The sequence below is a fragment of the Tauraco erythrolophus genome, chromosome 6 (assembly GCF_009769465.1).
Source record: "Tauraco erythrolophus isolate bTauEry1 chromosome 6, bTauEry1.pri, whole genome shotgun sequence".
NCBI classification, from domain to species: Eukaryota; Metazoa; Chordata; class Aves; order Musophagiformes; family Musophagidae; genus Tauraco; species Tauraco erythrolophus.
In genome coordinates, this window is record NC_141470.1 from 59869078 (window position 1) to 59993935 (window position 124858).

At 43.9% G+C, this 124858-nt stretch overlaps 2 protein-coding genes across 2 annotated transcripts; one reads left to right on the forward strand and one right to left on the reverse strand.

The window, feature by feature from the left end:
• The first annotated feature begins 2296 nt into the window (after positions 1-2296).
• On the forward strand, positions 2297-92685 carry EVL (Enah/Vasp-like). Its single transcript, XM_086613495.1, has 14 exons — positions 2297-2436; positions 11517-11685; positions 18838-19015; positions 72058-72121; positions 76559-76620; positions 80853-81082; positions 81721-81842; positions 84605-84665; positions 86700-86766; positions 88025-88091; positions 88196-88258; positions 90560-90626; positions 91005-91062; positions 92119-92685. The coding sequence occupies exons 1-14, from the start codon at positions 2426-2428 to the stop codon at positions 92154-92156; spliced, it is 1257 nt and encodes a 418-aa protein (XP_086469621.1). The 5' UTR covers positions 2297-2425; the 3' UTR covers positions 92157-92685.
• A 4895-nt stretch (positions 92686-97580) lies between these two features.
• DEGS2 (delta 4-desaturase, sphingolipid 2) lies at positions 97581-115193 on the reverse strand. The gene is made up of 3 exons (XM_086613702.1): positions 115112-115193; positions 104959-105701; positions 97581-97724 (listed from the first exon to the last, which is right to left on the reverse strand). The coding sequence occupies exons 1-3, from the start codon at positions 115191-115193 to the stop codon at positions 97581-97583; spliced, it is 969 nt and encodes a 322-aa protein (XP_086469828.1).
• Between the last annotated feature and the right edge of the window lie 9665 nt (positions 115194-124858).

Genomic DNA, 124858 nt, shown 5'->3' on the forward strand with positions numbered 1-124858 from the left:
AGCAAGTCTTCAAGAGCTGAGCTACTCTGCAGTTTGTGGGGTGCTTTGGGAGGTTGCGTGGTGTCTGCCCCTTGTGTGCCCCTGCTCCACTGCTCCAGGTGGAGTTCAGACAGGTGAGCAAAAGGGGTCAAAGTAGGTGAGAAAGATAAGATTTTTTGAAATGGTTGAGAGGAGGGAGGTAGTTCATTTGAATTGACCTTTTGGGAACTGGTTCAGGTTAGGTAACACATCTGTTCCTAGTTTGTGCAATGCCCAGATGGGCACGACGTGGCTCAGCAAAAAGCTGCAGTGACACACACGTGGGTGCGAACCTTCCTATCCTCTTCCACATGCTGATCCTGCACAACCTTCCTGGGATCGCATCGTGGGGTGGCTCAAGTAATGCCATGGGAGGAGTATTTTCTTAAGCAACATGTGTTAAAAAGGGCTATTAAGGTAACAGATGTAAAGTTGTCAGGCAGGGACAGCTTGTGATGGCCAGAGGCAGGGAGAGGCAGTGGGATCTCTGAACAACCAGTGGGTTTATTCTGCAGTTGTTTGCATTTGGTATTTGCACTGTCCATGTTTGTGTAATCACAGATAACAGGTGACGTATTTAGACACGAGAACTTGTGAGCATGCTGACAAAAAAAACCCCTGAAGATCATTTCCTGTGAAAACAGGAGGAAAACCCCAGCTTTCTCTACTTCCAACCACACCACGGCAGGGTCCATCCAGTTCTCTCTGTTGTGTTTTCCTGGCGTTAGTTCACCCTCTGCTGTTGATCTCCTTATGCCATAATGCACCCATACCCTGAGACAAAGCTGGGAAGACTAGACAGCGTTTGCAGGGTGCTTACATCCATGCGTACCAGTTTGCCAGACAAGGAGACAGGGAGAAAAGGACGATCTGTCCCAAGGGCCCGTCGACTCTGAGAGGGAGCCCATCAAAACAGCTGCAGTTTTACCCCAGGTGAGGTGGCACTAGAGTATTAATTTGCTGTTCTGCTCTCCAAGACCTCCACTCTTTTTGCTGCAATATTTGCAATTCTTATTCCTAAATATGCAGAGTTTCAATTTGTGTTAATAGGCTATCTTGCTGCCATAGCCAAACGGCAGTGCCCAGTTAAGGGAGCAGTGGAGCAGGCGAATGAGAGTCTGCAGAGGTAGCAGGGGAAGTGGAAGTGTTACTGCAGGGAAAACCCATCCTCCCTGTTAACGGGAACGTGTTTGCATGCAAACACGTATGTAGGCAGCCCACGGCAGGATGGAAAATGAAGGCTTGTAGTCTTTCAGGGGTCTCCTGCAGGCACAGCACAGTCAAGGAGGCTTCGTTTTGCAAGGCACGCTAATTAAGAAATGGAGCTAACTATCTGAAAGGCAGTAGCGGATGGCATGTTTTCTACAGCAGAAGCTGTGAGATGAGGTGTCCTCCAGCTTACGGCTGTGACCTCCGCAGTGGCTGCACCAAGCCAAAGCCTGCGTGGCGGAGAGGTGATGAAGTCTCGACTTTGCTGTCTCCGGGTACCAGCTGGCCGAGGGCCAGACCGCTGCTGAGCTGAACGGGGGAAGTCCCAGCTGTGGGTGATGGAGGGAGGGCACGCACTGCTTACATACCCCTTGGAGCAAATTTTGTCTTGTTCTTTAAATGTTGCAGATTTCTCCCATGTCCTTCTATGAACTACTTGATAGATCACCTCTTCCGTGAGGACGTTTCTTAGTTTATGTAGACGGTGATGGAGAGCAACTAAAAAAAAAAAGCTTTTGCTCTGGCTGGACCCTGAGTTAGCCAGGTGTAAAGCAACTCCCATCCAAAAACTGTAATGCCATGGTAGCTGAGAGTCAGCGTGCAGTAGTCTGAGCACTGTGCTGTGCCCGTTCAAGTTTTGGGCTGGAGCTGGCCCCAGCCAGGCCACAGGCAATGCCAGGCTGGTGGCAAGGCAGGGCAGAGGCCCTCAGTACTTATGGGGCCCCTGGATTTGGTTCTGTACTGTGCAAATGCCCGTGCCATAAATCAGAGCAATTTTTTCTGAGTCTGAGTTTCGTTTGCTTTTACTTCTGCTTTTTCTTGGACAGCGAACCCGTACCTTGAGAAAATAAGCAAAATGTTTTTAATATCCATGCCACCAATGAGGCAAAGGCAACTCATCTAATCTTAATCTATATTGTTTGGACTTTCGTTCGGTAAATCAGCTGAAGGAAAGAATACATTTCTTCTTTAAAGTCCCTTCCCCACCCTTGCGTACAAGTGTTACTTCCTGCCCTTCTCTCTCAACAGCGCTTCCCTTTCCTGTTTAGTTACAAGCCTTCATAGAGACTCCTGTCTTGTCTCCCTGAAAAATTTGTCTTCTGCTCAGCAAGCAGGTGAAATAGCCTGTTTGAGTTTAAGCACACGTGCCGGACTTGAGCGTACGCTCCTGCGGGAGTACCTGGGCGGGTCTTCCTCAATGGCAGGCACGTAAGTATCTGCGGACTGTGCAGGACGGCAGGGAATTTGTCGACGAGGGTGGGAAGGAGAGTGTGTATTGTCATAAACACAGAAAGTCTGCGTTTTGGTTATAGCCTCATAGAATAATTTATAATTGTATAAAATGGTAATTAAGCTTTTATGGCAATGCTACATGAATATGCATCCCCTGGCAGCGAGGGAGAGGCTGACCTGATGGAGCGAACCTCCTTCATTCCTGGTCTGCCTCCATCAGCTCCACGGGACTTGTCACAGGTTTATTTGCGTTTCTTCTGGGACTGAAGGGAAACCAAGGCAAAGCAACACCAGCTTTAATGAAAGACCTAAGACCTTTATGTTGATTTCCTGTATTCACTTAAGAGTCTGCCTCTCCTGATTATTAGTTATGACTACGATCTTTCAAAGCCTTTGTTTAAAGCATGGTTCTCCTGAAAGATGGATATGGCTGGCCCATGAGTAAGAGCCCTCGGTCATATATTTTCAGTTGACAGTTCAGTTTTGGTTTTTTGCATAATGCGTATTTACGAGATGAGTTACTTCTTGTTTTTATTTCTGCAATTTAAGGGTGAAGGGAAATAGTTTATATTAATAGCAACCTGATCTAGTCAAGTTGCTTTTTTACTGTTTTTGACTAATTGAGTTAATAGTATTTCCCCAGGCCATTTACCTGATATAGTTTTAGGAACTTCCAAACATTTACTCGACATTTATTTTTAAGAACTCCCAAAGTATACCTTCAGAGTGGTATGCAAAATCTGAAAGTGAACCACACTTCACTGCGGAAAGAAATGTTGCGTGAATTAAAGTATTAACAGAGCAATGGAGTTTCTCCATTAGGAGACAGCAGTGACCCAGCCTTGTTGGAGCAGGTGGACGCTGAAGGGAAAGTTTCCTGGAGTGCAGCATAGCTCTGGGAGTCTGACAGTGATGGCACTTCTCTGAATCACTACACTTCCGCTAGAAGTGCCTTTTGCAAAGCAGTTCTCTTAAAGCATTTTTTTAAGATGAGATACTGATGACTGGAGTTCCCCTTAGAATCAGTTAGATTCTTATGCTTCACTTTGCAAAACCTACCAGAAAAGCAAAGGGTTAAAATTAACTCCACCCCGTAGTTTCAAAATCTCAGCAACACAAACTAAGCAGATGTGCCGGCTTACAAGGGGGCCACTCTGCTGGCCCGAAATCTCCACTGATTAGCAGATGTGCTATTTAAGTGCCGCAGCGGACACCGGGAGGTCAGGGCTTTCCGTGGACTTTCGCTGGCAGTGCTGAGGACTGAGCTGCTCTGGACTGACAGTCAGGCCCAGGTGGAACATCTCTTCCGCTGCATTATCGTTTTGCATACTTTATTCATTTTTTGCATTTCTACTCACTTCTCCCATGCTCAAGAGCACTGAGGGTTTATGCAACTTTCACTGGTCGTGCCAGGATTGCATGCGTTTTCCTGAATTTAGCAACTCATCTCCTGAAGTCCTGACTCAGTGTGAGATCTGGGTGCCTCACAAGCTGTCTCTTTTTTGGTTGCCAGCTGAAGTATCTGCAAGGGATGTCTGCAACAGGTACTGGATGGGGCAATTTCCGCTGGGTATGCCAATGTAGTATGAGAGAATTCAAAATGAATGTTTCATTGGTAGCAGAAAGAAGAGTAGCTCTTAAATACTGTTCATTGTGCAGGGTACTGGTGTTCACCTCACTCTTGTTAATGCTGTAGGTACCAGTCTTTCCATTTCCAGCTCCATATAATATCTATTTATCTTGCAGGTGTGTCATGACTTTATTTAACAGCATCAGCCTTTTTGAGAGCTGCTTATGAAGGAGGCTTTGTATTTCTACTATTTTCTTGTAATTATTTAATATTATACTGTTTAGGTGCTGGAGTTTAACAGTGGAGAAAGATGATGGCCAGGCACCTGCAGCAAATGCTCAGTGCAAAATGCTCATCTCCTGCTGGCGATGCAGCCAAAGCTCTGCACCAAAGGCAGATCTTCCATGTGTACATGCAAGCTGAGCAGGAGACCAAAAAATAGCAGTTCCCCTGGGAACTGGGTTTCACTTCACGCTGGCTGGAGCAAGGGCAGCACTGTCATGGAGGTCTCTCTGCACAGACAGGCAACCAGGAGTGAGTGCAAATTGAGGACTTCTGACCACTGGGTCCGTGGGTTGTTTTTTCAAGGAGTCCAAGGAAATGAGACTCAGAAAAGCAAATGCAGGTAGTCATTGGGGCACCTCCGTGTTATATACGGAACTGTGTCTGCTGTTTTCCTAAATGTTTGCTAGAAAACATTCAGGCATGTGCATGTCACTGAGGATTAAAAAAGCTCCTGTCTGGATGTGAAATCCCTGTGAGTTTCCATTGTCCTTTAGTATGATTGAGTGGCTGAAAGCTGTTCTTTCACTATGAGGTTTTCCTGCATTGCTGAGGAAATAAGTTCTTCAATTCTTCAGGACAGAGGTAAGCTGAACGATGGTGACACTGACTGTCCTGGGAGTTTGGTTGCAGAGGGAAGCAGATTTTGAAAAAGGAGGTTCCAGAAAGAGTCACAAGCATGGCTGACGTAGTGTTGGAGAAATGGGGCTCCCAACAAGAAATGGGGTCATGAGCAAAGCTGGTGGTGAATCTCTGCTGGGAAGGCTGGAGAGCCACTGCACTACCACAAGTTTTATCTACAATGAGCTCAGATCTCAGATATGATCTATAGGAGTCCAGATGACCTGACTGACTTGTGTTCAGGTTTTCTGTTCTGTAAATCCAGTTGTCTGAGACAAATGTCCACCAGTTTATGTAAAGATTACTATTGAAACACTTTCCCTGCATCCCAGTCATTGTTGTATTGGTTGTAGTGAAAACAATTAAAATGTTTAGCAAGTTAGTCCATTAGAGTTTGCAGAACGCTTTAAACGCTGCAAGAACATGACTTGCAGCTTACTAATTTTGAGGTTAACACAGATACGTACCACACAGACCACATGTCTCCGTATACAGCATTTTGTATATATGTTAGCTGTTTAAGCTGACACTGAGAGAATTCCGTCGGCTTCGTAAATCAGCATCAGCATCTATTTCTTACATGTTAGGTTTAACCACACAACTGTGACTTTCTGTAGGCAGACTCAGTGGCAAGATGTGTTAAATGACTTGTGAATTACCTTGCACATTCTGTGTGCTGAGGGTTTGTTTCCAGGTAGAACAAGCCTTGGGCAAAGTAGTATTAAGAGTTTCTGACACCAATAAGGATGGTTAGGTCAGTCCAAAATAGTTTTTAATTATTAATCATTTGTAGTGTGTGAGGGGGAACTGGATGGGAAGCAGAAATTAAGAATAAGGTGAATTTTTGTGAAAGTAGCCGTTTGCATTTCCTAAGAATACCAGAAGACAACTCATTTGAAGGTGAGAGAATCATGAGCAGCTTGAATCAAGGTAGATCTGTAATAGATTCAAAGCATGATAGCTTGATTTCGGTCAGGGAACTTTCACGGTTTATGCTAAGTGAATTTCTGCCCCAAGGAAGCAGTTGTGTCTGTAAATATGAAGGATAGTGGAAGTCTCCTGATCCAGCCGGCATGCTGGAGGAGAGGCCACAGAATTGAGTCTTTAAACCTGAAATTGGTTACTTGTCTTTTATTACATCTTTTGTGATCATGATTCAATGACCCTTCCAGAGCCGTGTTACATTGCACTGGCTCTTCGAAGAGGTATTTTAATCCTCTCCTGTTGCCCCTGGAGGGGTGACCTCTGGGTGGGCTGGTGCTGGATGGGGAGATCCGGGGTAAGGGTGCGATAACCTTGTGCCATGTCAGGCCGTGTCCGGGGCTGCTGGTCAGAGGTGGGCTCAGTGACTCAAAACCACATGCTGCAAAAGTTTTACTCATAAGAAAATACCTTCTAAAAGTAGAGAAAACAGGTCAATGAAGGCACAGTGCAACTTGACCTCTCATCTTTTTCTCAGTCTGGGACAGGAGAGAAAAGCCTTGGAGACCCTTCAGAGCCTCTCTACCAAAGACTTGCCTCCAAACATTATAGTTTACTCCCTTTTTCTTGTTTATTCTCTGTTCCAGGTCTTTTGTGGTTCCATCCTAAGCTTTTTGCTGGATTATTTGGATAACCCACTGGGTTAGGCAGAGTGAAGCGGGAGGACTTTTCCCCAGTCCATGGTTCTCCCTCTCCCAACCTCCACAGTAATTTCTGTCATTTCATTTCCCCCTATGTTTCCTCCTCCTGTTTAATTACTTGCAGTCAGCCAGGTAGTGTCAAGCAGCCATTAAGTCTCATGTAGTAATTCACAAAAAAATACAGATATTTTCCGTAAGACTCCCTGTGTTATCTTTTCCATACTATTTTGAGACTCTTTTTTGGCTATGAGACCTTGGTAATCATAAATTTACTAAAAACCAGGAAGAAAGGTTGGCATTTTTCAAGTTCTGCAGAGATGGAAGAGGAGAGACTTTTCTGGACAAAGCTGCCTTCACTGCAGCACTGTCTCGAAGTCCAGCCTCATTGCTACACCTATCTGCCTTCCCCAAATTCAATAGTCTCCGTACCTTAAATGGTACCTTTAAGCTTGACATGCCTCATTTGGGGCTGGAAGTGCTGCTGACACCGTAGCTAGCAAAGCAAGGAGGATACAGCAAATCTGTTTGGCCAGCCCCAGCATGCCAGGTAGCCCAGGCACTGGGCTTGGCTGCCTGCTTCCTGGGGCTGGGCAAGAACGGTCAAAGTTGACCCTTTCAAGAAAGGTTAACTCCAAATTAGCCAATGTGCTAATTTGTGAAGATGAATCCTGAACAGAAGAGATGGAAGACAGTGGCTCAAAATGGCTTACTCAAAATAAACAGTATCATCTGCAAAATACATATTTTTTAGTTTATAATTTTTTAATATTGAAACTATTTTATAAATCTCAACAATGAATGCTGGATTTTAAGTACCAACTTAAAATTGGATTTTAAGTACCAACTTAAAATTACTTGGTGATTTTAAGTACCAACTTAAGTACCACCTCAGAGAGGTGGTGGATGCTCCATCCCTGGAGACGTTCAAGGCCAGGTTGGATGAGGCCCTGAGCAACCTGATCTAGTTGGAGATGTCCCTGTTCCTTGCAGGGGGGTTGGACTAGATGACCTTTGAGGGTCCCTTCCAGCCCTAACCATTCTATGATTCTATGAACTGTGAACGAAGATCTCCCAGTGCAGTCTGCTTCTATCAGTTATGAAGTTAAGCAGATTTGCTTTAACTTCAGCCAAAGAAGTGGTCCTTGTGTAGTAGTTTGCCATCCCACAGATGTAAAGCACTGAGGAGAAAATGTTTTTGGGATAGGTAGGTATGGATATTAGGATTTGGATGTAAAGAGGTCCCTAGGAAGAACACATTCTCCTCCACATACAAATAAGATGTCTTAAATCTGTCCTAGAGGAAAGTGTAAGGCATGGGAGTAGATGTTGTGCACAAATCTGAACAATGTTGTAATTAAGACCCCTTCGTGATGCCGCTTTTGTCTTTTTCACACATAATCGCTTGTGGTGGAAACCTAGGTGGATGAGTCTGACTGCTTGCATGTTAAGATAACATAAAAAAGTAATTGGGAGGATTAGTGATGTTTGGCATGATATGTGAAACTGGGCGAATCTTCTCCAACACGTAACCATTTTTCAGTAACTTTTGTGTATTCTTGGGAAAATAAGGCAAGTCCTAGAAGCTACAGTCATGATTTTGTGTATCAATGCTGCTATGTGCCAGACTGTTCTTATGGAGAAGGAACGTGGCTATGCACAATAGTGTGGCTAATCCCCATATTTATTACCTGTTACGTATAGTTGACATAAGTATCAATGGTGCATGGTCCCTAAAACAACGGAAGATTCTGCTAGAGCTTCGTGAAGCCAATGTTTCTTGATTTATGTTTGAAATAGTGGACTTCACAGAGGGTAATAGAGAGGGTCTCACTGACCTTTGTAAGAGGAACGTTTTCTGGGCTGTTTTCAGGGAAGCCACTTAAGTGGCAGTGGGAGAGTTGTGCTTTTTGTGGGTAGGACAAGCGGAGAGTCTTCAGGCATAAAGAGTTACACCTCCATTTAGGGTGAGACAGCAAGCTAGCAATGGGTCCCTGGGGGCATTTTAGGTTTTGAAAGATTGATGAAGCGCTTTGTAGGAAAGGATTCCCCTCGCGCTGTACTTGTTTTATGTTCCTTTCTGTTATTTCACTGGAGGCCAGATAACAGGCTTAATCCTGTTTCCATTTAAATGGATGATGAAAAACTTCCATTGACTGCAGGGAGGGCAGGGATTGAGCTTGATGTGTTGCTTTACGTTACAGTAACAATTGGTTGTCATGCATCAAATATTGCTCCTGGGGTCTGTATCTGTATTTCAATCACAAGGTTGTAGAGGTTCTTTGCTGCAGTTTTCAATAGCAGCAAAGTCTGAAGGCAAAGTTGCTGTATCCACTGGAATCTGGATACGACATTACGAATAACGCCGCGGTAAGGCCCTCATGTCTGTATGGTTAGCTGCGTTCTCTTTGTTGTAAGTAAGGACAATTTAATTAATTTTGGCTAATTAAGGAGCCCATGGCAATTATGAGTTCCAAAATTCATCTGAAATGAAGACAACATTGGGTCCCAGGCTTGCTCTGATGAAACCAGTGACATGCTCTTGCTTATGTTAGTACAGCAAGGCTTGTAGCGACCAGCAAGGCCTGAGGAGAAGGACCAGGTGTCACTCTGGCTGAGTGTGACTCTCCCAGGGAACATGTTTTCTGGGAGCCCGCTGGCTCTCTGGGCCGGGGGTGGCTGTGACACTGGGCACCTGATGCTCTGCCCACCTCCGGACCTGGAGGTCGCACAAGATGCCTGGTAGCACAGGCAGATGTGTACCATCCAGCCACAGGACTGCACCAGAGATTATCTTTAGTCATGCCACTTCCACATGGCAAAGCTAATCCAGTGTACTTGCCTTTTTTCCAGTGCATTTCTCTCCCATCCTCCCCACCTGTGAACCTGAGGTGGAGTGAGTGTCCCCAGGCAGGGCTGGAGGACACTCTGAACTCTGCCGCTGCTGCCAGCCTGCGGCTCTTCCACCAGTTGGAGGATTAGGCAGACTGGAGCGAGCTCAAATCCCTCAGCTGCTAATGTCAGATATGGAGAAGCTGCCACGAGACATTAGCTTACCTTAAAAAAAGGGATGGAGAGGTATTTGCTGGATAAGTACATCAGCGAAGGCGCAGCTGTTCTCCAGGTATCTCGCATAACAAAGCAACAGCAACTGGTGGATGAGCTTGATTTTATAAATTCTGAAGCATATGAGTAAAATAATGTTTAGTCTTTCTGATCTGAATAGATTGCTCCAGTAACAGAATCTAGCTGTTTCCATGCTATGTAATAAAAATACAATTTCTTCTGAATTTTCTTACCTTGTTGTTTATGGAGATGTCTGCCAGTGTTGTTGCTCCCCCTGTAAATGCTGTGAAGAGTTTTCAGGCTCTTACCCACAGCCTGGAGGAGGTCTGTGGGCTACCTGGAGGCCATGCAAAGTGCCTGCTTAAACAAACCAGTGTCAGTAGGCTTTAGCGTACAATGAGGGATGCATCTGCCTTGGAAATCTTTTTGAGACCCACAAATCAGAAAAGATTGAAAATTGCTGCTGTAATCTACCCATATCCTCTTAATACTTACAGTAATGTGCTCCCTTTCATTAAAACGATGACAGTGATGGGGTCAGGTGTGTTTGGGTTTGCCGCAGCTGGTATAATTTACAAGTGGTGTCACTGGGCATGGTGGCAGTGCAGCGATATGGTTTAGCAGCACCCAGGAGCTTCTCCTTTATTTATTTGTGTGTAAGTGAGGCATCACTGAGGCAAAACCAAAACAAAGTAGATGCAAGAGGAGGGAAAAAAAGGATTTGTGTGCAAAGCGGATTACCACTTGATATTGCATTGCTGAAAATTGTTTAATACGGCTTGGGCTAAGGATGGAGATATATATAAATATATATTGGTCTAAAGTTAATAGGACAGTCGTGAACTTAAGATTTTTGCAGGACATAAATCTGAACAGTTTTATTTAGGCCTAAGATGCACTATTTGCATGTTGAAAATCTCTGTTTCATTTGAAGATCTCGAATCCTACAAAATTTGGAGGATTCATTTTTTTCGTCATATCAGGAACTCTTTTTTCCTCTGGTATAGGAAAAGTGGCTGGGAAGTCAGGAGAGTGGGAACTGAAATCCTGATCCATATTGACATGTACCCACAACAGTATTTGCCAGTGGCGTTTCTTACACATGAAGGATGTGCTTTAGCACGAAATCTAGTGTGTGTGGATTAGTCACGCATGCACAAGCAAGAAGTAAAGAACTGATGAATTTCTGTGAATCTGCAGAAGAAAAATAGTTATTAATGATATACAAAATAATGTCTATGTACTTAACACTGGAATGCCGACATTCGTGGGTTCCCATTTCCCACTTCTTTGCTACTGGGATGAAGGCAAACAGAGTTCCTCTGTGTGTTGCACCCTGTATTCTAGCACTTGTAAGTGCGTCAGCGGGTCTGGGTATTAGGCGTCAGCTGGATTAATGTAATTGATTTCTTCAGTTTACCTAACGTGGCTTTTGGTTCAAGGTCTGCTTGCTTGCAGTTTTAAATGTGTAGCTCAGCTGTGGATGTCACGTTTCTTTTGTCAGTAAGCTGTAAAATATTGGTAAGTTTTCATGCAAATGTGAAAGGCTTCACTTGCCAATAAGTACATAAAATAAATGGAGCATTCATACCGTTGGACAGTTTTCCTAACATTTGTGTGATACAAGTTATTCCTCAGAGCCTAATATTTTTATATGAAATAGATTATCAGTTCAAAACAGCAGCATACTGGAGTTTTTTTAAGTCTATGAACACGTACATGCCAGCTTTAATTTAACAGGCAGGTTGCATTCAAAGGATTAGCAGATCTCTTATAAAACGTATGTTGTAAGTAGTTCTGATAATTTGTTCGTTTCTTTTCCTTTAGGTGTTTTCACTAGTATGCAGCAACTTCACTGTTGGTTTTTTTTTCCTGATTTTGTTCTTTTTGCTCTCCAGTGAACAGAGTATTTGCCAAGCCCGGGCTTCAGTTATGGTCTATGACGATACCAGTAAGAAATGGGTGCCAATCAAACCTGGACAGCAGGGATTCAGCAGAATCAACATATACCACAACACGGCCACGAACACCTTCAGGGTAGTTGGAGTTAAACTGCAAGATCAACAAGTGAGTAACTGTATCGAGTTTCCTGCAAATTAACCTTTGATCTTGTTTGATTGCTTAGTGTGGTCTAGCAACATTTCCTGCTCCCTGCAAGGTGCCTACAAGTCTGTTTACTCCAGTCATTCAGATTTTGTATAACTTTTCGTGCACAGAATATGTCGTAATTTATTCCTGCTTATTTGGAAGCAGAGCTTTTGGTAAATTCCAGAGTGATTTTAATGTTTTTCCCCTCCCCTCCATTTTTGCTTGTGAAATGAATCTTATTTCTTTCTGCAGGTATTGCTCTCAACTCCCTCTAACTTCCTGTTTGCTCGTTTTTAATACTATATATAAAAAAGAAAAAGAAATCAATAATTCTGCACTGCCTTCTCAAAGCGTGATTGTTACATTGCTGTGACAAGTAATTAGTTCCTCATAAGGCGTTTTAAATTCCTAGGGGCACACTGTGATCTGATTTACGGCAGCCTAAGTCCACAGGACCTCCTTGGGTATTAAAGGAGTTACATGAGATTTAGATAATCAGAACTGGGATCAGACCCTCCTCGGCCACTGTCTCCCAGCAGCCTGGCTCACGGATGTGCTGGGCAGTGTGCTCCATCCGTAACCAAATGTCACGTTCAGAGCCTAAATTACAAAAACACACTTGGGAGGGAGTAGTGGTGCTATATTGTCATGCCATGTGCATTCTGGTGCAGACGTTTCAGCGTCGGGGACTCCCTCTGTGTGTCGGTGTGAGGCCGGTGCATTGGTGGCAGCCCAGCCTGGCCAGGCTGCCCGCCTGCCTCCCTCACCTCCAGCCCTCAACCTGGCAAAAAAATCAGAAGAAAGTGGGTGATTGATTGATTGATTTTCTGTTGGTTCAGAGAGTGGTGTTGCCTCCTGGGAAGGTGTGATGAGCACTGCTGCCAGCATGAGGTGGGCAGGGGCAGGGGCAGGACAAGCCAAGCAGGAGAGCGAGAGCTGGGGCACCACCACCACCTCTCAGCTGCCACAAGTGTTAAATTGATGGATCTGCTTATGGAAACACAGATGATGTCCTTCAGCTGCCAGCTGTAATGCTGCTTGGGCCAACTGGAAGAGCTAACCAGGTCGCTCACAGGAAGTGTTAATGACGTTGCTGCACTGTCCGTGTACGTGGTCATCATTTTGCAAAAGGAAAAGCACAATAGAAATAGGTGGGGACTTCAGCACAGCGGTTCTCAGCTCCTTGCAGTGCACTTTTGAAACATCTGCCGTAACTTTTGCCACTGCTTTTAGCCTTCTCAGTAGAGCAAAGGCAATATATTAATGTAGTTCCATTTCAAAAATAGAAAATATTTTCTGAAATAAATGAAATACAGTGGCTTCTCAGTCAGTTGTTGAAAGCCGGTACTGCTTTGTAATAGGCCATGCTAGCTGTTTGTTTTACAAAGCCAGCAGGTGAATGTAAATGATTTTCATGTGACTGCAATCTAAGATGCCTCTGAACAGCTGGTGTAAAACAAGCAAAAGTCATAAAGTCTACATGTATATGTAAGGGGGGCCACATACCAGAGGTCTGTCTTAGTCGGAGTATACCATTTAAAGAGTAGGATATATTAAAAAGTCAAATCTTGATTTGTACTTTAAGCATGTTTTTCATTAACTGTAACATTCTGATTGCCTGCAAATGTTCCTATTTATGAAGAGGCTGCATGCCATCTAAAAATCATCTCAATTCAGAAGGAAACAGATGATAGAAGAATATATTTTTCTAAAGTTTAAAGGCTAAAAATCCTCCCTCAAACAAATAAAAAAGTACAGGTTACCTTAGTCACTTAAAGCTGTCTAAAAGAAAGTTTTCACCTTAAATATGATTACAAAAATCCAGTGTTATGAATAGAGTAAATTCAAGACAGTGTAGCGTACTAGTATTAAAAGGAATGTTCTGAAAATCTGAAGATTCAGAATTTAATATATTTTATATGAGTCTCACACGGAGTCATAAGCTTGCTAGGTTCGCTAAGTATTTGCATTTAACGAGAACAAAAATGGATTTCAGTTAAAATCATTTTCTGTACAAGCCATTTCATGCTTGCTCTCAGGTTGCGCTAAATCACACTGAAAGTGTTGCTTTGCCAGGAAAGCCATGTTTTTCAGAAAGGACCAATCTTCAGCTAATATGTGATCTGGCATAGCTACTGAAGCTGCACAGATTTCCAAGAGCCGAGGAAATAGTTTAAAATACATAACACAACAATACCATGGAGGAACAATTTTAAGTTTGATTACATACTGTTTGGCAAGGCGCAGACTAGAATAATCTTCATCACTTCACCCTTGCCTGCCTTTAATGTTTCCCTTTTAATTTTTGTTGTCTTATATTACACCTCCAATAATCTCTCTATTTAATTTTCATCCTTTTTGTGTTTTTAACATATCTTCTTGTGTAGGCTCCTTTGGTTGTTTTTGTCTAGCTGCCTTTCTGTTTTCCGGCCCTTTTTTTTGTGCACGCATTACAGTCTGCGATACTGTCTTCTCATTCTGCTTACCTTATCTGTGTTTCTCTTCTTCTCTAGCTGGCGGTGTCTAAAAAGTTCACCGCAAAGACATACAGTTTTTAGAGTGACAGAGCTTGAGCATCATTCTCACCACCGGGAAGTGGTCACCCGACCTCTTGCTCTCCTTATGCGTCCGGGTGACGCGCTCATCGCATGCCTGCGTGCAGCAAGCATGCAGCAGACCAGCAGTGCATGAATTCCCCTCTCTGCTCTGCACGGACATGCACATTTGCATAGACTCGTGCTGGCACGAGCAGTAATCTTCAGAAAACCAGAAGCAGACTTTTGAAGCTTTGAAGTAGCCACAGAGGCCAGAACTGGTTTGAAGCTAAGGCCAGATGAGCGTTATAATTGCTTGATGTCATGAGCTTTGATGTCTCCTTGTAACCTTTATCTTCTCGTAGCCCAGCAGTTGCAAGCAAAGGGTTTACCCCCGTGTTGCGACTTGCTGGCTGTCGTCTTAACCTAGCCTGGCGTAAAGGTGACGTGTGTTGGCTTTAGTCACCATGCAAGAAGCTCACAGAGCTAAAAACATACAAGTGGTCCATCTTTATGGCTTAGCTGACAAGCAGGAGCTCCCCAGTTCAGAGTCCTCATCAAGTGAGGGTTTAAAATGATGATTTTGCATCAAGTGATTTGAGCTCAGCATGATCTCATCACCGAAAGGCATGTGCTGAACAAAAAGGTGGGGAGGAGGGTGCAAGTCAAAAGTGAATCATATCTCCTGAGGGTTCGGTGTATTGATGTGGCTAAGAAGCAAATGTAAAAACAGGGCCTTAGGGAGGGTGGGACATTTCACATTTGAGCCTAAGCCAAAACTGAAACAGGGACTATGCGATATAAACTAAAACACATTTTTTGAAAAATAAAGAACCAATTAATCACCACTGTATCTTATTAGAAGTTGGTCAGGTTCGGGCCTGCTTACAGAAATGAAGAATCCGGACTCAACTGCAGCAGTTTTTAGCTGCTATGCCGTATCATCCCTGTTTCAGCATTCGTACGACTGCTCCCCATGAGAGGAGTCTGAGTGCTGGCAGCGCAGCAGACCCCAAGCTGATAACAAATTTCTGACCCGTTTCGTACTATGGAGGAACAAGCAAATGGTTTGATAAGCAAGAGTATGGGCGATAAGACTTGTGTGGGAGCTCTTCCCATGATCTTGGTTGTGGCTGCACCTGAGATGTGGTCCTGAGGCCCTCTCGATCCCTTCTAGCCCCATTCCTGTGAGTCCTATCAAACTCCTTGCCATAGGACATCATTGAAATCCAGAATTTAACAGTATTCAAAGCAACACAGACGTTTATATCAGTGACAAGACTACTTTGTTTCAGGATAGAAAATGTTAAATGGGATTGGAAAGAAAAAAATAGGCACGTAAAATGTCCTGTTTCAGCTTTTAAGACAAACTCTAGGTAAAGTGTTACAGGGAGAATTGTTCATTGTGGACAAATCCGTTACTTCCTTCTGCAAGATTTCCAGTAAGTTTCTCCAATTCCCCTGTTACAGGCTACATCTGAAGATGCAAAGATGAACCGTTGGTCTTCTCAGCATGGCAGATACTAGCTTAATGACATACGAAGCTTCAGGGTAAAGATCCCTCAGAAACACCTGTAAAAAAGCCCCTATGCTCTAAACAGGAGGCCATTCTTTATTTTAATTACTGCTCTGAAGCACTTACTTGTCATCATGTGCCTTGTAGAGTCTCAGCACCATCTGTACAGGACACCTTTGTGCATTCCTTCTTAACAACAGCAGGAGAACCCCTTCTCTTTTTTCTGTTTTCTAGAAACATTAGCCAAAGGAGAGAAAATGAAACTCAAGACTATTTTATCTTTTATTTCCCAGTTTTGAACTCTCTGAGTTTGAAGACAAGGTACTACATTTATCCTAGTGGTTAATAAAGGTCAACATTCAAATTCTGTCTTTATTTGACTGAAGGGGTCAAACCCTCAGAATAAAGCAGATTCTGTGAGTTCCTTGAATTGATGTTCTGGGAAAGCAAATTTTGAACTTCTGTTAAATGACTTTTAGCATAGTTTTTTACAATTTCTCACTTTCATTATGCAACCTCATATATAACACCCTCTGGTGCTCTTTGGACTTCTACTTGGTGAGAAATACTGACTTTACAAAGCCTGGAAGAAACTGCAGTCTTTCTAAACATTTCCTTGAAGATGCTGGCTGTACCTTCCTTCGGTTAAGGTACTCAGAAGTGATTGGAAGATTTAGAAATTAGTACATGCTAGAACTATTGGGTTAGTAATCCAGAGTCTACTTTGATGCTCCAGAGACCCCCTGACTGCGAGCAACATCGATACAGGCTCTCCCAATGCTCAGTGGTAGAATGGGGATGGTGTTACTATTTTTTAAGAGAAAAGGGCTATCTAAACTGTCAGTTACAGGAGTGAGTTCATGGCTTTGCTGTGACTAGACCAACATGGTCTCCACATGGTGTGGGTGACTTCCCATGCAGCATGCTGGTGATGCAGTTCCCATTTTCAGGGGACCAACTCTTGGGAGCCTGTGTACCAAATGTAGATTGCACTGTGTCTCCCTTTCGAACACAGGTCAGGAACCTCTCTATGAAATGTGGCAAAAAACGCAGTGTAGGTCTGATTGCTGCCCACTGCATCTACATGGAAACTTAATAATGATATTGGTTTGAGAGCAACACTTGGATCAGATACCTGATGTACAATAACCATCAGGATAATTTATGCCTAAAGCTAGACCAAGTATTCAAAGACTATTTGCTATGTCACTGCTTACTGCTGGCTCAGGTAAGTAATATGCATTATAGATAAAGTCTATCTGTAATTATCTACTGGTGTAGTGGCTTCTTTGCTGGTTTCTGTAATTTTTAATGTATTGATATAGTATTGTTAGCCGACATCTGTTAGCTAGCTATATCAATGAGACAATGTCATCCTTCAAAACTAGGAATGTGTGAAAAACAATTTGTTCCTAATGTATTAGGTGGTCATCTAATGTTTTTCTGCTAGTTTAAATTGGCAATCCACTGAAAAGTCAAAACTCAGTTGGAAGTCATTCATCTTTGAAATTAGTTTTAAAACTCTTGGTTTTATAACGGAGAAGAATTGTCAATCATTTAGCAAAAATTTTGTCAATGTAATTAAATATGTTGGAATTTTTTAGATGCAATAGTAGTACTAACAGAAAATGTTCCAAAGTACTGGTCAATTAGACTGCAAAAAAGATATATTGGTAGGTTTTCTGGTGTGGAGGATCCACCTGTAACAATAAATACTGTGTACAGCATTTATTACTTACTGGCTCTCTGTTCCCTCATCTTCTGTTGTTATTCCCGTCTTACTAAGTCCAGAATGCTGCACTCATCCTAGGAGTGAGCTCCAGGGCAGCATGCATCAAGGACCCTTATCCTTCTCCTGCATACCAGTGTTCAGTCCACCTAATTTACAGATGAGCCATGAGATTTCCATTGATCGACTTTCAAGGAGGACTAGAAATTGTCAGATTGTTCAATCTCTTGATAAAACACCATCCAAAATAACTCAATTTGTAGGGAGAATCTCGAATATTCAAAACCAGATTTGCTATATTTGAATAATGAACTTCAGTTTATGTGCTTTTAAGTTTCTCTGTCCCTGGTTCCCTTCTGCCTCCAGCTTCTGTGGGCTGACGAAGAGGGAGCCTCCATTTCCTACTCCTTCTCTGGGTTCAGCTGCACTGTACCTGTTTATAAGAATAATTATGATCCTTTCTGTTGGCATTTTGTTTCTTAAATTTGCATCACAACAGAGTGCCATTGCCAGGCCACAAATGGGTATCTTGGGGTGCTGCCTCTGCCATGGGTCCTTGTGACTTACTAGTGGTGCAGTGAACACTCCTGCCTCTCCACCTTCAGCTACTGCACCTTATGCTTTTAGCATCGGAGGTTTCAGGTCGGATCCCAGGTGTACCTTGTAGCTGCTGTCCCGTGTGCCCTGCCCAAGAATAAACAGGGCACTGTATTTAGCAGATTAAATAAAAACATACAGAAAGACGGTTCTGCTGCAGTCACCCTTTACCTGGAAACTGTAGCACGTACAGCAAGGGAGGAAGTGGGAGATGAAATATTTAGTTGTCTGGTTTTGTCATTCCCTATCTGATTCTAGAGAAAAACTCTCTCAACATATGAAGCTGGTGGTGATCAGGCACATGGGAGGAGAAAAGCAAAGCTGGTGCAAGGAGTCAAACATTTATCTGCTGTCGGGCACGGTTAGCACCAAGAGCTCTGTCTGGCTCTTTTTCTGACAATTGTGCATGATCATCCCCCAAAAGATGGCAACGGCTGCTGGCCCTGACTCCTGACATCTGTCTGCAGTATCTGCACAGCTGTCTCCTGCGGAGGTGCAGTAGAAAGCACGAGCAAGTAATAGATTTTGCAAAACTAGCTTGCAAGTCCCCTAGGCTGAACTGAACTGTTGTAAATCTCACCCTGAGATATGGGTCTTCTGTCATCAAAACACACACTGCCTTACCGTACAGCAATGTAGGAGCTGCTGCATGAATCACCTTTACCAATCTAATTAACCTTTACTGAAGGGTTGAGTTTCTTTCCCCTTGAAAATAGAACTATTTTTAATCTTCATCCCTCTCTTTCAAATCACAGGTAGTGATTAATTACTCAATTGTGAAAGGACTGAAGTACAATCAAGCAACACCTACCTTTCATCAATGGCGTGATGCACGGCAGGTCTATGGCTTGAATTTTGCAAGCAAAGAAGAGGCTACCACGTTCTCCAACGCCATGCTGTTTGCTCTGAATATCATGAACTCACAAGATGGAGGTAAATTATCAGCCACTACGCTCTTTATTAATCTGTGACATTTTACTGTGCTTGTTATCAATCACCCAGTGCAGTTGTATTGAGTAGCATGCCATTATAAAACATATAAAACATATAAAACATTAAAGGCCAGGTTGGATGAGGCTTTGGGCAACCTGGTATAGTGGAGGGGTTCCCTGCCCATGGCAGGGGGATTGGAACTAGATGATCTTTAAGGTCCCTTCCAACCCTAACGATTCTATGATTCTATATTATAATAAAAATGTTGGTCTCTGGTAGACAGCCTTTAGATCAGCATTTGCTATGATATGACGTGTACATGTTTTCAGGTTTTATTCACCTTCCTTCTAATTTTTCCTGATAGGAAATCAATGGTTATTTGGGAGTACCTCAGCAGACAGGTAGCCCCACTGATTTAAGTGGATCTGTGTATTCATTGTGTTACATGTAAGATGGCAGAATATAACTTAAATAAACAGAAGCTGGAGTAGAATTAGCAACATTTTGTAAGAACTTTTGAGGTAGAGCTCAGAGCTTGCATATCTGTGTGTTGAGTGTCAGCTACAGCCGTTGGGTCTCGTGGGCTGGCTTTCAAAGAGAGGTGTGTGTGGCGACTCAGTTATTTGATAAAGTAAAATGCAAAGGCTTATACGTGACGTTGACTGATGTACCATGTTGACTGCAGTTAAAGTTTGTGATGAAGTTTATTGTTCTGTGAAATTGTCATTGCACTACCTTGAGGAGGGCCTAAAATAGTCCTGGTTTCTCAAGGGAAACCAGTTTGTGGTCTGCAGTACCTAGATGAAATACTGCCCTCAGTTACACGCCTATGACGTCTCTGCAGTTCATGGGCTGGGAACAGAAAACAATCCTTGTGCATGTCTTTTTTCCTGCAAAATACACACCACAGCCCTATTTTCCTTTTGAAAACACAATGATTCAAGGTTCTCATCACTTGCTTTCGTCCAGGTTTCACTACAGCGTTCACTGATGGTGGACAGCAGCGCTCTAGAGAAAGTGCAGCTATAACCGTCCACATTGTATCAGTTTCTGAGTACACAAATATCTTTAAAATGTTAATTGTTCTTGTCTCCTGACAACATTTGATATACAAATATATCTTACTAAAAGGTATATTTGTGATATAAAATGTCATCTCTTTTATTTTGCTATTTCCGTTCCTCCTATTAAGTTGACAAATGCAAAAGTCATCAAATCATAGAATCATAGAATGGTTTGGGTTGGAAAGGACTTCAAAGATCATCTAGTTCCAACCCCCCTGCCATGGGCAGGGACACCTTCCACTAGATCAGGTTGCTCAAAGTCTCATCCAACCTGGCCTTGAACACCTTCAGAAATGGGGCAACCACAGCTTCTCTGGGCACCTGTTTCAGTTCTTCACCCCCCTCAGAGGGAAGAATTTCTTCCTTAGATCTGATAAAAATCTCTCCTCTTTCAGTTTAAAGCATTACCCCTTGTCCTATCACTACACACCTTGTAAAAAGTCCCTCTCCAGCTTTCAGGTCAAGAAACGTCTCAAATTCTGTGCTATATTCAGAATTACTGAGGACTGAACTCTGCCTTCTCCAGCTTTAACTTTTTCAGCTGTAGTTGTGTCACAGCAGGAGACTTCAGGAGGAAATCTGGCCAACACTTACCACTCCTAAACTCATGCAAGTCTGAAGAGTGCAAAGGTGTTTGGCTGCTCATATGTGGTTAACCCTTTTAGACCACCAGATGAGACTCCAAAATTTGGATACTTTGACTATGGTCTTAATGCAGCGATTGGTTTAATGTCTGTGATGTGTCTGCCTTTCTTCCAAAAGCCCTTAAGCTTGGGGTGTTTTTTTCCATCTATCTCTTCCTGTCAAAGGGAGTGGAGTTTTTGCAGGATTTTGAGGTTGTTCCAGGGAGGTAGCTTGTGGGCACACAAGTCTCAAGATGAGAATTTATTGCTCTTAGACTAAAATGAAAGAAACCATCTTAAAGTGGATACTTTAATTGTGTTAGCTACTCCTAGCAATGAAAAACAGGTATTTTTAAGAAAGCATTTTTGAGTACTTGGAAAGCATATTAGATTTCAGAGAAGTGTATGAATATAAAGCAAATAATTATTTGCATTTTAAAATATTTTTATATTCATTTACTTAGAATACCGAAATGTGTTAGATGGTTACAGACTTAAGATCGAACCGATGCTGAAAAGCTTGCAATTAAAGTTTGTAGTTGTCATAGACAGACGTGAATTGGGTCGCAGATGAAAAATTTCCTACTTTCTTTTCTGGAAAAAAAAAGGTCTGGTAAGCATTCAGTCTTTAACAACCCCTTTTCTCTCATATGTAAAGTGTTAAAAGTTTCAAAGATTGACAGTTGTCCCATTCTTTACAGTTGAGCTTGTCAAAAACTGAAATTTGGTTTAAAGGGAATTTCCGCATTTGTGTTTTTTTTAAAAAAACTCTGATTCTAGGAAATTAATTCCTAAAATATTAATTTTTATCAAAATCATTTAATTACAAAATTTGTTTTTATAAATATTTATCTTTAAAATTATATTAGCTATAAATTGATAATAGATTATGTTGAGGACTTTTATACCATCATAGGTTTCCCAGTTATTGCTATGATCTCAGCGTGCAAGTTGACAGCTAAAGTACACAATGGATATAAGGTATAATATGTTTTTTCAGCTCGACTCTCTAGGCTCATATAGCACATAAGCTTTTGTGGGCATGAATTAATGCAAATAAGAATTCACACAAACACACGTATCCGTATATCGTTTCAGGCACAGACGCTGCCTGCATGCTCCATCCATTCTGCTGCCCGTGTGCTGTGTTAGAGTTTGATTTTTCATATGGAAAAATCATTAAGAAAAAAATATATTTATTATATCTACACATCCATGTATTAAAGTTGCTCTTGTGCTTATGCAGATGGATGACAACTTTAAGGAGTGCATTTGTATGCGCAGAACTGCTCACACACTAATAAAATCCTCAACTAAAACCAAAGAGTTCAACAGAGGTTCCCTCTGGCACATTCCTCCTTAGTACAGAATACTCCAGCTATCTGCTAGCTCCACAGTTTGAGATATGCTATGTGCACTACTTGGGATGTGCTGTTTCTAATGTTTGCTTGTTTGGTATGCTCCTGCTGAGATATTATTGTGTTAGTTACTGCTAATCTTCCCATAGTTGGATACAGATTCTGGCTTCCATGACTTCTACCGCCCACTTGCATAGACTAAAATTAATCATGGTAAACGATAGCAGAAAATCTGAGATTGCATCGTATCTTCAGCAGACGCAGAGTCAGGGTACTATAACATTTAGAGAATAACTAGTCTTGTTCGCAAAGCAATGGTGTGGGTTTTTTGAATGGCGTGTTAAGCTGAATTAGTTTTAAAAAAAAATGATAGCAGTCTGTGTTTTGGGGAGTTGAAAGTAATTTTTAGGCAGTGCTGACTTGCAAATGAGTGAGTCACTTCAAATGAATATATGGTTATGAACCAGCATTGAGAATTACTGTACTGTCCCACTTCTTCACGAGAGAGACTATGAGACCTGAGATCATTCACCGCAAGCGCTGGTGTCTCTGTACTGATTACATGGGACACTAGTAAAAACTAAACCGAGTGCTTTTTAAATGCTTATGATTAAATGGGCTGAATCAGGTCCTAAATCCAGCTGCTGACTCACAACCTGATGTTGACCTGGGTTGCGTGTCGAGATCATCCCTGAGGAGGCATTCATCCCAGGAGCCTGGTGTCTGAAAGTTTGGGAAAGTTGGGAGAAAAGCCATAGTCTAAATTTGCTGTCTAGTCATATTTCTGCAGTGGATGAACTCATACTGTTACCGGTGGAGAGGACTGGCCACCTTCCATGTGGCCAAATCCTCAGTGCTGCGATGGGAGCTGTGCACAGCTGTCCTCGGAGCCTCCTCCGACGCGCGTCCGCAGGACAGGGTAAAGCAAGCCCTGAGGTGCAGGAGCTGAACATGTGCTCAGCTCAGTCTTGTGCTTTGTAAGGATGCTAATGATCATGTTGGGAGTAATCTGAAATGAGATAAAATAAGACTGAAAAGAAAATAATACAAATGTGTACCATCTTTCCTTTAGAGGTTGACAGTTGCCTCACTGAATCATGATTGTTTACCTGCCAGCTTGTTTATATGCCTAATTACTTTGATTCCCTTATATGTCTCTTTAATCTGTTCTCCTTTACAATAAAAAATGAGGAGTTGGTCCTGAGCCAGCCTGCAAAATGAGAGCGTATGATAACATTGACTTGCTTATTACCCATCTCTTGCTTACAGTTCTTTAATGGTGTCATTTAGTAAGACCATTAGTCTGACAAATGACTTCCTATTAAATTGTGGGTTTTTTTTCATGGGTATCCACTTTGTGAAGCCAGGCCTTCTACTGGCGTGAGGTACCTGATGCAAGGAGTGTCACCTGCAGCCAGGTTTCACTGGGGAGAGACCATCACCCCTTGTTGCCCAGGGACAGTGCAGGAAAAGTGTTTGCACGGATCCTGCCCACAGGCTGTTTGGGGTCCGGTAGGCAGACGAGGTTCCTGTTCTTCAAGGCTTACATCCTCTTAGATTTAAGAAATGCAATGACCGGTGGCAGCACAGCACAGTTATTGGAGCAGGACATAAATGAGGATATCAGTGAGCTAAACTGAGCAAGATCTTCCCTGACATAATTGTGTAGGAAACCTGAGGGTGCCCGTGATGAAGGTAACTTTTCTTGCAGGGCTTAACAGAGCCTGTGCACTCAGCCCTTCTCCCAGTGAGTGGATACACTTCCCTTAGAGAGCGAATGAGAACATTTTCTCTTCTTTTGCGCTCCCCAAATTGCTAGAGACAGGCAACAGAACGGCTTCATGTCTTTCCTTCCTTATTTGCTCTCTTCAGACACCGTCCTTGCTTCCCTGACACTCCCTGACAGCACCTGCATGTTTCTGTCAGAGCATGCTGCAGAAGGAGGCAGTGTCTTGGCTTTGTGGCTTGGCCTGACCAACTCTGAGGGCATCTTGGGCTCCCATGGTTTAAAGACTTGGTACCTGCAAGAATTGAGAGAGCCTGATACATGCAGCCTGCTGGTAAATGCTGCCTATGACATAGTGAATGTAACACATTGTGGCCTTTTGCTTGTCTTTTGATATCTTTGCCCTGGGAACTTGGATAGTTATTGTTGACTTACAATGCAAGAAAATAATTTGTATTTCTAAACGTAAACGCCACGTGCTGGAAAGCCTTCTGCAGAGAACTATGTTGAAGAGTTAGTCATAATTAAAGAGGTCAACTGCCTTATCTGAGTAAGAAGGGAGAAGTCAGAGGAAGCATGAAATAGTAGAGGAAAGGTTTGAAGAAAATTAATAGTGATTTTTTTTTTTTTAACTTGTAAGAAAGCCATTTTCTTGATCTGAGTATAAGTGGCTTACAGACCACACGATACAGATGTGTGGGTCACAGAGGGTGCAGAGTTCAGCCCCGTGCCTTCCGACATGGAGCTTCACAGACCCAGCTTTAACTCTGCAGGGAAGATGTTTTGGCAGTCAGAAGGATTGCTCCTCGCTCCTCTTCTTCTGATAAATAGATCTACTGGCTTTACTTTTTCACCATGGTTGATTATTTGACATGTATTTTCCAGCCCCTTTCCCATAAGTTGGATTTGATGAAGTTCTTCAGAGTTTGAGATCTTTTTCCGTTTCTTCAATTGTTTTGCTGTTATCCTAGTCCAGAAGTGACTGAACTTCTGTGTTGCTGGGAGGGAGTTCTTTGGAAAGCACTTTGAGCCCTTCAAAATAAGGGGAGAAATAGAAGAAATAGAAGAATAAAGCATTGATTCATCTAACAGTAGATAAACTGGCAGTATATAGCATAAATTCTCTGTCCTAGTTAGAAGTATTTCTAAGGTTTCTGTCAGTGCAGGATGTGTGTGAATATTATGGTGCACTGGATTTCGGGTGAAAGTCTACACAATTTTTTTAATAGAATTTTGTAATGTTATATTCAGTTCATTTTTTCATTGCAATTTTTCCAACTCATTCTGCATCTCTCGATATTTCAGTGGCACTAAAGTGTAACTGCTGGGAAAGTCAGTCAGCTGCATTCATCATCTACAATGCAGGGACTGTTTTATTTGATAATATTGCCCCAAGACTTCCCAGCACCGCAGAGGACACAGTGTGGGAAAACAAAAGACTGCATCTTCTTTACAGTACTGCATAATACATAAAATAACCCATCAATAATGGAGGAGACCCACCACAGAGCACAATGCCCACTCGCAGCCAGCTGGTTCCAAAACCGTGCTGGTGTAAAGAGATCCATGCCCCATGCGAGGCGCTTCGCATGCTGCACTGCGGGCTGGTTTCGCACGCTATCAGGTGTGTTGGTGCAGATTGTAAGTGACTAAGATGGTATAGTCTGTGCACGTGTTACTTCTGAGTGTGCTAATAACATTTAAAGACTCGTGTAACCTCATACTGTGTAGGCATTGCTGGATCGTAAGCATGTCGTTCTGCTGCAGGTCTTCTAACCAAATCATCCTGGAAGTTGTTCCTATTTATAATGTAGACATAGACAACTTGCAAATAACAAACTTTTAACCTTATTAGTGTAAATATGATCCATGTAGTCAGACACCCAGTGGTAGCCAAAATAGCAAGCCACAAGCAATGGTTAATGGGGTGCATGTGAAAAATACAAAAAGCTTTTACTTCTTTAAAAATCCAAAGCTTTCCCGGGGAGTAAATCTTTCCCAAGAGACGTCTTCCAAAAGTACCAGAGAAAGGTTTAGAGAAATAAATTTCACAATTTTTCCAGCCTCATGCCTACTGCAGTTTCAATATAAACTTTAATCTGATAGAACTTGCTGTGATTTGTAAATCAATGAAAAGAGAGGGAAAATTCAAGATGATGAACTTTTTCCTTCCATCTGCTGCATTGCTTTATCACTGGGACTGTTCTAGAAAAATGCACCTGACATAAATAATCTTTTAATATATTGCTTAGGATAGGAATAACATCCCACCTGTGCAAACTGGACAGAGATGAGGTATTAACCAGCACACAAGGAGTGAATTTTCTTAAACAACCAGTGCCCTACCATGTATCCAGCGGGTCCCATCTCTGCCCGATGCTTTGAGGGCAGGAGTCCCTTGTGACTCGAGCTGAAAACCATCATCTCAGGGTGTAGTAGCACCCACTGTGTCTTGCTCCCAAGGCTCTTCCTTGCTGTACTGATGGCAATAACAGTCCTCATATTTCCAAAATAAGCAGCACTTCTTCTCCTGGAATTATGGACACTTGCTGTGCAAGCTTCCTCTGCCTGCAAAACTGCTCAAGTGCCCACTTCTCAGGTTAACCTGGATTTCCTGAGATGGATGACTGGGTGACATGGGTGGCTGTCATGAGGATGGAGCCAGGCTCTTCTCACTGGCATCCAATGATAGGACAAGGGGAAATGGATATAAGCTGGAACATAGGAGGTTCTGCTTAAACATGAGGAAGAACTTCTTCCCAGTAAGGGTAACAGAACACTGGAACAGGCTGCCCAGAGAGGTTGTGGAGTCTCCTTCTCTGGAGATGTTCAAACCTGCCTGGACGCGTTCTTGTGTGATCTGATCTAGGTGGTCCTGCTCCGGCAGGGGGATTGGACTAGATGATCCTTTGAGGTCCCTTCCAATCCCTAACATTCTGTGATTCTGTGTGATATATGATGTTTCTAAGAACCTAAGTAGACTTCATAAGTTGAGTTCACATTAAAAGAAACATGTTTAAAACCAGAACTGGAAGAAGTTGGCCCAGCCAGAAGAAGCAGAGGGTAAAACTGGTTAATCTTCCATATTAGCTTGGCTCCAGCTGAGTGAAGCACAGGCGGTGATTTGCTTCACTCATGAATAGTTAAACTGGGATTACAGATTCCTTTCAGTGTTAGAACTGTAAATATCGTTGCTATTATTCATCTGTCAGGAAGTATCAAACCGTTATTTAATTATTCTGCTCTATGGGAGTAGACATCTTTTTTTTTGATTCAGTTTTTCAATCCCCCAGATGGTAGGGATCCACGGCAGAAAGTTTTCCAGGGCAGTGAAGTGCTCTCCCAGTGTTATGCTAATAAAAACCCATGGCGTGTTGCTTGTACGCGTCTTAGCCACTTTCTGCAGGACTCTATTATGTCCCTGGTTAGAGCAGCGGCAGCGCTGGAGCCGCTGTCGCACGTCTAGAACAACAAAAGGTGCCTCTGTTCTTTGAAGAGTGTGACAAATCTAACGGCTCTTGAGTCTCTCGCTGATGTTTTTTACTGTGCTGAATTCTTCCGCACTAAATGAAAACCACTTCAGGAAGGAAACTGTGTGGGGAGAAGGCTGCTGAGAGATTTAAGAGAGACTCGTGCGCGTTGAGAGCGAAGGCTTCTAGTGAGATTCCCTAGCACCATTGCCCTCAAAATGTTGTTTTTCTGAAACTGGTGCAAACTGGCAAAGTTCCCAGAGCTCAGTGGTAGGAGATGCAATGTGCCTTTTTCATTAGACTACAATAAGTGGCAGAAGAATATATTAGCTTAGAAAAAAAGTAATTATTGGAATTCAAGAAGTCCACTAATTTATGTGCAAGCAGCGTAGGCCAGATTTTGGCCGTTATTCATTTGGAGACCATTTGTAAGGTGTTTCCTTGCTGAATATACCTCTGCCTGGCATGGGCTCCTTTTTGGAGGGGTTAGTGTGGACTGTACATGCACCACGTGCTGTGTCAAACGGCGGCTGTGAGTGGAGCTCAGCCTCGAGCCGCAGCAGTGCGAAAGCTGCCTTGCCCCAGGAGATGCCATGACTCAGAAGTAGCTCCGAGTCACCCTCCCTCCTCTGCTTCTTCACCTCTCCCCAGGGACCTGGCAGGAGAAGTAGGACCTGCCGCCAGCCCGTGCCGGCAGTGCGTGTCCAGCACCCTCCGGGCCCGTCTCCTGGGGTGGGCAGTGGTGGGCTCTGCCCAGACTCTGCCCCTCTGCTCTGCACAGGCAATGAGCAAAGGGGTGGGTTTACACCCCAGTCTGGCCTCTTGCCTCCTGCATAAGCCCATAGTCTATGCTCGGAGTGCACAGCTCGTCAAAAATCTGAAGCATATGAGAAGCAAATGGCTTTTTGTGATGAGAACAGTGTTTTTCTCTTTAACTTTTCCAATGCTGTACTTTGGCATGTCAGTTCTCAGTGCATTTTGCTTTGTTCAACAGTAACAGACCATGGGACATTCGTTTATTGACTGAGCATCTGATTTCTTTCAGTGAAAGAGAAATTGCTTCTTGGAAGAGATTTGATTTTTTTAGAAATCTTCTTTCAGTTTTGCGTTCATTTTCTGTCACTCTTAAAGTGCTTCGATATTTAGTGTCCTGGGGTAGTCTCTAAAATAATATGACTTCATTTGTGTCAGAACAAAAATTGTTTTTTTTAGGGCAGTTTGTCTTCCCTTTCAGACCCTGCATGAGTTAGAGGTGCTGTAATTCCATCAGAATTCCAGATCACCTCCACATCAGAGGTGCTGTAATTCCATGCAGAACGATGCTCTGTTTACCTCTGTACATGCACTGACATCCCACTCCACTCTTTAGACTGATTCACACTATTTTTAAAGCCAAATATTGGTATAGTTAATGATTTATAATGTCATAGTATAGATTGAAAGGAATATTCTGTGAAATTTTTCTCACTAGAGGAAAAGAGGAGAAAGAATACTGAAAATACGTAATTTTAAATACTGTAAGGGATGCCCTTATTCTTAAAAGAAAAAAATGACCAGGCTCTGATGTGTGCTCTGATGGTAGTTACACAGTTCCAGATTTGTAAAGAGTGATAATGACCACTAGGCATTCCTAACCTGAATCATCAAACCCAGATTGATTTTTAAGATGATGCTGTGCTCCTTCAAGCACTATCCATTTCTGGAAAAGTAAACTGTAGAAACTTCCAAGAGATTGTACAGAAAGTGATATCTTCAGCTTTCTACAACATTGACAAGAATCCGACTATGCTTAACACAGGAATACAGATTGTATTAATCTCGAATCATCTTGCAGAAATGGTACCTTCTGATAATGATGATGTTGTCTAATTCTAGTGTTATCTCCTCCCAGTTATGTATTTTATACTATTCATGCATACCCTATGCTAATTGTTGGGTACTAGCCAATTTACATCAGTGATTAACTTGAGACGAGGTACACAAACGTGTAGGGATTAAGATATGTTTGGATTTATTAGTTGCTGAGCTGTCAAGAAACTTGGTCCTTTTTTTATTTAGTAGACCTTCCGGTTTCCCAGCTGAGCCAGATCTTACAGTAGCTTGTCTCTACGCAATAATTCTTACACTCCCTTAGCTGTGATCCCACTTCAAACAGGTAATAATTGTGTGGCTGTGATCCTTCTGTCACTGGGAGTAGAAACATAGACATCTGTAGTGCAGGGCTTTGCACCTGAGCTGGACTGTCTTTGTGGTCAAGGAACAGTAACACATACTTCTGTGAAATTTGGTTACCTATTTTAGATGTGTCTACCAGGCACCTCTAGGCAAAATTCAGCCTATATTTCCTCTCTTTTTCTTCACTGACTGTGAAAGATTGCTACTAAGAACCCTTCTCTGGTTTATGACAATTTTGCTATGATCCTCTCCCAAACTTTCTAATTAAAGGATTCATTACTTCTAATTACACTATAATTAATGAGTAACTAAAATAATAATTAAACCTCTAGTTTAATAATAATAAATTGGAGACCTGGAAGCTAATGCGTATAAGTCATATTTTTAGTGGTGCTCTGTGGATTTCCCTGGGACAGTTAGTGAGAACTCGCAAGAACACGTGTGTCCTGTGTGCATCCATATATGTGTATTCACGTGAGAAATTTCATGGCTTTTCACTTCTCTGACTGCCTGTGCTTTGCAAACAGATGGGCTTTGTACATGTGAATCTTTGGATTTTGTACCAGAAAGGATGTCAGGAAGAAATTCGCGCGTATATAGACAGAAGTCAGGAGTAAGTTGTTGGGCTGAGAGGATTTTTCACGTCATCAAAATAAAATAAAATTTGTTTTTAAACTCTGCTTTCGTTTTGTGCCATTGTTCACATTCAGTAAAAACATCTTCCTGGTCAAAACATACAACATTTAGGACCAGGCAGCTGCAGGGGGACAGTCAGTGGTGCCGCTGAGGAGGTAGGGCACCACTCTGCAGCCCACTCCGGCGGCACTCTCGGCCGAGGGGAAAGTCTGTGGTTTAATTCCAGCCACCGAGCGAATCGCCATATGCTGCCGCCAGCAAAGCATGTAGAGCTGCTTCTGCTGCTGGCTGGTAATCCCCGGGGAGCTCACGCAAAGTCTATTAATTGCCTTCTTAGAGGACTCCATGCAGTCATTCAGCATCTTATTTTTCACCAAGTCAGAGACCCCAAAGCTCTAGGTTGTGTGGATTCTGGAAGCAGAATCTCAGACCTTTATGGAAGTGACTGTTGTTAATTTCTCCAGTTGATCTCAATGAAGCAATACAGCTGAAAATGGGATTCATTTAACTGGACTTCAGCCATGTAAATACTAGGCATCTAGTCTATAGTAATCATGTAGTTTCCTTGCCACTCCACGGAGCGAGGAGGGCTCACCCAGCGGTGGTGAGCGTGGGTGCAGTCCCGTGCTGCTGGCTGGAGGCTCAGCGAGCTGCACAGTCCCTGCAACACAGCGGGGACTGAACCACAACTGTGATAAAATGGAACAATCTCAGGTCATCCTGCAGTTCAGGAAGGAAGTAATCTGCTAATAGGCGATTTTAATTTACGAAGCTCCTAGCCTTTGCACTCGTACGTGCTCAGCTGCACAGCAGAGGAGAAGGCAGCGTGATTCAGGTCTTGAAGGTGTGTTTGAAAACACGCTCCAATTCTGCTGATAAAAGAGCCAAACCCTGCAAAGCACTCACCGCCAATCTTATTTGCACAGATTGCTTTATCTGTTGGTCTTGATTAGTATTCCGGCGTGCTCTATAGAAAACATCAATTTTAATTCCGTTTCCTCCGCTGCGGGTTTCCAGGACCTCCCGCTGCTGGTTAGTGCAGTGCCTGAAAAACCGTCTGTACATCTTCGTCTGTGCAATACAGTGCCGTATTAGAGGAAGATACTGTGGGCACAGCAATGTAAGGGAGAAACGGAAGCCTGTTTCGTTCCCTAAACGAAAGGAAAAGGACAGTAGTTACTTACTGCACTGGCTTTGCTCTGTTTTGATGCAAACCTGTCCTCTGTGCTAAGGGAGAAAACCAAGTGCTTAAATGAGCCCAGTTTGCCAATATTGACCAAATCTTACGTAAGAGACCATCTTGTACTCTTCTTAATTTCCCCAGAATCTCACAGAGGTGACAGTTTGGTGCCCAAGAAATTCAGGACCAGTCCCTTAGTTCTCAGTTCTGGTTGGTGGGATCCAAGGGTTGTGTGATGGATGATGGCCTTCCAGCAGCATTGCCTTTGCTGGCACAAGTACATGCTCAACACCTGTAGTATTATCCTGCCTTAGACGTGTGAAGAAGTGTCCTGCTCTGTATGTCTGCAAAATGGTGCTTCATTTCTTCACTTGTCTCTGAAGCAGTGAACACCCTCAGTGTATCTGCTGCAGGTGTCTGTGTGGTGTAACCAAATGCTTCTGAGTTCTCTGAGAAAGCACCTGTGACTGCCAGACTAGAAGATGTTGGCTAGTCTTTATGCATGGGCCAGAGAGCTGGTATTTCATAGTCAGTGAGACTGATGCCCTCTGAGGGAGACCCCAGTTTGGTGTGCTCAGTTTGCTGTAGCTGCAGGCTCAGCCTCTTGCCATGCCACTCTGTGCTTTTTTCTCCCACCTCCAGGGCGTTCCTCCTGAGTCCTGTCTAAGTCTTCCTTTCTTATGTCTATCTCTCTCCCTCCTGTATGGACACAGCAGAAAAACATCAGCATTTCCATAGACAAGAATATGTACTAATATTTTCTCTTAGCTTAAGCAATGACAATCTCCAAGGGCAATTCCCTCTGGTGTGCAGGTGAGCACTGAGTGTCCTGATCCACCACTGCTCCTAACCTGAAGGTCCAGTAAGAGAGGGGAATATGCACTGACATCCATACAGGAACTATTTCTGTACTAATGCCATCCTATCTCAGCAATATAGTTAACCAAATTTTGTACTTTGCAGAAACAGGTACAGGTACCTAAATTATGAGAAAGGTAAGTTCTGTTTTAGCTCTGTGTAGGAAGATTGTGTATTTGAGGCCAATGATTACAGAGGCCAGATATACCACAACCATCAAGGCAACAGATACATAGAGGATTATATTTTAATACATAATCAGTGGAGCTATCACTGTTTTACAGTAGAGATGGACTTTATTTTACTTTAAGACCATGCATAATTCAATGTATGGAAGTCCTTTTTATTCTGATCTTATGCAAGACTCAGAGGAGCCAAGGGAATTGCAAATTCAATTCTTCTCAGTTTCTTGTGGTGTTCTGTAAATTGGCAGAATGCTGCTGTGGGGAAGCTGAGAGGCAGCTGGCTGAGAGGTGCTTTCCAAAAACGTGTCCCCACTATCAACTGCAAGAGTTAAACAGAAGGCACAGCTGTAAAACTGCATCGCACATGGAGGCTGTGGGCTTCTGAAGTACTGCCCAGGAGACAGTGTGTGGTGGGTTAGGCTGCTCCGGCAACTATACCCTACACAGTCCCCTCTCACCCACCCTCATCCCTGAGGTGTGGGAGGGTGAGAGGGGACTGTGTAGGGTATAGTTGCCGGAGCAGCCTAACCCACCACAGGGATGGGAGTCTGGTCTGATGGGCAGCTTCTACCACCCAGACCTCCCCCCATTTCAAACCATGACACAGTGCAAGAGTGATGTGCAATGTGCACAGTGCACAGTGCAATGTGTTCTGTAAAGCAGAAATTTCAGAATCAGTTACTTGTAGTGGGTGACAATGAGCTATGATTTGTCATCTGCAAGTCTTCTCTTGTATAATGTTGTCTAAGCAAATTAGTGTAAATATTGTAAATGGCTTTCTGCAAGGAAATTGCAGATAAAATTGTAAATAAAAATGTTGTTAGAGATGAATCTGTTGTTATAATAGTATTTGAACTGACAGTATGTGCATTGACCATGCTGAGAAACTTGTCATCTAAAGGTTTGACAGCTAGAGACATACACTGGGAGAACTGAAAGAAGAGTAGGACCTCTTGATCTGACATTCAAATCTTGTTTCTCTTGAAAGAGTGTGAAGGATAGGAATGGGTGAGGTGGGAGGAAGCCAGCCATAGGCATTAGAAAGTATGGTTGGTATTTTCAGAAGCTCCTGCATCCCCACAGCTAGCTATGGTAAGCTAATGTTTCCAAGTCCCTTGTTCCTGGCAAACCTTACTCCAGGTTTGCTCAAACTTTTGCCTTCTGTGGTCGTAGACTTCAGATGTTAAGTTCAGACTCTTGACACTGAGCTAAAACTTACAAGAGGTGGAACGTGGTAGTAAACTTCCCAGGGTACAATGCCCAGAGCTATCATTCTGGGAAGGAGCAGGCTTAAACAGACACGTCACAGGCTGCGTGGCTTCTCTCGGTGCTGTCAGTGTAGCCGTTGCAACACAACAGTCAACGTGCAGTGTGATGGTGTCTTTGCTGCAAGTGATGCATGTACGTTGGTGGTGTTCGTAGGTATTTCTAATGACACTACTTGACTGCTCACTAGGAGGAAGAACATTATTCGGTGTCGACTGAGGATTATCTTGGCTTTTTTCACACCTTTAAAAATAAACATGTCGTCACGAGTCATTGAGATTATCACCTCTTTTGACTGCTTGAACTTGCTAAGTGTGAATTGCTCGTTCTCGCGAAGAAGTGATGCGTTTCCTGCAGCGTGGCAGAGTGAGGTGCAGGACTGCAGGTACCTGCCTGCTGGTCTGGTGCTTTGAGGACAGGAGCAGGAGGACGTTTGGAAGGTTGGATATTGCCAGAAATGCATTTGAATATGGATTGTCCTGAAATTCAATGGATGTTCAGTTCTAAGGCATTTTAATTGATGGGATATTTGGTTGGGTTTTTTTTGACGTACCATAAGCAACCAATATTGGCATCCACAATGGAAATGACTCTGCATATTTGAATCTGGGTGCTTAAGTTCCCCTGCATCATTTACAAATACACACATTTCAGTTTCACTTCTCAGGATGCTTTGCCAGCAAATCTTGTGGAATCCTTGGTAAATGCAAAAGAAAATGCTTTGAATCAGCAAAACAGCAAGGCTAACTGAACTGGGACGAAAAGACTCGTGCCTTTCGGTGTCCTCTGGAGCCTGCCAAATAACTAAGTGCCGCTGATGGCACATCTAATGCAAAGGCTGGCAAGAGTTAACATGCACAGCGCTGCAGGAGGGGCACCCTCGGGTGGGGATGGAGGGGTACATGGATTCAGGGAGCCAAAGGGCAGTGGCAGCATGCGAGCTGCTCCCTGCCGCACTCTGGAGATGCGTGGCTGAAGTGTGCGGAGAGGCTTCTAGATCTGCAGTGGAGGCAGGAGTCACTGGGAGAAAGCTTGGTCCCATAGATTCAGCAGCAAATCTCTTGACTCTTTGAGATAAATGAGGAATTTACCTCTAGTTTGTGAAAGGAAGAAGGGTTTGAAAAGTGGAATCAAAGGTGAGGATCCAAAGGGAAGCATTCTTCGTGCTTTCAGTTGATTATTTCATCCTCATCTCTGACCTTTCTGATCACTCTAAATGTAATATTTAGACTTCAGGGCTAAAGCTTGAACCATAAACATAGATATATCGCTCTTTAGGCAAGCTGGCATTTGATTCCTTTTTTTTACTATCTGCTGTAACATTCCTGAAAGCCCAGAGTAACTGCATTTTTTTTTGACTGTTATTGCAATGATTTTCTTACAGACGAGATTGCCCCCGGGTAGCTTTTCATTATCTCATCAGCCTGAGATGAGCCTTCTTTTTGCTTATCAGAGTTTACTGATGTGTCCAGAAATTGCCCAACTAGGGTCGTGCTGTATACATTTCTTGTCTTAGATCGCATTATTTTGCAGTTAGGTCTTTCAACACCACCGTACTTTAAAATAATGTTTTCCCTGACGCTGCAAATGATGCAGAAAGTTGTAGGCAGATGGCCACTGCATTGAGCTGTTAGAGATGGGGGCAGGGGGTTTGGTCAGCAAGCCTTTATAGACAAAGAAACTATTTTTACACTGATACATTGAGAAACCAGTGCAAAAACCTCAAGGGTGCAAAGGTGTGTCCTTGGTCATGCTCTAAAGGTCAGCACCGGTGTCTTGGCCACGTGAGCGGGGGCTGAGCATGCAAGGGCTGCTCCGAAGGCTCTCTTACAGGCGGGTTTTCTCACGCGTTTCACTGTCATGGTTTATATTCGTTCTAGTTTCTCTTCCGCTTCTGAAGTTAAATCACAGATACAGCAACAAACAAACTGTGTGGCTTTTTAGAGCATTCTTGAGGTGCGTGATGCCTGGGGAACTCACTGAGAGGTCTACACCAGGCATGAGGTGGGTGCTGAAGTCACCGTTACATCAAGGCTGAGAAAAATGTTTTTAAGGACTTTCCAGGTTCTTTTAACAGAAACCAAAACTTTTTACAGAATCATAGAATCATAGAATGGTTAGGGTTGGAAGGGACCTCAAAGATCATCTAGTTCCAACCCCCCTGCCATGGGCAGGGAAACCCTCCACTACACCAGGTTGCCCAAAGCCTCATCCAACCTGGCCTTGAACACTTCCAGGGATGGGGCATCTACAGCTTCTCTGGGCAACCTGTTCCAGTTCTTCACCACCCTCAGAGGGAAAAATTTCTTCCATATATCTAATCTAAATCTGCCCTCTTTCAGTTTAAATCCATTGCCCCTTGTCCTATCACTACATGCCCTTGTAAAAAGTCCCTCTCCAGAAACAAATTACAGCTGAGTGCACTTGTTGTTTTACTAAAATCAAAATGAAACTTTCCACCTCCCTGAGAAGAAAAAGTATGTATTTTTCATTCTGAAATTACCTTTTGTTTCACTTTTCTTTTTAAATGCACATAATGTAAATACCATATTTGGTTGTCTTGAAGGCGATAACAAAATCCCAGTTTTCTGCTTCAAAGTGAAGGGACATTCAAACAAAACATTCTTTTGTGTTTCCATTTTAAAGCTCAAATTCAAGGAAAATTAGAAAAAAAAAAACCTCAAAAGAACTGTTTTGTTTGAAAAACTGAAATGAAATGTTGTGATTTTTTAAAAGCAAAAAGAATATTTTTTTTCAGAATAAAAGCCCCCATAAATGTATGTGCAAATTCACAAATGTTTTTTAAAATTAAATTTTTAAACAAAACCTAAAAATTTTGCCTTCAAATTCTTTTTGCACTGCTGCACTAAAAATAGTAATGCGGTGATGATTCCTGGTCAGCAGTATCTTGAATTACTGGATTTCATATAATTCTTATTATGGGTTATTTTTAGCATTAGGATTCGGTTATGGCTAATGTGAGAACAGTAGCTATTTAAACAAAACTGCAAAACATATTGTCAGCTTTCACACTCCATAAATTAAAACAATATTTTCTCATATTACAGGAGAAATTGATATAAGTGGAGTGTTTTGGCTTTTTTATCGTATAAAATGGTTCTGAAAGTGCCCTTTTTTTGCATTGGTGATTTTGAAGAGAAACTTGCAATGCTTGCTAATATTAAATTAACAAAATATATACATAAAATCAGGAGGAATGTGGATGTAAAGAGTAGAAAGCTGTGTAAGCCAGTAGTCCTTGCCCTTCCCTCCCGGCCATGCCCACATGTGACTGCCCAGGGCTGTCCCTGTTCTGGGCTGCCTATCTCGGGGTGCAGCATGGAGGCAAACGCATCATTTTTAGGCATTATTTCTGATGTTGCTTGAATTACTTTCCTGTGTGTTCCTTATAACATATAGGACAAGGGGCAATGGCTTTAAACTGAAAGAGGGGAGATTTTGATCAGATATAAGGAAGAAATTTTTTACAATGAGGGTGGTGAAACACTGGTACAGGTTGCCCAGAGAAGTTGTGGCTGCCCCATTCCTGTAGGTGTTCAAGGCCAAGTTGGATGAGGCTTTGTGCAACCTGATCTAGTGAAAGGTGTCCCTGCCTGTGGCAGAGGGGAGTTGGAACTAGGTGATCTTTGAGGTCCTTTCCAACCCAAACTGTTCTACGAGTCTATGATAAGCAGTTGTGCTAATCAGCTGATATATGGGTTTCATTTTCTTCTGCAGCACTGCGAAAGAGATGACAATGCTTCTGTTTTCTGTTCATATGTGCTTTAAAATTAGGAGGGTTTGTTTTTTCCAGTTTAACCTTGGTTGGAGATTTTGAAATGTTTTTTCCTGGGCTTTCCTCACTACATTTCAGTCTTCTCGCTGAGCTCAGTGCATACAGAAGTTGCAGGGAAGCCTTAGTTTCTATAGTTTTTTTAGTTGGAGTGTGTTTTTCCCCTCATTCAAGTTCCTATAAATATGAGAATGCTTAAGGATGAATTTTAGATTCTGGGACTTCTGCCATCATGACCCAAGTAGTTCAGGGTTTGTCCTCTGTGATGGGTTTGTCAACAGAGATGGTTGGCCCAAGTAATTTTAGATCAATCTTTTTTCTCCCTGTCAGTGGTGGAATGGTCTTCCAGTGCTTTTACTTAAGCGTTCTGGTTATGTTATCAATGACTTTTTTTTAAAAAAAGAGCAAACCCAAAATTCAGCTTGTTGAAAGAGTGAAGCAGTGTCTGAGCTGGCTTCTTTATGCACAGCATAAAACAAATGAAACTGTTGTTTTGGGGTGGTATATTTTCACAACATGTACAGTTCCCCTAAAAGATAATGCTTCAGGAACCACCAGGAACCGGGTGGTGCATTCGTACAGGGCTCAGCGTACATTCCTCATAGTACATGGGAAAAGAAAAAATCCCCCAAATCATAGTCATATCGCCAAACAATCTGATAGCCAGGAGTCTTGGCATGAAGCCGTCTCTAAAAGAGGGCTAACAGCTGCACCTCGTGGGCTTGAAATGCCTTGCAGAGATTGAAGAAAGAAGCCCTTTGTCATGACACTGTCTTTCATGAAAGTCTTCCATTAACTGACTTTCAGAAGATGTTGGCAGAGCTTTGTCTTGTCAGAATAGATCTTTATTTTGGGCTAGTAAAGATGACTATGATGACTATGTACAGAGAGTATTATTTAAGGATTTATATTTATTTGCATGTCAGATTAAGATCCTATGCCATTCCCTGTGTGAATTAAACACATTTCAGTTATGAGAGTTATGAGCTTTTCTGATGGATTTCTGTGTTGAATGGAAGTGAAATCTTAGATGAAAGTGCCCACTCCCATACATTAATATCCTTTAATATTTGGAGCGGATATGAAAATAGATATCACATTGTGTATGCAAATAATACACCGTATTCACACGGATTTTTATTTCGAAGGAATTAAAGGTCATTGTAACTCAATAGGGAATGAAGTTTACAATTGCTAAGATAAAGCAGAGATGCGTATACTTAATGTTACTGGTCCCCTTAGGGAATGGTGCTTCATCTCCGATGACTCAGGCAGCAGATGGTGTGGATCCAAATTCCCATGCTGCACCCCGCCATCCCAATTACAGCCTGCAAACTGGGTGATGTTGCTTTGGCAGTGCCGTCTCACAGTGGCGTCTTATGAAACTTGATGAGGGACGAGGAGCCACCAGGGCAGTCACCCTAACTCTGGACAGAGCAGGTCTGGGGTGATGCGAGCCAGCGGGGTTGTCCCTCCTAGCACCTGTCAAGTCGACAGCAGCAGAGTGGGCCTGGACAGTCGGAACAAGTTCTTGCCCTTGACAGCCTGCCCATCTGTCCTGGTTTAACCCCAGCCAGCAACTAAGCACCACACAGCCACTCACTCACTCCCCTCCCAGCAGGATGGTGGAGAGAGAATTGGAAGGGTAAACGTGAAAAAACTCATGGGTTGAGATAAGGACAGTTTAATAATTGAAATAAAATAAAATAAAATAAAATAAAATAAAATAAAATAAAATAAAATAAAATAAAATAATTAAATATATTATAATAATTCTAAAAATTGTAAAGAAAAGGAAAATAACAATGAGAGAGAAATAAAACCCAAGAAAGACAAGTGATGCAGATGAAAACAAGAGCGTGTAGTGACAGGACAAGGGGCAATGGCTTTAAACTGAAAGAGGGGAGATTGAGATTAGATATAAGGAAGAAATTCTTCACTCTGAGGGTGGTGAAACACTGGAAGAGGTTCCCCAGAGGTGTTGTGGATGTCCCATCCCTGGAGGTGTTCAAGGGCAGGTTGGATGAGGCTTTGAGCAACCTGATCTAGTGGAAGATGTCCCTGCCTGCAGCAAGGGGGTTGGAACTGGATGATCTTGAAGGTCCCTTCCAACCCAAACCATTCTATGAGTCTGTGATTCTATGAAGTGACCGATGCCCAGCCAGTCCATGAGCAGCACCCGCTCTTCCCCCCCCCCCCCCCCCCCCCCCCCGTTTTATAGCTGAGCGTGACATCATATGGTACGGAATATCCCTTTGGTCAGTTGGGGTCAGCTGTCCCATCTGTGTCCCCTCCCAATTTCTTGTGCACCCCCAGCCTACTCGCTGGTGGGAAGAGCAGAAAAGGCCTTGACTCTGTGTAAGCACTGCTCAGCAATGACTGAAACATCCCTCTGTTATCAACACTGTTTTCGGCACAAATCCAAAACACAGCCCCATGCCAGCTACTGTGAAGAACATTAACTCCATCTCAGCCAAAACCAGCACAGCCCTCTGCAAGATGATCACCCGTGCTAGGAGTGTGCAGAATATTGGTGAATTTGTTCCTGGAAATCTGCAGTACACCAACACAATATACCAATGTACACCAGTTTTAGTCATAGAATCAGAGAACGGTTTGGGAGGGAAGGAACTTTTGAAGATCATCCAGTCCAACCCCCCCTGCCCTGGGCAGGCACGTCAAACACTGGAACAGGCTGCCCAAGGATGTGGTTGAGTCACATCACTGTAGGTATTTAAAAGACATGTAGATGTGGTGCTCAGGGACACGTTTTAGTGGTGGACTTGGCAGTGTTAGGTTTACAGTTGGGCTGGTGATCTTAAGAGTCTTAAATGATTCTATGATTCTATAATCTTTCACTAGCTCAGGTCGCTCAAAGCCCCATCCAACCTGACCTTGAACACCTCCAATGATGGGGCAGCCACAACCACTCTGGGCAACATGTTCCAGTAATAACTGAGTGCACTGAGCTGCAAAGTACTAGGTGAAAGTATTGCTTTGTAGGCATCAGACCTCTCCTCCAGGCATAGGATGGAGCCATCCTCCCCCATCCCACATCATCAATTAGAGCCAATGGGCTCGTTTTCTCAGTCCCAGAGCCTGACTCTTCCTCCCATCCACCCTCCATCCCCATCCTGCCCCCAGTCCCTGGAGCAGGGATCAGGAGAGCCCCCTGCTCTTCCACGCCTGCCTGTGCTGTATCCTCTCCTGCTTTGTGCCCCCCACCCCAGTTCAACCCCATCTCCCACAGGAGGGGTTCCTGAGGAAGCCTTTTGAGGAAACCACTCTCTTGTGCAATACTTCGGTAAGGAAAGAAAATTTCTGTGAAGGAACTGGATTTTCAGCTTTTGGGCTTCACATCGACAAGAATGGTTAAAATGCAAAAATAATGTTCATCTGGAGTGTACTGGGGCATGCTGATGGTATGAGATAGACTTCATGGTGTTTCAGAGAGAGGTTAGCTCTCACCAGTAAAATGTGCTAGTTAGAAAAGGAAATAAAATGCACTCGCATCCCGAAATGTGAGTGATTGTGGGCTTTATAAGCACAGTCGGCTTCTTTGGTTCCAACTGATGATAGTAAGGGATTGTTGTGACCCTGCTGCTTTGCAAGATCCAGATTTAAAGTGCCAATGTATCACTTTTTCATAATATTGCGAGTCTGTTCCCCTAGACTTCCTTGAGGTGTTATTCATGGCTGCTTTGGCAATTTTTTATCTCAGCTAAGATGATTGATTAAAAATAGAAAACTGTCTTAAAGCTATCTCATGGCTCAATTCTTCTGCTGAATTGGTCTTGCCTGGTTTCCTCTCCTTGCTGTCTTTATTACCCTGAGAGGAGGTGTGCTGCTACCATGAGTGCTTGTGAGAGGAGTGTAGCAAGGGAGCCTTCACCAAATATTGAGGAAAATTAATGCTGAGCTGGTTAAGCCCAAATATACAGAGCAGGAACCTCATTATGATTATTCTCTTTCAGTGCAGCACAGCACGTATTTGGCATTACATTTTAAAAAGATTTTGCAGAATTGTTCATGCCAAGATTGCAAAAAATGATTTATTTTTCAAATTTCTTTTGAGGGACAACCTTCAAAAGCAAACAAGTTTTGACAAAAACTGTTTAGCAAGTGTCATTGTATTTATGTATTGGAATATGGTGAAAATTGCAAACTAATTAACAAATATTATTAGTCTTCGTCTCTAATAATATGTTTTAAAAATAGATCATGTTATTACAGAAGACATTAATATTTGGTGCCCTTGATGTCCCTGGGTTTAAAAGGGTTTTATTACCATTGTTTAATACTACATGCTACAATTTCCTCTCTATTGGTGATAGGAACATTTTATTACTTTGGCCTAAATGATAAAAAGTAAACACATCCCCAGCTGATGTTGGTTGGTAGGGAGTGAAAACCGGCAGCCCAGCCTGCCGTTCAGAAACGTCTTCACGCTTGGACCTCAGAACTGCTTTGCTAAAATAGGTTAAGAGTGAATACGCCCTTCACATCTCACCAGCTAAGTAGGTTTTGCTGCAGAGGCCATCCGACCCAAGTGAGCAGTTCAAAAGAGCTTCTGTTTTCTGGTTTTGGTGTGGTGCTGTGGAGTCCTGCGCTCCTATCCCGTATGTGTGTGGTCACTCACCGTCTAGGTTTGGCACTTGCTTAACCTTCAAGAGATACTACTCCTTGCAAAGCAGTGTTTAACATTGAAACGGAGAAGCACAATTCATCACGCTGGTATTTCAAGTTTTGTTTAGAAAATCTTTGATTGTGGACAGACACGATTCACGCCGCTGTCCCAGGTGAATGGGTGATGTGGGCTGTGGGCGACGGGTGAAGCCATCTCCTGGTGCAGGCTCTTCATGGTCTGCCTGATCCTGAGCATTTCTGGTCTGTGAGGGCTTGGATTTATTCCTGTTGCTGCTTCTGTGAGCGGAGACATGAACCACTCTCCAGGAGTCCTGAAGTTTTGTGACAGATTTGAGATGATGTCCCGCTCTTTCCCCAGGGAGTTCCTCATCCCACAGGGGGTCCCCGGTCACACTGGCATTCACTGGGTCCATGTTTAGGTGGCAGCTTTTCCCAACATCTCATTTGGACACTGTCTGATTGCATAAGTCAACCGCAAGGTTGGTCAATGTCTCTGTTCATGTTGCCACTTGGGAAGTTTTTTTGAAATACAGGTCTGGCTGTCTCAGCAAGGTCATCTGGAAGGGGTGAGTTGGGCTGCCATCAGCCCAGGTACTCATTGGAAGTAAGAAAGACCTTCATGTGAATAATGGTGCTTACAAGGCACTCGGTGCTACCCCTGCCCTGCCTTGGACAGCTGCTCTTGGTTTTTCAGTATCACTTCTTCAAAATAAAAATAGCTGGATGTAGACCTCCACTGTTTGTATCTTGAAACTATTGTTATTTAAAAGATAGTAATGTTCACTACCAATTAGCTGGCTACATGGTTGCTGAAGCAGTTGCCATACTATCCCTTGGGAGGATAGCAAGAAGGGATAAAATATTTGTACATCCAGAAGAAGTTAACTAATATTAATTCTGAGCTGCTGCACTATAGACAGAAATAAAATTGCAATTTTTTTCATGTGTCAACCTCAGTTGCTGTATACTGTAAATCCTGCAGGTCTGATTCTCTTGCATGGCATTTGTACAGCACACTGTCTTCCTGCAGTCACTTCCGATTTACACATTTGGTAGGAACCAAATCTGTTGAGACTAACAGATTTATAAAACGCCATCTCTTTCCATTGAAGATTGAGAGTAATACATGAAATGATCCTACCACGCATGGGTTTTTCTGAATGGCCTGTTGTAATGCCGCTCACACGAGAGGCTTTACTTACTGACTCAGCTGACCTTTCTGATCACCTCCACCTTCTTCTTGCAGTTGAACTTTGTGAAAAGATTCACAGAGCCATTATAAAATGAATTTCAGTGTAACAGAAGGCAGATAGTTAATTATACCTTTTTAAAAATTATTTTTCAACTGTGAAGTGTGGTATTTTTGCTTATTTCTTTTTTTTTTTTTTCTGAGAAAATCCAAAGCTAGAGATGGCATAGTTCAGCAATGGGAATTGCATAACCGTTTCTTGTGCCAGCTTAGAAGTGCAGACTGCAAGTTTAATGGGACAAGTTGGGTTTAATAACTGGTTTATTAGAATATTCTGATATCAGCAGACCTGCTGTGAGCTCTGGCAACATTTTCTCTCCTGGTGCTTTCTTGTGAACTGAGGAAGGATGTCTTTGCTCTGTGGTGCCATCTAAAGCAAGCTCGGTCATGCGTGTGTAGTGTATTGGTTACATGTGTGTAATGTCTTATGGGATGGAGTGACTAGTTGCTGAGGGGACTAGCACAAGGATGGGGCACTTCTCTTGGGCTTTGTTCCCTTGTTCAGATTTCAGTCAAGGCAGAAGTCTAGTCCAGGAGCGAGCAAGTGGCTGCTGTGCAGCTGTTTGAGAAGTCCTGAGCAGCCACCTCTTTGTGCTGTCTCTGGGAGTTAAAAATCCTCAGTGTCCTTCAAAAGCAAACCCTGTCTGCCTTTTTGAGAGCCTGCAAGTGCTGGTTCTCTATCTAATTCTGGCTGGCCCAGAGTGTATAGCCAAAAATCTGTCCCCGTTGGTCTCAGGAGAGAAGCCGAAGTGCCTGCCTTGTGGATTGTCCTGATTTCTCAGTCGTACATGATTATTTTTTTTTTGTTTTAAGGAAAATATGAGTAAAACACATCAGCTTTAGTCAGGAAGTAGACAGGTATGCAGCCTCTCCAATCAAACCTTTTCAATGAGAAAAGGACAGGCTTTGGTTTCCAAGCTTTCAGTTAAATAATCCTGAAAGCACTAGAAGTTTTGGAAAAAAAAAAATTTAAATAGATTTATTATTCTGCCAAGATTTATTTGAATTGAAATTCCCATTTTGGGGGGAGGAGAGAGTATAATTTCATTTTCTAAATTAGACTGAAAGGTTCCTTGTGAACTGAAAAGAGACTGAGGAATGAAAAAAATAAATATTTCCCTGTCTTTCGTTTGGTCCTTTTTTAGGACAGCAAGAGGTGGCAGGTGGAGGAAATTTGACAAAATACCTCATGCATTGGCAAAGAAGCAACACAAAGTCTTTCAGACAACCATATTCTGAGAATTAATTATTTTCAACTCTTAAAGTGGAAACACAATATAACGATGCTTCCAGGTCTGCTCTTAAAATGCATCACTTGTAGTCATTCACTCCAGCCCGGGTTCAGGATTGTAGCTGTGTGTGTGTGTGCTCAGCAGTGACCACTTTAGTCGTCCCATGCGACTGCTCAGAGACTTTATGTTTAAGCACACGCTCGCCTACTTGCTGTGGTGGGATCCAAGCGGCACTGTAATATCACAGTGCAGGAGAGCGAAGCGTTAGTTAGCATCAGGAGGTCTGAGAGGACTCCTTGTGCTGCCAGCTTCTTTCCCAAGTTTCCCAAGCCCCTGGGGCAGGAAGGAGACGGGCCAGGAGACCTCATCTCCAGCAAGTCTGTACAGCTCGCTCTCACCACGAGCTGTGCTGTGCAGGCCACGGTTGCGTTATCACAGGTGAGGAATGTTTTATGAAATTGTTTCGTATAGAGTGAAATTGTAGACTCAGCAGTCGTGCGGCGTTACTGAGGAGAGCGTGATCTCTGGCAGAGAGACCTTTATCATCAGGGGAACTTTTGATTCTGCATTTCCTTGTCATCTGTTATTTTTTGTCGTTCCCATCTTCAGGTGAACGTACCTTTGTTTGTTCTCCAAGACCACAAGCACTAGCACGACAGCTGCGCGCAGTGCTCTTATCCGTCAGGAAGGCAGAGCACAAGGCAGGACGCCCTTGAGAGAGAGACATTTTGAAATCCCTCTCCCCGAGCACATCCACAGTTCCCATCTGCTGTGCCCAGGTGTCTGTCCGGTGCAATCCCTCACCCGTCCTGTTGTCTCTCTCTATTAACACCCCTGACAGCTGAGAGCTCTGACCCATCCACTGTTTTGTCCCTTTCCCTCTGGGCGTAGACCTGAGAATAACATATATTTTTTGCCTTGTCGTCCTTTCAGAGCACGTCCAGATATATTGACTCTTTCTTCTTGTACCGTCCCTGGGTCAGAGCCTTTCGCACGCACCCTCTCTGAAGGTATTGCAGGGCTGCTCGGCATGTTCACGGTTGAGATGTCTGGATGCCGGCACTGCCAGCTGCACATCCAGGCAGGCTCCCAGGAAACCCAAATCAGTGGAGCATCACCTGCCAGTCGCGGTGGTGGATGTCTACTCCCTTAGCTGTCACCATTCTTGACCCTGGAGCCCGTGTCCCCTCCGTGAGCTGGCAGGGGCTTGCCTGGTCCTCAGCGCATCTTCGAACAGTCAGCGGTGTTGCCCATAGTCAGCTGGCAAGGACATGCAGAAGAAGTGAAGGACAGGAAGGTCCCTCTGCCATTTCAGCCTTGCAACTGCTCCTCAGTTTCCCTTACCCTGTCCCCCCTTTCCCTAATTTCAGAAATCAGAAAGGAGCATAACACATATTGGTGTGTTACCATCACTGTTTCACAGACTGCTATGAAGACAGTTAACTCCATCCCAGCCAGTGCCTGTACACGAGCAGGTACACAGTGCAGTGTCTGTGGTACACAGTGCAGTGTCTGTGCAGGGATGCTGGCAGCTGGTCACATCTGGGCCCCGGACGAGGCCATACTTGGGCAAGGCTGGGCACGGCGGGCATCTGGGCAGGCACAAAGCACTAACAGCTGATTTTCCAGTGCCAGGTTGCAGGTGCAGCAAGCAGTGCTGGGTCCTGGAGATAGCGTGCAGTACAAAGGGTTACAGGAGCTGCTGTGTATTACCATGGAATAGGATGCCATGCAAGCAGGTGGCAGGGGTAGAAAGAGCAACTCTATGTGGTATTCAACCATATCACTTTTAGAAAGGAGGTTTACTGTACGGTACTCCACACACACACTCTTTTTTTATAATAGGCAGAGTGGAGGTATAGAGCAACCAGGTGCTCCCAGGCTATAAACCCCTGCACATGTGGAGGGTGATCACTCACTGCAGGTAGGGAGCTGACCCCCATGGAAGTACTCACATGAATAATCTCTCCACCAATGCAGTGGTGAAACACTGGAACAGGTTGCCCAGAGGAGTTGCGGATGCCCCATCCCTGGAGGTGTTCAGGGGCAGGTTGGATGAGGCTTTGAGCAAACTGATCTAGTGGAAGGTGTCCCTGCCTGTGGCAGAGGGAAGTTGGAACTAGATGATCTTGAAGGTCCCTTCCAACCCAAACCATTCTGTGATTCTGTGACAAGAGATTTGCTCGTTTGTACCTGATCCTGTATTTTTACTTGGGAGTTTAAACTGGAAAAGAGCTACAGGATTTGTCTGATATCTGACTGTATGTAAATTGCCATGGTAACCACAGCATTTCATGTGCTCAGGGCGTTTTTCTAAATTCTGCAAGAAGCTGTAGCTGTGTTTATTTATGCAGCTCAAAGTCAAGTTTCATTAAGCCACTAGCTGTTTTGTTTTTTCAGCATCTCTTTTCCTTTTCCTACCACTATCCATTTTAGCTCTGCATTCTTCTTTTCCCTTTCAAATATGAGTGTTGGTTTGCAGCATGGGCCCTTACCTGTACCAGAACCCCCTTTTAATTACAAGAGCAATCAAAACCTAGAACAACTCTTCCTTGACACAGAAACAGTAGAGTAGCACTGGAGTAATTGTCACCATTTAGCTCACTTAGCTGTTTGAGAATTTTGAAATCTGTAAACTGCGTTCCAGGTCAAAGATCCTGAGTTCTTACAGTCTCGTGAAATTATATGTTATTAAATGAACATAAATCTCATGGCTTGGACTATTTCGCTGTAGCATATAGAATAGCATTGTGTCTTTTAGGGGGTTTGGGGGTGTGTGCTGCTAGGAATTTTAATACTAAGTCAGTATCCTTCTAATTTTTGGTCTCTTGTTTCATACAAGATCATCTGTAATAGCAGAGCACAAATTCAAGAAAGCATTTAGGAGAATATTAAATACACTTAGACAGGAAGTGCTGAACTATCTTTGAAATAACTACCTTAATTAAGATCTAGAAGCTGCTTAGTGGACCCTAGGGCATCAGCAGATAGCTCATTTTGCAATAAAAACCATGGTCAGGTGAAGTTCCTTTATTTGCTCTCCAGATGCTGTGGAGACAAGTGATACCTGCTTCCTTAATTTCCCCAGCGTCTTCAGATAGAGTTATTTAGGGACCTCTGGAGATCATCTAGTTCAGGCACCTGCTTAAAGCAAAGCTTAATTCAAACTTTGATCAGGTTGCTCAGGACCTTGACCCAGTGAGTTCTGAGCATCGCAAAGGATTGAGACTTCTCCACACGGTGAGGCCCTTGTTCCAGGGCTGTGCCTTTCCCATCATGAACCAGTTTGGCGTTGGTACCAGCAGCGAAATTGCTCCTCAGCCTTCCCTTTTCCAAGCGTAACAAGATGACGCTCCCGGCCTCTTCCCGTGTGCTATTTTCAGCCCTCAGCCATCTTGATGACCCTCCACTGAATCATGACATTTTGTCAATGATTGTCTTGTATTAGGGGTCCAGAGATGGATGCAATGTTACCAATGCTGAGGTGACTCAAGGCCAGTTAGATACAGAGCACTTACACTGCTTTTCATCTCAGCTGTCCTCCTTCTAGACCAGCATTTAAAATGTCTTCTCAGGTGGAAGTAGGAAAACAAGAATGTCTCTACATTATGCTCCATCTTTTAGATCACAGAGGGAGTCAGCATCTCCCTGGCTCAGTGCAGAAGTCAGTGTGGGAATCAAAGCACACTCGGTGGGGTAGTGTCCTTATCCTGCACCTTGCTAGCTCGACTGGGCTGCCATGCCACCCAACCCGCCGTGTTGGGTAGGCATGCCCTAGGGAGCTGAAACAAATGGCATTATTACTCCATGAGCAAGAAGTATTTCTTTTAATTTAGCCCATGTACTATAGCTTAAAATCACAGCTGTGCTTTCTGACGAAATGGAGTGAGAAGGGCAAAAACTCTGTTATCTTGATCTAAGAACAGCTACAACACTGGGAAAACCTCTGGTACCTATCTGGGAAGCAAAGATCCTTTTAGTTTTCCCTGGTCACTGTGAAAATGTTCATAATTATTTGTTGAAAGTAATGGGACCACAGATTACATGCCAATTACAAACATAATATTTTAATGACAGCAGTCCTAGGTGTTGTTTAGTTTCTCCTTAAGTCAGCAGAAGGATTTCCATTGACTTCCCTGGAGGGTTTTGTGTGATGAATGTCTGCTGTTATTGTATTGACTTGATGGTTGTTTTTTATGTAATAGCAGAGTTTTAACTCAGAAATGCCAGAGTCCTTTATTTCTTTTGATCAGTGACATTTTATGTTCATTAATCATACAACTAAACTTGAGAAATAGAAACGGGAGCAAATTGTATTGTTAAACAAAGGTTGGTTTAGCTATCAGGAATATGCAGACATGTCTGCAAAACTCCACTGAAATTCAACAAGTAATTAAGCTTATCTCCTCAAACATAGGATACTATTATTAGCAAAGCATTTAATTAGCTGTCCATTGCAATAGAGCTGAAAGCTGAACACCTCGTCTGGCATTTTTAAAGTAGTCTGTCTGTAGTTCACAGAGCAACACTTTAGGATTGTGTGTCACGTAGAGACTGAATAAGCACAAAGTTTTATGATAAACTTAATTGTATTATTATTCCCAGTCAAAAAAAAGCACCTTTTTTAAAAAGATCATAAGACAAAATTAAACTGATCTGACTTCAGCCATGGAAAGAAGGGTCTAACAAATTTCCGAAGAAGGTGCAAAAGTAATATAAACCTTCAGGACAATTTAAATTGTTTAATACTTGCGTTCCCACTTCTGCTCCAGCATAGCTAATGAATGAAAGAAGGTCTTAGGAATGAGCTTTTGTGCCACATCCTCTAGATTTTAGAAGAATTAAGGATAGGAATAAGATGAATGGCAAAGAAGACTTGTGGAGGGATTGATATGGTAAGGTACTGACTTCAGCATAGCTCAGGAATGTGCTCTTGACTCCTCGTGATGCCAGGAGAGATGAGGCGTTGGCTGCTCTTATGCAGAACTCAGCACTTTGCAGAATTGAGTCTTCATCTGCCACTTCAAGCATAGCATCCCAAATCAGGCAAGCACATGAGTATAAAACAAGATGTCTTCACCATTGCCTTCTTCCAAGAGATGAAAACAAGGATATTGGTAGCAACAGGAATTTTCCTATGGTTGCAAAAGCAGGACACCCACTCCTGAGTGGGCAGGCTCCTGTTCATTGGGTTTCACCAAGCCATCCTCGGTGTGTTTGGTGTATATGTCTGTCTCACAGATCAAGGCTCAGGACACTGCAAGGCTCAGGGCTTGCCAGCGCTCCTCCCCATCTGATTGATGGGAGATCTGGGCTAATGGGAGTACAGCTGAGGGTGTCCCTGCCCTGCAAATGGGAATCCCATTATTAGAAGATCGAGACTTACTGGCCTAGATTATGATCTCTCTTATCTACCAGGGAGTAACTCCATGCATATATTTGTCAGCACCTAGCAGACAGCATCTAAAAATAAAACTAAGGCATCATTGACAGTAGCTCACAAGTAGAAGATTCATTAATATGGATAAAAATGTTTATTTTCATAGTCTTTTCTCATAAATTCGCCAAAATAACTGGCTTAATATAAATTACCCATATATATTAATAATCTGCTTTTATTCAGTGGCATGATAACACTATTTCTAGGAGAAAATATGAAAACTGAAATTCATTAGGGGAACATTTTGCACTACAGTTAGATCTGATGCTGCTCAATGTGGGGTTTCAATTTGTTTAAGTCACGTTGATGTGTAGGCAAGACTGCGGAACAAGAAAACTACAAGCACACATTTAATATTAGTTACATTGCTTGTTCATGCATACCTTAGCTGAAGTCTTGGTAACATACGATTTCAGATTCTTTTCGAGTGTTTCTAATCAAATATTCATGGTTATATTCTCACTTACAGTATGTTCTCTCTGCTAAAGAAATTATTCTGAAGCGTACCTTGAAGTAAACACAGAGAATAAGGCATATGTTCAGCCCAAACTTTGGTCTTGCTTATGCACGTATGGACGCTGTAGCAACAGCTACAATCAGCCATGTATGTGAACATCAAAGGACAGGTGCTGCTTAGGCACAAGATTAGCAATGTGAAGCTATTGGACTTTCCAGGACTGAGACACATCCCATTAAGAACACGTGCAGTCCTCATTTCTCATTTCAGCTAGGGAATGGGAAATGCTATTTACCCAAGAGGACAGATCATCACAGAAAACATCCTAGTCTAGATCCAGTTTAGCAGGAAATTATGTGCTTTGGGTTCAGAGGAGTAGCACTGAGTTCCAGCTGAGGGGCTGCTCTTCAGTAAAATATTATGTTCAGCTTTCACTCTTCATTCCTATTTGGGGAAGAAGCACAAAAGCAACTGTCTTAAGATATAGTCCAAACACTTAATTCTGCTTATTTCATTAGTAAGGGGTAATAAACATCACTAATATTACCTTTTACAGTTTACTAATAGGTGTGTAGATTTTTTTTTTTGTCAGTGGAACAGGAAATATAATTTGATGTACATCCAAGCAACCTGAAAAAGTATCACCCTGTCTCAACATGAGTCACTCCTAAAAAAGGATTCATAACATCTGTCAAAGTTATTTAGCTCCCTAACTTTGCCTGTGTCAGGCACTTAACTCTTACTCGTACAATCATTTTAATGTTTCATATATGCGTCCATAAAAAGAAGTGAACTTGTTAGTGCTGTTTATTATTTATGCAGCACCCTAGGTAGAAAGAAAGAAAACTGACAAGACCCAACCTCACCTTCACTTTAATTTGCAAGGAAGGATATTTCATTATTTTTCCCCCCTTTGAAGTGCCAGGTCTCTGTAATCTCTTTTTAATGATACAGATGAAAAATAAATATGTTGAGGAAGGAGTCAGTGTGCAGAATTCGAAGAACACAAGACGTTTTGAGGCCACGCCATGCAGGGGGATGGGAGCAGCATCTTGGCATTGGAGGACGTGCGTGCCGGGTCCCCGGGCTCCCGGCGCTGGCTCTGGTTCAGCAGCCAGGCAGGAGTTTCTCTCGTCGTCAATGAACCAGCTGTTATGGCAGATGATCGTGCTGAATTTCAGGTCATTTGATAACTAGGGCAGGCAGCCGTATTTTGCAGTTCAACTTGGGTGACATGTGAGTGAAGAACTTCATCAGCGTGATGCAGAATTGATCCTGTTTCTCAGCTGCTGGGGTGGGTTTGTGCTGGGGCGGGGGGATGTTCAGCCATGTCCTATCCTTGGCAGCCAGGTAGCAAGTGCTATCCCCTGCTTGGCACTTCCACATGCAAGAAAAGTGCGGGACATGGCTAGTTTTTTGGCTTTACTATGAATGGCATTCGGAGCGGTTCTTATTTAGGCTATCACTTAAATCTGCAAGCTGTCTGCCAGCCTGGTAGGCTCTGCTTGGTCATGTCAGCAGTTTCTTCAATGTGAATTGTGGTGCCAGCTTCCAGACTTGCAAAAAAGGCTTATGCCCATGTCAGGGAATGGCAAGGAAAGCTTCCCAATTCCTGCAGTGGCTTGGCAATACCTGAAAGGGGACACGCAGGGAGAAGAGAGACTGTAAGGAATGTTTTTGAGGAGCAGCCTGACGATGCTCGTTGCTCAGGCTGCTCAGAAGAAAAGTGGCAAAGCTTGCTCAGGGCCAGGGGAAGACTTAATGTAAAAGTCTAGGGAAGGCAGCTGGAAATATCACAGTAATTTTCTCAGCTTGGCAGGCTTTTAAGGTTTAGTGGATTCCCAGAAGAGTCAAGCAGATCTTTGGTGTAAAGTTTCTAGATTTTTGGAGCTGGAAGAGATCATTAAAGCCATCTACTCTAACCTCTGTCCTCAAACCTACAGTATTCTGCCTGAAAATTTTTTACCAAGTACGTAATGCCCTGTGTGTGCTAGAAGGATGTAATTTAGAAACCCACGGTCTTGATTTAATAACTGCATGTGATGACAGAGAATCTACCACTTCCCCAGTTAAATTTTCCCAGCTGGCTCATTACCATCACTGATAAAATATCGTGTCTGAAAGGATACATCTTGCCTCTGAGAGCATCCAGCTCGGGCACCTGCCTTGCTGATGCTGATCCACAGTTTCCAAACCAGACTCTCTGATCATCTCAGCAGCAGGCAGGATGTGGCCAGCCAGCGCTCCGCCTGGGTGGGGGATATGCACTCAGCAGGGCTGAAGGAGGATGCTGGGGACCCGAAACAACACTGGTGTACGAAACGTGTGAGTAAAGGCAGGGCTGCAATAGATTTCAAGAAATAACCTTGAAGAGCCATTTTAGTGTGAATAAGGCTGGTTTTAATGTGATGTAGAAGGCCGCTTCTGCCCTCCCTCCCTCCAGACTTCTTATAATTTGGTGAAAAGCATCTACAATTTCAAATGGTAAAAAAATAAGAAGAAAGAACAGGGCAGTAGGTATTCTGACAGAGAGCAGACTGCTGAAGATGCCTGTCGTATTAGAAGTGGCAGCTAAGGCTTGTTTTCCGTGTTTCAAAGTGAATATGCCCTTTAAGGCAAACCAGCTATTTTTAACTCTCATTCTGGGAAGTCCTTTTTCCCTGTGCTGGGAGGGAAGATACGTGCCGTGTGTCACAGTTGTCTCACAGCCACTTGCCTCGCCAGCCTCCTTTCAACAAGGAAAACCAGATAATAGGACAGAAAGTTGGTCCCAAGCTCAGTGATTCATAAACCTCCCCTCCTCCTTCCTGGGGATGAACAGGGAGGGAGGAAGCCTGTTTCATTCAGCAGGAGAGAACCCGTTGGGGATGTAAGACAAAGCCAAACAGTATTTATTACTTAGTACAGCGAGGGCTTGCCCCGTGGTGCTCCCTGAAAGGCTGGCTTGGGCACACCCTGCCCTCAGTCACTGCGGTGAGCAGAAAGGCAAGCCAAGACGCAGAGCCATATTCCATTTTCTAAACCCTCCCTGAATCTACAGGTATTTTGGTAGAGCTTGTGGCTTAGTCTCTTAGGATTAGACTCATCCCAGCTATATTTACAGGACTGAAAGTCTGGCATGGAGTCTCACCCAGACTCGTTCTGTAATAAGCGGAGAGAGGCTGCCAGGGAGGATCCGTCCGTCTTTCAGATTGGCAGTGGTAACTGAGGAGCTTTTAGGAGACTGGTGACGCAACCAGAAGTTTGCAAAGCTCAAGTATTTTTGAATAGTGTTTGCTACCCTCTTTTCAGGAGTCTGAGGCTTTTTCTTGGGTCTCAGGCTTTCTGCGTCATATGAAATGTACATCACGGTCTCCCCAAAAATGCTTGTTCTTAATCTCAGGGAACAGAATGCACTTTCTGAATGTTTTCAAGTGAATCATAATCGATTTGCAGGTTTACATTAATTAAAGTTGAGCCCTGTGAGAAGTATTGAATCCATGCCAGCACTTCCTTTATGCCAAATGATCTTACTAGCAGTGTAGCAGAGACTTCGAAATTCCCCATCATTTAAATCGATTGAATTTTTTTGTAGAAGACAATTTAGAAAGCAATACATTATAATATAGGTATTTTACTAGTGATTATTTAATTGTTACCATACTATGGACTACTGACAGGCAGCGGCTGAAATAACTTGCAAGTGAGGCAACTGTCATCAGAAATGACTTCCCAGCCTTCATCTTTCCCATACAGCTATTTTGCCCCCAGCAGTACCCTGCAAAGAGAAGATAGGTAAGGTGCAGGCATGTCTTTTAAAAATAGTTTAATTTAGTACCACGAACACTGACATGATTTAATCGTAGCATATTATTAGAGAATGGCATCAGTACAAGACGCTCCAACGCAGATACATTTCTGCTAGCTGTAATCTTTACTTGAGTTGACGGGGTCTGTGAGATTCGCATCTGCCTGGAATGCTTCTTGCGCTCTATTTCTTGGCAGGACCTTTCAGTCTTGCATCCCATTTAAAGTTGTTTGCAACTGGAAATATGTATTAGGGTCTAGTTCTGAAACAAAAGCTAAGCTGTGCCACGTGGGTCTTTTCACTCCCACAGGTGAGTTCAGGCACCTGAACCTGGGCTGTCTGTGTAAGAAATGACAGTTACATGCTGTATTCCTAGGTTGGTCTCACTCCCTTGTACCAGTATTGCAGACACAGAAATTTGGGAGACAATCCACCAACTTCACACAGGAGTCCCAGCTCAGTGTGGGCTTAGCCAAGGTCTTCATGCAGGGAGCAGCTCCAGAGAAACAAAATGTGGAGATGAGTGGAGTTGCTTTCTTCCACATCTTAAATCTGCTCCATACAATCTTCTGCAACCAAATTCGTAGGGTATGTGAGTGCAGCCATCCCGCAAGCATGGTATACTGGTGGGAAACACTTCAGCTCTCCTCAGCACGGTATCCTGGAGTCCTTTGGAAGTGACAATGGAAATGGAGGTTGAGAGCAGAGAAAGGCAATATCCAAAAATAAAACTGGTTCAGTATAAGCAGCTTCTACAGGTAGGACAAAACATCTGACAGTGATCCTCAATAAAAGAAACCAGTTTCCATCTTCAGGACTACAATGATCTGGGCCGTAGCATGACGATGGCTTTTTTAGTAGATTTTACCCAGCTGAGGAGCTTAAAAATTCATTGGTCTCCTTCTTGAGTGTTTTCCAGTGCTCTTTAGAGTACAGACCTTCTCAGAGTGCCAGTGGATAAAAACACTACTGAAATCATGAAATCAAGCACTCAGTTCGCTTCATAGTATTATTTCAGTTTTGGCATGGCCTCTGGGTTCTTAGCTGTTTAATGTGCTGGGAAGTGCCTCCCCAAGCATGGACAATAGATATTAGGAATAAAAAAGGAAAGCAACCTTTTCAATTAAGGGCAAAATGTACAGAAATTAAAATGACACAAGTTGTATCAGCTGCATGTTGGCTCCTATGCGTACAGCCTCTACATATAATCAGTAGGTGCTCAGACAGATAATTACAGTCTTCCTGCAAAAGGCTTCATGTAGGAGAGCTGCCTGCCTGCCTGCTAACACTTGCAGGATCAGAGCTGTCCTTTACTTTTACTGCTGTGGATCGTGGAATTACAGTTTTCAACTTCTGTTTAAAAAAGAAGCATTTTTCTAGCGCATCTCCTTTCAGAGGACTGCTGCTCCAGGTAAGCACCGGGCATCAAGAGCCATTTGTGAGCCTTTGCTATAGACTCGGTAGTGATTTATGTTTGTCAAAATGCAACTTGCACAACTGATTTCCTGTTGCGAGGATCACAGGAGCAGTTAGTTGAGGGGGTGTTTGCCTTCCAGGCAGCTGGTATCGGCTCATGCTCAAAATAGGGTCAAGGTTGCTTTTAACATAGGAGTAAGAGGTGGGCAATTGAGTTGTTACTTAAATTCTCTTTAGGTGCACAACATCTGCAAGCACTGCTCGTTCGGGAATCATCTGTCCTGCCACAGGGGAGCTGGCCCATCACCTTTGTGAAGGCAAGAGTCAAATAACGATAGTAAGAAATTCTGAAGTTTCTGGGGAGTTTTATGCCCAGTACCATGTGCTGCATGCCAGAATATCACTTTTAAGTGACTTGCATATGGCTGGTGGCACAGGTACCACAGCTTGGGAATCCCAATACAGGTGTTATAAAAACATTTGGTCACAATATTTTGAGCCACACCAGATTTTTTTTTTCCAAATGTAGACCAGCATTGAGAGTGTCCAGCAAATAGAAAGCAGAGGTGGTGGCTGACATCATACTCGCTGGTGCAGCTGCTTTCTCAGGTTCTTTAATTATTTTTCCTGTGGGTCATGCTGCTATTTCCCACTTCCGAGGGGTGACTTTCTTGCTAATGTGATTGTGGATCCCAGTCTTCATTTCAGAGTTAGGAGTGATCATAGAGTTCCTGAGGGAACCTGTTCTCAGTCCATATGTGCTCTCCTTGCAGATCACCTAAAGCCATGCTTGGTCACATGGTGGCACTGGCTCTGCTGTCCCACTTTGTGTTTGAATGAGCTGTTTAAAAATATTATGTTAATCTTAGGATTAGGCGGACAGAGAAGTAAGCATACCCGCTCCGTCATTTTCCTGGTTGCATGGCAGACTTTGCTGGCAGAGTGCTTTCTGCAGAAGGATCTGCAGGAATTTGTTAATCTCCCTTAGATCAGTCTGAGATTCACTGAGATGCTGTTTGGCCTTGAAGGATATTTTTCAGCTTTTTATCAGTCATGAGCATATTTAACCCCTTAGCAACCAAAATCTTAATGTGTAAGATATAAATGTGTAAGACAATAATAAAGAAAATACAGGGTAATAGATAGTCTTGGCCAAATAAGTCATTAAAAGAGTTAGATGCATTCTTATGACAGAATGAAATTGTACATCTCTGGGTTTACAGATCCCTCCATTAGTCTGATATATTGTTTTTAATTGCCTACATTTGTGTAGAACTGTTTTCTTTTGAAAGAGCAGGTGGTGCCAGTGGTGGTGCAGGACAAGTCAGTGCTTCAGAGATCAGAGCTGACCAGAGCTGGTGTTTCACACCAGCCAGATGCTTCCCTTCATTGTGAGGTATTGGAGGAAAGCAAAGGAGAACGAAAAGGATTTGGAGTGTCCTCAAAACTGAGAATGCAATGGTTTGAACATACCTTTTTCTGTAGAAAAACTAGAGTCCTGATGATAAAACAGAGTGTAAAATTTTATTATTTTAATGCTAATTTTATTTATCTAAATTTATTTATGGATTTTTTAAACCCTCTGGAAGTGATTAAATAAGACTGCTGGCATTTATGGCTATGGAAACCTGAATTTACACTCAGATTTGAGTGTAATATTCCTGTTTGCTGATGTGCCTCTAATGGTTTTATAAGCCAGCAAGTAGAAAACAATGAGCATATGCAGGTAGAATTTCAACGATCTGGGTGCCATAGTGAAAAAGATAGTTTGCTATTAACAGAATTTTTGCTGTCTCAAATATTAATTAGTTAATACTTGTTTTGCTGCATCTGATAGCGGAGAATACCTGAGAGGTATCGATATTGTAGACTTAAAATGGGACATAAATAATTCATGGCAACAAGCATTAGAAAACAAATGATAAGCAGCTTTGCTATTAGAATATCTACATTTCACTCAGGTGCTCTGAGTGTCTTTTAATGTGGTAGGAAGCATGTACAGAGAGAGAGCAACTGCTCAGTGATGCTGAATATGTATTGTTTGAAAGGAGTGGCTCTGCTTGATGTATAGCAAAGTAGTTCTGAACCTGCCTCCACCTGCGGGTTCACCTGCTCTAGCTATACAGTGAGCCTTATGGTTTCTGTTCAGCTTGTTCCAGAAATTAGATATTAAATAAAAGACTTACCTGCTAAGTTCAGAGGATGACAACATTAGTCAATCTAAATCAGAGTAGTGTCACTGAAGCTATGGAGATACATCCCCTAACCCAGCTATGAGTTTGCTTGAGGAGGACAGGATTGGGCTGTGTGAAGTCCCCAGTAGACAGAATAAGGCAAAGGCAAGGAGAAAGGAAAGAAATAGATCAAAGGACTGGTGATAGAGCAAAGACGACAGAGAATGAATATTCTGTGAGGCCTCCTCATACAAACCATCCATTAACTCCAGCTGGATTGCCTCTGCAAGACCTGCCGTATTTAAATATAGAAAAGGAAACTGATTAGCAGACAAAGTAGAAAGGGAGAAAAGTGCTGTGATCAGAGGAGATCAGGGATGATGGGATGATGAAAAGGACTGAAAGACAGTAGATGGAGATCTTAAGCCTTACATATTTCTGCATCCAGCATGTTCAAACCTACATTTTAAGACCAGCGCTCAACATTCATCACTGGTGTAGCCCCTTTGACTTCAGCAGCTACACCGCCAGTGAACTTGATCCTGCATGTTCATTTGCAGTCGTTTTTTCCCCAGTACAAAGTAGCTTTCTGCTTATTCACACTTTGCATTTCTTGTAATTACTTGTATGTAGCCCTGATTGGGTCAGGAGACAGAAAACACAATTTCTTTCTGATTTTCACGGTATTACGTGAAAATCCAGACAACAAAGTCTGGCATTCAGGCATCCCGAAGCATTGTGATAGGTGAGGAAGAGGGTCTGATTAAATATTTAAGAGGCCGGGCCCACTTTGCTGCTGCAGCGGCGTATAGATTACACCTGGTGAAACCTGGTCTGCAGCGAGGCGGTCGGTAAGTGCTGGGCATGAGGAAGGTGCAGAGAGGAGTGCGCTGAGGAGGCTGCTGCCATACTATGGTCAGCAGGGAATGGATTTGGCACTGCTTCTGCCTCTGCCACTGTGACTGCGTCATCCTGTGCCGGATGTCTTGTAGGTGATGGAAATGTCCCCACTGCCTTGCACGCCCTGTCCCTTGCATGCCGCGTTCCGACAGGAGCCGTCCCGGGAAGGGGGAAGAGATGCTTGCACCAGGGTGTTTTTGCATGGAAAAGTTCTGTGCCACCATCCAGTTGTGCTGGGAAATCACTTGCAGTTGTAGCTCATCGATGGATTGTTTGTCTTTCCCTTGCTTTTAATTCCAGCAGGCGGGCAGTAGGATGCTGAGATAATATTTGAAAGAAATGACCCATTAGGTTCAGATGACGCCGGCATTAGTCAGGACTGTTAAATCAGGGAAGTTGTTACAGCGAGAATATGGAACAATGACTTATGAATCAATGAGTGGGATTGCTTCTGTCTTTACTTGCTAACAAATAGCATCTGTACTCACAGAATGGATATCGGTTTAAAAAAATAGATATCAACAAGGGCAGCATTTTATACTTCCTATAGTTGTCTGGATATTTACCTATTTTTTTTCTCCATAATGACCTGCCTGTGACTGTCAATTCCTGTTAGGTTTTCTGGAAATGAGGATTCACAGGGTTGTGTAGGATTGGGCCATTAGGCTGAGGAGGATGGGTGTTTTTTTCTACAGACCTTCCTAGTTAGTGGGACTTTTGCTTCCCTTAAGCAGAGAGCTTGGCTTTTGGCATAAGTGTGAATGGGATCAGGTGCTGTATTTGAATTTTTTTGTTTATCCATTGAATTTATTAGACTTGTGAGTTTATCAAGGAGTGCTACCCATTTCTGATGATGGTTTTTTCATGTTTTTTCCTAAATCCCCAAATATATCTCCATCTAGTCGTGTTTCGTAGAAAGCTCCTCTGCCTTCCAGTGCTCTGTCCAGGTACAGGTGCCCATTGTAGTTGTCTTACAGAAGTGCTGGGATTTAAATCTTGGTAAAATGGATCTTGTCTGGATCTTAAGCATTAACTAGATGCAAACTGTGTGTTTATAATGTGATGTTTTCTATGCGTACATGTTTCTGCAATGGACGTATGGGGCCCTGCTGTACTTCATGTTGTGGAGGAGACTGCCGTGAGGAGTTTACCATCTCACTGGAGAGTGAGAAAGGAAGGAGACACTTAAGAACTGAGAGACTTGCTTTGCAAGGTTATATGTTGAGTTGGCCCAAGAACAGACTGTGGTCCTTTAGGCACCTTGGGTGCTGCACCAGGCTACACTGTATATATATTTTTCTGATTTAATGTGTCATAAGCCTTATTGTTAAACAAAACTAGACATAATGTTTGACCAGCTAAGTGTGTAAATATCAGCTGATTGAACTCCTGTACATGCCAGTTGCTGTGTTCTTTTTCCCTGCGGCTTCAGAGATTTTCAGAGATTCAATTTGTCCCCCAAAAAATGATTAAATTCCTGCTTTTTATTTGGTGTAAGCAATTGTAAGTATGAAGTGGGTATAAACAGGTATATGCATATACTCATGTGCAAATACAGACATGGTCACACTTAGCTAAAGGGAGATAGTCAGCTTACTTTTCATGCAACAGATGCATGGAGCTTGAGACATCAGTGGGAAAGTGCTGTCAAGGCTCAGCAGTGCTCTTAGTGCAGGCATTGCCTCTGCTCCCTTCTCTGTTGGGACAGCACCTGGCAAACTGTCACCAGAGCAAAACAATTCACGTCCTCATTAAAACCAAATTCAGGAAAACATCTCTGCGATATAAGCCATATGTTTAGATGGTGGGTATTGATTTACACAGTCGGCTTCTTTGGAGCATGTACTGCCTGGGCTCCAGCATTAACCAGACCCCCGTGCAGTGTCAGGGAGGTGACAGCTTCGTAGTATGGCTAATGCTCTCGATTTTAACAAGAGTCTGATGATATTTGGTGTTTTTCTCAAAGCTTCATTACCGCCTAGAGGCACAAGATTATGAGATAATCTTAACCTTTATTGAAAAGTTTCAAACCTGGATGTGCAGGAAAGTAGACTTGATGCACATTCTAAAAAACAATCGAAAAAAGGAGGGTAAAAAAAAAAGAACTGAATTGCTTGTGGGCTTGTTTATTTAATACTAATAATTGTGGGGTTTATTTAGTACATTTTTTAGCTCATCTCATGGTCCTGAATTTTATGGATTACTTTCTCACTTATGGCACTGACTGACGTCTTGTCCTGTTGTCTTCCCTGTATGTGTTTATAAAGCCAGCAACATTGGAATCACGCCCTTAGAAATTTAGCGACACCTTTTTTTCCCTAAAAAAAAAAAACAACAACCCACACCAAAAAACCCCAAACTATTCCCATTTCTTTGCACGCACACACCATCTTTCTCAGAGCCAGAGGCAGTTCTCATAACAAAAGCAATCGGTCATCAACTAAGTAGGATGCTTACTTATCATGAAACTGCCTGTGGAAACAAGGCTGTTTCTCTAAATGCAGCAGAGCCCCCACATCAGCCCCTGTGCAGGCAGGAGGTGCTGGCGGTCGCCTGCTGCCTGGCAGGTGGCTGCCTCATCCACCTCTATTTCATTAGTGCATAATTGAGCGCTCGCTGAATTAGCTCTTTTGTGCTCAGAGCTCAGCGTAGCCAACAGAATTCCCCTGGGATGCTCCAGTTCCACCTTTCCCTGCCCTGCACGGAGGTTTCCTGCACTTGTCTTGCTGGCCATGCTCCCTTTCCTGGAAAGCCGTTGCTGCGCAGGGTCTGGTCCTGTCCCAACACCTTCACTGGACTCTGCAGCACTGGGGCATGATCCAGTTAGCCCTGTGGGCGTCACCTTCCGCTTTGCTGCCATTCTGAAGGTCTGGTGCTTGAAGAACTTCCCTGGGAAGTGGGGGACCAAGGTTCAGCCACCTCCCCTGCCCAGGAAGAACTGCAGCTTTCATTTCCCACCTCCCCCCGCCCTGACAACCTTGTGCTATTCTAGATCAGTGTGTGGTTTTTTTCTTCCTGTGAGAGCTGAACTGCTGAGAGCAAAATAATTCCCAGTTCTCATGCAATGCTTCTATTTTACGTTAATCAGTCATGAGATAAAATACAGGGAGTCCCAGACCAGACACGTGGGTGTCCCACCCCTGCTGCGTGCCCTAACCAGGAGGATGCAGTCCCACCACCCCAGGCTACGTTCTGTGGGAGATGCTGACCCTGACAGCACCAGAGCCACCTCATTGTGGAAGGCTTCCTGTCCGCACTGTCACCTATGTGTATTTTAAAATTTCTTTTAAAGCTGGTTGAGCTATCTTTTATGTGAGAGGTAACCCAAGCTGTGCTCCTGAGCTGAGGCACTGATATTGAGATAAATGTGCCTGAACCATGTCCTTTACATATTAAAATATGATCCCTGCTGTCAGAGTGCAGTTGCTTACTGCAGGAGCTGCTTTAGGATCAACTCATCTTTATTGCATTCAGAATGAAAAAAAAAAAAGTTTTTCTCCTCCAGCTCAACCAAGACACCAGCATGAAAAATTATCAAATGCTGTGCCAGTGCCATGATGGATAAACAGCCAGAATCAAACAATTGCCATCATATTTTATGCAAAATAACTGAATTAACAGCTTTAGTTTAGTCAAAGACGCACTGGTTTCATAGTGATGTGTTCAGTAGCACTACTACTACTGGTGAATTGAAGATGATTTCTTTCTAATAATTTTGCAGCACTGGATCTTTGCATGACCTTTCTATTTGGTAACTCCTCCCTGGATCTCATGTCTTCCATCCTGCTCAGTGCACATGCACAGCCATGTGGTTGTGCATGTAGGGACTCCTGCAATTCCATTTGTTGCTTTTCCAAAAAAAAAAAAAAAAAAAAAAAAAAAAAGGAAAAGGAAGGGACTGTGCACAGTACACACACCTGTACATACGTTCTTGCAGGAGGTGTGAATTAATGACAGGGTAGGACACTCCCATGTTAAATACCAGGCTTGTTTTTCCAGCTCTGTCACTGTCCTTAAATCTTATCTGCATCAGAAAGTTTCAGCAGTGAATGTTAAATCAGCTTCTAGTTTAAATGAACAGACTTCACACAGACCCCCTGTGCTCACATCCTTATTTCAGTTTAAGGAGGGCCTGTTTCATGTCAGATTAAAGTAATCTTAAAGGTAAAAGGTAAAAGATAAAAGTAAAGTAACTGCAATCTTGGGAATGGTGCTTTTAAGAGCTTCAAAGCTGGTAGTTTCTACAATTGAGCTGAGAATTGGTACCTGGATACGCACTGCTCCTTGACCAGTGTAGTATAAGGTAAAATGAGGTTATGTGAAACATTGCTGGGGTTGGTTTTAAGAGGATATGTTTTGCTTTGCACTGCCACAGACTTGCAGCACTGTCAGTCACCAAGGGACAAGGGAAGGAGGTAGAGAATTTTTTGGGCGAGAGCTGGAAATACTCATTTTGCTGCACTCTTCTTGCCTTAGCTCAAACCAAAACTAATTTGTCTCCATCAGAATAAGGGTGCCTTAGGTGACCTTTTGCGTAGGTTTAACTGTCAGTAGCAAATCTCACCTGTAGGTAAATTGATGCAAACAAGTTTTACTTGTGCAGACATGATCTGGGTGTCATCTAGTCACTTAACTTCTGCCTCACAGCATTGGTGAAGCTTAATTAAGACTGATAAAGTTCTTTGCAGTTCTCAGAGGAAAAGTTTAGTCCACATGTAAATGATGTTATAGAAGGTATTTAATGTACTCTGTTATAAATGCTGTGGAGGCACTTAGCCTGTCAATAACACTCCCCAAAACTCTTTTTATTCCAAGTTAATGTTTAATAGGATCGAAGCAACCACTGCCTGAAAGCTGGCTTTGTGGCGCTGTGCCCAGCCCCTCCCTGCGGTGGCTGTGCTCCCTCTCTCTGTGCCGGAGCACACCAAAACCTTAATGAGGTTAAAATTTTTAAAACTGAGCCACTAGTGACCCACCGACAAAACTGCCCCATTCGTCCATCTGTCCCTGCTCTGCCTCAGCCCCTGCGTCCCCGCCAGACGGATGCTCCCTTGTGGCACACCTAACGCAGGAGGTGTTGCACGTCGAACGAGGCAGGAGGTGTGGAGGCCCAAAGCCCCGGTCCTTTAACTCACCATGGAAATTTTAGGTCTACCTGACCTGCCATGTCATCCAACTCTGCTTGTACTACTTGGGCCCTAGAAGTAGCATAGGCACCCTGCTTTATCTGTGTGCCTTATCTAGGCTAATTAGATCGCTGCTTTGTCCAGGATAATTGTCTCTACTAATGAGTTTGAGCACAGTGTCACTAGCACAGCAGTGGTGTGCCCAGTTCCCGTGCCAGCTCCTTCGGTGGATGCTTCCTCGTGGCATGTGGCCGTGCCAGGAGGTCTCCTACATGCGTGGTCCCCACCAGGATAGACTTAAGGAGCTGCAAGCAGGTGGAGGTCTCAGGGCAGAGGCAGATGTTCAAAGTGCTGACAGAGTTGCTCAGGGAAATAAGCTTAATTTTGCCATTTTCTTGAGTCCGTGCAGTCAGTGGTGCTTGCAGTTGTAGCATAAGTAAAAGAGGAAAAAGAAACAGCACTTTGGCTGCCCCAGCCAGAGAGAAATGATGGCACTGCTGCTTCTTGCTCGTGCCTTCCCGCCACAGCTAAGCCAGAGTGGAAGCAGTAGCACTGGTTTTTCCTCGGCAACAGCTTTGGTCCTGTTTTGTGGCTGGCCATAGGTCCAGTTGTGGACATCTCTGGGCAGTAGCAGGGTGCAGTGGTGCAGGAGCGGCCACCAGCATATGGAAACCATCACACTCACTGCGAAGCAGTGCCCTGCTGCCAGGAGTTCCCCATCACTGTCTTCAGGGATGGCTGGGGAAGGGCAGAGTGGGTACTGGGGTGACTGAGCAGGAGGAGAAAAAGCAAACATGGAAAACATCCGTGTGCTCCCAAAATCTGCCTTGAGCTGAATCACAAGATGCTTATATAAAAATGCAGTTAATTACTACAAAGCAACGAAGTGAGGAAGCACAGACATTCACAGCATATCTCCTGCATTAATTAGTTGCTAAAAATGTAGATCACAACAGCGCTGAACTTGCAAATGGGTCACTAGCAAAACTGTCTCTCCTGGTTATTGTGCTGAGAAGCGCTCTTCTCTGTGAGGCTCTTCCCAAAGGCTGTCCAGGTCGGAGGCAGCTCAGAGGGCAGCTGGAGGAGTGTGTTTAAATGAGGATGCCATCACCACGAGCACTTAACTAAGAGCATGTCTACTCAAGTCTGAGAAATATCTAAAAATGTGGAGAGAAGTTAAACCTAGAAGGGTTCACTTGAACTTGAAAAACCCTCAGTCAAACAGGTGTCTGCTGAATGTGCACTGAAGAGCATACACATACGGACCGACGCGCAAAAACAATCCCTGCCTTCAGTACCAGTATGAGCTTTGGCCAACCATGCTAAAAGTAAACTCGAGGATGAGAGAAACGTGAAGCTCCACCATTGCAGAGATTGAAGTTGTTTGCAGACTTCACATCAGATGGCGATGTGCCTGAGTCTGCCAAGAAGTCTGGATTTTGGAGGGGAGAGAAGTCTAACAGAATTTATGTTTCTGGCAATGAACAGACCTGAAACCTTGGGTTGGACTTTTAAGTATATTGGCCGCTCTCAGGCAAAATCTTGGTTGCTGAAACAGGGTGAATCTAACCTTTTTGTTTAGGGTTTGCAAATTAAGGTTTCATATTACTGTAGAAAGATGATTGGTTTGAATAAGATCACAAGCAGGATGCCAGAAGGAATTATTTCTTATGGCAATGGGTAACTCAAGTAAAACAAGAACCAGTGGCAAACAGAACTGGTGTGTTTCCCCACTGGTGGTGAGAAGAGCTGTAACTCCACTGGCAGCAAAAGGTGTAACTGCCCTGAATACTCTGCTATCTCAGGACAACTTCACATGCAACTTTCCTCAAACTCTTTTCCAACCACTTCCAATCAATACAAGGCTCTGCTGGAAGACAAAACAGGTATCCCTGTTCCCACGGGCTGTGATTGACCTCTGCAGCTGGTCTAGGCTTTTCCTCAGGTAGGATTATTTTACCAACTTTTACTCCAGTACTACTTGTTTTACACAGCAGAGAGGACAAACTACCTATTACAGCTTCAACCTCCTCTTTGGTTCCTGATTGCCTTTTTTTCTCTCCCAACTTTGTTATGGTACTTCACTTCTAAAGCACTTGGAGAAGAAAATTGTGCTAAACAAAACTAATGTGCAGAAGAGGACATTAAAAGTATTTTAGGATTGGGTACAAAGTGAAGACACTTGACTTCTTTAATGTCTCACTACTGGTTGCCAGTAAAATAGAAGAAAAATGAGTTTGGAAAAGATTTAGAGGAATGAATGATGTTTTGCTGCAGAGTGTTCATTTAAGTAAGAAATCTAAACCTGTAAAAGAGAGGAATTAGTCATTATTCAGAAAAGGCTAAATGTTACATGTCTCAAGGTATCCGAGAGAGAATGAAGTCATGTACTCCATGCATCTGAAAAGTTGCCTGACTTTTTGACTTAATGAGCAAATAAAAATATCTGTAAATTTCTTATCACTTATGCAAAGAGTTTTTGAATGTTGATTACTTACTTATTCAGTAATTAGGAAGTAGCTTCTTTCCTTCTGATCTTTTTTCTCTTGTTTTTGTCTGCCAAAAGAGGAGGGCATTTCTATAGAAACTACAAAGAAATTGGCAATTTCAAAGCATAATTAGGAGCTTTATGTCCTTCATTTTAAGGACATTCCACACTATGACCAAATAATAATAATAACAAAATACTGCAACTGAAACAATCAGCTGGGTTCTTAATGTAAAAAAGAATGAGGGATTATTAACACACAGAGCTCGTTCCTGAATATGGGAGTGAAATTAAGTTATTTCAGTGAAGTGAAGGAAAAATTTTCCAGTAGCATTGTCTGAATTGACTTGTGTTCTGCTCTGGGGATATATCAGGTATTTTCTGTCTCACAGACAAATTTTTTAAAGCCAGTGTTCAGTTTGTGACTATGTATTGCAACCAAAAGTTGTGTATTTAGTTACAAATGTGATCTTAATTCTGCAAGCATACACATACATACTGGAAAATATAAGTAAACTGTCGTGGTTTTAGGCTGATCCAGCAACTAAAACTCACACAGTCTCTCCTTCTCCAATAAAGTAGAGAGGAGAGAAAAAAAAACAAAAGGACTGAGGGTTGAGGCAAGAACAGAGGGAGCACCCACCAACCATGGTCCTGGGCAAAACAGGCAGCGCTTTTCTCAAAGCAAAACAGTTTATTAATGATTACTTAGAAGGACAAAGGGAAATAAAAACCGATTACTTGAGAGGACAGAAAGAAACAAAACCAGATCTTAAAACCGACACCTTCCCCCCCCCACCTTCCTTTTCCTCCCGGCTCTACCTCCTCCCCCCAGCAGCACAGGGGGCAGGGACTGGGGGAGTGCAGGTCAGTTCATTCCGTGCTGTTACTGCTGCTTCTTTCTTAAAGGAGAAGGAGTCCTTACACCCTTTTCCCCTGCTCCAATGGATCCCCTACCCACGAGGAAAAATCCACAAACTTCTCCAACGTGAGTCCAGCCCACTGGAAACAATCCTTCCCCACAGATTGCTCCGGTGTGGGCTATACCACAGTCTCGGGTACTTAGGGAGCTGCAGCCACTCGCTCCGGCGTGGGTCGTCACGAAGACTCCAGATGCCTTTCTGCCTTGCCGTGCCCCCAACACGACCATCCTCGGGCTCAGGCATCTTCTCCCCACGGGCTGCGAGTGGGTCGCTGCTCCACCGAGGCCGTCCTGGTTGCAGGGGGGCCGCCTGCTATCTCACCATCAGCCGCAGGGGAAACTCGGCTCCGGCACACCTCCTCCCGCTCCATCCTCACTGACCTGCTGTCGATGCAGCTGTTTCTCTCAGATCTCAGTACTCTCCAGGTGAACTCAGCCCAGTGGGCACCCTGGGAGTGGGGTGCCCCCGAGTTCCCCAGCTGGCTCCGCCGCCGCCATCCTCCGTGGGCAGCGCCGGCCCGACGCAGGCAGCCGCCCGGCCGGGAGCCAGGGAGCGGGGGCAGTGCCCTCCTCCCTTCTCTGGTCGATCCTGGGCGAAGCACCTTTTCCGGTTCCCTTGTCCTGACTTAAATAGGGCAATTCGCAGAGGCGCCCTATTGGCTCAACCCCGAGGGGGATGGCAATCTGATCTGGTGGCCAGAACTAAGCCTAACCCGGATCCAAAACCGGGGAGGTCGCAGGGAGCAAAATCCCTCTCCTGCCACCAGAACCACCCCCCCCCTCCACATCAAACCATGACATTCCACCCCTCGCCTCTGCGAATTCCATATTTAGGCACAACTTTAGTTACAGAAAGAGAACACAGAGTTACAGAAAAAGAACACAGTATCAACAACAACATCGAAGAAGAAGAAGAACACACATTTTACAAACAATCCACCCCTTGTCCCTTCACCAGTCACAACAATCAAAGTTTCCCAAGGTCCTTCTGTTTTTCAGCACTGTGAAGTCCATGTTTTGCCCGTTACCTCTCCCAGTCACTATTCTTATCTCAAATTCCTCGAGCCCCACGTTGGGCGCCAAAAAGGACTGTCGTGGTTTTAGGCTGATCCAGCAACTAAAACTCACACAGTCTCTCCTTCTCCAATAAAGTAGAGAGGAGAGAAAAAAAAACAAAAGGACTGAGGGTTGAGGCAAGAACAGAGGGAGCACCCACCAACCATGGTCCTGGGCAAAACAGGCAGCGCTTTTCTCAAAGCAAAACAGTTTATTAATGATTACTTAGAAGGACAAAGGGAAATAAAAACCGATTACTTGAGAGGACAGAAAGAAACAAAACCAGATCTTAAAACCGACACCTTCCCCCCCCCACCTTCCTTTTCCTCCCGGCTCTACCTCCTCCCCCCAGCAGCACAGGGGGCAGGGACTGGGGGAGTGCAGGTCAGTTCATTCCGTGCTGTTACTGCTGCTTCTTTCTTAAAGGAGAAGGAGTCCTTACACCCTTTTCCCCTGCTCCAATGGATCCCCTACCCACGAGGAAAAATCCACAAACTTCTCCAACGTGAGTCCAGCCCACTGGAAACAATCCTTCCCCACAGATTGCTCCGGTGTGGGCTATACCACAGTCTCGGGTACTTAGGGAGCTGCAGCCACTCGCTCCGGCGTGGGTCGTCACGAAGACTCCAGATGCCTTTCTGCCTTGCCGTGCCCCCAACACGACCATCCTCGGGCTCAGGCATCTTCTCCCCACGGGCTGCGAGTGGGTCGCTGCTCCACCGAGGCCGTCCTGGTTGCAGGGGGGCCGCCTGCTATCTCACCATCAGCCGCAGGGGAAACTCGGCTCCGGCACACCTCCTCCCGCTCCATCCTCACTGACCTGCTGTCGATGCAGCTGTTTCTCTCAGATCTCAGTCCTCTCCAGGTGAACTCAGCCCAGTGGGCACCCTGGGAGTGGGGTGCCCCCGAGTTCCCCAGCTGGCTCCGCCGCCGCCATCCTCCGTGGGCAGCGCCGGCCCGACGCAGGCAGCCGCCCGGCCGGGAGCCAGGGAGCGGGGGCAGTGCCCTCCTCCCTTCTCTGGTCGATCCTGGGCGAAGCACCTTTTCCGGTTCCCTTGTCCTGACTTAAATAGGGCAATTCGCAGAGGCGCCCTATTGGCTCAACCCCGAGGGGGATGGCAATCTGATCTGGTGGCCAGAACTAAGCCTAACCCGGATCCAAAACCGGGGAGGTCGCAGGGAGCAAAATCCCTCTCCTGCCACCAGAACCACCCCCCCCTCCACATCAAACCATGACAGTAAACTCATTGAATTTACTGGGACTCCTTTGTGCTGAAAACTGAGATGGACTTGTTTGCAGATTCACATGCTTATTCATTTACCTGCCTGCTATGCAAGATCAGCTTGAGAAAGCTCCAGGCAATAAAAAGCAATAGCCCCAACTTCCAGATGTGTTTTGTAATGTTGCCTTAAAATGATTTCTTTAGGCTGCTTTCCAAATTGATTTGGTTGGATTTGTTTGGTTTTAAACCTACAAGCCAGTTCATAACAGTGCCCACAGAAAAAAAAAAGAGTTGGGTTTTTTTGTGTGGTCTTTGATTCCTTCTGCATGTCTAGTATTAGTCAAACTAAGTCACAGTGCCTCACTTTTCTGGGCGTTTGGCCCCAAGAGAAGATTCATGCCAAAGTACCAGATTAAGATGGCATCATTAGAGTCTCCTATATACTTTGACATGATTTATTGCCAGAGAAGAATTGTTATTTATGCTGCCTCATCCTCTGGCCTTTCTTGTTCACATTGGAGCCCACTTTTAGTCCTCTTTTCAAGCAGAGTTCAGGCTTTTTTATGATGCTCTGAGTCCTTATACAAGGGAAGTTTTGTCTTGTTGAAATCATCTGCAGTGATGAGCACAGCAAAGGCTTGTTATGGTGGAATTTGTTACCCAGTGAGGGAAGCGTAACTGACTTAAGCCCTGAAAGTGTTTCACCCAGAAGTCTGCTTATTGAAGTATCTCACAGGTACATGTATGTGCACAGGAGAACGTGGGTGTTACCTGCACACACCAGAGCCAGGGTCCGAACTGGTGCCACTGCTAACTGCGGGGAGTCTGGTCCAGTTCCACAGGCTGTGGATGGGACCTTATCTGCCTTACTACCATGTTAAGAAGAAGTTTAAATTCACTCCTTAGCTGCTGCTCACGGGTAGCTCTGGCCTTCTTTTGCTTCAGTGGTGAAGATGCACAGTAATAAGCATTGACGCGGTAGCATGGCATCCTTGTTACACCTTAAACTCCTTACACATGAGCCTTCTGCTCTGTGCTTCCCAAATACCTAAGTTTTTTTCTGAGGCTTGCATCCAAAAAACACCCTCTCCCCACTCCATTCATTGTTTTGTATGATCTTTACAAAATGTGGCATTTCTGTCTAAATAGTTTGCCAAAGGCCTGTGACAAACAATATTAAGTTGTCAGTTGTGAGACATTAAAGAACTGAACTGTCTTCATACCCAATCCCAAGATATATTTACGTGTCAGAGCTTTTGACTCAGTGGTTGTCACTGGCTCCAATTTTGGGATACTCAAAACTAGAATACACGAGCCCAATTCTCAGAAAGCACTGTGTTCCCTTTCTGCAAGTGTCCTTAAACACATTTCAAAAATATGCACAATTTCATCAAGATCAGTCAACACTCTGGAATTTCTGACTGCGATGCATTTCTGCCATCTTTACTGTATTCACACAGTCATACTTTCTAAATTCGTTTTTAGAATGCATTCTGCCTGGCAGAAACATATAAAGAAAATTGCGAGAAATATCCCTAACGATTTGTGAGTGACATATTTGGGTTTGTGATTCTGATTTGCTGTCATTGAATAACTTTTAAAAGGATGAAATTTTACGTTTGAAAATGAAAAAAATAAGGCAGACGTAATAATTTACTGCATATAACTGATCTATTTCTCAGTGCTGTTTATCAGGAGAATTGCTGTTGCATTTTATAGAACTCTTCTCTGTTTAGTCCTAGTTGAAACCCACCTTGCCAAATTAATGGAACAGTCCTCCTTCCACTGAATGCAAGACTACTGTAGCTATGTTACCAACAATTATTTTTATTTTCAAAAGAATTATTTCTTTCTGAAAATGGCATGTAAGTGTCACTTTGCTTGATTAGATGTCCAAGAACAGAGATTAAATGATCAGAGTCAAGAAAGGAGATGTGACTTAAATGGTGACGTGCATAGTTGGGTTTTGTTGGTAAATGCCAGTGAAAGCTCAGCTTGGTGTGGATCCTGCAGAAGCAGACGACCAACAGCATTGCAAAAAGAAAAACCACCTTTGTAAAAGGCTTGTTTAAACTTGCGTCTCCTTGCACCTTTCATCAGGTAGCTTCTTGATGCCAACTCAGCATCAGAGCAGCACTAGCTAGCACGTACGCTCACAAACTCACCACTGTGGTTGAATTATTGTGCAAGTGCAGAATAATCCAAGGAGGTTACATCTGAACCTTGTAGAAGCTAGAAGTGCATCCCAGTGCAGAGGACTGTCCTTCCGCAGGACATCTTTTGCAACACTGCTGGTCTTCACCCTCGCCAAGGGATGAGTACCTAGTCTACAGCTACCATGATGCCAAGTTTCTGGACAAATATGCTCAAGCATTTAGTCATTGGATTCTCCCAGTGGGACTGAAAATTTACAGGAAGCAATGATTTGTCTAATAGGAGAAAATTAATTAAAAAAAAAAACAAACGGAGGACAATGCTTGAGATTTTTCTCTCATAGTAAGATGGAGAAGCAATTAATCTGAGTGGCTCTGTTTTTTGAAAAAGTCAGTCACATTTGCTTTCCTAATAGCATTCTTGTGTTTTTTGTGTAGGTCCAGCTGCCCAGCGCCAGGTCCAGAATGGGCCATCTCCAGATGAGATGGAAGCACAGAGAAGGTAAGTGGAGTTAATCAATTCTGGTAGAGATCTAGTTCGTAACCTGGGACAATGTGCGGTCCTGGCTCACCAGTGAGCACTGTTCTTTTTACTTGTACCTGTTTTAAGCTGATTGTGAGTTTTCTGTAATTACTGCTAATGATTCTGTAATGACTTTTAAAGGGTGAACTGAAGCCCTAAGTAAACTCTTTGCTCAAAGGCAAGCGTGAGGCATGCCGTTGTTCAGAGTTAAAGCCAAAACACGTTTAAAAGCAATTTGTAGAGTGTGTGTTTCTCAAGCACATTACGAAAGCCTAGCCTTATCCTGTTCCGGATCACTTGCTGGCAGTAGGCAGTCATGTTGCCCAGGGAGCACCTGATGGACCATACACACTCTTAGTAATAGCTTAGGTTCATTTGCATATGACTACTTCCTATATCATATGTCGTTCCTTTTATGAACGTTTTGCTCTAAACCACCATAATAAATGAAAGTGCAGAGTTGTACCCTTCACCTCTACACGTATGTCCAGACTTAGCGCCATTATTATTACACATGGCCTTTTCTCTGGCCCCTAGGAATGATCTCCTTGACATCAAAGGGAAGGTAGGCAGGAGTGTCCGTCCATCCTTATGTGCCTGTTTCCATAATCAAATTATGAGGCATATCTCATTTCAGCTTTGCTGGTTCAGCCGAGATTCCTGTAGCAGCAGTAGAAATCCCTGTAGCAGTAGTATCTTCAGCTTCCTTCGCTAAATATAAGCCATACCTATCCCATTCTGGACAAAGTCTTCTAGTCTGACTGGTAGTCCATGCTGTCAGAGCTGCGATCTGTCTGCCCAGCATCGGTGGTGTCCACGCCAGCAGCACTGCTCAGCCAGGCTTCTGCTTCTCTGTTAAAGTACAGGCTTGTGCACACAAAAAAAACCCACCGTTGTTCCCATATTCTTGCTCACTGCAAGTGCTTTTATCCTCCTATATGAGAAACATTGCACAATATTCTCCCTTAACACATAGAGCTATAAGCCCATGAGCCTCACTTCATCAGGAGCATGCTGCAGTACAGAAATCAGCAGGACCTGTCGCTGCTCCAAGTTTGGTGCTGGCATTGCTTATATAAGGCGTCTGCATTTGCTTCTGTAACAAGAGGAGGATCAGCAAGAGTACAGTTGGCCCTCCAGGAGACTTAGCCCAACATTTGGTTCAGCTAATAAATAGCTTTGTAGGGATTTTAGTAGAACCAGACCTGCAGGTCCAGTTCAGCACCAAAGATGTCAGACATTGTTCTGATGTGGCAGATGCTCTGTGGGCTCTGCCTTCGTTTGTAGGTGCAACCTGTAAGCAGGCAAGGTCCCCCCTTGCAGGGTCCACAGACTGCCCTGGCCCTTTGGGTCGTGTAGCTTAACATCACATGCTCCTGGAGCAGCAGGGATGAAGTGTTGCAAGATATCGTTTGCATTGATGCTCCAGGGCTACCATTCTGACTGGTCCCTATACAAACCCATGTATAGGTCATTTAAGATGAGGCCCTTACACAGGCTGTGGTAGGTACTTAGGATCCTCCCTTTTCCCCTCCAAAAACTGTAAGGAAAGTGTAGGGAAACGAGTTCCCTGCACCTTTATGAATAACTCGCCTGAGATTTATTAGGGCTTTACATATGACCATTAAATGGGTCAGCGGGTAATATTTCACTGGAGATTTGTGAGATTTACTTTGGGTAAAGGTACAGGTCAGAGGAGAGGTCCCGCTCACCGAGGGGCACGGGGGCTGCCGCCTGTCCCTGCGGCTGGCTGAAAGGCCTAATCCAGCTCTTCATTTAACCAGTGGAAATCACTGATTATTCAGACCATGTGTAACTCAGACCTCAAATTTAGATATCTAGTCTGTACATTTAAAGTGTGAGCAGCTTAACTATGTTAGGAAAGAATATTTTACTGCTACAGGGCACATGGTTCTGGGAAAGCTTCTTTTGCTCCACTGGCTGGAATAAGCTATGCCAGTAGATGCACTTAGATATTACTGCATCTGCACTAGAGGATTTTCATTTATTTATTTATGCTGATTTTATTTATTTATTTATAATTATGCTGATGCATTCTTTAAGGATAGAGCAGACCTTATTTTAGGCCTAGCTTTTTTTGAACATCTTGTAAGCAGGCAAGGAAATGAAGTTATGGTAACAACCCTGCAAATTTGTCTGGATAAAAGGTTTTTTTAGAGGCCTTTGCACAAATGTTAAAAGAATGTATTTTTAAGTCAGAGTGTAATTTGTCCTCTCTTGTACTTTACTCCTTGCATACTCCTTAAGCAGCCTTGTGCCAATCTCAGGCTTTATTTAGTTCCACCGGAATAAATTTGACTTCCTAAGAGTGTAAGAACTTCTCCTTTTAGCACATGTGGGAGGGTGCATTTGGCACATACAGACTGCTTCTGCCCAAGGGCAGACAGAGCTGGCATGAACCCCAATGACCTCAAATGACTGCAGCTGACTCTTGTTTCGGGGAGCACCCTGCACCTCTATCTGCTCTGCAGCAGATCTAATGACTTGGAGTTGTCTTAACCATATTTCTGTACTGGTCTGTCAGGCTGGAGTTTTCCAAGTCTGTCCTCCAGATAAATGTAGAATTTCCCCCAGGTTTAATGATGAAAAAGTACGTGTCAAGTTGTTCTTCATCATCGAATTTTGCTACTAAATGCCAAACTAAGCTAGGGGATGATATGTAGAAAATTCTTAGTACATGTGTTTGCAACTGAAATTTCAGCAGTGCAATTGATGCTGTTGCATATGTGTTCAGCCCATAACTATTACGCAAGAGCCAGGGTACGTATTGAAGTAAAGATTTCTATTCGTTTGGTTTAAAGTGTCGTAGCTTAAATGAAACCAGTTGAATCAGCCAACCAAGGCTGTTCCTCAAAACTGTTTCCCCTTTACACATAGAATAATTTTCTCAGCTGCCTATAATGGTCTTCCAGAAATTGCCAGTGTTTGATGGATTGTGTGTCCTGAACATAAAACCAGTTTAGAATTGATCCCTCCACAGCAAATAATTATAATTGTGGATTTTCCTGTTCCATCTATTGAATTAGAATTGAAATATGGGAAATTTGTTTTGCCAATTAAGACATTCTTTTTTCCTTACATAATGTAACTTTATTTTTCTGGGCTTTTTTTCTAAAAAAAAAGCTTTTATCTTTATGTAAGAAGATAGAATTATTTAAAATGGCCGACTCAGGAAAGTACAAGTAAAAATGTAACAGGGAGATCTCTCTAAACTATTACCTAAGGAGTCAAAATAGAACTGTTGCCTAGAGTTAAGCTTGCCTTGCTGTACAGACCATGAAGTAAAGTTGTTACAGAAAAAAGAAATCTCTACGCAGTTAAGACTGGCCCTAACATATATGGAACAAATTCAAGGCAAACTTGGTCTAGAAATCATGGAAGAAAATTATAATAAACCTTATTACCAAGTGCTCCAGTAAGGTAATTTTGGAGTTGTGTTTTAGTATTGTTGTCTTTAGTCCATATCCATGTGCATGGTCAAAAGCCTGGCACATAGTCTAGTTTTTAGCTCTCAATCTTTTTAACAGGAGAAATGCCAGGGCGGGTTTGTGGCAAGGGCGAAGGCTCTTTCTGCAGAAGTGCTAAAGTGTGAAGGAGAAGACCTCTGCTGATAAACCCTGGGAACTGCACGTGTCTGGAAAGCAGAGCCTGGGAAAAGGCTTGGCGGTGCATTTCCCTGAGGGACATCAGGCCTGGGTAGCACAGGAGGTAGCAGCTGCTGAGCAGAAAGATGCCAAAAAGCAGCAGTGCAATGTAGGGATGGGAATTTGTGGAGGAAACACAGTGGTCGTCGTGCCCTTGGCCACGCTGGGCAGCCCAGGGATGGCTGTGCAAGGAGGTGAGGTGCCAGGCTCACCAGGGCCAGCAAAGGGCTTGGTTGTGCAGCTGGGCAAAACAGGTTTGGTACAGTCAGCTCCTAAATGCAGATCAAGCTTCTTTATATTTTCATTTTAACTACAAGCCCTTTCGGTTCCTGATCTGTAGAAGGCTCAGGACTGTGTTATTTTATGTGAGATGCCCCTTACTTTTCCCTGGCAACGCTCATCCGCTTCAGGTTAATGACACGCCTGGTTGCTGTGCTCTCCTGGACCTGGGGCACTGACTATTCCTCCTGCAGAGTCTGTTGAGTTATCTTAAATGCATCAACTAGCCCTTGTGGTGTCCGGCAGGTGCAGGGCAAAGTCTTGGGTACGCTTCCCCAACGCGTGCAGTGGCACCGCTGTGGCCAGGGCCAGGGAAATCAAACCCACCTCCATCTCACGGAACAGCGTGTCTGCGGGGGACTGGCTCACACCACCCAAGACATGCAGCTTGAGTGCTTCTCGGTCTATCAAGCTTTTACTCAAAATTCTAAAGAATGCATAATAACTGAGGGTTTTTTCTTTGCGGTTTTAGACAAGTGATGGAGCAACAGCAGCAGCGCCAGGAATCTCTGGAAAGAAGAACCTCTACCACAGGCACGTATCAAACCAAGCAGATAGAGTCTCTCCCTGCTTGTCTCCTCTAGCTGTAGTTGGGGTTTGTGTGGTGCTATACAAGAGCTCAACTGCTAGAAGTGGTTATGGTTATGATTAGATTTTAAAGCATTTTCAGCTAGGGACTTACATGCATTTGGGCATGGCTGTGTTGTTTCATAGAGGCTCTGGTCCGGGGCATGCAGGTGGAGCTCAGCAGGTTTTGCTCTTGTCAAAACTTGGACAGCTGAGGGGGATTTTAGGCGTACCGAGGGGGCCTGGCCATGCTTCTTCCACACTCGTGAGGACAGCAGGTAGCATAGCCACCACAAGAGTGACTCCATGTTTCTAGGGGATGTCAGCAAGAAGGGGTGGACATGATGGATGTGCCAGGTCAGGCACTCCCTGTTGCTCTGCAGCACAAAGCAAACTACAGTACAGAGGAAAATATAGCTCTAGATGCTCATTGGAGGGGATTTTGTGGTCATGAAGTGAGGAGTCTTCTGTAAGCTTAATGGAAAAAATATGTATATTTAATGAACTTACGAAAATCCTCTATAGCATATTAGGTTGCACAAAGCTGAGAGAAGAGATGACAGGAACAGTTAATAGCTACAAAGTATGGCTTTGCCTCTGTGAAAGAAGGCAGCAAGCAAGCCAAGATGGCCATCTTTTGTTTGGACTTTGGTTTGGGGGAGTTTTTTCAGTTAATCTGGCTACATAAGTGAAATGTTTTTCCTCAGCTCTTACAACTTTTTAGTTGTTTTTGACTTGAAACCAGCTAAGACATACCCACAGGCCTTAGCCAGTGACAGAAGTTACTGGACTCTGTTTGGGCAGAGATTACTGTGTGCTATTCTGCATAGGGAACATAGCCAAAATCCTGCCTCAGCATCTGCGAGGAGCAAGTCATGGCTCCCGGGGACTTCTGGTTGTCCTCTCCCTGGGTACAAGGTGGCCATCGCTGTGTTCAGCATGTCCCTTGCAGCTGCCCCTGGAGTGAGGGTGATGCTCATGATCCTAACTCAGATTCACACAAGGCTTGGAGCAGCCTCACTGGCACTGGGGCACGCAGCCTATCCTGTGCTGCCAGGGTCCTGCTCCACATGGCCATGGTGGAGGCAGCCAGCTCATCCTGTGCCAGGGTCCTGCTCCACATGGCCACGGTGGAGGCAGGCAGCCCATCCCGTGACAGAGTCCTGCTCTGCACAGCCCTCCTGTTCTGCTGAGGGCTGGAAACCCCCAACCCAGTGCCTGCACCATCTCCTTTTTGCTTCGTTTGAGCTTCTTGTTTGCGTTCACTTCGCGGTTCCTTTTTCTTTGTTCCGCTTGGCCCTGGTTTCATTCCTTGCTGCGTACCCATCTTATTCTTTTCATTTGTCTTTTCTGTTCTTTTAGTTTCCACCCTTCATACAAGTGTGTGCTCTCCCCCCTCTCAGCTTCAGTCTCCTCCTCCCGCCTGCAATGACTGCGGTGCTCCTGCCACTGCTGCCGTGCCCCCTCCACCACCTCATGCCAGCGCTGTCTCCTCAACACCCGCTGTCCCTGAGCCCCCCAGTCAATCCTCTTTCAGATCCCTGCAGAGACCCAGAGAGCTCCCGCAGCTCCTGCACAGGCACTCAGCCTCCGAGCTGCCAACAGCCCCGGGTTCCTCCTCTCCAGCCTGCCCAAACCGCAGGACCATAACGTCGGGCATCAGGCCGACCTCACTGTCCCCACCACTTCCCCATCCTTCCCACTTTCCCTTTGTCTCTTGCCAACCTCTCAGGCGCTCTTCTCTTTCCTGCTCTCCTCGATCTTCTGCTTCCTCTACCACAAATGGACCACCTCTGCAGAGAGGTGATGTCCTGCAGCCACATGCTCCCACCATCCTGCCCATGATTCCCGTCCCACCTGACAGGGTCAGAGGACCCACAGATAAAGCAGGGCAAGAGACCTCGGCAAACGTACCTCTGAATGGCCATCCTGAAGAACAAATTGCTTTAGGTCCCTCTGGGACACAGGTGAAAAGTGTGGACGGATCCTTCTTTCCACACCTAGGAGCTGCACCCTCCTCCCTGCTGCCCACCATCGCCAGCCCCCCCGGCTGCTTTGGCCAGGCTGCCTCCCCCTCCTGCCATCCATCACCCCGTCCTTCACAGCAGTGGTATCAGCCCATGTCACACTGTCTTCCATTGCCTCCCCCTTACGCTGCTGTGTCTGAGGCGACTATGCCCAGGAGGACCCCTCCTTACATGACTTCATCAGCCATTGCCCACTTGAGTAAGTACCGATTTTGAATGAGTTGCGACCTGTATAAAGCCTTAGTTTTCAGCTCTTTAAAAAGCCCCGTTGGCACTGCCCGGGACTCGTAGGAAGAGGGCTGAGAGACCCGAGGCTGCTCCTGCTGTACGGGATTTCTGAAGCCAAGGTGGAAAAACATGGAAATCACTCAGGACTGGTCCAGGGACCTTCTGAGCTAAAAGCAAGGTGAAAAGCAAGAATTACAGGACCAGGGCCTTGTAGCTGGGTTGTGGCAATGCGTATTCTTACTGTATTAGCCCAGAAGGAGATTTTTATTATTCAGCAGGGTCAAATTGCATTTGGCAGCGAGCTTCGTACAACACCTATCTTCAGCTAGTCCAAACGTAGCGGATGGGCTCTTCTGAAGCTGGAGGCCAGGCCTGCAGTAGACTTGTTGCCTGCGTGGCAAAATTGGTAGAGGTTGTGATTTTTATTCTTTTTCTTAAGTGATATTTCTGTTACCAGCAAAAGATATAACATGGATTTTGTTATAGTTACCCAGGATCCCCTGTGCTTGCATAATTTATTTCATTCTAGAATCTCTCTTCCTGGTATAAAAGGCATTTATAGTTGAGGGCTTGTCACTGTAACTATTCCAGCACACCTTTTTCATTACAGGCAGATCAAGAGCTTGGGTCTGCCACCTTGCATATGGTCTTGATTTCTAGCGCTCGTCTAAAGCCTGCAGTTTTCCAACGAGCAATGCCTATTTGCAATTCAGATGATAGGTTTTGTGACTTGGATCCATTCCTGTTTATAACCACACATAATGCTTAAATGATGTTAGAAAAGGAAGAAAACTGAGACATTTCCTTTCACTTTCTGCTAAAAATATTACTTCAACCACTAGAGGCTCAGTCCTTCAACTGATATAAATCCCTGAAATCCACTTAGTTCAATAAAGTTATTTTAAACTCACATCAGTCCATTATTTTGACTCAGTTCAATTTTTGCCTCAGGCTGGCCTCTAATTAGGTGGGTGTAATTTTGCAATTACAATTAACTGTACCCACAATGAATTACTAGCTATTATGTTCGTGAACCAAAGAGGGCTTGAAACATTTAAAGTATTTCTAATAGCAGCTATGGTTCATTTCAAGAGTGGAATTGGGAATGTGAAATAATGGCAGAAGTAACCACAGAAATAAGCCAGTATTGTAAGAAAACCTAGATAAGAAGAAAAACAGGCTGCTAGTGTTAAATACAGTTTCCGCATGTTTCTCACTCAAAACCCGCCTGTCTTTCAAAACAACACGTACTGAGCAATTGAACCTGTGATTATATATGAAGAGCAGCTTGTTCTGAGAGAGCATAATGTGGAGAAATACCCTCAGGGAGGTGTATTTGCTCAACTGACCTATTACAAACAGACATAACATTGCAACGGAGTTACCCACCATCAGCCCCTCCAACAGGCTGCTGCTTTGAGGAGCTTTGCTGAACCTCAGAGTGCTTGGAGCGAGATGCTCCCTCTGTTATTCTGAAAGACCGGCCGAGGCCACACACCTTCTGTTCAACAGAAAGGAGGATGTGTCGCCGTAGCCCACAATTCTAGTGAAAAGCTGATGTTAACCGAAGTCCAGCGAGTTGGCTGATGTAGTTTATTATCTCCACGTAGAAAGCTATGAGAGCAGCAGGAGAAAGTGCCACTTATGAATTGGGAAGTGTTGTCTGTGTTTTGTTTTCTGGACAGAATAAAACACTAGCCCAGCTAGGAAGAAGAGGAGGGAGAAGGCTAGTTTATCAGTGACAGGGTCTCGCAGGAGGACACAACTGTAGCTCGCTGACCATTGATGCAACCACCATTTCCCATTCTTCTGTGTGCTGTGTGCTTCCTTGCATTGCTCACTCATCGTGTGGTCAGGTCATGGCCTGGGGAGCGGGAATGTGACCTTGGGTATGAGCTGGGGGAGATCGTGCTTCACGTCTAATTTGCATTCTCTGCTTTTCAGGCCCAACACTCCCACCTGGCCATCCCAGTGGCACTGCTGTGATCCCTGCTTCGTCCGGGGGGCCCCCACCTCCGCCACCCCCCCCGGTCCCTCCGCCACCCATGGGAGCTGCGCCCCCCCCGCCACCCCCACTGCCCGCAGGCGCCGGCCAAGGGGCTGGCACTGAAGATGGGTCAGTGTCAGGGCTCGCAGCGGCTCTGGCTGGTGCCAAACTAAGGAGAGTTCAACGGGTAAGGAGGTGGCACTGGGACTCCCCGATGGGCTCTTCTCCGCTGCGGGAAAGCCTGGCGCAGCTTGGTGCAATGGTCTGCCAATCCAGCGTGAAACATGATGAAACATGCTTCAGCTGACCATTAGGTGAACTTTAAATGTGAGTTTCTAGTGCAAACAAAGCTGAGCAGGAAATGTCCGGTAGAATTTCTGCTCTTCAGAAAATGATAATTAGCAAATGGCTGCAAGTTCTCATGTTGCCAGGATTTCATTACTTCTGCAAAGACCATCATTGTACTATCTGTTAGTATTTTGAGTCATTGTAAGTGGTTAAAACTGCACCACGCTCACAAAAACCAGTGTAGACTGTTGAGGCCTCACATCCATAGGTTTCCACTTGGGTAAGGGTTGCAAAACCATGCATAAACATAATCATGAACAAACAGCACTGTGGGTTTTTTCATCATTTGCCCATATATTTGCCTCACCCAGACTGTTCCTGTCCATGTGGGTCTTCTTCCCAAGGCAGAACACATCCTGTTTCTGGTTTTGGGCTGTGATTGTGATTGCTGTTCCTAATAATTAGGAAAACTAATAATTAAAAGTGTGCTTGTAAATGAAACTTTTCATTAATTCCAATGTTGATTTCTGTCTTAAGCCAGAAGATGGTTCAGGAGGGTCCAGCCCCAGTGGGGTCTCTAAGAGCGATGCCAATCGAACAAGTAGCGGAGGAGGTGGAGGAGGACTAATGGAAGAAATGAATAAATTACTGGCAAAAAGGTTGGTACTTAAACTTCAAGTAAGCACTAGCATGAGCTCTGCAGCAAATTGTGGAACAAGGTGCTGTCATTTTTGGTTAGCAATGGGTCACTTGGGTGCTTCTTTGCAATTTGACAGGTCCTGCATAGATGTTACTCGCCAGCACTGCCTGGCCTTTAATGTGAAAGTGTAGGCGTGGTAGCAATGATGCCTAGCAGAGTTCAGCTGCTGTAGCAAATCCTGCAGTGTGGCAGCCTTCAAAGATGGTGATAAATATTTCCTCTGGGCTTTTGCTGTTTTACCAGATCTATTTCAAAGTTACTGTTTTCAGAAAGAGTAACCTACGAAAGGAACTTAGACAAATCATTCTTTATGCTGCACATTGAGGATGTTGGGCCCAAAAATATAAACAGAAGTGCAATCAAAGAACAACATCTTGGCAGGTGAATTGATTCTCAGTGTTTTTCAGACAGGCTAGCCAAGTTATTCTCCACTAAAGTGAGCTGTGACATATCAAGCTACCAGCTGTTAAAAGGCACTCAATTATTCCAATTACTTTTTCTTTCTCTTTTCCCCCTGATTCCATCAGTAATGTTCTGTCAGACTCCCAAGTTCCTAATGTTAGATGTTTTATTTTTAGCTCTATTTTTTTTAACTTATGAATAGCGAAAGAAAAGGATAAGTAAAATAATGAAGAGTAGGTAACAGTTGTATAGTGCACAGCAATGGAGTTTTTAAATAATGTTGTCTAGTATAAAAACAGTTCCCGCCTATGTGTGATGACGTAGGGAAAGGAAGAACCTGGTGCTGTGTTTCAGGTTGCTCTTACCAAGCTGGCAGCCAGGAGGTAAAAAAGATGTTTTTTAAACTGAGCATGTTCAATACAGAAATCACTGAGTGATGAGCATGGGATCTCAAGGGCCCTTTTCTGAGCAGAAAACTACATGCTCAGAAACAGGGAATGTGTCTAATGCTGGGTAAGTAATGGAGGAAAATGCTTGTGAGAGCTCAGGTGGTATAAAATACCGCGCTCGAGATTTAGTGGCCCCCTTGAGAGCAGCCTTTTGCTTCAGGACTGAAGTGCAAGCAAAACAATGAACTATCTCACAAACTGCTATCATTTCTAGCCCAGTTAATTTTGTTGCAGGACATAAATCTAACACTGGTCTCTCGCTCTGGGAAATATTTCCCTCGCTCAGGTTTATAATCATTATAACCTCTTTTCCTCAGAAGAATCAAGTAAATATTAGAGAAAGGCTATAAAAAATATTACTGGTCTAATAAAATTATTAGTGCATTTGAATATCTGGAAATAATTCTCACAGAGCACTGTGTCCTACAAACACATGCATATGTTTTACTCCTCTGGGCTTTTTGTCAAATTTACATCAAATCCTCCAATTTGTGTATCCAGTGAGGCTTTTCTTTTGCCAGTGATATGAAAAAACCCTTTGTCAAACTCGTGGCAGTGTTTTGAAGCCTTTCTAAGTGCCACTTGGGGTTTTTATTTTTACTTTGAGATTAATTTTTTCCACTTCAGAAGCAAGACTAAATGAAAAACTGGTCATATTGGTGTTTTAAAGCACATCTGCTAAGGGCAGTGTTCACAGATGGATAAGGATAAGGATCATCACAACCAAAATGCATGTGGAGACTAGAGCTGCAGTTCCCCTAATTGTCTAAAATGGGAAATTGGATGTCTAGACAATCAGTAGCTGGCATGTTTGAGTACTGTTGGGACCATAAATAGGGCTTGAAAATAAAGAATTTGGTTTTCTTTCCTTCAGCCAGTGTGGCTAACACCCAAGAAGTTTTACCGTGCATTCTTCAAAGATAAACAAACAACATCTTTGTTTACTCTCATGTGCAATTGCTCCAGTGGGTGGATTGCAGCTCTTTGCCACTTGCCTCTCGGAGAGTTTTGCCTCTCCTTGGGAAGCAGGACAGAGTGAGGGCCTGAGGTCCTCACTCAGCTTCTGTAGGCACCACCAACACTGCCAGTCCTGGGACTACATGGCTCAGGAGCTCTGCTGCCCTTGAATTGGATTTGAGACAGCAATAATCTCCCATCACTCACCAAAGGCACTGAAAAACCAGGCTTGTGCACTCGTTTCCGGACTCCTGGTCTCCAGCCTGAGCTTTCCCACCCTGGAGGGAGCAGGGGTCTTGGCTGAGCAAAAATGGTGCCTGATCTTTCCCAGTGAGGATGGACCTTGGTTGAAGGGCTTTTCTGTCTTCCCATCACATGGGAGCACTGCCACAGCCATTTTTCTGTCTGGGAACAGGAATGGGGGGATATAGGACAGGTGGAAAAATGATATTGGAGCTGGTTGAGAACAGTGTCATCACTGCAGTGGCCACCTGGGGCGGCTGGGTTGGTCCTCAGAAAGCCCTGTGAGGGTTTGGGTTGTTCCTGCTGTGGAGGACACAGGAGCCGCCACTTTCTGAGCCCTAGAAAGAAGCCATCCCTTTCTCACCTAGTTTCATACCCAGCTGTGCTTCCTTCCTCCGCTTCAACACATTTCCTTATGCTCCGCACCCTGTGTTCCTCTGTTAAACACCACCTCATAATATTGCCCCTCTTCCTGAGTCATATCACCAAGGTCTGGATTCCTCACCTCCACCCCGATCCTACACAGCTGAACACATCCAGCCTTTGTCGCGTTCCCTAGGATGAACTAAGTAAATAATAACTCCCACCAGAGCCTGAATCAGCCTTCCCACATGGAGGATGTGTTTCTAGAGGGTTGACTGTGTGTCCTATCTCATGTTCCTTTGCAAAGGAGGAAAGCAGCATCGCAGTCAGACAAGCCAGCTGACAAAAAGGAAGAGGAAAGCCAAAACGTAAGTGAAAGACTCCTCACTGTTGTGCTCTTGCAAATATGTTGATGTGCTGCCTTGGGAACCAAAGTCCTGTGCTCATTCACTGCGTGTGGCAGGCAGTGACAAGCAGTGCTGATCCAGGAATGGATTTGCACATTCAGCCAAAAGCTAAATGTGACTGCTTCCACCTTTCCTGGGAACAGCACGCTATAAACAAGAACTGCAGCCTTATTCATAGGTGAGGTATTGCTCAAACCAGGCTAATAGGTGCTTTCTCATGGTCTGATCCAAGCGTTGAAGCGTACAGTAGATTCTTGCCCCTTGAGAAGATGCATTGAACCTTCTGGTAAGTCATGAGATCACGTTCACGTTTCTTATTTTAAAAGTGCTAAGCTGAAGTGGATCATCAGCCATGTGGTGTAAGTTTAGATTGCCATCCTCCATGCGAAGCAAAAATCGCATCACTTTGGACTTCAGAGTGCACATAAAACATGTCTCTGGGGGAGTGAATGGGAAACAGTGTATTAACCATTAGACAATTCGTAAGTTAAAATATGTGTTCATGATGCTTACACTAAAACAAGATAGAATTTGGACAACTTCAGGGAACTTTGATTCATTCCTGTTTTAACTGTTCTGTCTGTATGTTGTCCACAACAGCAAATAAACAAGAGTTTTGATTTGACGCAGTGTTTACACTGATCTTGGTGCAGCAGTTTTGAGTTCAACATGCAGATAAAACACTTCTTTTTCCTGTTGAACCGGTGAGCATGGGAGATCTTTCCAGTTTCTAGAGAGGCTAGGATTTATGCTGTGTCCCTTCCCATTTGGTGCTTTTCTGGGCAGCTGCTCATACAGCATTCCTATTGCTAACCTGTACCGTTGTGAAGATTCTCTGCCATGGCTGCAAGTTCATTAAGCGTCATGTGTGCCCGTATCACCTGTACAGAGATATTCCCTCTGAAGACAAGGTACCAGCTGCTTAGCAGGAACACCATTCAGAAAATGTAGGTCTCCCCCAGTCTGAAAGGTTTGTAGCACGAGCGGGAATAAGCACTTGCAGTGTTTAAGGAGAAAAGCAGCTATTTTTTGCATGTTCCTCGAGGGATGCTTCAAGCATGGAATTTGCCTTTTGAACCTCTGATGCTGCTGTGCAACCATTGCTCTTAATCTTGCCCCAAAGCTTGTTTTGAACCACACACTCAGAGATGAAAGGCACCATTTAGCTTCTAACTATTCAGCCTCTGCTCTTTCTGCCTTCTTCTCTCTCCTTGGAGCTTATATTTTATATCCCAAATCAAACTTTTTGATAGCACCAAACTTTTAGAAAGGTGTTTTAGAGAACATTGGTTTAGTGTGTATCTTGAGTTCACTTTGTGGTGGGGGTATCTTCTGTCAAACTGGGGGCAATTCTGTTTTATAATGCAGTTAATGCTTTGTCTGAGTGTGTTTTGAGGACTCCTAAATAATATTGACGTCAGATATATGGGTTAACGTTTTATGATCTGTCACACACAAATCCCAGAAAAAAAAGAGTCCAAATCTGTGATGTAGTGTTTAATCTTTTATTTAGGAGGCGATTGATTGATTTAGTTACATTCTGTTAGTACCTGGACTGCACTCACTGATACCATTGGCTGTCCTGGGCTAAAAGGCTGGGATCTGACCTACTGTTCCTTCAGGTGGCTCAGTTTCCATACCACAGAGAGTTTCTAAATTTGATAATTGGATGGTTTGTATTTAGACAACAGCAGCCAGCACTTTTCAGTGGTAATTCAGCCTGGTTTGGTATACAGGGATGAGAGTGAGTCAGTGGAATCATGAAAAAGTGTCCATGTTGACAAAAAAAAAAAAATACATATTTTCTCATGCTAAAGGGAGAGAAAGGTTAAAGTTTGAATGGACTTGAGCCCACACCTTGGCAGCAATGCCTGTTGGACATGCTTGGAGGAAACTTGCTTTTGAATGACCTGTGCTGCAGCTGGTCTCCAGAGTAGAAGAGGACTCAGCGCTTCATCTCCAGAATTAAGTAATGTCCTGTTTTTCTCTTCCTAGGATGATGCTAGCACCTCTCCTTCACCCAGTACACGCGGTCCCGCCCAGCAGCAGCAAAACTCATCAGGTATTAAATCAAACTATTAGTGTTGTAGTTGCTCTTTAGCTATTCTTCTCCACTGTCTCTAGATTCTGGGTTCATTGTCCTACTTCTGCGTGCAGCAGCAGTAACTAACAGAAAAATTCCCAAATACTTATTGTTTCAGGAAGAAATGGTGATTGTATATGCTTCACAGCTGAGAGAATGACAATACAGCCAATGTAGTTAAAGAGGTCCAGACGCGTAGCTGAGGATCTGCATCTTCAACATCATGCACCTGAATCTTCTAAGAGAAAAAGCTGTATTATTTAACTTCTGGTAGTGTAGCTGTCCTGGTTTAGAAATTAAGGAGCCTCCAAAATATGTTTTTCCTATGATGAGTTGAAATACCTGTATCTGAGTAGATAAGCTGCAAGCCAGTCAGATTCATCCTTGCATCAGCCTTGGCTTTCATACATGCTAAAAGAAATCTCTCCCAAGGGAATAAGTATTTAACCATTCCAGCTTCCTTTTGGAACAAAGCCATGATTTGCATGTTTTGCAAGGGAAGGGGAAGAAGCCAGCAAAAGGGTGCACGTAAATGAGGTACGAGATCAAGAGATTTCCTGGGAGTGTCCATAATTCTTTTAAAGAGCTTTTTAGGACCTCACAGAGGAGCAAACCCTTGTGTATAAAGTTGTGTGTTATTTAAATCTCTGAAACAGTTCACTTTATTTTAGACTATTTGCATAGGAGGAGATTGGGATGATAGTTAGGTGTTTTCAGTCAGAAGAGTTACGTAGTGCAGCTTTTGGAAATGTTCTGTGAGTTAGAAATGTAGACAAGATTAAGTAAATTTTCTGTGGAGATTTGCATAGTGAGGGTCTCACTGCCTTTTTTTAGATACGCCCACGTTTTCTGCCAATTATGCAGACAAAAAAAACTAAGACTTTTTAATTTAAAATATAAATAAGTATGGTACTGAATAAAATAAGCCTTACAGCAATTATCCTGTATTTCTTAATAGAAGTGATTTGCGCTTTTCCTCCTAGTGTTCCAGTTCCGTGTCTTTTTAGTATTGTTTAACTATCCGGTCTCTAATTAAAGGGATCACTAAACAGATTTTTGCCAATGCTTTCTCTCTAGTGTAGGCAGCCACGCTCATTCAGCACTCCTGCTTTGATGGATCTTTCTGAGTCACTCATCCTCACTGAATGAAAGCAGCTGTATCAAACAATCAACTTCAGGCGTTTTCTATTGTTAGAGAAAAAATAATAAACAGTAACTTTTCATTTTTGTTTTCCAGACTCTGGGAAGAAGCCATGGGAAAGGAGCAATTCTGTTGAAAAGCCTGTATCTTCATTACTTTCCAGGTGAGCTGCGCGAGGTGTCCCTGTGGCTGGCTAGCAGTCAGGATGGTCATGCTGTCACCATGGCATGTGTACAACTCATGTCTCATTTCATTCCATTGCTGTAGAAATCCATCAGTGGTGAAGAGCTATGAAGCTAAGAGCCCCACACAATCCCACGTGTCTTCTAGGTACTGGTTAACAGCCTGGCTTCTTAACTGTCTTGGCTTGTCCTTTGGCTAATCCCATCATTCAGCACTAATGTTCATCTTCTGCCGTGTCTTTTACTCATTCTATTACAATCTGCTTTTCCTGTCACCACACAAAGCGTGAAGGTAGAGTGTGTCGTGTCAAAGGCTTGTTCCATGGAAACAGGCCCCTGCTTAGGTGGGCCCAGGCATCACATACATTAATTATACTTAAGCAAGCACTGGAAGTGTCTGTGCTCATGAATCAGAAGCACGGGCTTGGCAGCGCACTGTGCCACGTGGCAGGCAGGTTTTCGAGCATCTTTTTACAGCAGGTTCAGGATGATCCTGCCAGTAGGAGAAGTTTTTATAGTTCAACCTCTGCAGAAATTCAAAAGCAAAGGCAGAAATTATCTGAAGATCCTGCAACTGGGAGAAGGGAAGTTATTCCTCCATCTGTGTAGCTGCAGTGGGTGCATGAGAAAGGAGAGCAAAGTTTGGTGTAATAACATCAAGCTGCAAAAAGGCCCAGCCACAGACAACACATTCGGAAATAGGAGGTACAAAAGCTGACAGGGATCAAAAGCCAAGAAGCCTAAAGTAGGACTCCAGAAGTCCTGTCAGTCAGAACAGCCAAGCAGTATCACCACCCATGTTCTTACCCACAGAGATCGAGATAAAGTTTGATGTTGGACAGCTAAAGACATGCTTCCTTCCAGTGCTGGTCCAGGACCACCTAATGTTACTGAAGTACTGGACACTGAGATGGATGGATAAGCTGAATAAGGAGGTGGAACACAGGCTTGCATATGTTTAGCATTTACTGCAAAGACATGTCCCTTATTTTACAGTTACGTGTACAACAGTGCTGATAGTCTGCAGAGAGAAAGTTGCCAATGGCAACTATCTGCATGTACTTGCTGCCGTGTTAAAGATGCTGGAACATGCCTTGCCCAAACATTCAGAGGGATGCACCAGTGTTACCAGAGCAAAATGTAGTCTCTCCAGCTCTCCTAAAACAAATGAGACACATTGGTTCTAGGAAATATGTAGGAGTTTCCAATAGATATAGAAAGACCATTCCTTCTCCTTGCAAATGGGAATGAAATGTAGGCTATTTAAAGCAGCCATCCAGCTTTCACCAACTATCTTCTATAATGCTATTCCGTCCTGGGAGGAAGAGGAGCTGATTGGGAAAAATTCCTTTCTTAGTTTAACACCTGGAGTAGTGCTCAGTCCTTCCTTGCTTGAATGACTTCTGTGGGGGAAGCGGGGCAGGTTTCAAAAGCTCTCAGCGGTGACCTGCTTCTGTTCCTGTTCCATTTGATGGCATTTGCATCTATCTTCACTCTCAGTTCAGCAGTGAGATGGTAGGAGATATGTTAAGATTCTCCCAAGAAAGGGTTGCAAGACCAAGCGTATCCTCAGCAGCGGCAGAACCTCCACCAGCTGCCAGGTTGGGCCCAAAGATGACGGCAAAGTTATCTGAAGCCTTTTCTACGAATTATATAGCAAGGTTAATTTTTGAAATGTTCTAGAGTTACTGATTAGAAGACAAAGTCAAGCCACTTCTGCTTGCTCAGTTTATTTTATCAGCCGTTATCAGAGTTCAGCCCACTGACTCATACCATCCTGGAAGATCAATAACACTCAAGTGTGCTAGCCATTAAGGGCAAATTGGTTTTGTTTCTGGGTCGAGAAAAAGTTCCTGTGCTACACAGTGCTATCAACAAGCTCCACTTGACTCAGTCAGGCCTTCCAAGAAAAGGATTACTGGGTTATTATTTTCACTATCATATTTTTCTAACCCATATTCTACTATTACTTTAGGACCTGATTAAAGTGTAGGTAGCCAAGACAGGGTTACTGTACAGAAAACGGACTGTGAGTGAAAACCAGACATCTAGCTTGCAAATTGCAAATGCTGTAATAAAATACATTGTTAAACAGGCTTTATCCCCTGAAGACATCCCAGCATTTTCTAGTCGGAAATCATTGAGACTCCCAACCACAAAAAAAAACAAAGAGTGGATTAAGTTTCAGTGCAGTCTTTGCACTCTCTCCAGTATGTCTGGAATAGGAGAAAGCAGCATCTCTGAGGGTCAGGTTGTGCAAACTGGAGCAGTGTTGCTCTCCGGCTGCCAAACGCTCTTGAGCAGCACAAGAGGGAGCCTCTGGTCCAGCGCTGGAAAACGGATGCTCTTGCTGTGGGGTGGATTTCATCCACACCCTCAGGTGGGTGTAGCCTGGTCAGCATTGCAAGCAACTGACTGGCTTTTTTATCCTCTTCTTCCACTTCTCAAGGATGAAGCCAGTGAGCAGCAGCAATGACATGGCTATGGATGCCTTAGATTTTGATCGAATGAAACAGGTGAGTGAAAAGGTCTTTTGCACTTAAGAGATTTGACGAGCTACCCATTTTCCCCCATGCATGCGCTGTACAAGCAAACCAGCTGTTCAGTCTTCTGATTTCCTCTATAACTAGGTGCTTAGAGGAGGGCTAGCTGGTGAGCAGTGAGAGAGCACAATCTCACTACTATTTGATCAGGATGTCTGTACAGAAACATGCAAATAAATATGCCCAGCATCTTCTGCGTCCTTGGCCTGGGAGTGCAGATGTAGCTGTTAGTAGCGCTAGGCTCTGATCATCAGCGGAGGCGGGGGACAAGCACAACCGTGTTAAACTTGCATTTTCTTCCACCAGTTAGAAGGAAATTCTGAGCAGCTGACTTGTGTTTTGTCTCATCAGGAAATATTGGAGGAAGTTGTAAGAGAGTTACACAAAGTGAAAGAGGAGATAATTGATGGTAAGAAAGAGAAAAATTATTATTTTTCTCATCTTTATGACTAATTTCCCACAGACAAGACGATAGGAACTGCAGGGAGTCCCCTGGTGTTTTCAGACTTCTTTGAGCAGCTCTGATTTATATACACATTTGAAGAACAAGCATCTGCCTTATATAAGCTCTGATCGTGACATTGTGTTTACGTCCTTTATTTTTATGCTGTTGACTAGCACTTTCAGTCCCAACCTGTGAGAAATTCACTGGCCAGTGTTTCTCACAGGTGAGAGAGTGAGAAAGGGCCCGCCTGTAGCCCATGGCATGTCAGTTTATCACAATCAGGGAGCGTGAAATCGCTTGTAACTGGCCGGCCACAGAGGTCTAGGCTGAGGAGGGGACAAAGGTACCAAACTGAAAATCCTCCCTGAGCATCTTCTGTAGGCTTCTTGTGCTTGAAGAGCTATTTCAGACCTTCACTCAATTACCACTTTCTGAATAGCCACGTATTTTTATAATTCATCAAAAACACAACACCTGCACTAAATGTATCAGTACCTTTTTATAATTGCTCTGCAATATATGACTAAATGTATTTTTCAGGGCCATTATTGAAATACACAGCAAAACACCTACATGAAGCCCACATCAGGGCACATGAAGATGCATGTCCATGCCCTGCACTCCCCATCTTAGATTCACACAGGAGGGGAAAAAGAGGAGACTGTAAACCAGCTAAAATCCATTCCCTGTCCCCTTGCCCTAGACCCATGTGCTCATAAAACCTTGGAGCAGTTTGCAGTTGAGGAGACCCTCGCCCATACGCTACCGTCCCAGCAGCTTGGCCCTCAGAGCCTCCCTAGTTCATTCCAGTGCAAAATAAGGCATTCACGTAAATCACAGCCGCAACTTCTTAAGCCAGTACTGCAGTTTGCAAGCAAACAGCTGACTGCTTACCCTTACTCATCCTTTTGCCCTCCGCTCATCCTTTATCAGCGTGTACTTTCTGCAACCTCTATACTTAGCGCTTTCCATCACACTGGGTGTAACGTTGTGCATTAACTTTTTGGTTTGGTTTTCTAGCCATACGGCAGGAGTTGAGTAGAATCAGTACAACATAATGATTGCAAAGCATTTGGACGGTACTAAGAATGCTAGGAAGATCGGATCATTTCTAAGTGTACCAAGGTCATGCAAGATGGTGAGAGAGGACACCGGCACTGTCTTTGTTCTTATACCCTTTTTATTAGCAGACTCAGCACACTTTGAAGCTTGCTGCTGCCTTGGATTCGCTTCATTTTAAAAGTCTTAATCTAAAGAATATTAAATTTTAAATTTCTGGATTTTTTAGATTTCATCTGACACTGCACATTGGATTTGTCAGCCTTTTTTGTATTTTGTATTTGCTTATTTAAATGTATTACCTTTCTTTTTAGTAGTAGATAAGAACACATGTGAACCATTTGCTTTTGATAGATGAATTCAAAGTAATTTTACTAGTAGTCTGCAATGTAAATGAAGATCCTTTGCCAACAGAAATGTATTGTGGCATCACCAGAAGAAACAGAGACATGTTAGTTGTCAGCCAATAAGTTCTTTGTCTCAGAGTTATCACAATATAAAAAAAAATGGTACGTCAGTGCATCACAGTATCTGTGTTCATATTGGTAATAAACTGTTTATTGTCCACATGGCCCTGCCTTTCTTTGTTTCATTCGTCTCTTTTGCTCCTGCACTTTTATGTGACTCAGGTAGACGATGGGAGGAAGGTGACAGACTTGCTGTGGGGTGGTGACTCTGCTGGGCCAGCATTGCAGAGGACAAGGAGGGAGCCTGAGCACATTAAGGCTGGTGTGACGGCAACAGCCCTCCCTTCTTTTACAGGGAGATATGGCTCTCACCTGCCCGGCCCTCCTGGCATCGCCAGCTGAGCACCATCTCCTGCTGTCAGGCTGCGGCAACCTCAGCAACTTTTTGCCCAAGTCAGTGAAGGACAGTGGCTTCCGGCTCTTCTCAGGCCACCACTAACTGTTGCTCTGCACCTCCTGCCATTGCTGAAAAAAAAAAAAAACAGGTCCCATCACCTGCAGTCATAAGGGCTTCCAGTAAACAAAGGGGAGGAATTTAAGCAGAACAAGGCTACCAAAGGCATTAGGAGGGTGCAAGCTGACATCACTGGCACAGCACTGCTGAACTAGAGGCTTAAGGGGAGTCATTTCTTAATATCTCACGTTTCATTTGTTAATGTTATGCAGGTCTTGAGCTTTATTTCACAGAAAGTGAAGTCAAAGATATGAGTACAGGACACTGAACACTTATCAGCACACGCCCAGTCATACCTTTCACGTCATACAATTTTTTTTCTTCAGAGCCATTCTTTCCACCAGCGCAACCTTGGGAATTTCTGCTTAACTTAGTTTGGCGCAAGCTTTTCATGACAGTAGTCTTGATACCATCTTCTTGATAACTTTGTGCAAAAGGCAAGAGATTGGAATTCAGCTATTGAAATCTGTCAAATATTTTCCAAACCTCCTGCTTTGCTTCAGCTCTTCCTGAAGATTTCATTTTAAAAGCCAGGCCCCAGGAATGGTTTTGGGAGCAGAGCCTGGTGCAGCAGCCCAGGAGAGGCTGTGGTTGTTTCCTCGCTCACGTGCCCCAGATCTTGGGGAGCGCAGCAGCAGGCCAGAGGGACTGCAGCCAGCAACAGGAGACCCAGGAGAGGAGACAGGGTGGGCCGTGCTTTGCGGTTAGTTGCAAAAACGTTACCTGCTTTGGCTTGGAGAACGTGGGTTTGTCCTTCAGTACTCTTCAAAGCAATCCAGTCTGCCTTTTAGGAAAGAGTCTTTTTCACAATGAGGTTATACTGTAGATTACCTGGTGTAGTGGAGGGTTTCCCTGCCCATGGCAGGAGGGTTGGAACTAGATGATCTTTGAGGTCCCTTCCAACCCTAACCATTCTATGATTAAATAGGGGACACCTGGGAGAAATCTGAGTTTCATGCAACATTGAGCTCCAGACTGAGCCTTGTGTCTGTCAGCTGTTTAATGCTAGCAGAAGGCAAGAGACAGGTCAGACAGCAGGGTGACATTTCCACATGGGAACTAAAGCAGGCAGACACTGATGTGCACCACAATACAACAACCCCAAGACCAGGAGAAGGAGCCTTTCCAGTTGGACGAACACAGACAAGCATCAGTAATAGCAAAGATTATAACGCTCCATTGCATAAATCTCATACAGTAGCTCATGTGTTTCTTAACTATAAAGCCATGTAATGGCATACCTGACAACAGCAAGTACTTTTCAAAACTGCTGCCTCTCAGATGATCACAACCATTCTCTGAAACTCTCTTGTAATCTTAATTAAGCTTCAGGAAATTGAGCCCTGGCACGGTTCACATTTTCCTTGGAATGTGGCATTATGCCTAAGGTCAGTAATAACCGTGTTGTAATCGGGGCCAAACGTACAGCCTGGATACGGTGTGCCCCTCTGTTAACATCAGCCGCTGGCTGTAAATCAGTGTTTCTTACTTTCTTCTTCTACCTTTGCAGGCCTTGTATAATTAAGACATAACGAGCTGAAGTTTGCACAGGGCCACTTAATAGCTGTGGGAGAAAGCTGGGAGGGAGTGGAAGGGGAGGCTTGGCTGATGGGAGCAGACCTGGCATCACCGATGCTTTGCTGGTTCCCACCTTACAGCTCCAGCAACAGGGATGCACTGGGCAGCTGATCTGCAGTAGTGGCACTGCCAGAGGATTTCTCCCTCCCAGACACTAATTCAGTTTGCCTGTTGCCTCCGTAGAGAAGGGTGTCCCTTCACGCTGGGCTTGTGGAGAGTACTGCTGCAAGAAGGCAGCCCACAGGTGTGGGCAAAAGGGGCATGAACTTCCACTCCAACCTGTCATACAGCTGTTTGTCCCTCCTGTCTCCTCTTGCCAGAGCATTAGTGTGGCCACACAATGAAGAAGATCTAGGTTAATTTTTAAGCAAAGAGAATAAAACTATACGTAGCCCCAGTGTTTTTGTAACCCAGACCCATTTGCCCTGTGGCTACAAAAAACAAAATCCCTTCTGCCAACTTTAGTGGTAGTTGCAAGGACAGGTGCCCACAGGGAGGAAAGGATCACAGCCTTCTCCGGCAGCACCCACACACATTGAAACTCAGCTTGCACGGCACATCCACCAGCAGCAGGCTTCCAGCTGCTTCCAATTCCTGCTGAGATGGAGAGGGCAGAGCAGGAGAGCTGTGGGGCTGCCCAGCAAAGCAAGGTGGGACTGTGACAGAAATACTGATGGGAAGCAGAATAAGAAGCAGCTGCCAATTTTGGCTTATTCAGGCTGGGCTAGTAATCTATAGAGCTCATAGGTGACTGCATCATAGAACAGCTGAGTAAGGGAACCACAGAGAGGTTCTCCTCCATAGAGGAGAAGGACAACAGTCAGATTGAGGAAGACAGCATAATCTTTATTACGGTTTTTATATTAACTTGCTAAATTGGCCAAGCTTGCTAAGGACATGGGAAGCTGAATATGTTATCATGGAGTGCCAGCAACACTGAAGTAAATTTAATAAAAAAATGAAGCTCCTGACATGAGCACCAACACAAAGAAGTCAATGGAGGTTCCCACATCAAAGCCTCTTCCTTTAGAAGAAAAGAAACCTGAAGAACCAAGGAAGTCTGAAGTGTCAGAAGAAGTCCCATTCTTCCTCTTCTTTTCCAGAAAAGAACCAGACCAAAACAGTATTTGTGAATGAACTGGTATTCAGCCCCCGCATCACAAAGGATCTTGCACTGCTGAGCAAACCTGGGTAGTTACCCAACTGCCAAATTCAGACAGATGAGGAAAATGGGGGAAAGGGAAATGGAGGAGGAGGAACCCAAATTGCAGCAGGCTAGCTTGGCTGCCTGGAATGCCAGGCTAGTGAAAGGACAGACTGACTCACTGGGTCCAGCACTGTAGGAGGAAGGAATAAAACTGTGTTTATTAAGGAAATCAGGCTTCCCAGGTCAAATAGCGTACTTTGAGAAAAGGAATACAAAATAGTCCTTTTTTTTTTTGTTACAGACATGGATTTCCAGAAGAAAACAAAAAATTCATACTGTTAGAGGGTTAGGGTCTAAGAGGACCTTTATAGATCTATTCTCTTTTAACCACTTAGTAAGGATAGAAATAAATTGTCAGTTTTCCAGGGTGGAGGGAAGTTATAAGATGGCATCTGAACTCCCAGCTCCCAAGACACTGTTCTGCTTGGAGAAAGGTATGGTCATTAAGGTTTTTGATGATACAGAATTATTGAGGATAGCCAGAAGGTGATAGTTGGAGAGGACAGACAAGAAGATTCAACTATTCCAGTGGGAGGAAACGACAGATAAAGGTTAATGTCCATAGCACAAAGTGAGACACGTAGGGAGAGAAACAACCCCAGCGCCATGTTCCCTTAACACCATCAGTGACGGCTTTTATATAGCTGGAGAAACATGTGCTTCCCAAATGTTAAGTTGGTGCCCCTTGAAAGACAGAGGGAAAAAGTTACAATTATTGTGAAAGCAGTTAGGAACCAATACCACCATAAAGCCTCCAAGTCTTCGCTGTCACATACATACTCCTAACTCCTATTCACAGAAAGGGGTATAATATAAAGAAAATCAAGAAAGATGATCAGGAATATTAACAACCTTGGTAAGCAACAACTAAATCTAGAACCTTCCCACCCTCAGAAGGACTTACAGTAGGGAAAAGTATGAGAAACATAAAGTTATGAATACCGTTGAATAGGTGAGTAAGAAAGGACCACCCAATTCCTCCAGAAGCGCATCCACGCTGCTGATCAGACAGCAAGCAGAAGACTAAGGCAAGGGCTTCTCCATGTCACTGTTCAGCTCTGCCACTTAGCTATACTATTATATTCTAAGAATAGAAATGGATTCAGAAAAGATTTAGACAAATCCCTGGAATAAAGATCAATCAGCAGCTACTAAAATAATGATCAAAATGTACAAAAATATACACATATTTCATTGCATATACAAAATCTCTGCTACCAGCCATTATCAGAAGATCTTAGATTAGACAAGACATTGAGCTAAAGGCACACTAGTCTTCTCCAGAAAGTATCATTTACTACTGCGTGCCAGTCTTCCTTGCTTCCACAGTCCTGTGCATGCAGAGCATCTACTTCTAATCTGGCATGAATAGAAATCAGTCCTAAACTACACACACACACTCACACATACATGCACCAAACGATCTCCGTTGCAGACCACGCCAGGCACACATGGCCCAGGAAGTTAGTTCTAAGCTCAGACCAAAGGCTCACATAATCATAGCTCACTCTAACCTAGTTTTTCAGGGTTACATACAAAAATACCCTTCATTAAAAAGTACCAGTAATCTAAAATAGTGCATCCAATTGCTTCATCTTCACACTCATCCTCTGGAGCATGCCCCAGTGCTACTTCAGCACACACAAACGTCCTTCTGCTTCTGCAGAAAAGTCATTCAAACAAACAAAACACCCATGCAGCAGGCAGAGCTAGCCCATTAGCTTTCTTTTGCCAGCTTGCATAGTCTCTTAACTCTTGAATAAGGACCAATAGAGTCATCAAAAACAAAGTCCCACAGAACTCGAATCCAGGACTGGTGATGTGGGAGGTTATCGTAATATTCTGCTGCAATCTTCTTCACCTGGAAGAAGAAGAGAGAGAAGGAGCGTTTAGCTGCACAGTGTCGGGTGTGTTTCAGTCCTCCTATTCAGATCTGATAGCACAGCCATAACCTGAAGTTACTTGTTATTGCTTGTGAGCTTCTGAAGTTCAGCCAAACAAGACATACTTAAATACATTTAGATACTTCTTAGCAGATTTCTGATGTAAGCTTTGCCTCACAGTGTCAGAATTTGAAAGATGATGAATCTGCTTTCAGTCAGAACTATTTTCTCTCATTTGAGAATTGGAGGGATCTCCACAATGAGATGACTAACCCAGTTTATAAATTGCCAAGACTCCAACATACTGTATTTAAAGCCCTGTTCGCCACTTGTAATACTCATCTGCTGAGAGTTCCAGGTAGTGAGAAACACCAACTCAGAAAATGCCAGACGAAGCCTTGGCTACCCTTCATTTTCCGTCCTCCATTTTGCTACCGTGATGCAAATCTGAGACAGGTTCCCACAGCAGGCAGAGGAAAATACAGGAGTAGTCTGTTCTCCTCATTCTGGCATTAAAAGCGCTGCAAGACTCATTATTAGATCATGAGTCTAATAAAATTTCATCCCTGTTACAAATCCCGAAGTCTTAAGACTGCTGCCATCAGAGAAGCATTGTCCATCATTGAGGGGATGCTTCTAGTAGGAGTAAGGCCAGAACCAGAGGACAAAGAGGTTTTAAACCTGGCAGGTTCAGGGCACTGTGAGGATTTCCAAGTTATGAGGAGTCCCTGCTCCAGCTAGATGCTCTGCTTTTCGAACACACTTATGAAGCAGCAGAGTCTGTTAACAATTGCACACTTGCACATAAACTGCTTGGGTATGGTTTTATTGCAGCTCCACCTCGTAGACAAACAAAGCTCTCTAGAGTAGCTTGTCTTGCTGGACAGCATGACTTCTCTCTTCAAAAACCCTGCAGAATATTAAAGTCAGCTATGCTCAGCACAGTACAAACTTCCAGTGAAGAGCAAAAGGGTTACACAGAAATTCTCATCCAGGAGGAGGGCCTCATCAGCATCCGAGGTGTAATGGTGTAATCTTAACACAGTATTTTGACTGTTCGTGAAAAGATAAGAATCCCAGCAAAAGTTAAATTATAAGCCAGTACCCCTCACTGCTAGTTAGCTCATTAATTCAGCTTCCTAGCAGCCACTTCCCTGTGAGGCAGGTTGGGTAACATACAGGTTTTGTTAAGATCTTTCACCTCTGCACCTCAGCACTCTGTGCTCGTGGCATGGTAGTGTTGTGTCGGAGGTGAAGGATTCAGTTCAGGTCTGATTGTATTCTGCCTTTCACTGAACACCTCTGACTTGCTAATAATAATAATAATATATCCTGCTTTAAAGTGTTGGTCTCTACTTCAAATGTGGTTCATTTTCAATGGGATTCAGACAATATCAACATTTCCCCTTAGAAGTGTTCGTGAATGACTGGAAGAAGGGTGGTTTTCAGGCACTAAGATCTCTGGAGATGCAGATTTAGTTCCCTGGACGCCTTGTGTAACCACAGTCAGAAATAATTTAATCTGGGTTTTGCATCCCCCCTTTTCTCAGCTGGGTAACTGAAATAGCCAACAGATGAGAGAAAAGACTATTTAGACAGTAAGCTTCCTTGACTCCCTCGAATAAAAGCCACTAATGAGGCCTTATGCAGACACAAAGAGGGTGTCACATTCCCAGCTCCAAAAGCCTCACTCCAGTTCTGACACAGTCATTCCCTAGCACATGGAATGCACAGACCTCCTCACCTCCATTTTAGACATCCTTTCTGAATTAGGACTTGGAACAGCAATTCAGCCCTCATCTATACTAGCTGGGTTCATATGGCAAGTCTACCATTCCCCTCTTCTCCAGAACCGCCATATATTTCTTGCCCACAGAGACAATGGTCTGAACCAGACACCTTTTCTCAGCTGGTTACGTTATTCTGCAGAGCTCTTGATCATGTGAGACTGACCACTACAGCACCTTCAGAAAGTCATTCTGTATTGCTCCATGCATACAGAAATGGAGGGCTGGAGTATCACAGACAAATTCAGCTCCTAGGATCAACGTCTCAGGCAATGGCTGTGCCCGGCGGCACCAAAGGCTACAATGAAGCAGAAAAAAATGTCTCGGAGAAGAGGCCAATAAACAGCCTGTCTGTGTTCGACTCAATAGTTTCAATATTTTCAGCAAACATGAGCAGCAGCGTAGTCTGGGCATAGTGCTGAAGAGCTCAGGGGACACAACAGGCAAGTCTGCACTTAAATATATTCCACACATAAATTCTGTAGCTGTATTACAGATTTAAAAGAGGCACCTAGAGTACAAGTATTATTGAATAATTTAGATGATTAATCAAAGTACCCAGCAGTGAATTTTGAAGCAGATCATACACACCATATTCTGGAAGCAGGCACCCCAACCATGGCTGGCAAATGCTTACCAGCATAAGGTGGTGGAGAGTTGCCTGTTCACCATATATATCTGGTTAGCACCTTCCTGCAGAGTATGGTGTCAGCTCATTCTGAATAAGCAGCCCAGTAGGGAAACCACATGAGATGACCAGGGGCTTGTGCTGGAGTCTGTTAGATGAGCTGCAGGACAGTGACCCACACCTACACGAAGGAGTTCTTTGCTCCTGCTTGGCTTTGTGCCCAGCAGCACCTTGTGCAGGAAGGCAGGTGGCACTTGCACCACTGGCAAGGTCCCTGTGCTTTGGGCACGACAACTGAATGAGATGTACAGAAACAATGGAGAGGAGAAGCTAAACTGCAATAAAATATTTGTGACGAAGAAATAGGGAAAAAGGAAAAATTCAATGAATGCAGTTAGAGAAGGACCTGGGAGTGCTGGTCAACAGCCGATCGAACATGAGCCAGCAGTGTGCCCAAGCAGCCAAGCAAGCCAACGGAATCCTGACATGTATCAGAAACAGTGTGGCCAGCAGGAGCAGGGAAGTGATTGTCCCCCTATACTCAGCACTGGTGAGGTCACACCTTGAGTACTGTGTCCAGTACTGGTGGAGGTGCTGGAGCAGGTTCAGAGAAGAGCAACGAAACTAGTGAAGGGTTTAGAGAACTTGTCCTATGAGGAGCGACTTGAGGGAGCTGGGACTGTTTAGTCTGGAGAAGAGGAGGCTCAGGGGAGACCTTATCGCTCTCTACAATTACCTGAAAGAAAGCTGTAGGGAGATGGGGATCGGTCTCTTCTCCCACATTACGAATGACAGGATGAGAGGGAATGGCCTCAAGTTGCGCCAGGAGAAATTCAGGTTAGATATCAGGAAGAATTTCTTTACAGAGAGGGTTGTGAAGTATTGGAACAGGCTGCCCAGGGAGGTGGTGGAGTCCCCATCCCTGGAGGTGTTTAAAAACCGTGTGGATTTGGTGTTGAGCAACATGGTTTAGGGACTCTGACAGTGCAGGGTGAATGGTTGGACTCGATGATCTTGAAGGTCTCTTCCAACCAGACGATTTTATGATTTAGAGGGAGGACTTCTGAAGGCTTTTCTTATGGAAAAGACAATGAAGTTTGTTAGGTGCATGTTTCCATTTTGCTAACGCATGGCAGAAAAAAATTTTAAAAGCAGTTTCTCTTTTACAATGGATCTACGCAAAAGCTTCCTGACAAAAACTGCTCATCTATTGTAATTTCTTTCAGCATCTCCATATGTAAAACAAAATTATCTCCTCCTTACCTACCAGAAAATCTGGCGGGTGGGAGGGCAGAAAGTAATCGGGTTTTAATGCAGATTCCCCTTTTAAATACAACACTAAACTACATCTATTAAGTATGTTTGAGACTGGAAGAGTCATCCTCCACGCTGCATTCTGGGTGCAGCACAAAACCTGTGAATGGCAGTTTCCAGGTACCAAGTTTTGCAGACAGATCACAAATTGTCTCAAAGAGGATGGCACTGTGACAAAGTATTCCTAAATCCTGCGCCTGACTTCCCCCTCAAACTCTCTGTATTGCATTGGAGACAGTCCATTTGCTTCAATTCCTCCCTCCCTTCCTCCTTACAGATCTCAGCTCAAAGTCTTAACTCATTGCTAGTTTGTAAATGGAAGTTCTCATAGAAGGATAACAAGAGATCACAAAGCCTGTGAGAAGTTTATTAGGCACTTGGCACCTGGTATATCAAGGCTTTTCTTCAAGCAGATCAAGGTGGTAGGTAAGAAATCACATCTTTCAGACTGAAACTTTGCTTCTGGTTTTGTGCTTGTAGAACACAGCAACAGGACCCCAACCCTACTCCATTGTATCAGATAAGCGCAAAAGTTAAACGCAATCTGGTATTTCACCACAGCTGTTATAGACCGTTTATCCTGGGGCTATACAGAAGCGAGAGATCTTTATGACAAGAAGCTGAAAAATGATGTTTAGAATGCTAGAAGGCATGTTACAGAAGTTCCTGCCATATTTCAAGACTAGGGGGGCACTCAAGCTAGCCCTCCTGGCCATCACAGGGTTAATGAAATCTGCAATTCAAAACCAGCACATCTACCATGTTTTCCAGTCTTGTCTGTCTAATAAATCTGGTTTCATACCATGTCTTTTCCTTTTCCCACAAGCTTAATGAGTAACTAGTTTGCCTCTGGTAACACTGCAGTTTTTATTGCAGTTTGTAGGAAGAGCACTGAGTTCCTCCTCCTTCTCCTGTCCCCTCTCACCGTTAAGTATATTAAATCCTTCAGATAATGAAGAATGGATCTTTTTACTCATCTGGTAAACAATTCAATATTTTATAGTTATAAGGCTTCATGCAAAGACTAATCTAGTTGTAAGTCTATCGGGGTTTTTTTTAGAGCAGGTCCCTCATTATAATGTCACATTTCATGGTCTCTTGGGTAATCTCTCTTTATACTAGTGGGACAAGTTCTTACTGCACACTTATGTCATTCATCTTTAATATCTATAAACTTACAGCACAGCCTAATTCTTCCTCTTTCAAATCTGTCACACTCCTAGGGTAAAGGTCTTTCCAGTGGCAAACACATTACTCAGAACATTCTGAATAAGACACCTGTGACAAAGGACAAAGCTGAATTTACTTTACTGATAAGGAAGTGGAAGAGCCAGTTACTTTCCAAGATTAAGATCCAGTTATTCTCTGATCCTATTTCTCCCCTGCTCTCAATCATGCAGGAATGAAACAAAGGTCTTTATTCCACTTTCTACCTACCAATAATTAAAAATAAAAATATCTATACAGAGAGGTCATCCATATTACACAACTCAGCTATCAAAAGTTTAAGTGCCTAAGAGACTAGATCTGAAAAACCTACACCTTTCCTGAGTGAAGAACTTGTTAGTAGGTTAAGCAGAGGAGAGCAAGGAGAGGTTTCTACTTCTAGGAAGTTCAAACATTAAAGCTATCCAGAGAGGATCTGTCCCCTTAATTCCTTCCACCAAAGAGGCAGAGAATTTTTCTTCTCAATTTGCAGAAAAAGAATAATCAACTTGTTTTAATGGACAAAGGATTTTCTACAGTAACTGTTTTGCCAAAGGATTTTCTCTTTATAACAGAATTTCACTTGTAATTGATCATTCCTCAAAGACTCAAAGTTTTCCATATAGTTCTGTCAGGCAACAACGATTGACAAGACTGATCAATCTCCTCCACCAGCAGGGCAAGTCTCAGTTGCCCAATAGCTAGAAACACATGAACATGAACCCATGAAGTTCAACTAACAACTCTATCCTCTTTAAACAGGAGGGCAGGGGCTGCCAGCTGCTGCACTGCCTCAAGGAATTAGGCTGAACTATTTGTGATGTGGGTGGGGAAGAGCTTTTCAGGTCTCAGTTGGGTCTGGTGCAACAGTCCCAGCTAGTTCAATTAGTCACTCGCCTCCTCTGTGTAAGATAGAGAACTAACCTCCTTTTCTTCTTCTATTTACGTTTTGGTAATCTAAGTACCTAAGCCTATCTAACAAGTTTGAACATTTGAAGCCAAAGCCAAGCTCATACACTTCCCAGTTGAGCTACCGGGTGTATCAGCAATGGGAGTGCCTGACAGAACTTCACATGTGAACGTGGGCTGCTTTACTGACTGCTCTGAACCCCACCAGGAATGGCCAGCTTCTCCAGAACAGACCTCCAGCAGGGAAGGAGGTGTGTTAATACAGAACTGCAGGCTATATGGAGGCTCCCCACGCTCCCCTACACCACAAGAACATCTCCTCTTGTTTTAAATCTCCTCTCAGTCAGTGTTTCTGTGATGAAGAATATTAATCCATAAAGCAGGGTTTGCCTGGATATATCATCATAAAAGTTGGACATATTATGCAGTAGCAGGGAGGTCACAGCTCCTGAACCTCAGCCTCTCCAGCTCTACCTCCACCTCATGAGGATGTTGCACTAGTAGCCCTCAACTTTGCATCAGACCAGAGCCAGAAGATGGTTCCTTCCTATTATGCTAGAGGATTTGTATGAAGGAGTAATACTTTGAAGTCACATACCTCTAACACTGTGAGCACCTGCTCAGGAACCCTTGTATTAAAGCCCAGAAGAGCAGCTACATACCTGGAGGGAGACTGAAAACCTTTCCTAGACACCTGGGCTTTGAAAATTTGATTCCCACAACTGATAAAATGTAAACAAAAAGGGGCCTGACTTTCGAAAGAGGAAAGCCACAGTACTTTCCCAGTGACAGATCAGGCATCCTCAGTTTCTGTGGGTGGGGCAGCAGAGCTAAAACAACTTGTGTAGAATGGGGCTTTATTTTCTACTGCTGCTTGTGTCAGGCTGGAACATGTCCCAGTACTAACATCATCTCAGAAATAGAAATACTTTTATTTGACGTTAATCAAGCAATATAGTTAGCAGATTGATCATTAGACAAATTTCAAGTAGTAATTGCCACCTGCCTCACTTTAGATGGGCCTTTAAAATTCCAAAGAGCCAAAACCTGGTGGCTGAAGGAAGGAAATAGAGAAATGTAGGGCATTGTTGGAGGACTTTATCATGCAAAAAGTATTCCTCAAGCCCTCTGAGGCTCAGATGTTCTTGTTTCCATCAAATAAACTAAATATCACAGCAGTTTGGTAGCCGTTTCTCTCAATATCCTGCTTAAAATGAAAGGATTGGAAACAAATCCAAAAGCTTTCTTCCTTTTCCCCTTCTTTTTCTTTTTAAAATTTATCCATTCCTATAACTTGGAGTGATTTCTTTGAGATAGTTTAGCAGCTTTTATAAAAATCCAATGCACTTGTGCTCATGCCATACCTACCATTGGCAATCTGCATCCGGGAATGCTGGGAAAGTCATGATGTTCCATGTGGTAGCCTACATTAAAGGTGAGCCAGTTCAGAGGTCCGTAATACGAGTATGTCTCATACCCTTTTAAGAACATGTAGTGTTCCGCTATGAAGTGCCCAGAAATAGGATGTAAACCCATGCAAAGAATTGTACCTGCTATTAAGTAAATAATAGGCTTGAGCCCCCAAAGGTAGTAAATGATAAGGTCTATAGAAAACTGGACGAGGGCGTTAAGAATTTCCATCCGTGTAATTGCTTTGGGGTTCACATACAGTGGTCTTAGGCTGTAGAACAGAGGTTGGAGGAAAAGCCAAAGAAGCTTCCGAAGTGGCGTACAGAAGAACCAGCCTTCAAAGTCTGTGGGAATGTCCACATCCAGGCTGTCCCCACCAAGATACCGATGATGGTCAATGTGGTATTTCTTGAAGGAGGCAGAATAAGGGATGCCAATCGGCAAGTTGGCAAAGACTGCAAACCATCGGTTCCACTTGGCCTGCTTGTTCCCAAAGGCAACGTTGTGCGAAATATCATGGATGGCTAGGGTCAGCGAATGGTTGATGCAACCCCCAAAAGCATACGCCCAGAAGAAAATCCATTTCCAAGACAAGTCTTTCACCAGGTAGCATGCTAGAAACTGCATGAAAACCATTCCAGATACGATCCACTTTAAATGTGGATCTGGTCCCATCAGAGTCTTGATCTCTGGATACTTCGCTAAAGAGAAAAATGCAGAGAAAAACCTCGTTAGATCACAGTTAGGTAAACATAATCACCACTGGCACTCTATTTTTACCACCATATGTTTGAGGTCCTAGTTTTATAAGGTGGCAATTCCAGAACAGGATTGCCACTATAGTGAAAGCTTTACTAATATATGGGCTCTGTTCCCACTCCTAGCATCATGTCCAATTATGATTGATATTGAGAGAGAGATACATACACACACATATATACATAAAAAAATAAAATTTACCCTGATGGTCAATATGTGGCATCATGTGCCTTCACAAGGATGAGTATTAGTATGCCAAAACCCATCAGATTTAAGGTCTAAGAAGCATCTTCTGTCAAGTTTTCCATTTCCCTTTTTATTTTGCCCAATCTAGTTGCTACTTTCCACAAAAGGGACATAACTGCCTTCTTTGTAGCCCTTCTCATACTGTTGCTTCAACAGGGGAATAGGGCTGAGCAACAGGCTCGCCAGGTTTTGCTCTGTGGTTAGATGACGAATGTAGCATTAAAAAAACCCAAACAACTAAGTATTTGAGTGCTCCCCAGTGCTTACAACGTGTACAACTCTTTGCACACGATAACATCACAAGAAAGTCAGTAATATTACTGGGAATTTGTAAGACAGAAGTTTTTTTTCTGTTCCCATTCATTAGCCTGTTCCCAAGTCACATAACCAGAAACAGGTATGAAAATCGCATAAGTAATCGCACAACGGCTTCATGTGGCCCTACAAACACTACAATACAGCATCAGAGAGACGTGGGCTCGGCCTGCCAGGTCTGACTGGTCTCAGGACAGGACCAGCTCACTGATCTTTTGTTCTACTGGCCATTCATTTGTCCTTTTAAGAAAAAAAAAAACCACACAGAAGTACAGCTTATCTTCTAGGCACTCCTCATTGCTTCAGGTCCTTTCTTTACAAACCCACACTTCTCAATTCCAGTATTAACCTGCACATTAATTTTTCCACTGTTTTATGGCTTTGACTCACCAACTGGCCACCCTCCTTTTACCCATACTCTGTATTTCTCGATGATGACAGCTTACACAGATAAGACTGTGGGACAAGTCGCTCACTCTGAACCCTGAGATTACATAGCATGCCCCTGTAAATTTGATAGGCTCATTTAATGAGTAGAAAAGTAAATATCATCTGACTGTCAACATATGATACCAATGCACTAACAGCAGATGATAATGATTCACATCTATGCAGCTGTATATCCTGTAAACAATTGGAGGAGAACACACACACACAAATTCATGTGACCTTGCAAGCAGAGGCAAGTACTGAGTGCAGGACACAGAGAAGATTTTTTTATAGAAATGAACTCTGAGAAGTCTGTAGCAGTTCAAGAGATGAAGTGCTACTTAAGGAAGCAGGTCCATGTGGTCATGCTCTGCAACCATTCAAACAACTTTTGAGCCTGTTGGCCAACTTCAGCCCAGTTTAACAGAGGTTAGTGATCATAAAGATTAGACAGGTTTTGCGGAAGATGATGAGAAAAGGGATATTCTCAATACTTTCCCTTCTGTGGACAAGGAAGCAAAATCACCATGAGGAGTATTCAGGCAGGGGAGAGATTTTCCAAGTGGTGAGAAAGCTCTAGTAAAAGTTCACATCTTTCTAAAGTCAGCCAAACTTTTTGATAAAAGTCTCTGGAGGGTCCAGGGGTTTTGGTTTTGCTGTTTTGTTTTTGTCCTTGTTTTTGCAAGTTTTTAAATTAGTGTTTATGTTAGAAATGCTAACATGCTAGAAATGATTCTCTGGTACCTAGACAGGTACCAAAATTTTACACAAAGTGCTGGCATATCCACACTAAAGAACAACTTGATATAATGACCTGGTCAGAACATCTGTTACAGACTTACAATTTTACATAGCTTACTGTCCTGATTAGAAGCATCTGTCCAAAACCCAGAAAACCTTTTAATAAATCAAGACACCTCAAATTTTCAGCCATGCAGTTGGTAGATTTAAGTTACTGCAGACACCAGAAGAGATGAAAAGATGTAAACCAACCAAATCTGTTCCTCAGCCTGGTCAAATTCAAGCCATTTTGACCCCAAAAAAAAGTTTTAATGGGACAGGAAAATGACTAAGCAATGCTTTATATTGTAGTTTGAGAACCTATTTATATTGTCACTTTGGACTTACTTCTTTTTGTGGCAGCTAACAAGGATTGCAGATCACATTTAAGAGATTTCAGAGTAGTAACTGCCAACAAGCAGCAACAGTGTCTGCAAGCAGGAATGCAGGTAGGTTGCACTTATCACAGGTGGCAGCTATTAAGTAACTTGCTAGGGTTTAATATTAAATTCAACACATGATTAACTCCTCTCCAACAGTAAATTTTTGCATACTAGTTAAACCACAATACTCTGTTTATCATTAATACTGATAAACCTTTCCCGTTTCCTTGGCACGGAGAAAGCTTGGGGAGGCTGACAGGTGGGGCTGCTAGGCTCACTGGAGGCTAAAAGCCCCACGGGTGGTGTAGCCTGCCAGAGACCTTCTGGTCTGGGAGCACTGCACACGCAAAATGTCGAATACCGACCCTTTCAAAGCTTGAGGCCAACCACTCTTCAGTGAGACATGTTTCATCTCGCACTAAGTGATCCTGATGACTGCAGTTTATATATAACACGCTGACACACAGATGTGACAATTTAAGTACATAGCTCATTTTTCCCTTGTGTTCATGCCTTGCAGTTAGCTGAAGGAACGCTGGTCAGGCAAGATCAGCCTGTAGGTGCTGTGCAAGCCAGACATCAGCCACCTGTACGTCCCAAAGGCAACGGAGAATCAGAGACGGGGCTACTGTGCAGTGCTGAACCAGGAGCCATAAAGGACTATCAGACCTGTGGCAGCCACAGAGTAAAGACCACCTTCATTTCCTACACAGTGCACTTTGAGAAGTAAACAGACACCTACTCTTCACTCCTGAGACTTCTAGAGTTTCACACTACAAGGCATATGAGCAGAGATTTTCATCATGCTGGTCTTCCCTGAGAATTGCTTCCATTTTGGTCTTCCTGAGCACTCTTCCATTGTAAAACCAGTTTCCATATGGCCAGAGTCCATTGCTTCCCAACAAGCACTGAGTCTGGGCTAATCCATGACAATGAGCATAAAATGTAATCTATAGTAAGCACAATCGTGACATGGAGGGGGGGCAGGAATAGGAGAAGGAAAAAAAAAAAACACCAATTCGTTCAGCCCTTCTAGATAAACAGAGGGGACAGCCACAAAGTTATGTGACCACATGGGACCAGGATTTGCCCTTTGGAGTACAATAGGATCAGGACAGCTCCAGCTATTCTGATGTCTCCACAGCACATTTCAGCCTCCAGCTTATTGAGAAAGTGTGTTAGCTCAGCCCAGCTTATCCATATGTGCTGCTTCTAGTTATCCAGACTGAGCCATCATACTGCTGTTCGGAGGGTGAGGATCCTGCTCTAGATGCACAGTAGCACAGAAGCATGACTTCTCTGTCTCCAAGGTCGGCACACTGCAGAAGCAGTGAAGGCACTTTAGGTAGATGTAGTTAATAATTCTGCCCAGCCAGCTCCACAGTTTCTATACCGTAACCTCAAAGTAGCTAAAATCTGCACCACGACGATGAAAGACAGTATTTTCCACTTGTACAACAGTGTGGAACGGCAGTCAAGAGAGAACAAATGCTGCAAGTATATTCTCAGAAGCGTTCACGACTCTGGAACAACTCATTTACTGAATTAACATTTCACAGAGATCACTCCACTGCTGTGTGTAACCATCAGTCACCTTTCTAGAGGCATGCCTCACTCCAAAGCACTACTAACAAATTACTCTGATTACACATTTTTTTCCTTGATGCTCCTCTCTGAAGATCCAGGAGCACTCACCATAGCCCTACGGTGATCCTCAGTTAGGGCTGGAGTAAATGTTCCTGGAGAAGCCTCCAGTCCCTAGGTCTTGATGTTCCTCCTCCTCAGGAAAGAGCAAATATCTTATTCGGAACTCTTACTCATCCTCTGTTCCCACTGACAATGTTCATGAGATGACTCAGGAGAGACCTAATTAGACCTCGGTGATGGCACCAAACACAATTTCTCCTTGATGTGACACCACACACTTACGCGCTTAGCATCTGCGCATTTCGGCACACACGGAATTTGGATGTGGGCAAGACCAGGAGCTGTCCACAAACACAGAGGTGACCAAGGTTTAAAGGGGCAGCAGCCCTGCCCACATCCATGAGAAGCTAGTAGTAACAAGACAAGAAATTTAATTTCTTCATCTTCCTTTATTTTGACTACAAGTGCAGCATCCAGGTATAGGCAAAGTGGAGATACTACTCAGTATAAGACTTTCAGAAGGCCTGTTAAAGAGAAAAGGGGGGGAAAAAAGAAATCTCTGCAATGCTGCTGACCTGGACGATGTTCTATCAACTGTGAGTCTCTGCCAGAACAACTAAGAGACACCAGACACGGGATGTTAGCTTTACTACCCCATGCCCTGTGCTGGAGGTGGTATTTGTACAAAAAAAAAAAAAACCAAAACAAAAGTTATCAGTTTGCTGACATGATAGTGTTTTGCCTTTTAGAAGCTCAGGTCATGAACGTGCTCATAAACAGCACAGCACACTTGAGTCCTCAGCACAGGAAAGATGTGGTGCTGTTGGAGCAGGTCCAGAGGAGGGCCACAAAACGATCAGAGGGATGCAAGATCTCTCCTATGTGAGAGCTGGGGTTGTTCAGCCTGGAGAAGGGAAGGCTCCAGGGAGACCTTATTGCACCTTTTCAATACTTTAAAGGGGGCTTGTAAGAAAGATGGGGACAGACTTTTTAGTAGGGCATGTTGTGACAGGACAAGAGGTAACAGTTTTAAACTAAAAAAGGATAGGTTTAGACTAGATAGAAGGAAGATATTTTTTACCAAGCGGGTGGTGAAACGCTGGATCGGGTTGCCCAGAGAGGTGGCAGATGTCCCATCCCTGGAAACATTCAAGGTCAAGTTGGATGGGGCTCTGAGCAACCTGATCTAGCTGAAGATCACCCTGCTCATGGCAGGGAGGGTTGGACTACATAGCCTTTAAACTTCCAACCCAAACTATTCTATGATTCTATGATTAATTCAAACCATACATGAGCCAGGACACAGGTAGGACAGACACAGAGGACAATGTGCATGACAAAAGCTTCTGGATTTGCACCATCTCCTGCCCCCTCCAGTATGCAAATTAATAAGAAACCTTTTTGGCCCAACTAACTACACTGAAGTTTTATATATACACTGTACAAGGGCAAGGGTCTTAGTCTTGTATTTGCCACTCACAAGTTCCTAAATTGCTCTGTGCTAGCTAGTCCAAGGGAACTGGGTCACCCAGAAGTGGCCACCAGAGGCAAAGCACCACAGTGGTGCCACATTGCCGGTGTTGACAGAGGTGGTCATTGGCACATCCCTATGACAGCAGCTATGACCTGTTTGTTTACGCTTGTTTATTAGCTGGTTCGGAGTAAAGGGCTGTAGGTATGCTAGAAAGAGGGCTTCCAGCTCCCTCTGAAACAAAAACCTGTAACATGGAGTAAGCTGATGCCTTCAGCTGCACTTAATACATTTTCAGCAGAAGACTGCCAAGTACCTAAAACAGCGACTTTCTGCTCATGTGATGAATTTTATAGGTGATCCCCACAGGGAACTGGCGTTAGCACTGAGATAACAGCTACTCTGAATGCGCTTATCAGAGAACACGCACATCAGTGGCAGCTCTGTGCCCACGTACTGCAGCATAAAGGGGAAACAGACTCATAGTTTCTTCAACAGAAGCATACGTAATTCAGAGATTTCATTGAAGCTACGGAGATGTGCATCTTGCACATCTCAGTGGGTATAATTTATCAGAATTTTCATAAAGGTGAAGTTTAAATAGGCAACAGCAGAAAGAAATAGACTAATCTCTAAATAAGTGAGCAGAGCTGGAAGCTATTACAGTCAAATCGGCTAATGGTAAAACAAAATGGATCTTGGGTTTTCCGTTTTGTTCTACCCTGCCACCTCCACCCCACCCAGGCCAACATCTCAGTCTTTCTACACAATAAAGTACATAGAAAACACTTGCACCACCTCTGCTCCAAGATAACTTGCCAAAGAACCAATTATATAATTATGAATTATTCTTGGATATTAGATCCTATTCAGATGCTCCTAGTCTACCCTGAGCAACGCTGATTCAGCCTTCATCCTCAGTAGCAAATAAGGGCTTCGCTAAAGGTCCTGTGAGCCAAGACATTTTCTGACCAACTTACAGTGATTTTATAAAGTTAGATCCAACCCACAACACAAGTAAGATCTTATGCTTTCCGTGCCACAATATATTGCTCATTGCTTGCATTTGGAAAACTGTGAATGACCATTCATTGTGTGTTTATGGTGTTACCAGCATCTGAGCAATGTTTTTTTTCATCTTCTCTCAAGACTGAAAAAAACACCAACACTTCCCACTGTGTGAGACTATAGTTCTACAAGTGTTTTTAATTCAACAGATCCTTACTGCCACTAAAAAGAAGTAGAAATCCTACTTCTGCTAGAAGTAGGTATCTCCTCTATGTTATATCCAGTCACTTGCTCTCCCTCTAACATCATTCATGTAACTATACAGCAAGGCTAAGCAGGTCCAGATGAAAAAAAACTTTCTTCTGTAAGGTTAGGTTTTAGCCAGGTCTTTCCCTAACACAGCTCGCTGCAGCATTACACAAATCTCAGTCCTGACACAAGACAGTAACAGGCTTTTCAGAAACAAGAGGGTGAGAGAACAGCAATGAAACAATTCCATTTCATAAACTGAAACACATGAATAATGTGTTCAGGAACACGAATAACACGATGAGGGTCAAAGTGCCAGCTTGCCAAGAGATCTCCACTGTAACTTAAAAGCAGTTGGCTCCTAGACAGTACCAACCACAAGCTACATTTGAATACCTAAGTCAAAGAGGAAGATAAAGAGATAAGAGAGAAAGTATCACCTCTCCCTTGCACAAAATGTTGATCTATTTGCTGGTATAATTATAGCTGCTAGGAATCACATCCCTAGTAGGTTTATCTAGTGCAACAGTGCGCTGCCATACGCTAGCTTCCAGCCAGCCCCATTGATACACACAGCTCACAGCTCTGCTGCTCAGCTGGCACAGGTTGACCAGAGAAGTTGTGGATGCCCCATCCCTGGAAGTGCTCAAGGCCAGGTTGGACAGGGCTTTGAGCAACCTGAGCTAGTGAAAGATGTCCCTGCCCATGGTAGGGGAACCGGACTCACAGAATTATCATTCAGACATACTGTCATCGAGTACAAAAGCCTTACAGACACCCGGGCTACTAACTCTCAAGCCAGGACATACAACTTTGTGACAGACCATTATTATCTCTCAGTTGCTCTATAGAAACATACTGGGGCAACAGCTCAAGGAATTACCACTTATGTAGAAAGAAACTTATGTGTTTGTCAGTTTGCTCATGTTTTTTTTCCTAATGGATAATTTCAATTGGCAGTTAAGTCCAAGTAGCCATGCCTAGGAGAGAGCAACATGTCAAAAAGCTACAGCCTAAACAGAAAACAATCAAGTTTCAGTGCTTAGCAACTAAATCATTAACTTATTGGGAGGAAAATACTTCCTTTACCAGCATGGAATGCTGTCCCCAAGGCATTGTTATATACAAAAAAACATAAAATACATGGATATTTATAGATATTTGTTGATATGTATGTAAGATTCTTACAGTACACTCCAGCTCAATAGACACTAGACACTTTGCTAAGTACATACCCTAGATATTACAGGTTTGCTGACTCTCAGGCTTTGAAGAATACAGTGATGATCATTATACTGATATCATATGGGATATCATGATAGTTTCAATAACTTTTGGTAACATTTTGGTATTCATGACACTGGTTTCATGATCCATTCTGCCACAGATTGTTCTGTCCATGTCTCCCATGTCTCTCTTTCCATGTTGTATTTCTCTAGCCCTTCCTTCTGCTTCCACAGCTGGAGCAGGGGGAGCAGCAGGGAAGGAGAAGGACTTTGATTCCAGTTGCTCATTCTGAACCCCCAAAAAGTGGGGGCAAAACCTCTACAACTATGTAGCTGAAATGTCCTAAAAGAGAGTTTGCTGTGGCAAAGGTAAGGCAGTCTAACTACTCCAGTACCATCTTGCAATACAATTGTCATCACCGTTTGCAGTCTCCACTCCATAGCAAGACCAGGAGACTAGCAAGGGGTGAGGCCCACCATACACACTCCTACCCGTAGCTCACCAAAACATAGTTTCCTTGACTGAAAGGATGAGTAGCATGACACCACGAAGCATCATTTTATATAATGACTTCATTTGGCTACCATGATTACATAGTAAAATAATTATTATTTTCCTGGATATAATTCAAACTCAGACTAGGACATTCCATCAGCACAACTATACCAGAAATGTTTTTCTAGTTTAGATTAATCCTGGATTAATCTATTAGATTGTGGAGGAGTTAAGAAACTACACCTAATTATCATAGACCCTGTGCAGCAGCACCTCAGCCACAAGCGCCAGCACCTTCTTTTATAAAAGATCTTTAAAAACTTTATCACACTCATTAGAGGGAAGAATATCAAACAAACAAACCAAATAAAAAAATAGCAAAAAAAAAAATCAAAGTCTTCTTTATTAATAAAGCCCAAACCCCTAAATCAAAAGCCAAAACCTCCCAAACCCGACATACACGGGTACGCAGTTACACGCTGCCTGTACCTTGTCCCTGACAGGCAGCGGGGACTCTATTGTGCTCCAGCAAACACTCACCCACATCCTCCCACATTTTACTGCACTTGGAGAACTTGCCCGTCGGAGGGCTCCGAGCCCCCCCCCGGCGCAGACCCGGGAGCACCGCCGCCCACCGCGGCCCCCCCGCCGGCAGCCGCCGCCAGCCCGGGGCGAGGTGCGGGGCGAGCTGCGGGGCGGGCGGGCGAGCGCTGGACGCCGCCCCGGCCGCAGGTGCGGCTGATGGCCCCGCGGTGCCACCCCGCACCGCCGGCTCTGCCACCCGCCTAACCCGGCTGGGTGCAGCACGTCGCCCTCCACTCAGCCGCCGGCGCCCCCGCCGTGCCCCGCCGCAGCTTCCCGAAGGCGAGGCGGCGCCGGGAGACTTTGGGAGAGCAGCAGCCCCCGGGAAGAACACCTCTCCAAACCCACCGGGCTGCAGCCCCCGCTCTCCGCAGCCAGGCCGGTACTCCGAGCCCCTCTCAGCACCCAGAGCGGCGGACACGGCACGGAACCCCCGCTCCGCCCGCCCCTCCCCGCCCAGGGTGCGATCCAGCCCGGCTGCCTGCCCCGACGGCGGCCGCTTCCGAGCCCCGCGACGTACCCAGGATCTCCTTCCTGCGCTGCGTGTGGGGCTGCTCCGTGTAGACCCACTCGAAATCCTCGCGGGTGACGCGGTTACCCATGGCTCCCACTGCGTTCCGCGCCGCTCCGCGCTGCCCTTATAGCTCCGCGCCAGACGGAGGGGCGGCTCCGTCCGCCTCCTGCCTCCGCCCTACCGGCTGCCGCTCGCCTCCCGCCGGCAGCGGGGCTGCGCCCCGACGGGGCGGCCGCGGGGGCAACTTCGGGTGTGCGCGGGGGAAGATGCGCGGCTCTGCTCGGCTGTGCAGGGAGCCGAGGGAGCTGCAGAGCCCGCCTCGGGTGGGCGAGGAGGGGCCGGGGGGAGAGAGGGTGCCTCAGGGGGCAGGAAATGGGCGAGCGAGGTCCACCTCGCTGTAGGGGCCTCGAAAGTAGCCGGGTGAGGGGCGTGGGGTGGGTGGTAGATTGCAGGGCAACAGGATCCCCGTCGTGCTGCTGCCACCACCGTGGGGCTCACCGGGGCTCAGCACAGCCACTACAGCCATCCCCTCCTGGGACAGCCTCAGAGCGCAGGGGGATCACCAGCTCTGGAAGCTGGTACCCCAGCACTTCCCAACGAGGCTTTTGGAAAGCAAGGATAGCCCAAACGCCATAAACCCAGGGCCACAGCCCTAAGCAGAATGTGACTTAGGGCAAAGCTCAGGCATATGAGCTCCTCCCAGGGGTGGAAGGCCTGGGACAGCACAAAGATAACCAACGCCTGACAAACATTTCCTTGACGCTCTGACAAATCCAATATGAGCTGTCCCAGTAGCATCCAGCCCTTGGCTGGGTCACATTTCACTCCTGAGAGTCTGCAGTCCATTTCGCAGCTCCGGTACCATCTCCACTGAAGTAGCAGGAAATCACACCACTCCCTTGGTAACAAAGCCAGGCAAAGCGCCTGCTAGTCTGAAAACTAAGGTAACCTCACTAACCTCTCTAGCCTCTCTGATTCACAGGGAGAGGAGTTACGTGTGTTGCACAGTGATGTTTCTCCACACACACAATCCAAAATTAAAGTGTTACCCTTGTTCCCACTATGCTCTTTTGCAAGCCCATACCTGACCCGCTGACCATCTTCAGGGTTCACTATCCCTATCATTATTCCTTCCATTGACAACATCCCATTTGGATCAGCTCCACACTTCAAAGTCCATTCTGTTTCCTTCTGTTTCAATATGAGTCTCTCTAGCTCTCTCTGTTCTCTTATCCTTAAACATGCCTATCACAGTGGGAAGTTAAAATGGGCAAAAAGCAGCCTTGCAAATGTGAAATGTAAATATTTTTAAGCAATAATTTTTGCCTGCTAACTTTGGCAATACTATCACCTCTTCCTTGAGTCTGGTTTAGCTATTTAAGACTGCTTGGTAGCACGATTGCATGAAATGATATGAGTTAAAACAAACAAACAAACAAACAAAAGCAACAAACAGCAAAACAACTCACAACCCCACAACACTGCCACCTGACTGCTAGAAAGTTTTAGGAGGCTTTTTTGATCATTTTTTTTCCCCTGAAGCAATCTAATTTTAAGCCCTTGAATGCTTAAAGGTCCAAAGCAGGTTGAGTGGAAGGAGTGTGGTGTAGCCTATGCACGTATGATGCAGTTTTTCCCAGAGCAGGAGGAGGAGCTTAATCACTTTGCTTTTACACGTCAGCTCTCTCTAAGTACAATGGTTTCTTCACCACTGCTCCAGCATGAGGTTTGTGTTCTCCCTTAAAGTTGCACGGCCCAACCCCGTTAATGGACTGTTAATCCAAGTCGAGGTTATTACACATTTCTGTAAGGAATTAATTGTTCAGAGAGCAGATGCATCAGTATCTCAGCCTAAACCTTTAATTGGCTCAAACGTTTTGAGTTGTTGACAGTATCGGTGGGAAAGCCAAAGACAACATGAACATGGTGACACCCTTCTGTCACTTCCTGCTCAAGAGTGCTCAAGGTGACTAAAAAGGCAAATTAGTGGGGCAGTCCATGCAGCTGCAAAGAAAACAAATATAACTCTGTCCCCAAAAGTTTATCCAATAGGCTATTACATATGGTAAGGTACACATGGAAAGTTAAGTATCTCCTTTGCAGGCAATGGCATTGTCTTTGTGTAGCTTATTACTGTAGGCTCGACTCGACCACAAAAGAAGAACAAAAAGCTTTTCTGTCTCCAGTGAGTTGGCATCTCTTTTTGAGGATAGAACTTCATGCTTTACATTTCTATAATAAACCAAACAAATTATACTAATTTAAGAGGAATTGTGGATGCCAGACAAACAAGAAATGCCAGCTTTAGACCATCTTCTAGAATTAGCAAAAGTATTATCCAGCTCTGACCATTTGGCACCCTTAGTTTTATAGCATCCTAGTAAAGTGCAAACAGACTTACAATCATCCACAAAGGAAAAGGAGGGGGATTTTAATTTCACCGTTGATAATAGCCCTTTTAAATGGCATCATAATGACCATGAATTCCTAAAATTCCTGTACTTGGTACACTTTATGGCAATTCAAACATGCTTCATATGGTCAGGTTCTCCCAGCTGTAGCCTTCCTTTTTTTCAGCAGTTTCCTCTACTTGTTCAGGATTTCAAACTGTTGAGAAGCGTAGCTGAGAGAAGTTCTTAACACGCACAACAGGAGGAGCACAGTTGCTGACTCTATGCAGGGTACCATCAAATATCTCATTTGCATAGTTTTAAATACACATCATGCCCACCTCCAGCATTCCAGCTGGCAACTTCTGGGATAAAAAAAGACAAAAATTCTTTGCTTCACTAAGGACATGACCCACAATATGCAGGTCTGAAACAAGACATACCAGTCCTCTCTTCCACACAACCGGGCACACAACCTCTCTTCACACTTTCCCCACCCAAAGGTGCCTTTCCACCAGCTGGCTTCCCAGCATGAATGTATTTCTGCTACACAACCCAGCTACTTCCTCCCTCCACTTATTAAAAGAACAGGTGACACAGTAAATGCAGCAGGAACACCTGCACACATTTCCCAGTGGCTATTGCCAACCTGAAGAGCAGGCTTGGTGTTTGAGGTACCTTAATTCTACCCTGGTGTACATGCTTTAACTCCTTCCGTTTTCCAGAAACTAATCTTTGTTAAAGCTGATGTTTTGGAAGTAAAATAAAGTTGTTTGGCAATTTATCTCTAAATAAAGTGCTTTCTCCTCTGAATAAAGAGCTCCATGACCCCTGACAGACTTGTATTTTCAATTCCTGAGTTATCTAGTTTTTTCTCTGTCTGTATAAATTGGGCATTCCTTAATAGTTATTTTGATTACCTGAAGAAAACATAGCTCTGTATTTGCTTGTGAAAAGAACAATTTTCAGTCATTTTGAATAGGGTGTCACATTCAGACTCGATGTAACTAGTGACAAGGTTTACAATGTAATGCTCTTTATTGAAGGCAGTCAAATTTTCATAGGCTGCACAGTTTGTAGATGAGCCATGTCATCAACACACACACCCACTGGAGTTAGCTCAGAGGAAATAATTTGGCAATAAGCCCTTCTTTTTGCTTTCCTCTCTTACCTGTGCTGACCCTTCCCTGGCTCGTTCTGGCTTTCCTTTTCCAGTGGGTTAACTCTATGCCACAGCTGTGAGCTGAATCGACCAAGCAGGTGCTGAGGAGCTAGTGCAACAGAATCTTAGGGGGAGAATGACATTTTCCAATTGCCAGTGGTAAACTGTTAGATGTATTTGGTCGTATTACATGTAATCCACCCTTCACGCAATACGGTGCTTTCATATCAGCTACCACAACCGCTGTGTTTGCCCGGCGCTCAGCAAATCCTGCTGCATCTAGGCTGGTGCATAGCGTCTCTGCTTGGGAGCTCCCAAAACGAAAAGTGGAAGTTCAAAGAAATAAAGAGCTCCCTACAAGATCATTCACTTCTGCCCAAGCTTATCACTCCTGGCTCGCTCCCGGCTTTTCCGGTATCCCAGCTCTGCGCTGACGTGCGCATCGGTCCTCGCCTTCCCCAGCCAGCCCCGCCGGGGACTGCAGAGCGTGGTGTAGCTCGCAGCAGGGCGATTAACCAACCTCCTCTCGGGCCGGGAGCAGCGGGAAGCGCCAAGGGAGAACCAGCGCAATCCGGCACCACCATCACACGGGGTTCGGTTACCCGCGGCGCCTTCGCTCCTCGCCTCTACGGATGCCGGGGAGACGGCTGTAAGGCCCCACGGCAAAACGCAGCCGGGAGAACCCTCCTCCTCCGGGCGTGCCTGCCTTTTGCGGGACACCGGCTGGCACCGGGCAGCGGGGCGCGAAGCCGCCGCTCCGCCGCAGGCAGCGCCCGCCGCGGCGGCGCCACCGGCCGCCGGCGCGCCCCGCTCCGGCCGCGGCTGCGAGCGGAGGCCGCCCCCTGCCGGCGCCGCGCCGCGCCGCACCGCCCGGGCGCGCCCAGCCGCCGGGCAGCCGCGCTGCCGCGGACGCGCGGCCCGGGGACCGGGCTCCCGTCTCCTCCCCCCGCCGCTCGCCGAGGATTGTTCACGCTGCCCGTGGGCTTAACCGCGCTCGGCGACCGCTCTGAGGTGCTGCGTGGGCGGAGCCCTTGAAGTAGGACCTGGAGACAGCGCGGGCGGCTGCCCTCGGGCGTCGCGGCTCTCCCGGTCTGCCGTTCCTAGGAAGGGCTGTAAGACCGGGACTCGCAGCCCTGTACTTCTTTTGCCTCATATCGTTAGGCGTTTTCTGTTATTCCAGCAAGTCTGAGCGTCCCGCGAGTATAACGGAAATCAGCACAAAGGAGGACTGTGACTGAAGAAGGGCTAGCTGCATGGCAGAGGTAGAGTTGCTTTGGTGGCACTTGGATGTTCTCGCCTCCTTTAGAAATATGTGTTTAAGTAATTTTAAAGTGTTTCGATCTGATCATTAGCTGGAAGCTTAACAAATGCAGGCCTGTTGTTATTAATGACACCGCTCTGGGCAAGTGCAGAATGTATTCAGAAAGACTACTGCTGCTGAATTCAAATGGAAACTATCGCCTCTTCTACATAAATACATTTCTCGTGTTACATTTTCACTCTTCTGCTTCTTACCTTTTTCAAAGAATCACAGTCTTTCTGGAAAGTAATTTATTCCACAGAGTGTTTTGTATTGTTCGGAGGATTTGCGATGCTTTCTGTCATGAGACACATTTGCTGTTACACACCGTAAGTACTTATCCCATGAATAGTTTCTGCTACCCTCCCTGCCATCTTGGCACTTCAGGAATGGTTTTACCAGCATCTCAGTACAAATACCTGAATGGAGTGTATTAACTACACTTCCCTTCCACAGCAAAAACTCGGGTTTCAACCTGGTGTACTTAAAACCTGACTGATTTCAGTGATGCTGCTGCTCACTTCTGACAATAGGAGTGGCACGGGGTTAAGAGGGGTACTTTGTTCAGCCTCTTGAAGTCAGAGGCTGAGCTTTGAGTAGAGGAAAAAAGGCCACTTGAAAATGGATAGCTATGTGTATGTATGGATGTGTGTATAGGAAGAATTCTCCCTTCAGAGAGCAGCTGGAGAACAAATTTGATAAAAAACTTTGCTAAATTCCAAAGATTATGTCATACAGTCTCTGTTATTGCTTTGGAGAAATATTTTTAGTCAGTATTTATATTATAGCAACATACACCAAGGTATGTGTGTCCTCAAAAATGGACTAGGATTTGACTATAAAAACACAAAGTAAAATGACAATCTTTCCTCCGATGAGTTTGCATTACAAATCCTTCTAATACAAGCACACTAGGAAAAGTATTGATCACCTTTGCTTATGCCTAAGGACTATGAGTTTTTATACTCATATTTTAGCAAACTATCAGAGGAAATGGAGTCACAATATCTATTGTCTTGTAGAAACACAGCTAAGTTGGTTTAAGAAAAAAATAGCTGCCCTTGGGCTTTCATTGAGACTGCAGCAATTTATACATCTTAATTATTTCTAATGAATTAGCCTTATTAATTTCAATCTGGGATTATTTTTCTTTGACAATGTAATATTAACTCTAGGGGTACTTCTTTCTTAGTGCTACTGGGATCTATCAATACCTGGTGACATCGATGGAAGCTGAGAGCTCAGCACTTTCCAGCATCAGGTCTGGCGTTTGTAACTCAAGCAAATGCGGATGCAGGAGGAGGGCTAAGGCGGCTGCTGTTTGTAAGACAATAGGCATGGACGGGAGCTGCAGATTTGCTTCCTGGTCCCAGAGTGCAGAGTAAGCAGTTAGGATATGCGTTCACATATACTGGCTGTGCTGGCAGGTGGGAAGTCGTGTCACACTGGCTCAAGTGATACGGATTATTTCCCAGAAGTTTCTGCTTCTCGTGTTATCCGTAATTTGCAAGATATGGCCTGTTCAGATGTCCACACATCTCTGTGTTGATAGGTTTAATATGACTGCTTTGTAAAAGCTGAGGATTTTTTGAAGGGTAGTTTCATACCCTTAGCCATGAAACCAGGAATAGAGGAAAAATGGCTTCATTTTTGATCATCAGCTTTACGGCTCAGTAATAATTATTTGTATTTTCCACACACAATTAAAGGGTTAAACTTTTCTGGAGCAAGGATTAGGCCCACTTTTTTATGTATCCTTCCATATAGTAAGAAAAACAAACTACATGATCTTGTCCTTGAACAAAACCTGTTCAATTAGTGACCATAACAGAAGTCAGCTTGTGATGGTGGCAGTGCAAACCCTGTCTCCCCCCCTTTGCAAGATAACTGATGAGAGAAAACCCTTCCTCACCGTGCTCAGTCTCAAAGACACAGCAGATGACAAACGGAGGAGAGAGCTATAAATCTAAGCAAATTTATTGGTGTAGTTTTGTTAGCTGCTTGATTTGTTTTTAAGAGAGGAATGTGAAGTAGGATGTGGTACAGCAAAGAAAACAATAATTATTAAAAGTAGGAGAAAAAGAAACAGAGAAGAGAGGTGCACACAGAGTTCATTGCTTGTTCCTACTCATGGTCAGCAAGCAGAACCTTATGCTCATAACGAACATTTAAATGTGTTTTGTAGGAGTCCATACACAAATTGGGATCCGGGCTTTCCCTCATGTTAAATTAGCAATCTGAGGAGAGAGGACAACATTTGTAGCAGAAACTAGTGGGCTATGGCCAGGCACGGCAGTATCTATGTTAGATCAGCTGGAGATGATGAGGCTAAATTATGAAGGACTGTAAAGGGAAAGTTAAAACCACGTTTCCTGCAGAGAGCTAGGACAAGGACTCTGGGAAAATGATGGCACAGCTAATGAACAATTTTTCTTAGTGAATTACTTTCATGGTATTGTGAATCCTAGTTTAGATTTCTTCCTGAGTTTTGTTTTTCTTCTTCAAGACCTTTTTTTTTTTCGTTTTAATTGATTAATAAGCCATTCTAGATGAAGATAACCAGGAAACTTAATACCTTGAATGGACAGAACTCATTCTTTAGTCTTAGATAAGTCTTTAATAAGAGTTAACAAAAGAATCCTGAATGATCAACTTACTGATTTTCTTTTCGTCCAGTAAGTGACTCTGTATCTGGTCTTCCTTACATAATAGCAAAAATATCTTAAAAGCTATTCATGTCACATATTTAACTAGATATGTCAGTATTATCAGTTTAGAGATCAGTGTTGATTTACAATGGGAGGACTAATCTTTCTTCTCAAACACTAGACAAATAGTTTGTGTGAGAATGAGAAGGGAAAAAAAAAGGGATATCGGAAGTTTTCAAATTTGTGGATTTGAAAGGCTGGATGAAACAAATTGGGAAAAGGGTGTGTTGACCTCACTAGAGGCAAGAGAGAAGGCTGTAGATGATGGCTGTGAAAAGCTCACTTGTTTCACGCATTTCACACTTCAAATTTCTTCCTCTTTCTCATTTTAATGTAAGCTGAAGGGGGCAGGAGTAGGACTAAAAGAAAAAATAAAGCAAGATTTAGAAAGCAAGCATTGATATTTTTGTTCATTCTTTCTTACTTTGTGAAAGAGTAACTTATTTTGTGTGACGTTCCTTGTCTTAAAATATAACAGACTTTTGTATTTACCAGGTAATTCTTGTTCAAAAGAACTGTTAACCTGGTTTTGGCTTGATGCAGCTGAAATAAGGGTCAGTACAATTAGTTCTGTCGTATGGATTGAGAAACAACTCTTTCTGTATAATATCTGGTTGCGTGATATTTATATAAAGTTGGATTAGTACAACAGTGACAACTATGGTTTCTGGATGCAGTGAACTATGAGTTCACCACAAGAAAACAAAAAACATGCAAGAGGAAAAAGCATAATATTGATTGAGTGGCTAATGATGTTGAGTGCTGACCATCATCTGCTGATGCTATACTAAGCATATCTGAGAGATGGATCGTAAGAGTTCTCCCAAGCCAGGGTGCTGCAATGCCTCAAGCATCCCATATCTTCTTGTACCAAAATCAGCTCTCATTAACCCATAACTTTCTAACTTCTCCAAACGACAAGTGCACAGAGCTACTGTATTGTTTTGTGCTGGCTTTGCAGCTGTCATCTCTTTGAATCCTGAGGTTTTCCCCTGCCCACCTAGCTGCTGAGGAAAGTCAGACACATGAACCAGTTGAATTCAAAAGAAGGAAAGGCCATGAGGATGGTAGAAGCTGGGTTTGTCGAGAGAAAACTCATGTGGTTCGGGTCTTTCAGTTAGATATGCTGAAATTATGACCAGGAATTTTGCAGCGCCAAGAAAGGAAAGTGGAGAAAAACTGGTGCTGGTGAGTGTGTGTATGTGAAAAGTTAAAAACTGGTTTCTGCAGACTGATGGTGGACTACGATTTACTTCAGCAGATTTTAAAGAAGGAACCAGAAAAAAACAACATAGCTAAATCTGAGGTGTCTAGAGCTTGTAGAGCCTGTAAAGAATACATATTCTGAAGAATGTATTTGTTATGGATGCTTAAAAATAACTTTTTTTTCCAATGGAAGGTTTTAAATTTTTTAAGGGTTTTTTCCTCTACTTTTTAAAAGTGGCTAGGAACCAAGCTGGAGTTCTGAGGATGTGGAGCAAAATGGGGCGCGCAGGGCAGGAAGACAAGGGATTGTCAAGGGGGTAACTTCTGCTACTGTTTGAACAGAGGACAAAGTTTTCTTTTAAATATCTTTTCAATAGACAGCTTTCACATGTTTACTTTTGCTTGTTGCCATATTTTTCTCTAGTCAAGAAGTTGTATGTCTAATCCTCATATGCTAGTTAAGCAAATCATCTTGTTCAGGATGAAGAGAACTGTATAATGCACAAAACATAGAGCTGATGAAGAATATTTGTATCATGTAGAATATTTGTATCATTTAACATATCTCACTGGCAAATAATGAATTGTGAATGTTGCAGCAAAACATTAAAACATTGGCTTTACATCAAGGCATGGGAAAAAGTAGAAAACACTTGCAATATTCAAAATAAGATGGTTCTGATGCTTACAAACTTAAAAGTGGCTTTTCTGTCCAAAATTATATACTTGTTCATGGTAAACACACAAAAATGAAACAGGGTTGTACAAAATTGTTAAATTATTATCTTTGACCTGGACCAAAAAAAATTATATTGATAAACAAGAGAGACTTGTCATGACTTTGGTCCTATAGTTGACAAAGCTCATTTATCCAAACCAAAAAAAAATCTTGACCCAAAAGAACCAGTTCAGGGCTGTCCTGGTTTTGGCTGGGATAAAGTTAATTTTCTTCTTAGTAGCTAGAAGAGCTCTGTGTTTTGGAATTAG

Bases quoted from the DNA above. Each gene is read 5' to 3' on its own strand.
- EVL (XM_086613495.1), top strand. The intron at 84,666-86,699 runs GTAAGTGAAAGA...TTCTCTTCCTAG, and splicing joins AGGAAGAGGAAAGCCAAAAC to GATGATGCTAGCACCTCTCC. The intron at 86,767-88,024 runs GTATTAAATCAA...TTTGTTTTCCAG, and splicing joins GCAGCAGCAAAACTCATCAG to ACTCTGGGAAGAAGCCATGG.
- DEGS2 (XM_086613702.1), bottom strand. From the start codon at position 115,193: ATGGGTAACCGCGTCACCCGCGAGGATTTCGAGTGGGTCTACACGGAG. The intron at 105,702-115,111 runs GTACGTCGCGGG...TTTTCTCTTTAG, and splicing joins GCGCAGGAAGGAGATCCTGG to CGAAGTATCCAGAGATCAAG. The intron at 97,725-104,958 runs GTAGGTATGGCA...TTCTTCTTCCAG, and splicing joins CCGGATGCAGATTGCCAATG to GTGAAGAAGATTGCAGCAGA.